Here is a 144179-nt window from a genome sequence, read left to right on the forward strand (position 1 = left end):
CAATCATCTACTAAGTATTTTGTTTCCAAAACCACAAAAGTGATAAGCCATAACTGAATCTTCATGCGACACTTTATAATGCTGAATAACCATTTTCTGTATGTGAACATTGTGGATACGAGTTCTTTCAAGGGACTGAACCAATACTGTCCAAAATGGTTTTCAAGGGATTCATGGTAAGATGATTTCTTCCATTTTACTGCAGAGTACTGAAACCATCTCCGATATTGTTTTGCAGCAACAACATTGAACCTTTTTCATTTAGGACTGTTATGACTCTATGGTCTTAAACTAAGTAACAAAACTGTTGATCAATTAGCAATCTGAAATTTGCTTAGATTCTGGAGAGGGTATCCCTATGTGTCTAAAAATATTATCATTTCAAGCACCTGCTGTAATTGTATTAACTTTAGATAACGTATATATCGTTTTTCCTCTTCATTACGTATTCAGTGTAAATTGTGGATAATGTATATATCGCTTTTCCTCTTCATTATATATTCAATGTAAACTGTATATAATGTAGCATTGCTTTTCCTCTTCATTATGTATTCGATGTAAACTGTGGATAATGTATATACCGTTTGTCCTCTTCATTATGTATTCAGTGTAAACCGTAGATAATGTAGTATTGATTTTCCTTTCATTCTGTATTCATTTTAAATTATGGATAATGTATATATCGTTTTTCCTCTTCATTATGTATTCAGTGTAAACCGTAGATAAGGTAGTATTGCTTTTCTTCTTCATTATGTATTCAATGTAAACTGTAGATAATATAGTATTGCTTTTCCTCTTCATTATGTATTCAATGTAAACTATGGATAATGTATATATCGTTTTTCCTCTTCATTACTGTAGTCAATGTAAACTGTAGATAATGTAGCATTGCTTTTCCTCTTCATTATGTATTCAATGTAAACTGTAGATAATGTATATACCGTTTGTCCTCTTCATTATGTATTCAGTGTAAACCGTAGATAAGGTAGTATTGCTTTTCCTCTTCATTATTGTATTCAATGTAAACTGTAGATAATGTAGTATTGCTTTTCCTCTTCATTATGTATTCAATGTAAACTGTAGATAATGTAGTATTGCTTTTCCTCTTCATCATGTATTCAATGTAAACTGTAGATAATGTTTATATCGTTTTTCTCTTCATTATGTATTCAGTGTAATCTGTAGATAATGTAGTATTGCTTTTCCTCTTCATTATGTATTCAATGTAAACTGTAGATAATGTATACATCGTTTTTCCTCTTCATTATTGTAGTCAATGTAAACTGTAGATAATGTAGCATTGTTTTTCCTCTTCATTATGTATTCAGTGTAAATTGTGGATACTGTTGACATTTCTTTTCCTCTTCATTTCTTTTTCTCCTGCCACCAATATCAAAGATTTCACTGCTTTGTAAAAAAAAAAAAAAATTGCACCACCCGAACTAAATAAGATAATTAGATTTAAGAAGACATATTAACAGAACAAGGTAAACAGCTGGGTGTTGAATAGTCATCTTTGTGTTTTTATCGCACATCAACATAATAATGTTCTCTCAAGCCAGGGCATGTGAAATGCCATGCCCAGTAACACATCACCTCAGTCAAGCCGGGTTTATCCAATGGTAGGATCTAAACCCGAACAGTTATGGTCCCATTTTCAAAACACTAATAACTGGCCCATTGTTGATCTAAACAAATACACGAAACATAGATAGAAATTATAAATGTGTATGTGTGATTTGGATTTGTAACGTAGTTTTAAAAACGTTTTCAGTCATATCACTACGATGTCCGCAGCGTGGCAGTTTACAGTAATGTCTAGCACTGGGGCATCATGCCGCATGTAGCATGATGTCCCACCCAGTCACATTATCCTGACGACAAAACGACCAGTCCTAACACTAACCGCTTAAAGCTGAGCGAATGGCGAGGGAGCGGTTATTAACAATTTTTATGTCTTTGGTATGACTCGACTGTGGTGTGAACGCGCGAACTACCACATCTGAGGTGGACGCTCTAACTACTAGACCACCGGAGGTGTCAAAATTATCAATTTACATTATGATGGCTTTATTCACAAAATAATATGATACTATTATAAAGAATGGTCTTTTAGCTAGCTTGCTTGAGAAAATATGCATAAAACAAGAATATAAGCAGAAAAGTTCATAAACATAGATGTAATCACAGTTATGAAAAATAATACTAAACTCAACCTTTGGACTTGTTTTACTATATAACTGACGGACGTGGCATTGAAAGTAATAACAAGGTAACTGTACGACTGAAAGAAAGGAAGTTCCACTAAAATGATCCAAGTAATTGATGACTAAAGGACACAGTTAATGTAATATAAAAATGTCACATTGATAAAACTAAGAAATATACAAGGAATGAAATTAGTAACTGAGGCCAACATGGGTATGACACTACCATCCTACAGATTTCGTTAGAATTTAATGATTATCAGCTTGCATGCTTAGTACCTATGCCATCAATTCACTTTACCACATTGATTTTCCTCAAAGTATCTGTGACTTGCAATAATGACCATTCACCAAGTTAGTCAATTAATTGTATTTAATGCAGATTAGTGTTTTACTTGTACAATACTTTGCATGCCATCATTTTTTCTGCTGTTATATATCTAATTCCAAGATATATGTACGTCACCTACCAGTCATTATTATTGCTAGTCCTACAATATAAGACGTATCACATGTTATTTATGTTTTAGGGCTACGTCTTACTACCCAAATAACGGCCTTGAATAGCATGTTCCGATATCGTTTGACATTGGAACGAACAGTCAAAAGTTCAGGAATATCTCAAACACTTGGCAGCCCATATCGACACTTTTCCACAAATTGGTATGTAATTAATATACTTACTGTGCTGTGGAATCCAAGTGGAATCAAAATCCGACACTAACAAATGAACGCATTTTCATGTTCCGTTGACATACATTTGAATTTGTTGAAATGCAATGGTATTCGAGGTGTGCTGAAGTATGTACAAGTAGGTTCATGTGGGGGGTTATGTTTCTTGAATGAAACGAAACGTTGCTTAGAATTCCAAAAGGCATATATATTTGTATTCGTTTCGTTAACCTTGTGGTCCAAGGTTGACATTTCAGGGGTTGGAGTGGGATTCAAGCGCCCCACTCCTCCAGAAATACCCCATTCGGCTTTCGTCTCTGATCGCCTCTGTCAACTAAACTCCATCTCCTGGCCTTTGCGAGTGGCTTAGCTTCTAAGTCTGGCAGACCATGTTTCCACTAATAGGAGAAGTGTTAAAGGTGGTCCACTGGCGCCTTAAAACCAGTCGCTTCGGGTAGATGGGGCTCGTAAATCTTGTATGGTAGCTCATCTAGGAGAAGGAAAATTCCGATCCCAAACCTACGCTGCCTTGCGGTTATACCCACTCACTGGAAAGGCTAAGGGTAAACCCCGACAGAACATCCGAAGACAATGTTTCTAAGGCGGTCTGACATTGACGTCAACGTCATTCCGGCAACTCCTGCGACACCGTTGGTGATAAGTTGTGTCGGCATTCGTCGCTCCCTTGGGTTCACCAGCTGCGTGGACAGTGGGGTTCTGATCTTGCTGCATAGGCAACATCTGATTCTCCATACTAATATGGCTTCGTAGTTCCACTGGAGAGGACACTCTAGCGGCGTCGTAAGGCGTCGTCACAACTAGGGAAGCATCAGTCCACCGCTTCTAAGCCATAGCTCGATTGGCGTAGAACTTGAAGTTAGGGATTGTTTCCGACGGTGGGAGAAACCGCCATGTCTCAGTCGACAGGTTCCGCCAGCCTCAAGCTCGTTAGCCCCCAGACGGTGAGGTGCTATCCCGCCATGGTATGTCGGCTTCACTTCGTGCGTGGAAAATTAGATAACCATTTCGACAAATGGGCCACATACTCTGCATATTCCTCACCAGCAACACTCAAAGACGAAAGAAGTTGACTCCAGCTCTTCGTTTTGCAAGCTGGAACGTTAGGACCCTGTGTCCTGGACTCAACGCTGACCTTCAGCAGATTGACGACGCACGGAAGACTGCTGTCATTGACAGGGAACTCTTCCGACTGAACATCGACATTGCTTACCTTCGGGAGACCCAGCTACACCTGTGTTAGCAAGGGAAGCCCTCGGACAAACCTAGGCAGCACGGTCGGCTTCGCTGCAAAGACTACGCTCGTCGTCTTTATAGAGCCTCTATCATCAGGCAATGAGAGGAGTCTTGCCCTCCGGCTGTCAACATCCTCAGGCCCAGCCACCATCTCCAGCGTATACGCCCAACCCATTGCTCCACCCCAGAGGAGAAAGACCAGTTCTACGAAGCTCTGGATCAAACAATATCCCGTATCCTCATCACTGATGGCATCTACTTACTAGGAGACTTCAGTAGTAGAATGGGAACTGACTACCAGGAAAACCCACCTGTCTCACCGAAGGGGCAAGATCAACGAGACCGAGAATATGTGCTGATCCCACAGCCTATGTGTGACCAGCACCTTCTTCCTATGCAAGGAGATCCACCATATGTCATGGAGAAACCCATGTTCCCGCCACTGGCACCAGCTAGACCTCGTCATCACCAGGTGTGCGGAACTGGCCAGTGTACTCCTCACTCGCAGCTAGCACAGTGCCGACTGCGACTGGCTAGAAAGGTTCAGGTAATACACAAGACGCTGCACCACGCCAAGAAGAAGCGACGCCCATGCATCAACACCTGCTGTCCATGCAGCCCAGAGAAGACACAATAATTCATCAGCAAGATGCAGGAGGCAACATCAAAGAGACACCTGACGACGCCATCGACTTCAAGTGGTCCCGTCTCCGAGACGCTGTGTACAATTCAGCCATTAATTTATACGGGAAGAAGGAGCGCAAAAACACCGACTGGTTTGAAGTCAACTGGGAGGAGATGCAGCCAGTGACTGAGGCGAAGATGAAAGCCCTCCTGGCTTACAAGGCTGTGCATAGCCCTAGCACACTACAAGCCCTCAGAACGGCCAGGAACAACGCCCAGCAGACTGTCTGACACTGCGCAAACACCTACTGCCTGAACCTCTGCACAAGTATACTGATAGCTGACGACACCGGGGATGCAAGAGGCATGTACGTGGTTATCAAGAAGGCAACAGGCCCCCACTTTCAATACCGCCCCCGTCTCAAGTCCAAATCTGACGAAGTCATCACAGTCAAGAGGAAACAGCTGCATCGCTGGGTCGAGTACTATCTTGAGCTGCATGCAACCCTAACGTCGTCAACGACACGGCCCTGGACGCAATCACAGATCTGCCTCTGCTGGGGACAGAGCCACATCCCCCAGGAGATGCGAGACGCCGACATCGACAATTTGTACAAGAACAAAGGAGACCGTAGCGACTGAAACAACTAACGTGGCATCTCTCTCCGCAGCATCGTCGGAAAGTCTTTCGCCCGTGTCGCCATAGAGCGCTTGCAGAACCTAGCCTCCCGCGTCTACCCAGAGTCCCAGTGTGGCTTCCGAGCCAGCCGGTCAACTGTAGACATGATCTTCTCACTAGGCCATCCGCAGGAGAAGTGTCTTGAGCAATAGATGCCCCTCTACATCGCCTTCATAGTCCTGACAAAGGCACATGCAAATTTTGGTAAGTATGTTTTATCTTTGACTTGTGCATATGACATGTCTTCAAAATTAAACACCTAGTCAGATGGGGCAGACTCTTCAGGCTCCTTCAGAAGATCGGCTGCCCACCACGACTGCTCGCTGTCGTCTCGTCCTTGTACGAGAACATGCACAGCACAGTGTGCTTCAACGGCGCAACATTAGAGACCTTTTCAGTCATCAGCGGACTGAAGCAATGATGCGTCCTTCTTCTCCATGTTCCTTCAGTATGACTTCTAGGACCGCAGAGAGGGAGTGTACATCCACGCCGGGCTGACAGCAATCTGTTCGACATCGCCCGTCTCCGTGCTAACACGAAAGTCATATAGGTTCTCATCTGTGAATTCCTCTTTGCAGACGATACAGGTTTGACATCAAACACGAAAGATGGACTTCATCAGCTGGTATGTCGCTTTTCCCACACCTGTAAGGAGTTTGGGCTGACAATCAGTCTGAAGAAGGCGAAAGTCATGGCGCAGGACGACGGTTTCACTCCCACCATCGCCATTGATCGGTACAACCTGGAAGTTCTTGTGAACTTCGCAAACCTTCGGTCCACCATCTTCAGCCTGCATTCCATTTATGCTGATGTAAACGGCAGAATTGCCAAAGCAGCAGCAATTTTTGCCAGGCTGAACCAGAGGGTTTGGAACAACCTCAACCTCAGTGAGAAGACCACACTGCGCGTCTACTAGGCTTGCGTACTCAGTACACTCCTCTACAGCAGCAAGGTATGGACCAACTACGCAAGCCACAAGAGGAAACTCAACAGCTTCCATCTGATATGCCTTTGGTGCATTCTGCGCATCCACTGACAAGACAAAGTACCCAACACAGAGGTACTGGAATGCGCCAGCATGAACAGCGTGTTCTCCATTCTCAGGGAGAGGCACATTCGCTGGCTCGGCCTCGTCAGGAGAATTGAACCAGGCCGCATTCCCAAGGACCTGTAATACTTCGAGCTTGCAGAACTCGACTGAATATTTTCCCACAAGCTCCACAACTGTATGGGTTTTTATTGTATTCTCATGTGATTCTTTAGGCTATTTTTGACAGAACATTTTGGTACAGGCGTCACATTTATATCGTTATTCACCACTGTTATTCGTAGGTGCTTTTTCAGGATCTCCTTTCTCTGATGTGTTGTATCGCGATTGTTGCAACCGCAATTTATTTCGTGGGTGCGATCGGCGAGACAAATATTCATTGAAACTATGCTGTGTGATCTTCACGTGCCGATTGATGAGCGGAAAACATATCTTTAACTGTTCGGTGTGCCGGAATGTACTCGCGGAGTGTCCGCATAACTGTTATCTTCATGTCATTTACATACCGTATTCATGCACTTGAAATGTTCTGATTCGATACGATAACGGCGATGTGGATCAGACAAGTCAATGGTCACAGATCCATGCGCGTATCCAAAGGATCTCGATTGCACGTAGGATTAAAAGGTTTGAATCCTTCCAATCCATGTCACAGGCGCACCATGTATGGTAAATATTTCCCAACCAATGTGCGCCAATCCCGCTAAATATCATTAACATATTACAGTTGTCGCGGATTACCTAGAAACTTGATTATATCACTAAGTAACAAAAATCAACGCTGTAAAATGAAATTTTTGTGGGGGATTACTCTTTTCTTTAACATCGCATCGTCGTAAACGACAAAGTTATTCACAGACTCGTGTATGTCATTGATGATAGTTTTAATAGTTTCATTGCCTATGTTGGTAAAATCGTTGAACACACCATGACACCGCTGGTCGGACCAGGCTGGCTGGCGCGATCAGGTATAATTTAGTATTGGTGAGATATAGCACGAAAAGATTTAGTAATAACCGGGTTTTCTTCGACCACGACACAGCTATGATGACTGTAGTGATAGACTTTGCAAACAAATGATGTTGTCTTTGCACGGGGAGGATTTTACGTGTTGAAGAAAAGATTACTTCAAGTGAGCCATCTTTGCAGGACATCTTGTTATTTAACGCTAGTTATGACTTGTATTCCTACAAATAGCGTGATTTCATATTGTGTTCGATGTCGCACGCGGACTAAACATTCAAATAGAATTTAAGTGTTACTGCGAATTATCTGAAATCACGGGAAAATGTGCATTCTGTGGGACAACTAAATTGAAGTTTGTGGGGAAAACATATTCGCGTGCGAACCGGAGGTGACATCTCAGGTAAATTACGAAGACTACCAGGTACAAAACATCCTGGAGCAAAGCATATTCCCGGATATGAATAACGTGGACCTTGAACGCGACTACGTATACTAGAAAACAAGAATGACCACTCAAAGCCCGGTGAATATCCGATAAACCAAATTAAGCGCCCTTGTTAATAGCATGACCTTGCTTATAATTCTTAAAAATCACTCCAAAATATGCAGATTGCTGAAGTAAACTTATTGATGGCTTAAGTGTGTTCAAAAGCCCCGGTGAAATGGGTTGCCAGTGGTGTCAAGAAAGGAAACGTTGGACTTGGTAAATGCAATGACAATGACAAATTCTTTATTACACCCAAGTTACTATACGCAACGTATGAGGAAAATAGTAATATCTAATTTTGCACTAGTGTATATCAGCCATGGACAATATATTTTCTTTTTCTCAGTAAATGCGATTTATCTCATATTGTCATCATTATTACAATATTACAGCCAATGGACTAAGATCATGTTGAATGGTAACTAAATAGTTTGGTATATATGGGAAGACAGGAAAGAACAACAAATAAAACATCGAGATGATGATTTAAAACAAAAGTAATTTTGATTAAATAATATCAGTCATATTAGACAGATTTCTTTAAAGACAAATTTCTCAGAACACAATAATTCTTTAAACTTTGGTACATTTGGTCTCGCAAAGAAGTGTTTAGGTAGTAGTTACTTTCTTTGTTATTTTATATAACTACATTGAAGGAGATAATGAAATCCATCGCACACACGGTTTGGCATGCACACCGTATAAAATCTTTCATATCTAGACATATTTTTCCATCTTTCCTTTCTCTAAAGGTAAACAGTGATTACATGTTCGAAATTTTTTTATATTTTCCTTAATTTTTTTTAAAGCTTTTTGAGCGAATAATATTCTAACTTTAATTCCGTTTTTAATTCCATTTTAACAAATTCAATATATATCAGTTTTTGTTGAGTTAGTCATGGATGTTTGGATAAACTGATCATGGTTTCTTTCCTTAAATATTTTATCTAGCCAGCATTTGTTGTTGGGAATGTTTTGATCAACCTTAATATACCATTACCCAGTTTCCGATGGGATGTTTTGAATGCTTTCAGCCCATCTGTTTCTGCCTAGACCATTGTTAATCCTGCAATAGTCTCAGAGATATGATAAAAGAAATTTTCATTTGTTTTTAAAAAAACGAGGAGCGCTGTCGATTCGCTAACGACTTGAAGGGAGATTTCTATGAGATAAGAAACATGCAGTCTGTGCATTGATCCCTAGTGAATATAGGAAAGGCAATGCAACCATTAACAAGTTAACGAGAGTTTCTTGTATTGATGAAGAAGTTGCTAAGTCATGGCTAACAAAACATCCAAAACACTAAAACATAAAATAATCACGTATGATTAGGATATATATTTCTAGAATTTTCCCGAGTTAGCCCTCTTTGTCGTAAACCTGACCTCGTAAAATAAATAATTTCTTTACTATTTTAGCAGAGTCAGGAACAGTTCAGGTTGAGTAAGAGAAGTTTTGTTTGCAATTTGTGCATGATAGATGCATGCTATATAATTTCGGTACTTTAGTTTAACCCTGCTATACATTCCTATCTCCGACAATAATATCTTGCAGAAACAGACTATGCCAGCAAATAGATTGATTGTCGTCTCTCGTATAATTAATTTTATCTGTTGACGATGTTTTTGAGTATTCAACCGCACCGGTACCATTGTTATATTTCCGTTTATGAACAGCCAACACAACATCAGGTATTTCATTTAAAATGCTATAAAATTATCTGGAGAATAGTTTATGCTTGATGAATTGTCTCTGTGTTAACAAACCAGGTAGGCTATGTCTAAAACATGTACTTTTATTTTCAGCAATTCGCAACGTTTCATCTATTTTTCAGACGTAGAATGATTTCAGATGTATTTGAATTGCCATTTATATGTTTGATTCAAAATAAGCACTTCACATCCTGATTCTGTATTTGTTGCTTTAAAAACAGCATCGTTTAACAGAAGTTATGTTCTTCTTGCATCGTTGTAGATTGACGTTGTAAAATTTACCTCAGATTTTACCGGCATAAAATACGTAATGTTTTCCTTCCTCTTGCGGTCTTGCTTGAACCCTCGTACAATAACGGTTTATGGTCATTATCTGGATGTTATCATCAGTAAATGTAATTTATAAATCAACGCCATTTGTAAAACGTAGTTGAATATTTTTCTTCATGTTTCGTTATACATAAATGAACAACAGCCTCTGATGAAGTACAGACTTTTATTTTTAACCACCAAAAGGTATTGAGAAATTGCATATATTCGTTAATCTCAGTTTCGAATATAATAAACCACTGCCAATTGAAAATATTATTTTTCATGTGTCACGCACTTTTTGAGTGCTGGATAAACTTTCCAGTAATCAATATTAGTTATGCAAAGATTATATGATTTCAAGGGGGATCAAACTTTACTGATTTGCAATTAACGAGTAATCCGTAAAGAAGTACATGTAGATTACTTGAGTTTTAAGAGACCTGAATTATTACCCTTTTAATCAAACATAGTTCGAAACAAAACACCAATGCGTCGAATATGCATTTCGATGTAATTATTTCTTTGTGTTTTGTTTTCCATTTATTCCATAACTTAAACATGATTTCAGAAACACTTAAATTAGATTTTTTGATTACCAGTGGGCATACAGATAAGGACAATTTGCCATTTAACGGGACCCGAATCCTTAAAAAGAGGACTTATATTTATCCAAAGTGCAGAAAGTGAAGTTCGTTTCAGTTATATTTATAAATATCGTGCAAATTCAGTATGATTTGAAACGAGGTTAAACTCTATTTACTTGCTTGAACTCTCCCCTTGGACCAATTGTCTTTAGATTTTTCTATTCGTGGATTAAATTACGAAAAAGGTTGACATTGTAAACTGTAAAAACTACTACATCTCAAAACTACCAAAATTAACTGAAAATTCTTTTTGAAATGAAAAGCTTATGCATTATTTGTTGAAATCCTAATAAAGAATTAAAAATGACATAACTGCCTTGTTTCCACATCAACGGAGTTGCGAATCGTGACAATAAAGCTTAATATTTAACACGCTATCTTACTGTCGATACATTCAGTTATAGCTTTTTTGTACGTTGCATCATATTGTTCGCCCAAAATTGGTTGTAGTAAACATTATTGAGTCTAGAGTTTGTAACAAGAAAACACTGTATAGAATATGCGCACTTTAAAATGAATGAGCCACCCGCTTGGATCCCCTTTCATCTGAGCACATTAAGACAAATTACCGATATAACGTATATACATATCAATGTGCAAAGAGCACAATCTGGATATAGAATGTACATAATTAATAATCGGATCTCTATCACACCTGATCATACTAATATGTTCTCGCCACTGTTCATTTAATTGTTCCTGCGTCAACAACAAGTCTTCGTTGCTGTATTCATCAATAATTATATTAACACCAAATTGTTCTGTATTGACTTGAGACTGTCATTATTGTTCTGATGGCTTTTTCAAGCTCCAAGCACGTCTTTGTAGTGTATAAAAACTCTCATATGTTGGTACATTATATAATACCTCTTGATTAAATAATTAATTGTAAAACACTCTACAAATATATCTCGTTAAGATTTTACGTATAGATTTATATTTAAAAATTCTCCACGTAAATCAATTAAGTGTCCGGATTGGTCAGTAAGTTTGAAATGTATTCTTGACAATAAATTATTATGACATGGTAGATACACTAGATTGATCGGTTCTTGTACAATCAAATATCCAGGAGGTACTTGAGGTGTAAAAGTATATAAAATACCTCCTTGCTGGGCCTGACTAGATTTTTCAAGATCTATTTAATAGCTGCCATCAATTGCATCACATACAAGATTGAGTGCGATGGTTCATGTTATATTTACAATTCCTGGTGAAATATGTCTGCCGCCACCGTACGGGTCTTTGTCATGTTTGAGAAAAGATGCTGGTGGGGCTGTTTGTTTCCATGATTCAAAGATTTTAGGAAAGTTTTCGTTGATATGATCGTTAAGTGATTTGTTTAGCTCATCGGCGTTAAGTCCTGGTAGTACAAATTTCAATAGATCTGCCTCGGTTATTTTAAAATGATTAAGAAAATACTGTTTTAACGTTATTGTACTAAAAGGAGGATTAATAAATTCACCACCACGGAAATGTCCACTTCAACGATAATTGTATTGATATATTTATATATAACGTCTGATGTAACCTGATTTAGATGTTGTATTTTTTCAATGATCTTTTGTTTTATATCATCATCATAATACTGTGATAGAGAAGAACGCAGATTTTGAAGACCTGAAAGTGATTTAGAGTGTTGAAACCTAATATCTTCGAAAAAAATACATTTTAGTATAATTTTCATCAATGATTAGTTTTCTCCTTTCATTGGTTGCAAAAACAAATGTGCTCCTAAATCAATATGTTTTGTACCATCAGAGGCAATGATAGTTCTATCAATACTCCACGGGTATCCTTTTCGATATGCTGGAGTTGATATACTTCAGGCCAACCTAAAACAGATCTAATTGATGATTGATAAATATCTACAAAGTAATTTGGAGAATATATTTCAACTGCAGCTGATAAAGTTCGTTCGTGAACTGTTATAGCTATTGTTTTCTTCATTTATAGATTTGATTCTGCGCTGGAATTCATCATTGATTTGTTCGAATTGATCACTACCTGTAGGAATAGCGACAACATTCCAGTCTAGTGTTCCATCATCTTTATTTTTATTTGCAAATACAAACGAATTATTCGCCTGTAATCCACCGAATGATTTTGATCTGATAATTGGCCAACTATGGTCTACTCGTAATTCTGCTAGTGCGATTTCTTTCACTGGAATTGCAGTTGGAAAGATAACACTAAATTCTGTATTAGTTGAGCTCACTGATCTCATCGTAGGTTTTGACGCATTTGTATTAACGACAATCTGCTGAAGTAGCTCATTCGAAGTTGACATTCTTATTTAAATCCTGATTTTCTAAACCAATCAGTCATTTCTTCTTTCTAGATTTTAATCATCTCCGTGAACTCAAAATCTGATATTTTTCCATCACTAAGACTTTTTCATAATAATGAGGATAATTTGGAGTATACTAGCATCGCTGTATGATTTTTTTCTTTTATAATCATGCAATTTTGTTTATGCACGTGCATATTTTCTTTAGGAATGATATTAAGAATACCGGCAATTGTTGTTGAAGCTGAAACACAAATTGTTACAACTGCTGGTGATGTCATTGTTATTGTTGATAATAATAGGCGGGTTCCATCAATAACAGCAGACACGTCTGCGATATATTTTTTTTTACTTTTACTGTACACTCATCAACGATATGTTTTAATTTTGTTTGCCATTCACGTTCTTGATTGTATTTAAAACGTTGAATGTTAATTGGAATACTCATTATATTTTAATTAGGTGGGAATTTAGCTACTAATTCAAGACACCAATAATAAATCAAGCCGAGGCTTTTTTCTTTCTTCGAGTTCTACAGTAAATGTTTCATAGATCCAAGAGATCCACCTGACGGAGTCAGTGGATAACGCCGTGAAATCTTGGTGGATATTATAAATGTTACAACACCAAGTACTGAAAGCCTGTATATACCAGTAACCTAGGCGCGATGTTTAATGGTTTTATTGAGTGGTGACCATAATTGCTTGGTCAGACGCTACTGTATATACCACGTTGATAATCTGCAAGTAGGGAATTTTAATCAGGTGAATTTTTTTAAGGATATCAGGAATTCCACTTATAAAATCTTCTAGTATTTTTCTAATATCGTTGATATTACTCTGCGCTATCGCGAATAACTCTGAAAATGATTTAGGATCTCCGATATCACCTAATCGTTTATTAATCGTTTCAATGTTTGACATAGCTGTTTTAATATCGCCGAGTTTTGTGTTAATATCAACGAGTTTTACGTCAACAGTCAACGGACTTCCAAAGAATTCCTCTGCGATTTCATTAAATTTTTCTAAAATGTCTACGAAGATTTGTAAACATATTTACGTGAACGTCATACTCAGCTCGCAGCGTGCTTAATTTAGTATCGACTGTGTCTACATATTTTTTTGTTGCGACGTCTTCATCAGATGTTGGATCTCTTAAAACAACTATTTTATTTCCATTCATGCTGAGTTCACCTGTCATTGTATCACCGGTATATCGCAAACCATTAGCAACGCTTTTTGCAATTTCATTTCTAATAGTTGCGATTGATATACTTGAGTCTCTGATTCTACCACTGTCAGTAAATACTGGAATGTTATCCTCATAAGCACCTAGAACCCTACGAATTATGTCATTCCATTTGATATTGCTCGTCTTTAAACACCGTTTTTATCCTGAAAAATAACAACTTCGTCTCGGTCAACTCCAGAGACGTTCATAATATCTGCAAGTTCATCTTTAGTCGCGTAATTTGAGAAATCAATAACATTTTTTTTTCTTGTCTTTGATAGAAGAAGATCTTCCGTAAATACCAACCATTATATTTTAAGATCTGTTTAAAACGATTAACGGCTACTTGTATAATCGTGCACGACTTTATGAGGTGGTAATGTTGATGGAGATATAACACTGAGCACATTAATTAGTTCACGACCACATATTGGCGGATCGGTTATTGTTTGTGTTGGTAACGTTTAATACCAAATTGGAGTTATTATTGTGTTTACGTAATTTATAAATTCTTTTGCCATGTAAATAAGCCAGTAATATTGCTCTGAATGATATCTGTAGTCATTGTTAACCATGATAACATTGATTTAGCACCCCTATTCATAAAAGAGAGTATTCTTTCTTCTTCAGCAAGCGATGGAGTCATTACTGGCATCCACAATGAAAGTTTAAATAATATTACTTTACCAACAGCAAGAACGTTTGGTCGCCAAATAGCATCATTATAGTTACCCGTTCTCACAAGTACAACTGTATGTTTCGCTCCAAAGATAATTTTGCTGACATTTATGCAGAATCAAAAGATATGTGACAGTGGAATCGCACATGAAAATCTTCTACGACCATCCTTCAACATTGATTTACGTAAAGAAATCCTAAATCCTAAATTTTAATTTGGTTTGGTGTTAATAATCATGTTTTCAACATGAACATTATCTCCTGCAAAGTCTCCTGGTCGTCTTATATCATACTGGTCACTCTCAGGATGATAAGTGTTATCTTTGCCAAACATCATTGACGGACCAGCTGATGTTGTATAATGATCTGAATATCTTGCAAGACCAAATATCGTTGTAGGAACATAACGCCTTTTTGAATTGTTTCAATGTTTTTTTTCCATCAATCATATACGTAGCGCTGTAAAATAACGTCATAATACCGTTGTTAACAAAACCAACTATATCATTAGCTCCATATGCTGTATTAAGTGGAACATCTGTTACAAGTTCTCCTTCTATTTCAATAAATGCTTCGGCGGGTAAGAAATATCAACTTTTATCTTGAACTTGTAAATCGATTCGACTACGCTGATTTGGTACACGTGCGTCATAAGAATAATACTGATAATCGCGTGTGGATTCATCTTTAAGAATTAGTGCATCCATATCGAATGCTGGATCGGATATACACTTGAAAAGTTTATTAAAACTATCTTCGTCTAACACGAAGACCACTGCCTGAAATAAAACTTGTATTTGTCGGCATAATTTCGTTAGCTAACTTTGTAGGAACAACTTCATTAACAGCCAATTCTGCTAGTTTTTCATTTGCAACTTGATTTGTTAGTTTACTCATTTTTGCAGGCATAACTTCAGTACTGGGTAATTTTCTTGGTCGAGCTAATCTTTCTTTGATCGATGAAAATGCTTTACCTGCAACATTACCAATAGCACCAATACCTTTATCGCGAATAGCATCAATTGTTTTGCAGTCGGTATTGCTTTTGGAGCTATTCTCTTTAATAAACCTTGAACAACATCACCGAGTCCATCTCCGTAAATAGCTTTGTGAGTAGGCAATCATGAGTTTACAACCCTAACTATTACAGGCCCACGCTGAGCAGTGTGTATAATCATTTTTAAATTACATGTTGATTAATTAGTTCTTTTTCAGTCGCTGTAATAATCATAGGCAATTTCATTAATGAGAGAATGATAAATGTTGCGATCCATAATACCGCCTGTAAATAATCTTCGACAAATATCAGATATTTCGTTCATAATTTCTGGAGAATTATTTCCTGCGCGTTTTCCTCCAATTAGAACTTCTAGTCAGTCAACATCGGGAAGAACACTGTCAGGACAAGTTCCTTGAGTAACAAAACCACTTCCAGTTGTTTCTTCTACAACTTTCTTACCTGGCGAAGAACGTAATTCCCACACTTGTCTAATTCTCTTAAATTCCGGGTCTTTTTCTTTTTCCTTTTATTGTTCTCTCTCTCGTTTAGCATCTTTTTCTGTTCTCTTTTAGTTCAGCTTCTTCATCACTTATTGTTTGAGATGGTTGCTCTTGTAATGCTAATTGTTGTTGTGAATCTAGTCGTTGTAATTTTTTTATATAGTTATCTACTCCATCAATAAAATAATTATATCTTGCATCTTTTCTTTAATCGGATCGATATATAAAAACATGAAACCTGGTACGATTCAGTTTATAAAATACGTTATAACGTTCATAGCATCTATCAACGTTATAACGTATTTTATAAACTCAATCGTACCAGGTTTCACGTTTTTACATATTTTTTTTGAGTACGCAGGTTTCAAAAAATGTTGTTTTATCATTATAACTGTCCACGGCAAATATAGGTAAAATTACCTCTTTATTATTCCTTATGTAGAAAATACCATCATCGCTAAATTTATCAATTTCATAAACTTTATATGTTCTGATATATCACCCTTTTTAATACGAGCTTGTTCAATATCGTCAAGTATTTCTTTATCTATGTCAATAAGCTGAGTATCATCTACTTCATCTGAAATATCTTTTAAAATCTTTTTTGTTTGGTTATTTGTTCTCGCTATCTTTTTAGTCTGCTTAGCAGTTTGTTTTACTGCTGGAATAAGAGCCTCGTTAGCTTCTGCAGGACTCACGGTACTAATTCCACTCCAATGGTAAACATATGGAAACACTATCATATTCAAAATTCAATAACTTAAAATTTATTGGTGCTGATAATGACACCTATAATTTTTCGTGCACATCTAACCTTGGTGCAAGCTTATGTGTGGAGAACACCATATGACCCGCGGCAATTTGTTTACATACATGTGCATGAAACACATGTTATTGATTCTGCACCAAATGAATCAGGTGCTACTTTCAGTATTGAGTACTCCTAAGTCAAGCCTGTAAAAATGCTAAAATTGCATCAGTAGAAATTTGTCAATATTTTTTTTACATTACATATAGGATAAGCTCTCAAAAGATATTTTTCCTAAAATTTTAATTTTCATTATTAACCAATAATGGACCACCAAACCTGTAAATACTTTGTTATTTCTTCACCCATTTCTAGACTGGTTCACAGTTCTTCCGTATAATTAGTACCGTGTGTCCTATAACCAGATTTAATTTTTTTTGAAAAAGTTGTATTTTACTCCTTGATATTAGAGCATAATTGTAAGAAAGAATTGGCCATGCTTATGCATGGATAATAGTGCAATAGCATTTTATGTGATACCAATATCTATAGTTAAATTGCATCCGCATTACATGTTGCTGTGTTGTATTGTACTTATTAATGGCTTATTCTTGTTATTAAAATAATTGTTTTCTGCCTTTGTATCTTCATGTTATCTTTCTATGGCATGCATGCTACACAAAAGAAACACACGCATGCTGACATCAGCAAGTATGACATCACAGGGTATCAAATTACATGACGCATTGTATTTTCATCTCTCACTGGCTATAAGACAAGTTTTAAATGTTTGAAATTTCAAAATTGCATTTCTTTTCTTGCTGACTCTCACAGAAATAAGATACAGTGCATTTCTGTTCACATCAATCAAACAAAACAAATAAGTGTGCCACATGACAGGTCAAAATGATAAGAGACCATTGCCCTTTTGTGACTAAAACAAATACACACACCCATGAAGCATCAAGAGATGCTGAAATTCCAAACTTATTTAAACTATCATCACATGTGATTCATGACCCCCAAATGTTAATAAAAAGGCATAAAAGCCAAGGAAGAGTTCCATAAGCTTTATTATACTGAATAATTAAATAACATAGTGCTACTTTTAAGTATAAAACTATGGGGAAGGGTGTATAAGCAAAGAATAGACAGAGTAATTTCTTCAAGCCTGGTAATGTTCCCCACAACGGGGGGGGGGGATGTGTATCAACCCAAATAACACATCAACATGAGGTATGTTACATAAGGACATCAAGAGACAAATTTGAAAAACCTATCCAAAGTTCCTATAATGCTGACATTGATGTTGGAGACAGAAAGTGTATGCACAAACTGTTATGACTCAAGCTATTAAGTATGCTGGAGGTGGAGAAATGTGTGAAAAACTTTGCTATGCCAAGACAAGTTCATGTCTCTATGCAATATACAGACACTGATAAAAATTGTCACTGAATACACTACTTGTTAAATTTCAGTAATAGAACTGAATTGCATATTGAAGTTGTCTAATAGATAAATATATACCTACATTTACCCAAAGCTCATAAAAAGTTAAGAAAAAGTCTCAAAATCATTACTGTGGCTACTTTCCACTATAAGCAGTGTTAAATTACTTACTTTTTAATATAAAGCTGAAAAAATGCATACATTATTGAACAAAAGAGAAACAAAGCAAACATTGCAATCACTCAATTACAGTCAAAGGGGAGGTAATACACCTTAATTTGGCAAACCAAATAGCAAGCTCTAATTTACAGCTAAATGATTCCTTACTATTACTTGATGGTAAGAACAGAGCAATGTAGGTTTTATAAATAGCTTTTGTTTCAAATATTAAACCATATTTCTGACATGAAGCTTGTTTTCATTTATTCACAACAACATATATGGTGAACAAAACACATATCGCTTAGTGCACGCAGTAATCAAATGCTGAGATTTGGAATAATGTGTTCTGAGACCACAAGTTGCAACACCCTGAGTATAAAGGTTTTCTATCATGGGACTTGGTACATGAAGAAAAAAGAGACCTGGTTTGGTGGGAGAGAGCAGTATGTTCACCATGCAGTTATACATCAAAAATGTTTCAACTGTATGAAGAGAGGTTGGGGAAGAAAAACTGCCTGTGTAAAGAATGCAATACAGATAGGACTTTTGCAGATTTATATTGGGAATGAAGGGTTGAAAACTATTATTTTAAGTGAAAATATCCCTCCCTGCTCCCTCAACAAAAGGAATGCAGAAAAGTTCTAATACTGTTTGCCCAAAAATGTAATGTACCAATATGAGAAACATGCTGAACATAGAATAGGTGTCAAGGAGTTTAATTCTAGGATAAGAAATAAGACCGGTATAATTGATATTCAATGTGACTCGACATATAATAATTCAATTTACAGGTTGAGGCAATGCAGCATGTGCAGTTTTGTGCACAGTCCTTATTTTTACAATGTTCTCTGCTTTGATCTGCTGAGTGTGTCTCTAAAGTTAAATGATCAGTACTGATACATAAGTGATTGCGACATATGTGGCTTACATATAAAATCTCCCCCACCCCCACCCACTTTTGGTGAATTGTTGCATGTGTTAAATGGTATTTAACCATATAGGCCAATCTATGGGTACCATCATATGAAATTCTGCCATCAGGCCATACTATGCTCTTTTCCCTATGGCCTGAGCTATCTACTTCCACTCTCCAGTGTATAAAACCATCCCCATCTGTCTTTTTTATAGAATTTTCTCCAAAATCACATGCAAACCATGATAAAAAGACTCCATTATGATTGTCATATGTAAAAACCACCAAATTGATACCCTGTATGCACGTGGTAACCATGGAATCAACAAACTCCTATTATGGTATAGGTCGCATATAGGACTCACGGTACTAATTCCACTCCAATGGTAAACATATGGAAACACTATCATATTCAAAATTCAATAACTTAAAATTTATTGGTGCTGATAATGGCACCTATAATTTTTCGTGCACATCTAACCTTGGTGCAAGCTTATGTGTGGAGAACATCATATGACCCGCGGCAATTTGTTTACATACATGTGCATGAAACACATGTTATTGATTCTGCACCAAATGAATCAGGTGCTACTTTCAGTATTGAGTACTCCTAAGTCAAGCCTGTAAAAATGCTAAAATTGCATCAGTAGAAATTTGTCAATATTTTTTTTACATTACATATAGGATAAGCTCTCAAAAGATATTTTTCCTAAAATTTTAATTTTCATTATTAACCAATTATGGACCACCAAACCTGTAAATACTTTATTATTTCTTCACCCATTTCTAGACTGGTTCACAGTTCTTCCGTATAATTAGTACCGTGTGTCCTGCAGTTCTTTTAATGACCTTTGTAATAGGTTTAAATAACTTTTCTGTACCTTCTGTAAATTCAACTTGTGATTCTTAACGTTCTTGAAAATTTGTCTAAGAGAATCACGAACAGGCAAAAACTTTTTATTTGACAGCGCAACGTATATGATTTCACGATCACAATAGCAATAAATGGTTTAAACACAATTGGTGGCTGGGAATACTCCAACTTAGATAACTGAGAAGTACTCGATCACTAGATAAGCCCATGACGTTTCAGAACGTTCCAGCTCATGTTTCAGGTTTCAGACGGACTTTTTCTCCCTTTTTTTGCCCAGAAATGTTATTCTACTGTATGAGACACACTAAGAAAAGAGCAAAGTCGGCCTGGGTGTCTTCCGGTGGTTGGGTGTCTTCCAGTGGTTGATTATTCCTCACACAACTAATTAAGAAGTCGGCCTGGGTGTCTTCCGGTGGTTGGGCGTCTTCCAGTGGTTGCTTATTCCTCACACAACTAATTAAGAAGTGCATGCAGTAATTTTAAATCGTCCAACGAACGTGCTTTGCGCGCCTGGTAGGGGTGCTCGTCGGGTGTTCGCTCCATTATCATCCGACGAGAAATTAATTAATGCGCTGTGCGCTTTTAAATCCCTGAAATGAGTGCTTGCACTAGCATTAGAGGTAAAAAAAATCCTCGAGTGGTGGCTGGTTTCCAACTTAAGGAGTCGACGTACGTGGCCAACTGACTGAACAAGTCGTTAATTAAAGCCTTTGAGTCAGTCGTACATGTAGTCGCCAACCAAGAAGAATAAATACAGTGTAAGAACATTGTAAGGTTGGAATGTTACAAGAAGCAGTGGATTTGATGACAAAGTTGGATCAACATCTAAAGTAAATCCGAGGCCCAATTCGTATTTTGTGGGAAAGTGACTGCAGTTAAAACAGCGAAACGTCTCGTCGAAGAAATAATGGTGGAAGCAACAGAAATAATTAAGGCCACGGGGATGGGAAGAGAAAATAAAAGGAGAAGCATCAGAAGAAAGGAACTTTCTGCGCCTCAGTACCAACTGGATGAAGGTCGCGGACACTTTGAGAAAATTGTGCCATTTATATTAGACTCCTATTGAAGAGTTGATAGTCTCCACCAAATCATCATGGAAGAAATGGTAGAATAAACGATGGTCAGGGATAAAGAAGTAGAAGAAAACAAATGGTCCTTTTTATGGTCACCCACAGCTCTAGAACAGAGAGATACTACTCAACCATTCCATTTTTGCTTGACTATTTTGTGTGTATGTGTCTATTTGTGTTGTCCGTTTCCATTGGACACTACACACAATTTTGTCTATACAATATTCGTTTCCATGTTATATCTGTGGACAAATTTAACATATATATATAACTTTTAGCAGCAGTTTTCCTATTTCTTTTAAAAAAATTCTTACGTTTAGGGAATTTATGTAATATTGAGTAAAGGAAAAAAATAATTCTCACGTGCCTATATTGTTGCACTTTCAAAAAAATCACATTGCATTAAATGATTATAAATATGCATTAAATGTATCCACTAAATTAGTATCGATCTGTCGTTTCTGAGTTCCATTGGTCTTATTCTCACAGCAGGACACACTAAATAGAACTTACTGACAATGTTGGTGAGATTTTATTTGATTTATGTGTCATCATATCTCTCAAGTTGTCATATTTTCTGTCATGTTTCGTCATATCTCTAAATTGGTCATATTTTCTGTCATGTGTCATCATATCTCTGATGTGGTCATTTTTTGCAATGTGTAATATCTCTCGTGTTGTCATATTTTCTATAATGTGTCATGTCTCTCAATTTGTCATATTTCTCTCATAAGAGTCATCATATCCCTCAAGCTGTACTATTTTCTGAGATACAAACTGTCATCCATAGAATCCTATATCACTGCATCACGTTTATAGGTTAAGAAAGTAAGCAGCCGAAGTCGATATGAAAAGCTGTTAAATCAATACTTTAGAATGGTTATCTCCAACTAAACACACAACTGCAACGTATTTGATTAGCTGCACTTACACAGAGCCAACATATAAAGCGATGAAATCGAAGTGGAAATGTTTTATCCTGTCAGGTACAACTGACAAATCACTCTTGTTAATTAGTAAATTTAAATTCCAGGGAAAGAGGAAATATATATAAATTATCAGTATAATGTATCCTAATAGTCTTACTTGGCCTGTTTTGTATGTTTTTAGAACTAAGGTCTGTCTGGAACAGTATACGTTTGCAGTCTGCATTTCAAGGACATCAGTTAATGGAATGACAGTGACCATGCAGTTGTTTCGGAATGCTCAAAGGAGCAAATTGAAAAAAATGACGGCGTCGTATTAGTGAGACAATGCTGAAGAATAGTTTCAGTTGAAATAAGCATCTCTGCTGATGAAAAGAACTAGATTCAATCAATCTCAAATTCGTATGTTTTCACAAATCCTAATTGCATCTAATTGCAGCTGGTTTGTATGGAAAAATGCATTTTTCTCTTGCTATCCGATTAGGTTACCAATTCTGTCCCCCACCCCACCCCATGTATTGATTCCTGCTTGAATGTGTAAATTTCACATAATATATTCTTATTGTGACTTCTTTTACATACACACATACATACATACATATATATATATATATATATATATATATATATATATATATATATATATATATATATATATGCGATCCCACTATTACAGTCTCGTTTTTAATTGCATGACCTTCACAGTAACATCGTCTGCTCATTATACAAATCATATCATAAACAAACATTAAGTGGAGATGTAAAATACGTTCATGAAAACTAGATGATGCAGACGATATGTTTACATGCGACGGTGCCATAACCGCTTAATCAACTATCAAAAACAAAACTGGATTTTTCGATAAACTCAAGGACGAAGGCAGATTACATGTACTCAGTCCACTCTATGTCAACATGTCTGAAATGAGCAGTGTTGCCCTGCACGTTGATACGAAGGCTGATGACGTGATTCTCGCCATTTTATCTACATTTTAATAAGCTGAAACGAAATATTCACCTAGTTACAGCCACATATGTTATTCGCGATGCTGTGAAGAATGAACTGTAATTTTTAAAAAAAGTCACTTCCATCGTGACCTTGCAGTTGTGTCCATTGCAGATAAAATTTGACTGACTATTTATCTTAAAGTCATGTTTTAATCTGTAATTCACAAGCGCAGATAAAATTTGACTGACTATTTATCTTAAAGTCATGTTTTAATCTGTAATTCACAAGCGCATACTAAATTTTATATTGACTATCAGTGCAGGGAATACATGAGATTCTCGACTCAAAGGCTCAGGGAACGCATAACATAGTCTGAACCATTCGATTTACGAATCGTTATGAACGTTTTTACTAGAGGCGTGCTTAAATGTTAGAATGTTTTTTTCAATGCTATATGTCCCGCGTCTGCTCTCGTAAAACCATCGCTGGTCATTGCGGATATCACGCAGCAGCAGAGAGGGTGAACAGACCATAGAATTCCGACAAAATAAATAAAACAAACAAATAAATCATCTCGTAGAAAGGTCCAGATTTTACAAATGAACTTTCCTTGAGATGTTTATTTTTGCAATGACCGATTGTACTAATAAAACCTCAGTTTGAAATAGTAGCTGAAAAAATAAAGTACTCTACGTGTTTATTTATTTCTTGTTTACCTTTTTGACGACCAACGTTGGTAGGTACCCTCTCTGCTGCTCCTCTTCTGCTGATATTAATTAAATTATTATGTTATAATAAAATGGTACATCCAGAATCTCATACTGCAAGAACAGCACGAGAACGATTAGAAACAATTAAAAAATTTCTTCCTGTCAGAGACTCATTTAGAAAAAATCTGCAAGCGCAGCAAGAATCAAAAGTTGAGTTTGAAGAAGACACTAAAAAACTATTTAAACCCGTCACTGCAGCTACTGAACAAGTTACAACTGTCATCAAAGAAGATCTTCTTCCGGTATCAAAACAAACTGTGGTACAGGCTGAAAAAATAGCAAGAAGAACCAAACAAACAAAGAAGATTTTACGAGACCTTCCAACTGACATAGCCGCAGCTCAACCTCCACCTGTTGATGAGGAAATACTTGAAGGTATTGAAGAACTTCGTACTGAAGTCGCCGATGTGAGAAAAAAACTTGCATCTAAATCCAAATCAGCAGGAGAAAACGTAGAATTAATTGCAAAATTTAACGAAGGAGTTGTTGAGGAAATTAGAAAAACTGAAAGAGAGAGATTACCTGAAGCAATATTAAATAGTATATCTAATAAATCTAGTATTTTAAAACCCCGTTATGAAAAAACAAATGATGATAATTTCATTAAATGGATATATCGCGTATATTACAACAAAAAACAAGCTAGAGGTCTAGAATACGAAAGACTTAAAGAAGAAGTAAAAAGACTTTATAGAGAGAGACGGGAACAACTAGAACAAGGAGAGTCCTCCCAGTATCAGCTTCCTCCACCTCTGCAACAAATAGAACAACAACAATCTTCTTCGCCACAGCAAAGGTTGATGTCGGAAATTAAAAAGGCTAAAGAGTCACTTAAATCACCCTCCTCGAAGAAAATTCCTGCACCGAAAATGACATTTACACCGACAGGTTCACCACATGGATTTCGAGAAGGTTCACCCCCGGCCACCACTGAAGTACTTGCTCCGGTAATGCAACCACCAGTATTTAAAACACCTCAAGATGAACCTAAAACAGGATCTGGTTTATGTCCTGATAATATCATCAATGACGTATCACGGTTAGAAGTTCTCATAGGAGGAAAACGTGCCGGAAATAATTCACCAGAAATAATTAATGAAGCAGCTGATATTTGTCGGCGACTATTTCAAGGTGGTATCATGGATATTGGCGCTTACCGAGAACTTATTGATGAGCTCGTTGATGACTAGTTGTTAGATAAATGGTAAATAAAATAAGATGATTGTGCATGATAATCATCGTAAACCCACACAGGTTAGAGCGGTAAACTCACGATTACCAATCTATGAAGCAATTTACGGAAATGGACTTGGTGATGTCATCCGAGGATTATTCACGAGGATAGCTCCAAAAGTAGCACCTGTTGCAAAACAATTATCGATGAAGGCTATTGATATTGTTCGTGATAAAGCTCCTGGAGCAATTGTCAATGTTGCTGGTAAGGCGTTCTCGGCGATCAAAGAAAGATTATCACGATTATTGCGACGAAAACAACAACCACCGGTGAAACTGGCAAGTACTGAGGTGATGCCTGCAGACGTAAGTAAAATAATAAATCAGGCTGCAAATCAAAAACTAGCGGCGATATCTGAAGAAGCGGAAAAAAATATAACAGCAAATTTAATAGCAGGAAGTGGTCTTCGTCGACGATGATCATCATTTGGAAAAATGGTAACTATAATAAAATGTTCAGGCGCGAATCAGACCCAGCATTTGATATGGAGGCACCTGTCCTTAAGTACGAGTCAGTACGTGATTATCAATTTTATTCTTATGACGCAAGACTACCAAATCAGCGGGGAAGAATCGAATTACAGGTTCATGATACAAGTAGATATTTCTTGCCCGCTGAGGCGTTTATTGAAGTAGAAGGTAGACTTGTAACGAATGTTGTAGCTAATACGCCATATGCTGCTAATTTGCGTGTTGGTTTTGTCAACAACGGGATCATGGCGTTGTTTGATAGCGCCACATACATGATTGATGGAAAAAAAATTGAATCAGTTCAGAAGGATGTTGACGTTGCTACAACAATAATTGGTCTGGCGAGATATTCTGACGACTTTACAAGATCAGCCGGTCCAACAATGATGTTTGCTAAGGATATTACCAACAACGCTGATCATGTTCAGTATATTAAGTTACGAGCAGAACAAGTTACTGCAGTTAATCCACAACCGATTGATTTTGAACACGAAGACAGACCGGGTGCTGCTTTTGATATTATAAAAAGTGTTAGTGCGACTTACAACCTAGGATTTGCAACACGCCGATCAGCTCTGTCGGGAGATAATAGAAATTTTTCGTGTGCAATTCCATTATCACACATCTTTGGATTCTGCAGAAATGTTAGAAAAGTCATCTTTGGAGCTAAACACACAATTGTGCTCGTAAGAAAAGGTGATGATAATGATGCAATCTGGCGAGGTGCTGGTGTTGCTGATGGTAAAGTAAATATATCAAAACTTTCATTGTGGATGCCAGTAATAACTCCATCTATTACTGAGGAACAAAAATTACTATCTTTTATGGATCAAGGCGGTAAATCATTGCTATCATGGTTAACAGTAACCACAGATGCTGCTCAAAGCAATATTAATGGTTTATTTACATGGCATATAGCATCACAACAGGGTGTTTCTGCACCACGACATATTTTTATTGCACTGCAAAATATAGACCGGATAAATGATCAAGAACGTTCACATATGATATTTGATAACCTTGGAGTTAGTGAAGTATCCTTACGGATAAATGGACATCAAGAACCATCCGAGGATATATTGTTAAATTATGCACAAAATCATGTAGCGCGCGCATATCATCGTTTAATGTCATTCATGGGACGTGATCAAAATATAGATACTGGTTTGCAAATATCACAACTAGATTTTACAGGTCTATATCCGATTTATTATTTTTCACTAGAACATCTTGATTTATCCAAACAATCTGTTGTTGATATACACTTTCGAGCTCATGTTACTGCCCCGCCAGGTGCTGGTGCCTTTTACAGAGCGATCGCGGTCATACTTAGCGACAAGGCCATGTTACTTGAAGGTGGCAGTGGTCGAATGAGGGTCGTTGATGCACCGGTGGAAAATCTTTAATCGTGTTATTTAGAAAAATATATTTTATATAAAAATGTCGTATAGTCATGTTAATGTTACTCTGACCCCCGGTCAGGTAAAAAAGCTTCAAACAAAAACCGCCAACAAATGCGGAACTAAAATATCACTAAAACGAGATCATATTAGTGGTGGTCCAAACAAATTATCGTTGACAAATAATCAGATTAAACATTTCAATAAAGCCCTAGAATCAAAAACTGGAGTTCAATTCCATCTCTCCCCGAGCGCCATCAAAGACATGGTTAAAACGGGTGGTATATTTCCACTTCTTGCGGCCATTCCGGCATTAATAGCTGCGGCTGCTCCAGCTGTAGCAAAAGCGGCCGCGTTAGGTGCTGTTGGAACAGCAGCTGGAATGGCACTAAAGAAAGCAACAGGGCGGGGATACAAAAAAAAAGGGACGCGGTCTAAGATTACCGGGATCTCGTTGGGGGAGAGGCCTAAGGCTTCCAGGGTCATTTCGTTAAACGTTCCATCATCAAATTTTGATTTACTTGATGCTGCTAAAAAATTAAAAATATCCGCCTTTAGAGGTGTTTTTATGCGAGATCAATTACCGAAACAACCAAACAAACTAGAAACAGGTATTATTAATCTTGACAAACGTTCCGGACCTGGTACTCATTGGGTATCATACGCGGTTGACCCGCGTGGAATTGTTTATTTTGATTCGTACGGGTTAGCTCCACCTGTTGAATTTATCAAGTATGTTGCACCACTCCATGCAACTAGAGGTTCCAAAGTTTGGTATTCAACGCTACCAACACAAACAATGACAGATCCGCCAATATGCGGCCGTGAAGTAATTAATGTACTCGACGCTATATCAAAATCATCCAAGCCGCCACATAAAGTCGTGCACGATTATACAAGCAACCGATATGTTGCGCGTAAAGCATTTTAAACAACGGATCTTATTATAATGGTTGACATTTACGGAAGATCTTCTACTAGTAAGAAAATAAAATCCGACGTTGATCTGTCAAAGTATGCGACTAAAGATGACCTCGCTGATATTATGAACCTTGCTGGAGTTGATCCAGATGAAGTTGTTATTTTTCAAGATCGATATGGTAAACTAAAAACCAGCAATATCAAATGGAATGATATAGTCCGGCGAGTACTTGGTGCAGTTACAGATAATATTCCCGTGTTTACTGATAGCGGCAAAATCAGAGATTCAAGTATGTCACTTAAAACCATCAGAGATGAAATTGCAAAAAGTGTTGCTAATCGTATGAAAAACACCGGTGACACAATGATGGGTGAACTCAGCATGAACGGAAATAAAATAGTAGTTTTAGCGGATCCAACATCTGACGAAGATGCAGCAACAAAAAAATACGTCGACACCGTAGACGGTAAATTATCCACGTTACGGGCCGAATATGATGTTCACGTAACCGGTTTTTTAAGGCTTCGAAGAAATTTTCAAAAGACCGATGATGCCATGAGTAAGTTCTTTGGAACTCCTTCCGTCATTGACATGAAACTCGTTGATATCAAAAATAACCTAGACACGATCAAACGAACACAGCAAGACGTCGTAGCGGGAATTCCTGAGATTATCAGTAAAACCAATCTGATTAAAATTCCAGCTGCAATAACTCCCGGGCATATCACAAACATCGTATGCACGGTATCATCGGGATTTGCAACATGGTCGCAGCAAAATAATACTATCAAATATACCGCAACAGTCACTGGCGTGTACAGGCTATCTGTGTTTTCCGCCGCTAAGTTTGAAATATTTACAACGTTTCCATGGCGTCATTCCACCGACAGGTTTTCCGGGGTTGTATCTGTTGTATTAAATATCGGAACCGAAGAAATATTTATTCTGGAAGCAGATGATAAGAAATTAACCGCAACATCCTTCTGGTGGTGTTTGGAATTTGTAGCTGAAACACCTCAATTGGTTACGGCATAAAAATATATATGGACGGTGCGCAATACAGATACAATCAAGCGCGTGAATGGCAGGCTGCGCTAAAAGATCAAGTTGATCAATATACAGTAAAAGTAAAAAAATATCGACGACGATTGGTTATCGTTGATGTGATTGTTTATTCAGTATCCGCTGTTGTTGCTGGAACCGGTGTAATATTATCAGCGTTAACAACGATGGCACCAGTAGTTGTAACTATCTGTATTTCAGCAGCAACAACTATTGCAGGTGTGCTTGGCATCATCACAAAAAAAATATGTACTTGTACGAACGAAAAGTTATCCGATTACAAAATAAAATTACATACAGCGACGGTAGCATATTCGAAATTATCCTCGTTGTTATCAGCGAGTCTCAGTGATGGAATTATATCTGATTTCGAATTTTCAATGATGACCAAAATATACGATGAAGGTATTAAAGATACAAGTATCAATAATGACAGAATTACTCCAGCAGATCGTGACCAACACAACTCCGCCAAAGATAACGATGATCTCGGTAAGTTCAACTAATCCTGAATTTAGTGTTAATTTTCCTACTGCAATTCCAGTAAAAGAAATAGCACTTGCACAATTACGAGTATATTACAGCTGGCCAAATATCAGATCAAAATCATTTAATGGTACACCAGCAAATAATTCGCTTGTATTTACTAACAACAACAAACCCGATGGAACACCTGACTGGGTTGTTGTTGGAATACCAACCGGCAGTTACCAGATTGAAGAGATCGGTGAGGAATTTGCGCGTAGAATAAAATCAATAACGGGAAAGGAATCAAAAATATCAATAAACGTTCACGAGCCGACGTTGTCCTCGACGGTTGAAATAAACTCGCCTGATTATGCCGTTGATATTTATCAATCTTCAATCAGATCCGTGCTAGGATGGCCTGAAATATCACCACCGATAACACCGATACCACCAGAACCGAAAAAGTCTGATTATGTCACGGATAGACAATCATATCATGAAATTAATCCATCATACGGGGAACACCTACGTATTATAAAAAGTAAATCGATGCTTAGCAGTTTTTCCTTCTTCGGTGAAATTGAGGCATGGTTTTTTAAAAATCCGGGAGAAAGAGGAAATCATATGGGTTTTTTTCGAGAAACGATTATTGAATTTTTTCAGGAAATCAATCAAGAGTGTAAAAAACAACTAGATCAACTGAATCAATATTTTAACGAACATATTTTTGACATATCAGCGTCATTACGTGAAAAAATCATCACGCGTGTGGAAATATTAAATCAGCTTATATCAGATATGGAATATATTAATAACCGAATAGTTCAGGAGATGGTTAGTCTTTTAAAATCACCTGAAAATCCTGAAGTAAAAGCATGGTTAGAAAAATATAAATTAACAGAAGCCGATGTACCAAATTATAAATTTCCCGGGTATAGTGTAACCGAGTTAAGAAAATCTATCAATGATGTCATTGATGAGTTTTTTTCTAAACTACTCGATGAATGGAGAAAATTAATTCCACCTCCAACTGTTCTTAGACATGATAATGATCCACACGGCGGCGGAAGACACGTATCCCCGCGGATTGTTAATATAACACCGACGGTCGCGGTCAATCTGGTTTGTGACGTAATCGATGGCAGCTATCAAATAGATCTCGGAAGATCAAATCAAGCTCAACAAGGATACATCCTGTACACGTTCACACCACAAGTTCCTCCTGGAAATTTAATCGTGCAAGAACCAACTAATCCCGTGTATTTGCGGTGTCACAATAATATGTTAACACGAATCAATTTTAAACTCACAGACCACCTTAATCGCTTGATTGACATACGTGAAGAAGAGCTTATAATAAATCTGTATGTAAAGTCGTAAAGACTTTTGTCGTAAAGACTTTTGTCGTAAAGACTTCCGTCTTAAGGATTTTTGTCTTAAGGATTTTTGTCGTAAAGACTTCCGTCGTAAGACTTTATCGTAGATCTTTATGTGGAGGGTTTTTACACACGAGGATTTCTTAACAGTTAGAAGAACATTTGTAACGGAGATCAGAATCAAATTCGATCAACTTAAAAAAATATTTTATTATTACTGGCACAAATTTGTGTTTGGTACAAATTAATCGGCCTAGGCAACTAAGGCCTAGGCAACTAAGGCCTAGGCAACTAAAAAAGCTAGTCGATGAAAGTAAAATTAAAATTTCTATCACAAAAAAAAAATAATATTTATTAATTTTCCTGATTTTACAAATTACTTGATTTTGACTACCAACTACCCCCTCAGAAACATAAAAATGCACGAACTACTTGATTTTGACTACCAACTACCCCCTCAGAAACATAAAAATGCACGAACTACTTGATTTTGACTACCAACTACCCCGTCAAAATCAAGAAAGTTCTAACCTTGTCAAATTGTTCCTAACAAATTTTATTTATTATAAATTAATTTTATTTATTAATAATATTATTTTTACTGAGATTTTTATTTTTTTTTTTACTAAAATACAACGAAATTGCTCAATTTTCCTGATTTTGACTACCAACTACCCCGTCAGAAATCAAGTAATTTGTGCATTTTTCTTTGATTTTGACTACCAACTACCCCGTCAGAATCAAGTAATTTGTGCATTTTTCTTGATTTTAGTAAAAAAAAAATAAATCCTCAGTAAAAATAAAATTTATAATAAATAAAATTTATAATAAATAAAATTTATTAGGAACAAATTTGACAAGGTTAGAACTTTCTTGATTTTGACTACCAATACATGTGGTCAGCGTTGACTTGGACCCCAGTTACCAAAACTTTCATTTTCATTATCATCAGTAACGAAGTTACCTTGGATCGTTTCATCAGTAACGAAGTTACCTTGGATCGTTTCATCAGTAACGAAGTTACCTTGGATCGTTTCACGATCTGACATTATTTTTCTTAATTGTCTTATGCGAGTACTAATCGTTTTCTTTGCCTCATACTCGTGGGATAATAACGACTTAATTCTTTCTACGGCGGTAGAAAGAGGAACGAACTCCTTCACATGATCATCTTCTACGGTAGCTAGCGACTGAAACATTGCCGATTGAATCCGTTTCATGAGCCTGTATTCAGATGATAGTGTGTGTGTCCCCATGGTTTTACCTTCTTGTAAAATCTCAAAGTCAGAAACTATTTTTTCAGGATTAAGTTCATCAGATATATTAATTCCATCTTTTTTTAATTTTTTAATAGCGACAATTACATCATTGATATTTTCATGGTTCATTATATAATATATATAAATCTTTAAAATAAAAAAAAAATATCCCAGACCCCCTTCGAGTTCGTCGGGATGTTTCTGGGACAGCACAAACATATAACTTAATTAAGGTACGCTCAGCAAAATCACACCCATAATAATTAATCCAGTGGGTGATACGAAAAATAGGTATCAACAACCAGTCAATATTGTGGTTGTGAATTTGCTGAGTGGAGGGGTTCTTGCGGTTCCCCCCACTATTATAAAAATCGCAATTATGCGCACCACCGACAAATTGTCAGCCATGGGGATTCGATCCTGGACCGCGAGCGCCACAGTCCAATACCATACTGATCGAGCTATCAAACCTTGTTACGAACATATGTTTCGGAAGTTAATATATAGCTAAGGAACCAATATTTACACTAAACAGCGGTTTCTGAATCATAACAGTTTCTGTATTTGTAGCGGTTTCTGTATTTATAACAGTTTCTGCATTTATAACAGTTTCTGAATAATAGTTTCTGAATAATAGTTTCTGTATTTATAACAGTTTCTGTATTTGTAGCTGGTTTCTGTATTTAACAGTTTCTGTATTTGTAGCGGTTTCTGGATAATAACAGTTTCTGCATTTATAACGGTTTCTGTATTTAACAGTTTCTGTATTTGTAGCGGTTTCTGGATAATAACAGTTTCTGTATTTGTAGCAGACCGAAAATCAATAATATAGTGGCATTAATGCACCAGTCAAGGAACTTTCCAGAATTGTAAGTTCAGTGAACACACAACTGCAGGTCAATTACAATGAGTAACGATTTCTGCTTACACACAGCTTCCTACGGATCAATAATATTATCATGTGTTGTATGATGGGAAAATATTTAAAAACCATAAATAATACTTATGAGTCTGTTCGTTCGGCACTATACGATGTAATTAGTTAAACTGACTAATTACAATCATAAAAAACCAACCATCTACGAAGAAAACTATATATTACAAAGTAATCTCCCCTTAAATCAAAAATTCAGTAGTGTATGGAGGACCTCTGTGACATAAATTAAAAAAAATTAATTCAATGTGGTGATGATAGTTAATAATGTGATGATGATAGTTAATAATGTGGTGATGATAGTTAATAATGTGGTGATGATAGTTATTGATACTGAAATGTGATTTTCTGTTTATATTTTTTCGAGAGAGCTGTTTTATATATATTTTCTGCCACTCTTTGTACTGATTGCGGGTGAATATCAAAATATGTCGCAGCCGCGTTCATAGACTGAAACATAATTACTTTACCGGTTTCTATGTTTGTAGAAATTACCACCCTCTTTCCGATTGTCTTACATCTTCCTGTATTTCCACGTGTATTATTCTCGCTGTAAGAGATAGCTTGTAAATTGGATAAATTATTGTTTTGAGTGTCCCCGTCAATATGATCAATAACAAGACCATCATTGATCAACCCCCTGTGACACTCGTAGATGAAACGATGACAATGATATCTTTTCTTTCCAACTGTGAACCTTAGATAGCCAGTATTAGAAACAACGCCAACTGGTCTCTTCAACCTGCAATTTCTGATGATACCATTAATATTTGATTCATAGTTTGTTATGACAGGATGTGGGACAAATATATTTTGCTCCATTATAATAATATTATATGTTTAAATCATTGTTTGTCTGAAATCTTGATATATAATCCTCCACGGATTTTATAGCGTTTTCACCGCTATTATTTTTTTTGTCATAATATCTTTTAAGTTCTCTGAACCGTTTCCCGCCACACTTTCCACATAATTTTGTCTTTCCTCGCACTCCAATACCACACCGTAGACATGGTATTGGTCCTAGACTTCCTCGTCGTATGTTTTGTGAGTGCATCCAACAAAATTCCTTTCTACAGGATTTGTTGCATCGATTTACTGAGCCGATCATCAACCATCTGCATTGGGACATTGTATATATATATATATAATTTTCTTTATTTAAATATTTGTTTTAATTATATGAACGAGTTTGAGAGATTATCCCAAACTAGGCCTGTTAAGTATAAATTCAACCTTGACAGATTATCTTCTGACTTGCCAGTACGAGATCTGGTTGATCCGAAAAATAAAAGTTTGATCTCGAAAATTCATGACGCTAAGAAAGAATTTTACACGGATGGTGCATCTCATACATGGTCAACGTTCAAGATTATACGCGCTGACTCCGTCAAGGACGCTGTCACGGACGCTACAATGAATGACAAGCGAGCGGCAACTATCATTAACTACATCGCTGAATACGAGGGCAATCAAAAATATTTATTCAGAGTAAAATTTATTGTATTAACAGAAACAGATAGTTGGATTATCCGTGACAAATATGATCCTGTCCTTGGCAATAATAAAACTATCATATTAAGTAAAAATTCCAGACCGGGTCTATTGACTGGTATTGATAAACCGTATTATGAGCGAGCGTATCCTGTAACGGCGGTTATTTATGGAATTTATGAGATAAATAAAAAACCTAACGTTGATAAACTAGCACCGATGAAATTATCATCCTTGACCTTGTCAAGGTTAAATTGTGTAGCTGAACGAGTAATAGAACACTTTACAAACGCGATGCGTGGAAATGGATTAACTGATTTAAGGCGTGAAAAAATAAACTCGTGGGCTGATTCAGTTAGGGATACCGGTGCTACAATAAAAGATGTTGCTGAGTTAGGAAAAATATTAAAATTTCCAATAACCGTAGCAACAATAACGGGAGAAGTACTGTACCAGTCGAAATATAATTCGAAAGGAGCTCCAATAAATATTATCGATCATAACGCACACGCATGGACTAACGCAGTAACAATATTTCCACGTGATCGAACTGTTAGATTTTATCCCACAGAATTATCTGTGGCAGATAATTCTGTGGCAGATAGTATGTTTGATTTTATTAACGAAATAAGTAAAACCGATCCTGTATCGGTATGGTTATTCAAAAGTAATGAGGATGGTGAATTTGATCAGTTTGTCAAACCAAACGGTGAAATATATCGCACAGAATTCCTCCATGACGAGATGAAAAATCTTGCGACGTTTTTACAGTGCAAGCACGCGGAAAATACTGACAAATTACTAACTAATTGTTTTACCGTTCCATCTGTTGCGGCTCATTTCGCCAGGGAACGAAATTCATGGAAACCAACACGTTTTGATTTACTCGAGGACGTACGCGCAAGTTGCGTCGAATATGGACATGGCGGATTATGGAATACCAAATATAATTACAATGATGTTATTTCGGTTGATATGGTTGCATGTTATCCAGGAAGTTTTCTGGGATACGGAGATTGTTCTACGTACTTTGAAAGATTTGGTCACCCTACAAACGAGATGACGCGAGTGGCAATTAATGGACCATTACCTGATTTTGATCTGACTGGATTCGCCTGTATTGAGTCGTTCGAGTTTAACGAAAATCTTCACAAGATTTGTTATGTTTGGTTTGGCAGACATTTTTCTGAAAAACGTTGGGCACCTATAGTTTTGTTGCGATATATGCTAGATTGTATGATACTGACATCGTTGGTGGTCAGTGAGGCAATTATATCATATCATGCACAGACCAAAGTTTGGTTGCCCATGTCAGATTCTGAAGTTATCAGCGAGTTTAAGGACGATATTCCTAATAAACTCAAAACCGCAAAAGATCTCGGTAGAAAAATTATAGGTAAATTTACTCAAGGTGGTGCATATGATTATAAAAGACATCACGCACGATTAATTTTAGATGATGCCGAGTACGATTTTATAATCGCTGATACAACGGCGAAAAATACATTTGTAAATCGAGAGAATGTTTATTTATCCGACGGAACAAAATTAGGTACGATCGTTAGTTACATAAATGACGTATCCCCGCAATATACTCATCTAAGATCTTCCATGTTGGCTTATGTTTCTATAAATTTATTATCGATGATTAATAGATTTCCCAAGACCGCATTCAGAGTCGCAACGGACTCGTTTTATATTTCAAGTAAATATTTAGAACCTGTTATGAAATTTACAAGTAGTGATGAACGATGGGGTTCGTGGAGAATAAAAAAGGAACTATTACACAATTATGTAGAATCAGCAGATGTTCCAGTGAGAGATGTTTATCATGAGGGTAATAAAATATCAGAAATGTCGAAGGCACCATCGTTGAGTGATCCAATAACCAGATATAAGACAGTATATCTCAATGGACCTGGTGGATGCGGCAAAACAACTCGAACAATTAATGTTTTTAGAAATTCAGATATAATCGTGCTGACACCCACACATAGACTTGCACGTGAGATGAAACAGCGGCAAGTACAATCGTGTACGTATCATAGTTTCTTCCGATGGCGCGGGGATACATGGACTCCTGAACGGATGGGAGAAAAATATATACCTAAAATAATTATTTGGGACGAGATATGCACGGTGTCATTAGATACATTAAAAATGTTTCTTGATTGGTTGTTGACAAAAAATACCGCTATAATAATGTGTGGCGATCATGGTCAACCTCCGCCCTTTGTTGGACCATCTCCACATGATTGGTCAAAAAATTTCGTTGATTATTACGAAGAAATAGATGATGATCATAGAGCTCTTGATGCAAATTTGAAAGAATTTAAAAAATTAATCAGATTACAATCAAACAAAATTCAGTGTGAAATATTACGTGGAGTGATCTCAGAGACATCAATGAGTGATTTTTTGAACTCATGGAGACCCACCGATTTGATCGTAGCAAGCAGAAAAATAATCAGAGACGCTTTACAACAACAGTTATTTCAACTACATAAAGAACAATATTCAGAACTACCCGTTCCGTTATGTTATAGACCATCAGATACACGAAAACAGAATATTAATGTTGATATTCCAGGACCCTTGACAGAGTCAAGGAAACAGAATCTCGTATTAAATGATATTGTCGCCGTTGATATCAGTGTGGTCGAAGATGCATTACGCGCTGTCAAATCTCCATGGGTGTTGGGATACGCTATGACGATCCACTCGTCACAGGGATTAACTATTTCTGACACACGAGTCTGGATTGTAGACGATCGCATCGAGTGGTCAAATTTAGTTTATTTAGCGGTATCGAGGGTCAGAAATATATCTCAATTACGTAGAATTATAATTCCTGAAATCGTTGATAAATTTAACATCATCGATGATGATATAATAAGAAAAAAATTAATCGGATACAAACAATCTGACAAAAAAAATAAACGCGACTTTGATCTTGATGTTGAATTTATTATTGAGTTAAAACAGCAGCAGAATAATCATTGCATCAATTGTAATTGTATAATGTTATGGCGGTATTCGAGTAATGATTCAAGACAATTTACCGTAGATAGAAAAGATAATAGTCGCGGTCATACACGAGAAAATACCATGTTAACCTGTCTTGAGTGTAATCGACGTCGGGGTGCAGGCACCCTTGGCGCTAGTGCTAGTTAAGTGATCGAAATCACCGAAGTGATCGCGGCGGTAGTTGTGTATCCGCGGGAATTATTTGTAGTTGTTCACGTGTAAATCCACGTTGAGGAGCAGCTGAATCTAATCTGTAGATTGCAGGTCTGGAAACGCCTACATTTCTTCCAGTGGATCTTGTCACGGTAGATATTTTGTGTGTGGTAACACTCCAAATAGGATCAGTTGCTCTCGCGCTACCACCTTCAAGTTCACCAGGCTCATATAAATATCTGACTGTGACATCACCTAATATTTTTTGTTTTCCAGCATCTTTCCGTTGTGTTGGTATATTTTTTTTTGTGACCGCGCTAATGGGTTTCATGTTGGTTGTTCGTGTGATCTCATTATTTAATGCAGCTATCACGTTTGGTAATCTTGCAACCCATTCACGAGATCTTTTATCCTGAATAAATTCCCTCGCGTATTGATATCCAAATAACCGTTCAGCAAGTGTTCGATTAAATCGCTCAACAATTGCTTGATCACGGTGAATTGCAGTATGACCTCGTCGTATTTTGGTATTATGTTGTTTCATCAGCGATGATACTGGACCTAGAAATTCCTTACCAGGATCAACCTGTAGTAGCTGTGGCCATCGCAGACCACCTTGTGGTCCGAGTCCTCGTTGATAAATTCGTTCAAACGCATCGGCTACTTCAGATGATGTTTTCGCCGATAGCGGCTCTGCTTCTTTATATCTACTTGCAACATCAACTACGGTTAGCGCGTACTTGTACGTTTTTCCACGCACAGTATCATGCGGTAAAAACAGAATATCAGCTTGATGAACTTCATTAGGAACACTGACATCGAAATACGAGTACTGAATTTGTTTAGGACGTGGTAGATAAATTTGCCATATTGCTTGTTTAGATAACCACGTTTTAGCAGTAGAATGTTTAACCGATGCTGCATCAGCGAGTTTACCAATTGCTGCTTTGCCTCTCCAGTATCCTCTCGGTGAATAATAAATTGATTCCATTATTAATTACCAGCCCCAATCGCTAATTTACCTTTCATCGAGGATCTTACTAACCAATTAGCTAATGATTCTCTAATATTTTTATTTTTTATAGAATTTAATGAATGAATTAATTTTACATCTGCAATATGCCTATCTTGTAGATTTTTACTTTTATAAGCTACATCATGAGCATGACAAGCTCGATCAATAGCATTTATTGGTTCCTCGCCTGGTTTTGGTTGATCTTGATTATCGAGCCTGATATCGAGTCGAGTACCAGGACCGCAATAATTATATCCTGGTAGATGTTTTTCTCCGCTGTATTTAGCCCATGGAGCACCTGGAAACTTTGACATCAAATTAGCAATATCACCACCCCGCTTATTAGGTAAAAACGAAAATTTCTTTCTACAGCATACAGAACATTTTCCACCGTACGCTATTTTTTTATTTTTTGTTGTAACTGTAGCTAAATCAATAGTTGGAGTTTTAACTCTACAGCGTAAACAATATAAATTCATGTTATAATATATATGGATATAATTGATTTCTCAGCAACTCGGCAGCGAGAGCCAGTTAAGCATCATCCTGCGCTACCGAATTCCATCAGAATGATTATCATAGGACCATCTGGATCGGGTAAGACGCAATTATTACTTAATCTGATAATGAGATGGTTGAAATGGGATAAGTTGTATTTAGTAGCACCATCCGTTGATGATCAACGATGTTATGATGTACTTAAAGATTTCAATGAAAACGCGCGATTACTGGATGAAGATACTGATGTTATAGAGTTTATAACCGATATTGATGAAGCACCATCCGTAGATTCCATAGATGGATTTATTAATAATTTAGTTGTGTACGACGATGTGATGCTAGATAAACAATCAAATCCAGCCAGAATATTTTCCCGAGGGAGACATAAAAATACAGACGTGATCTATGTTACTCAACGATATACACAAATTCCGAAGGTGATCAGAGACAACTGCAACATTTTAGTTGTGTTTAATGGCGTAGACACACACACGTTGCGAAATATTCATCAAACTTGGTGTGGTGGTGACATGGATATAATTAAATTCAAAAATTTCTTTTCACGAGCGCAAGCTACCCCACATGGATTTATAACAATAAATTTACATGATCCAAGAACAAGATATCGTGTGGGTATTGATAAAATATTTGGGTAACAGGGGTGATGATAAAATTAAATTTAATTAAATAGATAATGAACAACTGTGCGTGGCTGCGTCAAGGAACAACAGATAAATGCAACAAAAGGTGCCGTGGAGAATATTGCAAGAAACATAATTATCTTATAAAGAAAAACCCTCATGCTGGTCCACGAAGATGTGTTGGTTGTAACAACGGTGTTAGAGGATTATATCAGATTTGCAAAAATTGCGGTGGAGATCGATATCGAAGTTTGATGAACTATTACAGAAAAAGAAAAAACATAAATCCCAAAGTAGAAAAACCACCATCAGAACTTGAATATTACTTGAAACATAGAACAAATTCCGAAGATTCAGATGAAGATGAAACAGATGAGGAAAAACGACAACGAAAACGCGTTGAAAAATATTCATCAAACTTGGTATGGTGGTAAATTAATAGCAGCAGAGAGGGTACCTACCAACGTTGGTCGTCAAAAAGGTAAACAAGAAATAAATAAACACGTAGAGTACTTTATTTTTTCAGCTACTATTTCAAACTGAGGTTTTATTAGTACAATCGGTCATTGCAAAAATAAACATCTCAAGGAAAGTTCATTTGTAAAATCTGGACCTTTCTACGAGATGATTTATTTGTTTGTTTTATTTATTTTGTCGGAATTCTATGGTCTGTTCACCCTCTCTGCTGCTCACGCTGAGTCGCTTGCTTAGCTGAAAGTTTCTTTTGTGCGGCTTTGAACGCATTCGCATCGTCAACTGCTTCCATACGGATCAAACAGCTTGCTTATTTCAACCACATACAGATCTAATAATTCAATAGCTCCGACGTTTTCTACATGAGCTTACATTGTTTTCTTGCAATAAAAAATAGTTTTTAAAATACGATACTATTTTTAGAAACACGTGTCTTGCAGTTTGAAGCTGTGCAGTATCGAGAAATAAATTGAGAAAAAAGTGCATACTAATATGTAATATAATAGAATAGACAATTTTTAGACCACAGCAAATCAAAACTTCTCAAATTATACAATGTTTCTAAATCTTGTGTCATTACTGTCATAATTTAATACGTTTATTAGCAAATCAATTACAATCCGACAAATTAGCCATTCTCGATTCTTAAATAAGGTTTCAAACTTTCTCATACCGTTTCTGAAACGGCTTTGTTTTTATTATTGTTGTTGCTGATGTAATTGTGTTTTAATATGATTCATGTCGCACTTCTACAAGCAACAAATGCATAATCCAAGGTTGTACCTTGGACGCTGTAACAATGGGCAATCTTTAATATAGCGCAGTAATAAAAACAATTCAAGTACCTTCCAGGAAATATTTTGTGTAGGTTGGATAGACAAGCTAGTTTCTCACTATTTCTATTCATTCACAGATTTCTAATAATTCTGCACGACTCGTTGTCGTAAGCAAATAATTTGAGTCAGTCTATGACTCGCATTTTTTTCCTCACGGCATCGCGATCCCTGTCTTTAGCTCGGTAAACTTTCATCTTAAAATATATCTAGATGTACATATTTCGGATTTTCAACACCATTCGAATCGACATACAGCATAACGCATCTCATTTAATACATGCTAAAACCGGCCTGATTATATCAGATTCTTTGACGTCTTGACGTGAGGATGATTCGATTATTCATTACGGAATCTGCAGCTTTCCTTGGTCATAGTGTAGTTGTCTCCCTTGTGATTTCTCGGCATATGTACAGGGACGTTATTTCAACTTTCTCGTGGGGGTGGGGGGAGCAAAACTTGACGGGCTTGTTAATTTTCGTATATAGGCTACAGCAATTTTACAGCACATGCAAATGGGGTGGTGGTGGTGGTGGCAAATACCCGCTGCCCCCCCCCATGACATCCCATCAACAGCATACTAATTTGGCATTAAGACAGCTTATCATAATATGTAGAATGATAATGAAAAATGTGCTTTGAAAAAACCAGTTTAACCTTTGCTGTGTACCATATACTTGGTCCGAATAACATCAGCTTTAATGGTTACCATTTGCCATCAGAAGTAAATTTTGCGGTGGATATAGAGTGAAGGTTCCATGATGAACAAGCAAACTAAATTATCTTGTCAATGTTACCCAGAAGTTATTTTTGGATAGACTGTAAACTAAACAAATTCAGGTGAAACATAAATCAGCACTATAGTGGTCACATTGTATATTTGTGATACAGCTACCCAAGCTTAAAATTATAATCACATTGATACTGCCTATTGATTTAAAACGGTCACCAGAATATGTTTCCTGTATGTTTAGTCCATACAAATGTGACGGCTAGATATGAATTTTTTCAATGGTGAATGTTCCATGACCCCTCTTATATAATACATTTGTCCCTGACGATGTCATTGCATATTTACTGTATTCAATAGCAGGAACTCTTGACCATGTTCTTGCATATCTGTTGAAAATATTATGAATTATTTGTGAGTAAAGCATTGTCATTGACTAAACAGGTGCTGACCAACGACAGATCCAGATTAGCTCGAGCTTGCAAAAAGGTTGCCAGGCTAGTGAACGTTCTCTAACATGAGTATTTGTTTCGCTGAAAACGTTTCCTATCCATTTCTCTGCATTATGCTTGATGAGAGATTAACATATTCAACTGGTCACCTCTTCCAAGACTGAATGGTTATTGTATTTATAGTACATGTTACATAATGCAAAAATATTATGTTTTACGTTTAATTAGGTCACTCTTTATAGTATTATGGTTCTCTGGTGAAAATAACGCTTTAAAACCCACAAAATATCATCAACGCAAATGTTGGTATATACGAGTATTTGTATGAAAATATAGTTTTATCTTAGTTCATAGTGCAGTCAACATATTGGAAGTCTTTAAGTAACTCATTGTGGTAAGTAGTGTTGGTTAACTCTGTATATGGACACACCCAAATAAACATGTATATTCCATAGAATCAATCTGGCTGTGGTGGTGTATTGAAGGTGACATCTAAACTTTGGGATGAATGCTATTGGCGAATACAGAGATGCAATGTAGGTAGAATGTCTTAATGATGAAATTAGATAAGTTCACGTGATACGTAAGAAGGTAACATTTTTATTACTTTTAACAAAAATATATGCATTCCATATGTCATAACCAAAACATAGGAATTACCTTCCTGTAGATAAAGAATATGAAAGTACATAGCTGTTTAGTTTTAAAAAAATAAAAGAAGAATAGTGCAGTATTTATTCCAGACTGGTTAAATTGCTTAGTTAAAGCTTTTTGTAATAATGTTTATCTACTCCATATGTCGAAATTTACTATGATAGCGCATTCATTTTCATCAACATTTACACTGTAGTATATGGACAAATAAAATTGTTGTAAACGGGAAAGGATTTAGTTACCTCTGACCATAAGGGGGGAATATTTTCATAAAGGAGACAGGGTCCCCGTACACATACACACATATCATATATATATATATATATATATATATATATATATATATATATATATATATATATATATATATATATATATATATATATATATATATATATATATATATATAATTGTCTAGCTTTAATTTTATATTGTAGACTGCAACTAAACTTTCAGCTATAAAAGTATCGTGGTATAGTGTGTTGCAAGTTCGGTTTCCCGGTCGACCACTAACACAAAATAAATAAAACAATTATGTAGTATTGATCTTAAATATAATCACTTCATTAGTGAATATCTTTAGGGAAAGAATATTAACGAAACTACTTCTTTCTTCGTAATAACGACTGTCAACAAAATTGCAATGTCTAGTTTCGTGTTTAGCATTTTTTTAATTGCTTGTTTCAGAACAGAAGATTTTGAACGTATGAACCAATGACTACATAATTTTAGACCGTCATGTGTTATCGGCACAAAATCCGTTAACTTATATGGTCGAAGTTTCAATCACATGAAACCGGAAATTTGGTCTCAAAGACAGCTTTCTTTGAATGTTCCTGATTGACTTGACCTAATTTATTTACTCAGTGAGGAGAATGGATGGTCAGGGGTCAGAAAAGAAGAAATATCAAAGAACTGAATCATAGTGATAATATAACATGGATATGACTAACTGTTTTAAACATATTTGACTTCTGAAAAAGGTTGGGATAGATTTTAAAAAAATACAAAATGCTTGATATTGATGTGACAAACTGAAAGGGTTCATATTACGGAATTACGGAATTTCGTGCTGGTAGTTTCCTATAAGCTTGCTTGTGTGCACCTATAGAAAAATGATGAAAAGTGTCTTGAGTTCAGCTCAGCTTCCTAACTATTCAACCATAAATATAAATTTTGATTACAGGCTTAGTTAATTGCACTTTGCTGTAGAGCCACACAATATAAACTTAAAACGATAATGGTATTTAAATATTTTTTGAGAATCAATGTATTTAGGCAAGAAAAGACTTCCTCTTTCATATTGTTTGCCCATCTCGGGATGTGATGAATGCATTTACCTCTAACTAAATATCCCGTATGTATCTGAAACGTAATTGTAAACATCGTTTGTCAACGCGTCTACTCGTCCATGGAAAATTTAATTACACGGTCTGTCAAACTTTGTCTACGTTTGTCCTATTGGTAAATTAGCAGGGTCACAAGAGGATTACTATAATGTGACTTGTGATGCATTCTGCTCTGAAATTGCGACTTGTTACGCTTTTGGCCATGATATTCGACTTGCTACGCATTCTGACTAGGATGGCAATTATTTTCGATATGTATTAAACTCCTTGTGACTCTCGCTCATTTTAACAAACATTAAAAAGTATTGGAAAGGATAAATACTGTTAAAAACCATAATACCAAGATGTGGAAATTAATTAATATCAACTTTATTTTATTTTGATAAGGGATGCAAAATTTAAATATAAGACTGTGATTCGATGTTACAATAAACGTGCATGTATCGTGTAACATCGAATCATAGTCTTGTATTTAATTTTTGAATACTCCATGACTAGTTTCTTTACTGTTTTATAAATATTATCATTATGTGACGATATATTTATTCCCCGGGATTTTTTTAATATTGCGTTTGATAAATGATGATGAGAATCTAATTCTGATCTTACCGCAAATATCAATTTTATTTTGGAATTATCTTTGCGCTGTTTGATCCCAACTCTGCTCGAATCTCTTCCTGTATTTATGATATATGATATATACTCGCACCTTTTCTACCTTTTTCTCTTTTCTCCGAGTCCTTCCGTTCAACACAGATGTTATAATATTTATAGATGACATTAATTGTGTGCCATCCATCGTAAATTTTTGGTATTAGCTTTCTGCAAAACGATATGATTCAGACATTAGCTGCCTTAAATTAGCATCCCCATACAAATGTCTAATACCTGCATACGCGGTCATCAAAAAGGTCACCCCCACTCTCACAAGGGATACGAGTCTGTAAATCTGATGGTTTTGACTTATGTTATCGACAATGCCTTTGTTAAGACACCAGTATTAAAGAACATACTGGTCTGTGTTGGACCTACTGCATTCATGGTCAACTCCAAGTGTATTAATGTGGGGTAGATGGTGCTATATTCAATCATACTAATGGTGCTAAATACGACTTTACAAATATATTTTCGTGCCAGAAATATCAATAAAGAATCGACTAGCTTCATGAAGGCATCCTAATGAAGTCGGTGGTCCGTTCTTCATTAAACAACTCACTGCAACTAGTAATTTAACTATGCCAGATTAACATTGTCATTACCTATACGCAGAGGTGTTAGCAATGATAAACGTGGATACAATTTGGATTATGCCTCATAGGATGCCTTTTTGTGGGGTTTAACACAAAGACAATGGTTGGCTGAAATTTGGAGCTGTAAGAACATGCGCGCTTTTAAGTATGGCTTTTAACTTGTCAAAAGCCTCCTGACATTATTCAGACCGAAGAAACTTGTTTTTTTTAATATATTTGTCAGGAATTAAGCAATTATATAAAAATTGGAGCAAAATTTTCGATAGTATCCGGCCGTACCTAAAAATCGCATCAGCTGCTTTTTATTTACAGGCACGGGAATTCAGAGATAGCCTTGACCTTAGCATCTATTTTTCTAACATGTCCATGTCCCACGATGTTTCTTACAAAAGTTACACTAGCATGGCAGAACTCACTTTTAGATAAATTAATTGTCAAACATGCATCAGTCAGTCTGTCAAAGAATTTCCGAATTGTTGCTAGATGTTCTTTCCAGGTGTTGTTGTAAATGATGATATCATCGATGTAAGCATCACAATTGTCTAGACCAGAGGTAATTATATTTATGAGACGTTGAAATGTACTTGGAGACCATTTCATCCCAAAAGGCATTACTTTATATTGATAAAGTCCATCTGGAGTCACGAGTGCCGAAATTTCCATTGCTCTTTCCGGTAGTGGAATTTGCCAAAATCCTTTTAGAAGGTCAAATTTGGTGACATACTTGGCATTCCCGATCATATAAATACAGTCATCGATTCTTGGTAATGGGAATGAATCTGTTTTTGTCACAATATTCACCTTCCTATAATCAGTACACTTATGGAAAGTTTTATCTGGTTTTGAAACAAATATGTATGGTGAACTCAAGTCACTTTTACTAGGCTCTGTACAATCATTCTCCAGCAAATATAGAATTTCCTTTTTCAAATATTCCTGTTTGAGAGGGTTCAGCCTGTACGTGTGTTGTTTCACAGGTTTAGAATTTACAATTTCAGAATCTTTATTAGAAAAATGTTTATCTTTCAGTAACTTCAATGGTCCACGCACACTGTGTTCAAAAACCAGTCCAAAGGAACTGAAGCCTAGAGATTCTTGAACTGAGCCCCTAACAGCAAACAATAGCAAATGAATGCCTTCATCCCAATCTTTACCCGTATCAAAACAATATGATCGAATCATCTTTTTCAAAGTCTGATGGAATCTTTCTAATGCCCCTTGGCTTTCAGGGTGATAGGCAGAAGATTTGAATTGTTGGATTCCAAATTCGTACATAACTTGCTGGAAAATTCCAGACATGAAATTTGAGCCCTGATAAGACTGGACAGATTTGGGAAGGAAAAACTGAGTAAAAATCTTTATCAAAGCTTTTACTGTTGTTTTAGATTTTATATTCCTCAAGGGAATTGCCACTGGAAACATTGTTGACGCACACATAATGGCCATCAGGTATTCGTTACCTGACTTTGGTAAGGGACAAACATAATCTACATTAATTGTACTAAATGGTTCGTCAAAGGCAGGAATAGGTTGTAGATGAGCCTTAGGTGTTTTCTGATTGGGGTTTTCTACCATTTGACAGGTATCACAAGATCTACAGTATTTACCAACATCACTTTTGATTTTTGCCCAGAGAAGTGCGACAAGATCTTGTGATAAGTTTTATTGATGCCTAAATGACCAGCCAAAGGAGTTTCATGGGCCAGACTAAGTATTTCCTGTCTGTAAGGTTTTGGAAATATAATTTCATTGTTCACTAACCATTTGTCATCAGCAGTACCTCGGGAGGTTTCCATTTTCTCAAAAGAATTCCATTTTTAATGAAATAACAGACAGGAACTTCCGTAGCTTCAGTTTCACTAATGGCCCCTTGAAACAAACCGGAGATCTCGGGATCTTTTTCCTGTTCGACGACAAGTGATTTCGTTTATCACCCTGATTAGAATAAAGATAATGAGTCGTTGAAAGAGGATCACCGCGATCAATAAAAGACTCCGAGAAGCTCCTGTGTCCCTTAAAATATTAATAGGGACTGGATTGGCCCAATCACTCAAGAGTGATATAGAACCTTTCGATATTAATGGTTCATAATTTGCCATAATAATTTCAGACTGGGGTTTATTAGACCCAACAAATGTACTGCTTTCAATACATGACCGTGACCTTGACCTCTTAGAAATAAGAGCATTTGGAATAGGTTTGCCTTGTTTCTGATGCAATCAGAAATAACGTGTCCTTTTTTCTTGCAATAGGTACACGTAGGAAGAGACAATGATCTTGAATCAAGCTTCTCTGAAGTTTGATTTTTAGAAGTTGTGCCAGTCTGAGTTTTAGAAGGGCTTGTATAAGGCTGAACTAATTTTCTGCCAGAAGACTGTTGAGTAGAAGTCTTATTTACAAAAGAAACTTTATTAGCTAAAGCATAATTGTCAGCGGCACGAGCAGCATTTTCCAAGGTTTCGATCTTCTGCTCGTTAAGATAAACCCTAATGTCACTATGGACGCAGTTTTTGAACTGTTCAAGTAATACAAGTTGTTTGAGACTTTCATGATCTCGTTCACCTTTCTTGGCTAAGCACCATTTATCAAATAACTGCTCTTTTTCTCTAGCAAATTTGATATGAGTTTGTCCAGGTTCTTTTCTATAGTTTCAGAATTTTTGCCGCTAAGCTTCAGGGACTAACTCATAACCCCTTAAAATGCATTATTTGACCGTATCTTAGTAACCACTTTGTTGAATTGACAGTGAACGGTAAATATCACTAGCTTTACCAGTGAGTACACATTGTAATAACTGAGTCCAATGCTCCCTTGGCCATTTCAAATTTTCAGCAACTTTTTCAAAATAAGGAAACTATTTGTCTGCTTCTTTTTCTCTGAAAGGAGGCACTAATCTAATATTCTTTGCAAGATCAAAACTTAAATTCGTATTTGAAGAATGAATGTGCTTTTCACTTGCCAGTTCCATTTCTTTCATTCTAAATTGATATTCCCTCACTTCCTTCTCTCTTCGGATTTGCATCTCTCTTTCTGTATCTCTTCCTTTTGCATTTGTTCTTTTTGTAATTGCATTTGTCTTTCTCGTTTTCTTCCGTTTGTAAATGCATTTTTTCTTTCTTTCTTTCCTGTCTCTCTCGGTTTTTACATATTGTAACTGCATTTGTTTTTCGTGTAACTGCATTTGTCTTTCTTTCTCTTTTTCTTCTGCTTATAAATGCATTTGTTTTTCTCTTTCTTCTTTCTGATGCTCCAGCTTCCCCAACTCCAATTCCATCTTGTATTTTAATTCCAATTCCTTTAATTTTGTGTCAGAGTCTGATACAGAATTACTGAAAGAAACCAAAGCACTTTTATCCAAAACATTCTTTTCTAGCAAGTACTGAACCAAACTATTTATTTCCTGATTCGTTAAGGAAGCCTTTACCTCAGAAAGATCGTAGTTTCTGTCAAGTTGAATCAATTCATCTTTTTTGAAAAGATCTAATTGTTCTTGGGTAAGATTTGAAATACATATTTCCACTTTTGATGACATTTTAGAAAAAGATTGCCAATTTCATTAAAAATTGCAAAACCTAGGGAATTTTAAATTTGAAAAAACAAAGTTTTCTGAAATATTCTGGCTAAAATTCAAAATTCCGGATGAGCTACCCAATTCTTATGTTACGTGTTTAGGCTCGAAGAAACGGTAACACAAGAAAGAGTGAAAACAACAAGCCTTTAGAAAGATAATAATTTTGTTCCCTGGAAAAATTCAGTAAAAATGAAAAAAATATGAACTTACGGTTTTAAGACTCAAATCCCAAAATAATCCAAGAATAATCCACAAATAAAATTTTAGAAGTCCTAATAATAAAATGCTCTAATCATTTCAAGTTCAGGTCCCGACGAAGAATCCAAGATAGAAGACGATGACGTATGCTGTAACCTGTAGTGTGTCGAAGCCTACAGTTCCTTGTAGAAACAAGAAATATCACTCCGGTTTTGGAACTCTGAATATATTTTTTATAAGAGCTGTCTTTGTTCAAGAATTTAAAATAAGCACACGTATTTTCCAGGAAAAAAGAATTAATCCTTTTGAATCCAAGTAATTTGAAATAACTCCAAACGACACAACACTTTCTAGTGTAAAGAAAAAAGCCCAACTGAGAATCTCTCTCTAAAACAAAGGTTATATCGTATTCTAAAACGATGTTTCGAAAATCCCAAAGTTGCGACATCGAAATGAGGGTCACGTGATCGTGTTTATATCACGTACGGCTAACATGACCCTGACGAATACCAATCATTTTACTCTAAAAAATAAATAAAAAATGTTTACATCTAAATTACGTGGTCCCTTTATGACCTCGACAACAACCAATCATTTCAAAATAAAAATAGAACTTATTTACGTGGCTGCTACTAATTTTGAATCAATGTCAGGATCGAGATCAACATTTGCTGTTTACGAAAGAATGATTCAGATCAACTGATTTTCTGGAAAACTATCATCTCCAGTAAATAAATTTACATTACAATAGCATGTAATGAAAAATAAGAAAAATTAAAACTGACAAACAAACTATTACATTAAAATAACTATATATTAAATCAGATATAATTAAATCAAATATACATAACACCTGTATATCATTAAGTCCTGACCTTGACATGCCGTATATAAAAGCATATTGTTTTTCTGCCGTAGATTGTAAAGCAATTTATATAAATTGATTTCTTAATATGATTTGGAATAGTCAACAGAGAAAAATCTATCATGCAAATATTATTGTTTACGTATTTGTTTGTTTTACAGCGAAAGTTTATACATATGATTTAAAAAAGAAAAGGACCTGCTTTATGGTATATATTGGAATGTCAGCGCGAATCTCAAAACAACCCTCTCACAGTGACTCTCGCTCTCCACAAACATATTTAAGAAAAAAACTTGCCACTTACGGATTCCTGGTACTTTCCGTAAAGTTACGTAAAATTGTAAGAGAAACTTTGGAACAAATGTGCGTTATTCTCGTTAGACAAACACCTGTAATCACGTACGAACATCATACGTAAAAACTGAAGAAAATATTTTGCATACACTTTGTTTGGTGAAAAGTGGCCCAGTTGTTTAACATGTACCATGCTTTTGCATAAATTATTTACAAGATATACTTCAACCTCTTTTTAACAATAATACCTACACAACTGGATCATCGAATATTAATCGACCTCCACAGTTGTTGGCATAGACACTAGCAGACTTATAGATACATGGGTGACTGGGCCATTTGCATCGAAAAAATGCATATAAACCTCTTGTGACTGTCTAACTTTGTCGAGCGATTTGTGTTCTTTGCTTGTTCTCTCCTGTACAAAATATATTGAATTTCTGTGGAATATGGTTCAAAAAAGAAAATCTAGGTTTCATCATATGCTGCAATCTCATTCAAACATCTTCGGTCACTCTTTTCATATTTGGCGAGCAGTTGCTGAAAGATTTCAACCCGAATCTATTAATTTTTATCTATAAATCGGCATTAAATTTATTGACATGTTCCAAAAACACGAATTATTCAGAACTTTTGAAATGCCCTCTCCCTTATATTATGAAACAGTATTTACCAAAGCTTTTAAGAAGAAATTTGCATTCTGTAAAATGTTTTGTAATATTTGAATATGCAGCCCTCCATATTTTACGTTTACTTTTCACAAACTTAATCATTCTTAAATCTAAATTGATGAAACTGATATTTAAGAAATAAAAGTCCCAAACGCTTCCGACATTGTATGTTGAGTTTTGGTCCTTTCTAGCAGTTCTTTCTTATTTTACTATCCCGTTCACATGTAAACAGTAGCAAAATTATGTAATAATACAGTATTTGGTCATGCTGGGAAAAATACAAATGCAAGAAATGAATAAGACAAATAAACAAACAAACAACAAATGAAAACATTTGGTAAGATTTGTATTGGTTTTCTTCATTTAAATTGCTTTCGAAACGTTTGGATACATTCGGTTTCTACTGAACCTGAAACGAGCTTACCTGATCTGTTTTTATTTTAATTTTTATATTTTCTTTGGTAAATAGCAATATTTACTTTAAATTATTCATCTCGCGTGTTCCGACGAACAGGTCTAAGACATTGGCAATGCGAGTCAAGGCAATGAGCAGTGCGTTCATACTCATGGCAGATAATTGCGCTGCAATCACCCAATACAAGACATGCTGAAATACGAAAATATATGACTATTATTCCAAACAAATAATCCAGTTTTAAGAAATATGAAAATATATGGCTTTATTATTTCAAACAAATTACCCAGCATTAACAAACAAGAAAATATATGACGTTGTTATTCAAAACAAATAATTCAGCATTACCATGCACGTAAGTCAAAACAAGGTACAGGGAAACAGAGACGAAACTAAAGAAAACAAGACAAGTACCTAAGACAGTATATGACATGGTTCCATATTGATACTTAAGGTTCTAATCTAAGGTATTAATTGAGATATACGTGAGTTCTACGTAGTACGAGAACTACTCTATTGGTATGTACCTATACAAATAGGTTCGTATATAGGTTGTTATAGGGAAGCTTGTGTAAGTAGGCAGGCTGGAGGTTTGTTTTAACCTGCGATGAAGATAGTTAGACAGAAGGAAGTGAGATTAGTACCTGGGGTTTGTAATACGTTTCTCTGCAGATTTAATTACTTGTAAATGTTCTGCCTTTACATGGGCAGCGTCTGAGTAGGACGAGACACATATCATGTCGGCATACAAGTTACATTTGTTGCTCTCAATTCAAAACCAATTTGTTTTTAACAAGGCAATAAAATTGTCTACATGATTTTTATCTGGTTTTAGAAAACAACTTATCTATATGTAATCTTCAACCATATTACTCATTTTAATAACTCCATTGCAAGTATATTATTAATGCAAAAGTCAAATGAGATGCACGAGTGCTGTTTGAAAAGACGAAAACTATACTCTATAACGGAAGTAGATGTATCTGCAAAGAAACATGTGATTTGGACATTTTTACGTAGCTTTAACAGTTTTTCAGTCATATCGCTACGATGTCTGCATTGTGGCAGTTTATTGTGATATCTAGTACTAGGTCATGATGCAGAAGATAAGGGATATAACTATATATATATATATATATATATATATATATATATATATATATATATATATATATATATATATATATATATATATATATATATATATATATCACAATGACACCTTATCAATACAAGGGTAACATTAGTACTTCTAAAAACAAAATTTACCAAAAGATGACACAACTGATTTTGCATGAAGCTGGGTTGTTACTGTTTCCCATCAGTACAATCAATGCAAGTTGAAGATTTTTCTCTTCTTTCATGCTTTAATTGATGAAACCTTGCAGCGGAAATTATATAAAACGAGATGGCTGGCCTGCATCTCCAGCATGTAGTCCAAACCCTTAGCGTAAATCATACAGTCACAATTTGTTTTCATGTGTACTACTTATAAGTCAAAAGAGTGAATGCACAAACCAGATTTCATGACCATGCATGCTGTAGTATTAGAAAATTTTGCGACATGTAAATGCAAATAATAACACGTAACTAAATCGATAAAACATTTCTTGGGATCCGGAAAAGTGCAAATATGTCTGCAAAGTAGCGTACTGCGTAAGTCTTTATAACAAACAAGTGGCGATGCTACTCTACAACTGCTGATGAAATAAAAGTGAGTGCTTCGCTTATTTTTCATTGCATCCTAAACAGCTCAATAATAATGCAGCAACTTAAAAGCATCCGCAGCATGATCGTCTTCGCTCTTCTTATATGTCGTTAATTTCTGCATCTCAACAACATCTCTTTTTAATCGTTTGTCTGGGATGACTAAAATTCATTCAGCCGTTGCAAACATGAAGTTGTTAGATCGTTGATAGCCCACAAAGTTTTAGTTCATCGTCTTTTATTGAGTAGGACATACATTGAGATATTAGTATGATTGGAAACACCGTACAAATGTATATTTAGATCAATAAATGTAAATATGCATGACATTAATTCATTACACAGGTACAGTAACAACAGTGGCTATAGCTTGGTTACTGGTGAATTCGCATAGTGAATGTTTTAACATTAACATGAACTATGCTTACGCAGTTGGGTTTGTACACAGACACAACGGTCTTGCTGGCACTCAACATGCTGGGTACCGATGCAAGTGATATGTCCCGTGCATTCATGGGGTTGTTTGCAGTGATGTGCTTCAGCTGGATGGGAAGCTGAGCGGAAAAGACAGAAGATATATATATATATATATATATATATATATATATATATATATATATATATATATATATATATATATATATATATATATATATATAGCTTACTGCATTTGTATGGGAAAATATGAACGAGTTTTTGGGATGGAGTACTGCACGACCTTGAGAGTGCAGTATATCCATCCGACAAAACGAGTCCATATTTTCCCATACAAATCAGTAACCATTTTATTATATGCTCATTTTTGTATTCTACCTAAGGTTTAATTATATAAACAAAATACACTAAAAGAAACAACGTAAATGAATGTATGCCGTAATTCAAACTAAATACACAAGCGCATATTCATCAGTACACAACAACAACATTATTACTGCACACATAACTCCGCCCAGATACATCTGAACTTAGTCGCGCGCTCGACATAACTTTCGAAAGAAAATGGCGTGTCTTGTTAAAATTGAAATTTGGAGTCATATTGTGAATGAATGTGCATTGCAACAACTTTTCCATTTCATCTGGAATGAATAGATTTTGGGTTTTTTTTTCGATTCTACGAAACTTCGTGATTAATGACTGGATTTGTATGTGACAATTCCACATAAAATACATGGGATTGAAGAAGCGAGGGAGAAGCGTGTTGACATCTGCAAATGTGTTTTTGTTCTGTCATTGAATGTTTGAAATCATAATGTGGGGAAAATATGAAGTCTTTCAATTGCAATTATCAAAAAGACGCTATGTAATTTAATGCTTATTTCATTCTGAGTGCAGTAAGGAGGATGTAATTACACTTATCATCGAAATTACAGTACAATTTCGAAATGTGTAATCAAGATTGAGAACCTATGACATGGCTCATGTAATTCGGATCTGCAGAACTAAGAAAGTACATTTTGAGGAAATTCAGGATGTAAAACTGTAAGTATATTTTATTTGCCATTCTTATCACCAGCTAAAGAAGACAGTATATGACTTGTCACTTGTATGTTATTTGTAAGGACCTTTTCTTGCGTCTGTTGTATACTGTAGCTAGCCTAAATCCGAAACATTGTATCAACGCGGAATGTGAGCAGCTGGTATGTGGCAGTCCACGAAACATCTGTTTTAGTTCATTCAGAAAGAAATTTAAACAACCACAACGTAAAGCGCCTCTTACGCGAGTGTACATGATTTGTTTACAAATCAAAAGTGCTGACTTCTGCGTCCATTGTTTGTTTACAATAGAAAGTAGTTCCTTTATGCACGTGAATGCTATATGTGTATTGGCGCGCGGGTTCAGTATTGGGTAATACTGCACGATTCTGACAATGTAAAGTTAACGGAGAAAAATGAGCATATAATATATATATATATATATATATATATATATATATATATATATATATATATATATATATATATATATATATATATATATATATATATATATATGTGTGTGTGTGTGTGTGTGTGTGTGTATTACAGAACGTTGTATTACAAGTGGTCAACATTGACAGTATATAAATATAAGAATAGCATTGATATTTTAAAAAGTACCCAAAGATGGCACTAATGAACTTGCATGAAGCGGGTTTTATTACTGTGTTCTCCATACGTACAATCAATGCAAGTTGAAGAGTTTTCTCTTCTTTCATGATAAATGTTTTCAGAGGGAATTCTGTAGAATGATTAATGTTTGCTTTACACTATTGTTATCTATATATATTGTGTGCTTAATAGTTGTCAGTGATTGAGGGGTTGACTACCTGATTTTTGTCATGACTGTAAGAAGTAAACAAAAAGTTGTCTTGAATTTGAGTTTAAGACCTGACCTTGTTTACAAGTTGGTGGTTGTTTCCATAGGAAATACTATTTGGTCACAGGTCTAGTGAACTATAGATAATGTATATGCAGAGATTTTTGTAAATAAGTATTCATTCCTGTTTAATATGAGTCTCTGGGAATCTGATCAGAATTTACAGTTGTGTTTAGATATAACTTGAAAGGAATTATTTATTTAAATTATTCAATGCAGTTACAAAGTGCTCAATAAAGTTTTGAACTAAAGCACTACTTCGGAATTTTCGAGAACGCATTCACAAACATTATGGATTCGATCCTTGGGGTAAATTTAGATTTTTAAGACTGTTGGTACATCAGGGCATTCAATATAATTGGAATTCATTCGGCACATTCTATGTTGGCCTTGTGATAGAACATGTAAGATTTTTTAGGATTTATTTCACAATACATCGAATGTCTTTTGAATTTTTACTTCATATTCTTGGGAATTAAATTATTTGTTGATTATACCGAATTGGTTGGTTTTACTTCTTTCTGTTACATATTTTAAGACCATTGAGTTGTAAGCACTACATTAACTTTGCTTACCCGGTGGGTTGTGTGTACACACGCATTGACCATCCTGGCAATTGACGTGCACGATATCGAGGCAAGTGATATGCCCTGTGCATTCATGTGGGTGCTTGCAGGGCTGCACTTCTACTGACACAAGGATAGCTGTTTAGAAAATATAGAATTGGTGTGATTTTGATTTTCGTTTCCATATAAAAGCTACGAAAACGCACTTTTCCTGAAAGCAACAATGCGTAGGATGATAAATGTACCTCATTACCAGCATCTATATGAACGTCAAAATAATCGGCACTTTAGAAATACACCAAGTGAAGACAGATACAATTTTTTAAATTACAAAGGTTTACACGATTATTTCTAACAAAAAAATCGCTTAAAAATGTTTGATATTTTGTATAGCTGGCTTCACTTTGATTGATGATGTGGTAAATTAGTTGATATTGGCTTACAAAAGGAAGAGCTATAGCGGAATCTGGTTTATAATGTAAAGTGGCGTAACCGTAAATTATATCCCAGATAGTTTATTGTTATGATGTGCAAATAATGACCAACGTAACATTAATACATGAAGAAAATGTAGTAGTTGCAACTGATCCAGTGAGCCACGAACAAAATGAATGAATTGTTGAATATGAAATGTGGTGGCTGTGCAACAATGACTTTATTTCCATGTAGTTGTCTCTTTTTTGTGTCCTTTTTTATTTCGCAGTCAGTGTTCTAAGGCTTTGTATCCAGTAAGATTCATTTTCTTTCATGGTTTCTGAACTCCAGCTTGGGTTGAAAGCTATTGCAGTTAGTGTTACATTATCGTAGCTGTGCCCAGGAGAAGTGAAGCGTTCTGCAACTGGAGTTATGTCCAGCTTCTCTGTCATCCAATCAGATCTGTGAAAATTTATCATTTTATGTAGCTTTTCGGTTTCTCCTATATGCTGAAGCCCGCTGATTTTACATGTGGTGCACGTTCTGTTTTGGACCATGCGAGTTCAATATTTTACTGAGTGCTAGAGAATGTTCTGGTCTCAGCTATATGCTGGCAGGATTTGCACATTTTATCACCACAGGGACCCTATTTGCCAGGGTGGTCTTGGCCTGATGTATTAACGTAGCTCTGACTAGGATGTCTTTGAGGTTTTTGAATTCTGAGGTAGGCTACTACTGGTTTGTTCTGGAGGATTAACTTTAATTTGTCACAAGATTCCATGATTTGCCCATGTTTCTGGATGATTACGGTTGCATCCCTTTATGTTAAACAAACGGATGACGCTATAGCTCCCTCCTTTGTGCATCAGTATCAAATAGATTATTACATCATCAGTGAAGTTGGCCCCAAGGAGGCGAAACATCAAACATTTAAAAAGCTGTATTCCATTTGAAATAGTCATGTATTGCTTTCGTTATTAAAATTTTCAAAGTTTTTTTTTGTTTCTTGTATGTCTTGTCTCTGTTTTGTTTTTGACTTGACGATTCTGTAAAAATCGATAGCGCTTAGGCTAGTTAAAAATTAGTTTTTCACTATTTCTTGCCAGTGTATTGGGCACACACACACACACACACACACCGTGGTATGAATTACTTATTCAAAGATTTCGGTAGAGTTGTGGTTTCTGGGGTCGCATATATGAGAATTTGTTATATTAGGACTGTTATTGAAATATAGCAATGATAACTGTTTGATAATGAATGAAACTGAGAATTACAATTTGTTCCAAACTTTTTCATTTATTACTCGCACCTGACAGAGTATAGCAATGACCAAGATCTGCGAGTGCATTCTAAGCCTGAAGATCGAGTCTAAGCTTCTCTTTCATTTTAAAATTCCAGGTAGAATGTACATTGTGGACCTTTATCTGATTTGCACATTATGTGCCATTTTCAAAACCAATCCCCAGAATTTTCCTGACATGGATATTTGACATCTTTCTTTAAATGTTTTGGGCAATGTTATGACTTTTCATTGCCAGCTATAACGGAAGGGTTGAAAGTAACTCAAAATTTAAATCTGTTAGTTTTTAATTTCTTTTTTTCTTGGTGTTTGATAATTTTCTTATTCTGAATTTAAAAAGGAATTCCTAAGATTTAATGAATCAAACATGTTTTAAATCGGAATCAATGAAGGTTCTAAAGACAATGTGAATTGTCAATTGCTTGGTAACTACTGAATGATAACTTTTAAAGTAGTGTTTCCTACAAAGCAAAGTGTGTGTGTGTGTGTGTGTGTGTGTGTGTGGTTGGGTGGGTGGGTATGTGGGTGGGTGGGTGTGATTTGGAGTGTGGCAGTTTATAGTAATGTTTCAGTCATATCACTACAATGTCTGCAGTGTGGCAGTTTATAGTGAATTCTAGCACTGGGGGCATCATGCCGCAGCCAGGCTGACCAGTCGTAACATTAACCTCTTAATACTGAGCGCTTAGCGAGGCAACTGTTAGTAACCTTTTTCTGAGTCTATGCTAACAAAGTAACAAAGCAACGAGAAAGATATTTAAGAACCTTAAGTATAAAAATTACAATAATAGGATTGATAGTTTAGAAATGGACCAAGGAGGAAGCAGTAGAAATATAGCATGAAACATAAATTATTACCAACTGAAACCTTTCTTCTTGTCTTTCATGCTTATAATTGGGTACAAATTGGGAGGTCTGTGTTAACAATTAAAAGTCGGGAAATTCTGGTAATTGCTGTCTAACTTGTTTAGCGTGTATCAAAGCATCAGCCTTTACAACCACAAGTTACTTTTAATGTGTGTTAACATACGAGATAAATGTAAAATGGCAAGAAAATATGTTTCATCAAGACTTGTTATCTATATAGTACAACGACCGATCGTGGAACTTATATGAATACATTTTCATCGTAAAACATGTACCAAACAATGAATTATATCGAATGTAGTTATTCCTATGGCGCGACATACGATATGTACTAAACACATTTGCATTATGACCTAAATCCAAAATTGCTGTTTGCCGATTGTTTGGGAGACAAAGAAACAGGATCTTTTTCTCCACCCATCCTTTTATCATGTGATATGATTGTGCGTCTGCTTCTATGCTGGTTCTTCTGCCCTAGAGCCAGGGTTTTCACCCTCGTAACTCTCTTCGTTTATTTTTGCTATATGTTTGTTCTTTTATTGTTTGTTTCCTGTTGGGTTGTTTTGGCTCTATTTCTCTTTTTCTGTCGTTTTTCAGTTGTTTGTTTTATATTGCATTTCTAATTTGTTTGGCGTTTTAGTGAATTCGCCCTGGTCTTTGCTGGTGTTTCATCGGGGTAATTATCGCATTTTGATTGGGTATTCTCCACCTCTAAGTCTCTATCTACTGTTTCTGATTTTACTTAGTTTTCTAGTCATTCTCATTTTCAAGTGTTGCATTTTTATCCAATTGTATGTCAGAATTATGTTCCAGGTCATCCGAATTTGGAACGCTATTCCATCCGGCATCAGCACAAGCTTTTAATGTTTTTTGACAGTGGCTGGATTCATCCATTTCCTTGCTGCATGTCCAATCTGACCAAACCTGGGGCCACACATACAGACATACGTCCTATATACCATGTCCAATTCGACCAAACCTTGGTACACACACACACACACACACACACACACACACACACACCTATATATCATGTCCAATTTGACTAAACCTGGGACCACACACACACACACACACACACACACACACCTATATATCATGTCCAATTTGACTAAACCCGGGACCACACACACACACACACACATCATATATACCATGTCCAATGTGACCACACCTGTGGCTTGGTCGGTGCTGTATTCATCTTATATACCATGTCCAAACTGACCACACCTTGGGCATGGTTGGTGATGCATACATCGTATACACCATGTCCAATTTGATCAAATCTGGGGCATGGTTGATGGTTTATACATCATATATATCACGTTCAGTTTGATCACATTTATGGCATGATTGGTGTATATATCCTATATATCAAGTCCAACTTGAACATAGAAGGGGCATGGTCGGTGGTGTATGCATCCTATATACCATGTTACATTTGATAACATTTGTGGCATGGTTGGTGTATACATCCTATATACCAGGTCCAATTTGACAAAACCTCGGGCATGGTCATTTACATCCTAGATACCATGTCAAATTTGATCACATCTGTGGCATAGTCGGTGGTGTATACATCCTATATACCATGTCCAATTTAACCTCATACATCCTATATATCATGTCAAATTTGACCACATCTAGAGCATAATAGGTATATACATCCTATATACCATGTACAATATGATCACATCTAGGGCATAGTGGATGGTGTATAATCCTATATACAATGTCCAATTTGATCACATTTGTGGCATGTTCAGTGTATACATCCTATGTACCATGTCCAATTTAACCCCACCTGGGGTATGGTTGGTGGTGTATAAATCCTATATACCGTGTCAAATTTGACCACATCTTGGGCATAATAGGTATTTGCATCCTATATACAATGTACAATATGATCACATCTAGGGCATAGTGGATGGTGTAAAATCCTATATACAATGCCCAATTTTGATCACATTTGTGGCATAGTCGGTTTATAATCCTATCTACCATATCCAATTTGACCACACCTGGGGCATAGTCGCTGGTGTATACATCACATTTACCATGTCCAGTTTGATCATACCTGGGGCATGGTCGCTGGTGTATTCATCCTATTTCCAATGTCCAATTTGATGACATCTAGGGCATGGCCGGTGTATACAACCTATATACCATGACCAATTTGATCACATCTGGGGCATAGTAAGTGATGTATACATCATATGTAACACGTCCAATCTGACCACACCCTGGGCAAGGTCGGTGGTATCTACAGCATGTATCCCGTGTTGTTAGCAGAAAGCCCATCAAACAAAAGAATGTGGGCAGTTTCTTTACTTCTGTCTGTACTGTGAGTTGTTCCTTGAAAAGTAGCCAGTTCCTGCTTCTAGAGTTTGTAATGAAATTTCGATTGGAGTTTATCTGTAGGTGTCTCAAAGACAAGCCCGTTAAATGAACATCCGTCACATTTCTTTATATGGCTCTCTTTTAGTGGACGATCACAACTTCTATCTGCCATCCTTTAATTCCTAAAGTTCCATTTTGAATTATTGCCGTATCTTCCTTTGCTTGCAGGACATACTTCCCCATGCCCATTTTCCAATCCTAAAACACTTTCTAGTTAGATTTCTCGAGATTCAAGTGCGTTGAGGATTTCCGCCAGTCTGGGGCGCTTTTCCATCTAAACATATTCACAAGTTAGAAGCTTATTTCCAGATTTCTTTGCGCTATCAAAACCCTCTGTCTCCCTCCTTTTAGAACTTCCCTATTAAAATAGTGCTAAGCTTTATCCATTCCAAATCGTAGTTTTTAGCCCGAGGACAGGAAAAAAGATTTCAGAAACAAGCCAGATCAGTCTTAAGTCAGAGAAGAAAAGAAGATAATGTCAGGAAAATATGAAAATCAAAGAAAGTAAGAGTAGTAAATGGGGACGATATAGCTCAATGGAAAACACATTACAGACCCCTTGGGACGATATAGCCTCAATGACTTTTCAGATCACCTTCAATGTGCAACTGAACATGGGAATATTGGGACTGTATAGCGTCATGGGAAAGTGGGGTTGTTGTATAGGGACAATAGGAATGGAACAGGTGAGGTGACGTCACGGTACTGAATATTAGTAACAATGCAGCAAGAGGCTGACCTGAATACGCGCTGTTCTAGGAAGAGACAAATAAAGGAGAGATATAAACATAGAAATATATAACACAATACAATACAATACATAGACATAGATTAATGAACATCAAGGGACAAGGGATATTGAACATGGATAGGCCTGTCTATGGACGATGGGAATATTGTATAGGGCCTGTCTAGGGACAAGGATGGTAGAGGGCCGAACACAACAGAGACAGAGACAGACATATACTGGTTCAAGCCTGAGATTTATATATAAAGCTAAACCTAGACCTGAAAATATGTTGGCGGTGTTCCTAAATTTGCATAAATGTTGTTGTTGTTGTTGTAGGGTTTAACGCCATTTTTCAGCACACGATAGGCTATACATGGCGGCCAGTATTAATGATGGAGGAAGAACCCGGGAAGCCCCTGAAAAAACCACGGACCCACGAGATGATACTGGCAAGGTTTCTCAAATACCCACATTAGCCGAATCCGAGACTCGAACCCAAGCAGACAGAGGTGAGATGGCAGTGATCCGTAACGGAGAGCGCTTTAGACCACTCGGCTACTCGGGGCCCCCTGCATAAATGTAATCATGCTATAAATAACTATAATCAAGGAAAAGACCGACGTCAAAATGAATGAGACTAAAAGTAACGCTAAAATTACGAAAGTGTCCCAGAATTTAAAGGAGACTAAACATATCCCCGAACATTAGGTTACACTGGTTTAGACTAAAATAGATAAACCTAGTAACTATTTATAGTCTCAGCTTGTGTGACGATCGTGGATATGCGCTAGTGTAGGTAGGTGGGCAGGTGAACTCAATTTAATAGGGATAAAGGAAGTGTTATAGGGACAAAAGAAGACCAAATATGTGCACACAAACAAACGTATGCGCGCACACATACACATAAACAAACACTCAAACCAAATGTATGCGTGCACACACACACACACACACACACACACACACACACACACACACACACACAGAGGGAAGAAGAAAAAACAAACCCAGAATATACTATCCGTACAGAGGGTATAGGAAAAAAACCAACATCTGGTATCCACACATAAGAGAGGGAAAACAAACCCAAAATTTACTATCAACACAGAAGGGAGGGAAAACAAACCCCAAATATACTACCCACACAAACTTACGCGAGTGCATACAGACACAATATCTACTATGCACATAAACGTACGCGCATGCCTACAAACCGTAAATATACTGTCCAAACAAACATACGCGAATACAAATACAAAAACACACACCACAGAAGGAAAAAGAAAAAAAAAAAGCCAAATATACTATCCACACAAAGTACGAGAACGCATACAGACCATAATATACTAACCACACTGACGGAAGAAAGAAAACCATTATATATTATCAACATAAAGTGACGAAATAAGCCATTATATATACTATCAACAAAAAGTGAAGAAAATAACCCATTATATACTATCAACACAGAGTGAAGAAAAGAAAAAGTTATTTGAAAGCACCTAAGCTCCCCAGCTACAATGGCCAACTCTACCAAACATCAACACCAACAGAGACACTCCAAAATCCAATTGGCGCAATATTCTATGGCGGCAGTGCGTGATTTTATAAAAAATCAAGACACAAAATGATGGATGAACAGACTGACTTTTTTTAGATGGTTACCAGAATCTTTTACACAATGTAAACATAGCTTAAGAGGAAACTTCTGAACGGCGTGTAATGTGCATGCCACTGACTGAACCATTTATACTCGCTACTGGAATACGATCATCTCTACAGCAAGTACACTTATTGCTTCCGAAAAAGAAGGTATAAAAACAGAGTAACACGCCACGATCTTTATCACTCGTGATACAACAGATTCCGTGGAAGGAAATCAATGAGAATATTCAGACAGTGGAGGATTACCAACATTTATTACATTAACTGTGTCCATTGAATTGGGTTCGACGTGTGGTGTGTGTCCTAGTGACATGCTTTCTGGGATTTCGTTTACCAGTCGATTCCTTGTGCGCTCTTTACGAACAGTACTTATCAACAACAAAAACATAAAAGTGGTCCCTTTAAATGTAAACGAGAGACTCATTCTGTTAAAAGACTTCCGCTTTCATCTGGATACTTCTCGACCTCTACGGAGAAAAAGGATTCGTCAACTTTTAGTTACTGAACGACAATGTGTGTGTAGCTTGTGACTTACACCCTCATTGGACAGATGTACTTGACTGGAAAAAATGGGGTTTCGAGGCTTCGACCAATGAAGTGGCAAATTATGCCAAAGAGTTTTGATCCTAAATTCAAACGTCCAGAGAAAAAATACCTTTTAAACCTGTGTTAGTGACACTGCCAGAAGACGAACCCGACACCGACGAAAACAAGTCCCTTCAGAACAGGACTGTCATGGACAATCCCGAAAGACCATTCCGGGATAACACCTGTGTGACTGTGACCAATGTAGAGACTGTAAGAACATTACACACTGTCCCTAGTACACCTTTGTTACCAAAAACTTGTTGTACAGTCACTTGTTGATATTCCACTTTGATCGTTGTGATGTGTATTTTATAGCTGTACTTAAACATTTGGCTTTTAAGTATTTTTGTCTTTCGTGCTGTTCCATTTTAAACACGTGTTGAAATAAACATGTCCTGGAAAAGTATAGACACTCTTGTTTTGTCTGTCTTCGTGTCAAAAGTGACATTCCCTTAAAAATGGCTACCGATGCTCTGCTCCCTCCTCCTCCACTTTCAAAGTCATCGACGAACACTTAGATCGTGCTAGTTGGGAGACCTTGTATCTTCACCATCCCTTTAACATGTTACTTGCAGCACCTAGCGGTTCAGGCAAAACCGAATTTATCAAAGGTTCCATCGAACAGAAACATCATTTGATCGATAGTCCACCTCAACGGATCCTGTGGTGTTAAAAAGAGTGGCAATCGACGTTCAGTCTCTTGCGAGAAAGTCAAGGAGATTCCATCGTGTTTGTGGATGGCTTTCCGAACGAAGACGATGCCACTCAAACCCCACACGCCTATTTACTCATGGATTAAAGATCTACTACCCCCGATTATTTGCGACTTCGTACCCATTTGTTTCACCACTGGTGCCAAGACTGAGGGCCTGTCGTGTATACGTTCCATTCGTCGACTTAACAGCAGCAACAACAAAAATCTATAATTAAAAAAAACCTCGGACACTTTGGGTCTGCCTCGCACAGAGTCAACATAACATCCTTAAGTCTCATCTTTCCGTCAAATTGATTCGTGCCTTTTACGGCACCAGTCGCGAAAAAATCCACAATACATGCTCGTGTCTTAGAAGCGAGTCTCGACAGCACGTCAATTACTGCAAGGCATCATTCACACTCCACATCAAGCCAAACGCTTTTTTGAGAGAAACAATATAGCATTGGCGCAATTGGCCGATCTCCGCATCGACACTCAAACCAAAAAGCAAATCATTTTGAAACCTGGAGGAAGCGGATCTGTAGGAGGTGTCATCATTTGTTCACTCTTAAAATGAGATCCCAACGCCCTCAAAGTCCTCCCCAACAAACAAGCTACTCGCAAGAAAGCCAAACAGACCCAGAAGAAGAAAAAGAGTAGTGGTGTAAACACCAGGTCACAGCAACAGAAAAAGAAAAGCCTACAGAAAAAGAAAAAGAAAAGATTATAGAAAAGACCGCAGAAAACAGCTTTTTCTAGTAGCGTGTCCAGTTGCCTCACGTTATTCCACTTCTTCGTTGCTAGTGGTGCTAGCCAAGCCCAATCTGACTCCCGTTCTTCCTCATTTGATGAAACAATGGAAACCCGCGTCTTCAAGAACTTCTCCTCAAGCGATGACACCCTCTTCCTCTTTAGCTGCTCAATAAGTACCTGCCCCAAAAATCAAAGTCCAATTAGAGATCGGGCATGTCACAGGATTTATTGGATTTGTCCAAGCAAGAACTGTCCCGATTCAGTCCGTTGCGAACCCCTCTACGATGCGTGATGCCTGTAATCTAAAGTGATACGACGTAAAGTCAATCAGTGGCGACGCATTCCAGTAAACAAAAGACCTATGATAAAGATTGGGGATCAATGTTGGGGATCCTGAAAGCCCAAAGATGTTATCTAAACGAAATGTGCACCACTCGCTGACTAAAAAAGGAAAGGAAAGGTATATCCCCACGTTTAGTCAACATGGGGACATGGTGTCTGTCCTGTCCAAAGCTTCTTCACCCATACGAAAATAACTCATTCAAATAGCCTCCAAGGACGTCATCAATATCGTGTGTAAATGTCGGCTAAATGTCTTGAAAGGCACCAAACCTTTGTCTCCATATCAGAAAGAATGCTTAGCCAAGCATCGACACGTTCTTCGCCCAATGGTCCAAGCAAAAATACACATCCATCTAAAGAAAAAGACGTTGGTACAACGCGGATGAACTCTGCCCATGTTATTAGGACCCTTGCTGAAAGGAGTATTGGGAACAATGATGGGAGTACTCATGGGGGCAATATAAAATTAACCAGGAAGATGAAAGGGACCTCTGGAGTCAAACATTTGCAGACGTGACCATTGCAATCCGATGGAAGGACGAAAACTGACTCTAGTGCGAGATGTCCCAGTTACAACACGAACTGCAATCGTTGGTGGATCGGAACGATTTATCCGAAACAGAAAACTCGCAAAGCTACGGTCAACTGTTACAACGAAAGAAACTCTTTCACCAGAGATCTTTAGACGAAACAGCTCTGCCAACTCTGAAAGTTTTAAGACCCTGATGGAAAGTTCATCACCACCATCACCGCCACCACCAGCCCCAGCGGTCAAGACAGACGCAGTGCCAAGAATGCCTGAGGAATAAAAGGGACGAAAAGTCTTTCAAACACCGTCAGTATCTCCCATTCCTAGTAAGTTTTCAGCGTCCTTGTTGACCCCGACCCCCACTCTCCAACGAGAAGAACCTAAAGCTTGGGTTAAAAACTATCCCACTTCTCCTTTGACAGACGTCAAAACCAAAGAAGGGAAACCAGAAGTGAAAACGAAAAGATCAAAGCCATATCCATTACCACCACCATAACTGCAACCACTACCCTCGACTTCTACTCCCTTGGTACATCGGACACGTAAAGCCGATTCCAAACCATCATTTCTCCCCATCCAAAGTATCATCAGCGAAGAGTGGGTGACTTATGAAAACATGGAGAAGGTGTTATCCAGCATTTACAATGATCCAGCCCATCCTGCAGGTTACGAAGGATTTCAGAACTATCGTGCTGCCAAAACCCGTCTGAAAAGTCTCAGTTTACCTCAAGTGCAACGTTGCTTACAAAACAAGCCATGTACACTTTACACATATCCATTCGACGAAATTTTCCAGAAGTAGCACCAGAGTGGAGGGCATCGATCATCAATGGAAGCCGATTTAGCCGATGGGCCACCTACAATCGTGCTACAAACATTTCTTTTATGTCATCGACGTCTTTTTCAAATTTGACTGGATCGTACCATTGACTTCCAAATCGAGCAGTGAGTTAGTGCGAGCCCTCAACTGGTGTTGAAACAAAGTAGTCGTCACCCTCTCTGATGGCAAACAAACAAAAGCACTGAATTTCTGAACCAAGCTTTCCAGAAAGAATTAAAGAAAAGTGGCATTCATTTTTTCACCACCGAGAATTCCGAAACCAATGTCAGCATCATGGAACGTTTTCAACGTACCTTGAAAGAATGCATGTGGAAATATTTTACGCATCAACACACTCTCAAGTATATCGACGTCTTACCACACCTGGTCCAAGCGTACAAACAATCGTACTATCGGATCATCGGATGTACCCCTCAAGAAATGACTCAGGACAACGAACTGACTGTTTTTGAGCGCCTGTTTGGTACGTCCCCGACGGTAGCTGTCCCCAAGAAAGGTGGAGTGTTGGCAGCAGGAGATTATGTGCTCATTGGCAAAACCAAACGCACTTTCGACAAAGGTTACTTACCCAACTGGACCACTGAATTGTTTCGTGACACTGGACGAGTGGGTGGCCGTCATCCTGCTGACTAAAAATTGGAACACATGAACTGACAGGTTTGAAAAGGAACGTTTCACTTGCCCGAGTTACAACACGTGACCAAAAAGGAATACGAAGTGTACGACATCGAAAGCATTCTCGAACAAAGAACCCATACAGTAGGAAAACGCCGTGTCAACGAAGTCAAAGTGCGTTGAAATTAATATCCTCCCAGTTTTGATCCTTGGATCGACGCTTCGCAGTTAATCAGATTTAAAAAGAAGTGACCACCATGCCCTTCAACACAGACTCAACTGCTACTACCGCAGTAACCACTCCTTCACCCAGTTCTTTTCTGTAAGATCTACAAAAGAAATCCTTGTGGGTATGGTGCGGAGAACATATGCCTAAAACACCAATAGTCTTTTTTCTGCCATATATTTGTGTTGTATTGTGTCATCGGAACTGCCATTGCCAGTATGAGTTTGCAACAAGGAGACAAACAATTGTTTACCATTTTCTGAGCAGTTGCATGGGTTACCTTCTCCCCGTACCTTTCCTGAAATACTCCTCATACGGGAACAACGGGAGTCTTGTGTCCAACTTCAGTCACCACTCCAACAATTACCAAAACAGCAATCCTGTTTCAGACACTCCTCTGACTTAGAGTGACCCCTCGGACAGCAGCATAACTCTGGAATTATGAACAATAACCGATTTTACGTAACCTAACCCAGTAACAATTCCATGGCGGTGTTTCCCAACAATGTCTTGTGTTGTTACACGGCCAAATTACCTCAGGCCATCCAATTAGATCACGAATCCCATTTGGAGATGGCTTTGGTGGAAATGAATTACAGTACAGAAATCAAAGACATCACTGACACTCAAAGCACTTTCCAGGTCGAAGTCCTGAACGTCCAATTGGAAGAAGAGAATTAACTCGGGTTTTCGGGTGACATAAAGCTAGCATGCAATCCATAATTCAGCATCTACACGTTGAAAATTTCGTCAGCCTATTATTTTATGGTGAACACAATTGCTGACAGGTTCGAAGCAGCGTTTGGCAAAGCCCCGAACAGAGTCAAAACAAGTGTTAAGATTGAGTACCAAAAAGTTGGCTTGTCAGGATACCAAAACGTTCTCCATCAGGTTTAATGGTAGTTTGTTTGAAATCTGAAACTGGCGGATGGTAGCACAGAATCTCAGCCCGAATATCCATATTAATATGGATTTTTACAGGGCTTTACGATCCCCTGTTAAACTGAACCAAGGACTGAATTTGATCTTTGTGTATTCCAATGTGGTGGAGTACAACGTAGTGGGACACTCCTCCGTACCGTTACTACGTGCTCTTCCTTTCAAAGTGGATCAGTGACCAGGAAGGTAGAAACACCAATCACATTCACCGCGAATTTGCACATCTTCAATATTTACCCGTCTGCTATAAAAGCAGATCTGAGACAACATATTCTATTCTCCAAAGGGAAAGTCGCGGTGAGACTCCATTTTCGAAAACCATTCTCTAACGAGTTGTAAGTCATGTATCCAGTGTACCGAGGCATCGATCGACATCGAGGACATGGTTTAGGAGATATGCTGAAATCGGACTTTCGTTCAGTGGTCCCGAGGCTTGCACGCTTTGAAAGATGTCGCACTGACGCAATGCAAAGAATGTCTCCAAAATGTAATCATCGACAATCAAAACCCCAACGAAGCTTTCTTGAAAGCAGGCAAAAATATCTTGTTTCGAATGGGCAAAGACATTCTTGGCCGACGAAAAACTCTTATACATGCCATGGACGCTAGCAAGTCATGCATTCCTTTTTCCCTGACACCACAGCAAGGACATGTCAGAAAGAGACGACGAAGACATCCTTCCAGAGGATTTCACACCCCTAGAGCTAGAAAGACCAAGAATAAAAAGAACCTTCAGAGATTTAGACATTTCTGATAATAAAAATCAGCGAGAAAAAAGAAAAAAAGTGATGCAAAGAGAGTCTTGCGCCTGTTCCAAGTTGGAACAGGATTTGTTTGCCATGCCACCCACCATTATGAAGATGCAAGATTCCCAATGGGTCGAATTTCATCCAGTTTCTTCTGTCAAGGACACAGGATCAGCTCACATCGAGTTTGGAGTCAAAGGACAGCCCGAAGATTACATCGATCTGAATAGCAGTTACTTATTCTTGAAAGTGAAAGAGATCGACACATCTAAGGACGGCCCTGATATAAAGGACGAAGATAATGTAGCCCCCTTCAACAATTTCATGCATTCCTTGTTCAATGGAGTGGATTTGTACTTGAATAACAAACTGGTCAGTAGCAGCATGGACACTTAACCTTACAGAGCATAACTCGAAAATCTCTTTTCGTACGGAATAGAAGCCAAAAACACCTATCCAGATGCTTTTGTGGTATAGAAACCTAACACAGCAGACAAATTCAACGATACCGATTGATTACAGATAAAGAACCAAACCACAAAGTGGGATCCAGCAGTCGACGAAACAAAATCAAAGGACCCAACAAAAAGTTAGAACTGATGGATCGTTTGCATTTAGATATGTGGTTGCAAGGGAAGTATTTGCTAAACGAAGTGGATGTCCGTTTTACTGAATCGTAGCATTTGATAGCTGAATCCGCCTATTATAAAACAAATTCAAATTCGCAAACCTCAAGACCATCAACCTTATGTCATCAACACGGACGACAGTCATCTCCCAGGAACCCACTGGGTAGCCGCCTACTTTCCTAAAAAGGGATGCGTGGAGTATTTTGATTTGTATGGATTGCCATCTTTGGAAGACGACATCATCGACTTTATGAAAAGAAATGCCCAGACGACACGATTCAATGATGTGAAATTACAAGGAACATATTCCTTGGTATGTGGACAACATTTTGTGTATATTCTTCATCAACACAGTCTTGGATATTCTTTAGAATATTTAGTGACTTATGTTGATCGTCACTCTTCTAGAAACGATGACAGGTATAGATCGATAGTTTTGTGACCATTATGGCTATATTTTGTCTTTTGCAAGGAAACGTAGTGTACATTGATGGCCCAATGACTTCCATCAGTTGGAATCTCACTTGCCAATTGGTGTGACACCCACTCCATTACTGATATGTGTATGTCTTTGTGTGTGTGTATGTTTGTATTTGTGCGTTTGTATGCGATCGCGTACGTTTGTGTGGATAGTTGAGTGTGTTTTTGTATGCCTTCGCGTACGTTTGTGTAGATAGTAGATATTGTGGGGTTTTCCCCTTCCCTTCTGTGTAGATAGTAGTGTGAGAGTTTGTACGTGTTTGCGTACGTTTGTTTGGATAGTAGATATTTTGTTTGTATGCGTTCACGTACGTTTGTGTGGATAGTATATTTTGGGTTTGTTTTAGCTCATTTCTATTTTAATAGTATATTTGGGGTTAGATTTCCCTCAATTCTGTGAGGATAGTAGATATTGGGTTTGTTTTCTTGTCCTCTTCCCTCTGTGTGGGTAGTATATTTTGGGTGTATTTTTTCTTCCCCCCCCTCTCTCTCTCTCTCTCTCTCTCTCTCTCTCTCTCTCTGTGCTCACTCCTACGTTTGTTTGTGTATGTGTTTATGTGCAAATGTATGTTTGGTTTGTTAGTCTGTGTGTAAGTGTGCGCGCGTACGTTTGTTTGTGTGTATATATTGGTCTTTCTCCTTATAAAACTCCCTTTATCCCTATCAAATTCATTTCACCTACCTACCTACCTACCTACAAAAGCGCATATTCAGGTCAGCCACTTGCAACACTGTTGCCATTATTCCCTTAATGTCTAGTACAGTGACGTCACTGAAGCTAGAAATTTTGAGATTATAAATATTGACTTGAGTTTTTGCACAGGTTGTAGCTATAAATAGAGTGGGTTTTCCATAGAAATTTCAACAGGTTATAGCTATGAATAGACACATGAGTATTTATCAACGATCGTCACACAAGTTGAGACTAGTTACTAGGTTTATCTCTCTTATTCTAAACCAGTGCTGTATAACCTTTTTGACACCATGGGCCACTGAAAAATGTTTACTTGAAGCCGAGGGTCGCAGCAGAAAACTGAAAACCAACGACTATATAACTGCTCGAATTCAGGCAGTCCATTAAAAATATGCACGCGGGCCGCATGCGGGTTGGACAGCACTTATCCAAACCAATGTAACATAATGTTCGGGGATATGTTTAGTCTCCTTTAAATTCTGGGACAATATCGCAATTTTAGCGTTGCTTTTACTCACACCATTTTTGGCTTTGGTCTTTTTCTTGATTATAGCTATTTATAGCATCATTACATTTATGCAAACTTATGAACATCGCCACCATAATTCAGGTCTAGGTAATACGTTATATAATAATCTCGGGTTTGTACTAGTATATGTATGTCTCTGCCTCTGTTGTGTTTGGTCCTTTACCATCCTTGACCCTAGACAGGTCCTATAAAATTTCCCCATTGTCCCTAGACAGGCCCATCAATGTTCAATATCCATTGTCACTTGTTCTTCAAGCTATGTCTATGTATTGTAAGTGTTATATATAAATAAATAGATGTCTATATCTCTCCTGTATTTGTCTCTCCCAAGAGTAGTGCGTATTTAGGTCAGCTCCTTCCTACATTGTTACCAATGTCAAGTACCGTGACGTCCCCTCACTTGTTCCATTCCTATTGTCTATATACAACAACCCAACATTCCCTTAACGCTATACAGTCCACATATTCCTATGTTCAATTTCCCGTTGAGGCTGTATTGTCCCAGGGTGATCTGAAAAGTCTTGAGTCTATATCGTCCCAGGGGGGTCTGTAACGTATTTTCCCAATGAGGCTATATCGTCCTCATTAACTACTTTGGGGGTTAAACTAAAAAAAATTTACCGACGCAGAACGTCCGTGAATTTAAGAAAAAAATAGAAAAAGAGTTGTAAACGGATTGGGAAGATAACTCTTCATGCATAGATTTGTTTACATAAAAATGATTTCTGCATGAGCCATGTCCTCTCTATTTATGATACGTGTTATATTTTTTATGTTCAATGCGATACGATTTTCTTCAGCTTGTCGTCTGGAATGTGACTGTAAGTTAAGTTGATTTTGTTTATTTATCACTGTATCTGTGTCAGAATGTTTGTATTTTATTTTGTGGTTTCCTTAGTTTATATTTTCTTGTTTAGAATTATGCATGTGCATATATATAAATAGCGGAATGTTTGTATTGTATCTTATTTTGTGGTTTACTTAGTTTTTATTTTCTTATTTACAAGTATGCATGTGATATATATATATATATATATATATATATATATATATATATATATATATATATATATATATATATATATATATATATATATATATATATATATATATATATATATATATATATATATATATATATATATATATATATATATATATATATATATATATATATATATATATATATATATATATATATATATATATATATATATATATATATATATATATATATATATATATATATATATATATATATATATATATATATATATATATATATATATATATATATATATATATATATATATATATATATATATATATATAATATTATGTCGCTGGTAAGTGATGTATATGCTGTGCACACTTTTGTGTTCATTTTCATTTCCTTTTCTTTATCGCTAGATTTTAGTGGATTATTACTATCAAAGTTTACACAATTTCTAAAAACACAAAATTAGAATTTCCTCGACGCTTACAATGCGTAAATAGACTGAAATGTAAATCAACCTTATTTCTACCCCAGCAGCAGAGAGTGTGAACCCACCTCGCTAGAACGTCATTATAAAACTTCCTGCGAAAAAATTAAAAATATAAGGTCAATAACGTCAAACCAAAGCCTCTAATTGACCGATATTCTCTCTTTCGCTTAGTTTACAAGTTACTATGTTTTTGTCGTCGGTGTTTTTTTTTTCCAAGTACGTGTGGAGTTTACACGGGGACGTCTCATTGAGGTCTGTTCACACTCTCTGCTGCTATTCATAAAATAATTGAATCATTATCATATCAATCAAAGAGGATCATATAAATTTATTGTTATAGATCCGTTTGGGGTAGATTGCGTGAAAAGAAGTTTTTAAACTTAATTATATTCATGTCCCCGGACCACCAAGTCTGATGAATATTTCTCAATGTATGTGGATCAACTCCGTTAAATACAACTAAAATATTATAGTTGTCTCTGATTACTTCTGGTATTTGTGTATACCGTTGAGTAAGATAAATTAGATCCGTGTCTTTGTGTCTACCGCGTGAAAATATTCTGGCGGGATTTGATTGTTTGTCCAGCATCACGTCGTCGTATACTACTAAATTATTAACAAATCCATCAAGGTTATCAACAGACGGTGCTTCATCAATATCAGTAATAAATTCAATAACATCCTCGCTTAACAATTTTGCACTTTCATTAAAATCCTTAAGTACATGGTAGCATCGTTGATCATCAACTGACGGAGCTACTAAGTACAATTTATCCCATTTCAACCACCTCATTATCAGATTAAGTAACAGCTGTGTCTTACCACTTCCAGATGGAACCGCTCCGGTGGCCTAGTGGTTAGAGCGTCCGGCTTGGATGCGGGAGGTCGTGGGTTCGATCCCGTCGTATCAAAGACTTACAAAAATGGTACTAACAGCTGCCTCACTTGGCGCTCAATATTAAGAGGTTAGTATTATGACCGGTCTGACTGTTGTCAGGATAATGTGACTGGGTGGGACATCATGTCACATGTCTGCGTCATGATGTCTCAGTGCTAGACATCACTATAAACTGCCACACTGCAGACATCGAAGTGATATGACTGAAAAATTGTTCAACGCTACGTTAAAAATCCAAATCACACACACACAAGCACACACACCACTTCCAGATGGACCTATTATTATCATTCGGACAGAATTTGGTAATGTTGGATGATGTTTAACTTTTTCTCACTTTTTTGTTGCCGAAAAATCAATTGCATCCATATATACAAAAGATAAATAAATATCAATCTATATTGTGTGAAATGTAGGGTATTTATCCCTGCAAGTGAAGTAACAACTATAACAACAAAAAACAAACGACGTGCACTTACAGGTAAATGTGTACAATGTGGCACCAAAAAAATTAAGTTTATTTCCACTAGCAAACCAACAGGTAGAGTTAAAAAAGGTGGTGATATAGCAACTTTGTTAGGACAATTACCAGGAACTGCGTGGGTCAAGTACCCTGGGGAAAAACATATTCCATGATATAATTATTGCGGTCCTGGAACCAGACTTAATGTCAGGCTTGACAACCAAAATCAACCAAAACCTGGAGAATATCCGGTCAATGCTATTGATCGAGCGTGTCACGCTCACGATGTTACCTATAAAAAAAAGGATCTTCAACAACGACATATTGCAGATGTAAGGTTGATCCAATCGTTAAATTCTATAAAAAAAAATCTTACAGAGAATCACTCGCTAATTGGTTGGTATAATCTGTGATGAAAAGTAAACAAGCACTAGGAGCCGGTAATTAATCAACCGATTATTATAATGGAATAAATGTATTATAGTTCAAGACGATATTGGAAAGGTAAAGCAGTGATTAGTAAACTTGCTGATGCAGCAAAAGTTACATGTGCCGATGCCACAGCGTGGTTAGCACGACAAGCAATATGGCAAATTTACCTACCACCACCTAAACGAATCGAGTACGCACATATTAATGTCAGTACTCCCAATGAAGTTCATCAGGCGGATATATTAGTTTTACCACACCATACCATCAAAATACGTAGACGCCAGCGCACATATAGATATGCGTTAATTGTCGTTGACTTTGCAAGTAGATATAAAGAAGCGGAACCATTATCAACTAAAACAACAACTGAAGTAGCTTCTGCGTTTGAACGAATTTATCAGCGTGGACCCTTACAATGGTCACAACTAGTACAGGTTGATCCTGGCAAAGACCTTCTTGGTGCAGTATCATCATTGATAAAGCAACATAATGTCTAAATACGACGAGGATATACTAAAATTCATCGTGATCAGGCAATTGTTGAACGATTTAATCGAACACTTGCTGAGCGGTTATTTGGATATCAATGTGCAAAGGAAAAAATTCAAGATACGATATCTCGAGAATGGGCTGCAAGATTACCAAGTGTGATATATGCGTTAAATAATGAAATTACTCGAACAACTGCTATGAAACCCATCAATGCAACCATTAAAAAAATGTATCAGTACAACAACATGAATTTTCAAAACAACCAGAATTATGTAATGTTACTGTAAGATATTTATATGAACCTGGTGAACTTGAAGGTGGTAAGAAAAAGAGCAACTGATCCTATATGGAGTATTACTACACATAAAATTTCTAGCGTGGTTACATCTACGGGTAAACCTGCAATATACAGATTAGATTCAACTGCTCCTCAACGAGGATATGTACGTAAACAATTGCAAGTAATTCCCGAAGATACAGAATTACCACCGTATTCACTTAACTAGCTCCTCGACGACGATTACATTCAAGACAGGTCAACATCACATTTTCACGTGTATGACCAAAATTATTATCATTTAGATCTACGGTAAATTGTTTTGGGTTATTAAGAATATTATTCCACAACATTATTGTGTTGCAGCTCGCACAGTGATTATTATGTTGTTGTTTTAGCATCAAGATAAATTCAACATCAAGATCAAAGTTGTATTTATTTATTTTTTGTTATATTTTTTATAACTGATTAAATTTTTTCCTTATAATATCATCGCTAACAAAGTTGTTGTCGATGGTTATTTCTTCTGTAGGAATAATTCTTCGCAAATGAGATAATTTTCTGACTCGAGACACTGCAAGATAAACTAAGTTTGACCATTCAATACAATCGTCAACAATCCAAACTTGCGTATCAAAAATAGTTAATCCTTGCGATGAATGAATCGTCATTGCATATCCCAGTGTCCATGGAGATCTGTCCACGCTCAACGCGCTCTCGACAACATTAACATCAACTGCGACAACATCATTTAATACAAGATTTTGTTGTCCTGATGATCCTGGTATATCAACTTCAATGTTTTGTCGTCGTGTATCTGCTGGTCGATAACATAATGGTACAGGTAATTCTGAAAACGTCTCTCGGTGTAATTGAAATAATTTTTGTTGAAGTGTATCAAGCACTATTTTTCTACTTGCAACTATCGAATCAGTTGGTCTCCACAAATTCCAAAAATCATCAATAAGTGTTTCTGGAATCATTACACGCATTATTTCACACTGAATTTTACTCGATTGTAGTATGATTAATTTCTTAAACTCTCTTAATTCTGGATCAAGTGCTCTATGATCATCTGTTATTTCTTCGTAATAATCAATACAATTCTTTAACCATTCATGTGAAGATGATCCAAATACGGGTGGTGGTTGACAATAATCACTACACATAATCACAGCTGTATTCTTTGCCAACAGCCACTCAATAAATATTTGTAGTATTTCCAACAACACAGTACATATTTCATCCCAGACGATAATCCTTAGAATATGTTTTTCGCCCATTCGATCAGAAGTCAATGTATCGCCTTTTCATCGAAAAAAGCTGTGTTAAGTACATGATTTTACTCCTAGTTCTCGTATTTCTCTTGCAGATCTATGCGTTGGAGTTAAAACGGTCATATCAACAGAGATATTCAAACTTTGACGAAACAATTCAATCACACGAGTTGTTTTACCAGAAGCACCTGATCCATTAAGATAAGATGTTTTATATCTAGCTACATGATCCACACACAGATGCCGCTGACGATAATTTTGATATTTGATTATTTTTGTAATAAATATCTTTGATTTCAACGTCAGCGGATTCAGAATAATTAAGTATATTTCCCTGTTTTATTCTCCATCCACCCCATGATGTATCAGTGCCGATATTTAATTTTTCCAATAATCCTGATTTTTTTGTCCATATAAAATGAATCCGTAGCGACTCTGACAGCGGATTTAGAAAATCGGTTTACCATTGATAATAAATTTATTGAAACATACGCGAGCAATGAAGATCTTAGATGAGCAAATCGCAATGATTCACCATTAATATAACTCACAACTGTACCTAATTTAGTTCCATCTGATAAATTAACATTACTTCGATTTATAAACGTATTTTTATTCATTGTATCATTAATTATAAAATCTAACTAAGCATTATCTATAATTAATCTTGTACCATGTCGTTTATGATCATCTGATCCTCCCTGGGTAAATTTACCGATTATTTTTCTGCCAAGATCTTTTGCAATAATTTCATCGCGGTTTTTTCTAGTTTCGGATATATTATTAAAATTTTTAGTAATTTCATTCTCGTCAAGATCAGGAAAATTTCTCTGATATTTTTTTATAACAAACTTATTTGGTTGCGGTAACCAAACTTCGGTCTGTTTTCGATATGATAAAATTTGCTTCGCTGAAAACCAATGATGATAATATTTTTCCATCAAGCATGTATCGTAACTATACCATAGGTGGCCACATCTTTGTTGAAAACTGTTTGACAAACCAAACATAACAAATGGGATGAAGATTTTCAGCAAACTCGAATGAATCAATACAAGCAAATCCAGTAAGATCAAACTCCTGTAATGGTCCATTTATTGATACTCTGGTCATCTCATGTTTGGGATGTCCAAATCGCTTAAAATATGCAAAACATTCACCCGCTCCAAGAAAACGTTCTGGATAACATACAACCATACCAACGGAAATAACATCTCTGTGATCGTATTTAGTATTCCTTAATCCACCATGTCCGTATTTGACACAACTCAATATTATGTCATTGAGAAAATCAAATCAAATCGAGTTGGTTTCCATGAATTTGTATTTCCAGCAAAGTCAGCCGCAACTGACGGAATTGTAAAACGATTACCGAGTAATTGTTCAGCATCATTATTATATTTCAACGCAAGATTTTTCATTTCCTCATGGATATATTCTGTGCGATAAATCTCTCAGTAAGGTCGTACAAACTGATCATAATTTCCATCATAGGAACTTTGAAATAACCATACTTTATACAGGATCGTTCTTACTTATTTCGTTTATACAATCAAATATATCTCCGTGGTAAATTTAACAGTTCGATTCCGTGGAAATAGTGTTCCTGTGTTAGTCCACTAATGTGCATTGTGATCAATAATGTAATGTTTCGAATCGTGTAAAATTTCTTCTGTTATGGTTTATATTATTGGAAATTATTTTTTTCTAACTTAGCAACATCTTTGGTAGATGATCCGATATCTTTAATTATTTCTCCCCACTCATTAATTATTTTACGTCTCTTATCTGTTAGACCATTTCCACGAGGTGAAACAGTAAAATGTTCTGTTACTCGTTCAGCTACACAATTTAACCTTGAGAATTTCATCGGCGCGAGATCTCCAACATCGGGTTTATCATTCAACGGATATAACGCATAAATAACCGTGGTCACAGGATATGCTCGTTCATAATACGGTTTGTCGATACCAGTCAGCATTCCCGATTTGGAATTTTTATTTAACTTAACAACATTTTCACGAACACGTACAGGATCACGCTTGTTACGAACAATCCAAGTATCACATTGTTCGGTATTTACAGACACAATACATTTTATTCTGAAAAAATCAGTTTGATTATCAAGATGATTAATAATCTTTATGGATAGATTATCTCTCATTGTAGCATCGATCACTTTTTTTATCTTCGTCGATAATTTTAAATGTTGTCCATGTATAAACTGTACCATAATAAAAGAAAATTTCTTTCTTAGCATCGCAAATGATTTTAGTCAGATTATAATTTTTTTTTATCAGACAAAAATAAAATACCTCTTGTGGATCGTAAAGTATTGTATCAAGATCAAATTTGTTACAAGGATTATTTTCTGGTGTAACAAAAAAATCACCCATATAATATGTAAATAAATGATTCAATTAGTGTTTTTTCTTGCTATTAGAATGACCAAGCAGAGAGATAAATGTAAATGGTTAATAATTGGTTCTACTAATTTTTGTAATCGCAGTTGTGTGAGTGAATATAGTTCATCTCATAAACAATATATAAAACGCTGAAGTAAAGGTCCTATTCGTTGCATAAATTATCAATATGGAGTGCAAGGAAAAACTGAAATTGTTCAGCAAGTGGAGGTAAAAAATATCGTGAATTAACGCGATATTATAAAAGTAAAAATAACGGTGAGTTTATCAGTGTTTGAGATTATATAAATAATCTTCCACAGGTTGTTAGCTGACCAAATCGGAGCTTCTAACATATTTTAACGTTTTTATTACCGTGGTAATGGTGAACGAGTTTGCAAAACATCCGATAATTAAGGAATATGAAGCATCTCGCGGTGGAATTATTGGAAATTGTAAATAAAAAAACAAATTGTTATATTAATACTGCTGGTTATTTACCTTTCGGATTTAAAAGGGATATTTTCTCATAGATTTATTAATGAGTGTTTAAATGGATTAATTGATAAAAATCTTATAATTGATCATATTAATTCAAATCCATTGGATAATAATTTATTTAATCTGAGGGTTTTTCTTCAAAGTCAAAATTGTAAATATGGCAGAAATGGTGAAATCGGTAGACCTAAAAAATCTAACAGACCAATTGCTGTTGTTGATATAAACGAAAGTAAATTTCACTCAATATACGCAGCCGATATATATTTCAATATTAACTCACATTCAGTAGTATGTTGTGCTAGTGGTATATATAATTTAACATTTTCAAAAATATATAACACATGGGTATCATTTTATTATGTCTGATCATTATAATAATTAAAGATTAGAATATATTATAATGGACCAGACAAATATTGATGATATCATTGACGAGATTACAAAATTAAAATCTACAGAATTATCAGCAGAAATAGATAATATTAATGTGTTTGGGGTCGAATACATCATGAATGAATATGAAAAGATATAAATGGGAAGATATTTTAACAAATATATGTTGAGTAGTGAATATTGTTTTACTAAAACACTTGAAAATGCCGTTGAAAATTTATCAGTTTATATACTACGCAACATTATTTAAAAAGTAATTCATCTTATTGGTGCAATTAGGCGTGTTAAGGAAGTATTATCTCAGCAATATAGTGAACGAGATAAAAGACAATTATCTGCATTGAGACTAAAAAAGATATGTGAATCTAAAACACAAGGTGAATCTAGAAATCAAGATGATAATGAAAAACCTGATGTACTTTATGTTATGTACTCGGATAGTTCCAAAAAATAATTTATTTTTTATAATACTATTATTAATCATTTCAGCAATATTCTCGGTAGATTCAATTGATTTTGTTTCAGTAAGTGATATATTATTATCTTCGTGTAATTTTGGATTTTCCATATTAATGTTAGTTAATTCTGTTTTACGTTTATTTTATTCATTTCGCGGGTCTTAGGTTGAGATTTTCAATTTCATCACATAATCCTCACGTAAATTTGATTTTTTCTTTGCAAAATCATTATTATAATTATCTAGTGTTTTATCGAATTCGGTATGTTTAACTTTGTTGATATCTATTACTTCTTCAATCTTTTTATTTTCAGCACATAATTTGTTGTACAACTCTTCATTGATTTTTTTTTAATTTTTTTTTTAGTTTCTATTATCTTTATCAGTACGATTCTTACCTTTAATAGTTCCAGCAACACCAGCGGGAAATCGTTAATTTTTATGTGATCTTTCCCATATTTCATATGATTTGTTCAGACCACTATGTTAAGATTTAGCAATTTTTGCGGTGATTGATTTCCGCATAAATTTATTCTTTTTTTATTTCGTCTTCCGGGGACAGATATGTTGGGACCCGAGGCATATATTAATCATGGAAAAATAATCATGGAAAAATAATTATGGACGGTAATTATAGAGAATAATTTCCATAATTATTTTTCATAGAAGCCTTATTCATGTAAATAATAAGTTCTTTCTCTGTTTTTTCTATAATTACCGTCCATAATTATTTTTCCATAATTACCATCCGTAATTATTTTTCCATAATTAATTTTTCATGATTATTTTTCCATAATTATTTTTTGAAAAAATTTTGAACCGGCATATGTATACCTTGCGGGTGAGGAAACTGTCATGATCGTTATATAATTATAGTAATTTTGACAGTTTTCTCACCTGCAAAGGTATATGTGATGATCTTTTTCAAGAAACATCAGACTGATAAATTAATTATTCTATCTTTGATATTTGACTCGACACGAAGTGTATCGTTGGTGGTGAAAGTACCAAAATTATATATTTATAATGATTTGTATAGTTTCACCAGTCGCAATATATATATATATATGTGATGATCTATTCTGTCAATGAAGCATCAGAAATATTGGAAATTTAACCTGTATGTGAGAGATTATTAATATGTTTGTCTGGAAAATTATTTTCCCTCTCTGATATGTAAATTTGTACTCAGAATTTCAATCCCTAAATCAAGTAAGTGTCCGTTCTGATCAGTAAGTTTGAAATTTATTCTTGATAATAAATTATTATGACATAGCAAATAAACAGGATTATTCGGTTTTCGTACTATTAAATATCCAGGCGTTACTTGCAGTGTAAATGTATAAGGAATATATCCTTGTTGAGCTTGATTTGATTTTTCAAGATCTACTTGAAAGCTGCCATTAATTGCATCACATACAAGACTGACCGCGATCGTCGATGTGATATTAACAACACCTGGTGAAATCTGTATACCGCAGCCGTGTGGATCATTGTTATATCGAATAATATCTGCCGGTGGATTTATTTTTCTCCATGATTCAAGTATTTTGGGAAAATATTCATCGATAAGATCACTGAGTGATTTTTTTTTAGCTCGTCTGCATTAAATCCCCGAAATTTTAATGTCGGTAAATCTGCAACTGTAGTCGAATATTTATTTTTAAATATTTTGTTTTACCTGCCTGTTGACTTAATCACAGCTTGCATAATACGTTGATGAACAATTTCAAGATCAAATATAATTTGGTTCAATAATTATATTTGTTTGATAATTTCTTCTTATGTTTTTATAAACGTCACGTCGAAAAGATACTCGGTAAATAATTGATGCAATCTGTCGCGATATCGATTATATTCACGATTAATATCATTACAAGTAATTTTAATATCATTATCAATATATGGCCTTTGAGGTGTTCCATACATCCACCATATATTATCGTAGATATACCCTAATTTACCCACTATCGGGTTTAGCTTTTATTGCTATCCATAACGAATTATTTTTATAATTTGGAGTATTTTCCCAATATGAGCGTTTATTCGAAGTAAAATCATCGCGTTTTGGTTCTGGTGTTGCTGTAAGTGCTGGTGGTGGAATTTCAGACCATCCTAACACTGATTGATCGATGATTGATTAATATCAACGATGTAATCTGGGAAATTAATTTCAATCACAGCCGATAATGTTGGTTCCTGAACTGTTATAGCTAATTTTGATTCTTTTCTTTTATTCTGCGCTGAAATTCATTATTAATTTGTTCAATCTGAAAGTTTACCTGTAGGTACACCGACAACTTGGCAATCAGGAGTTCCATCTGGCTTATTTTTATTTGCAAATACAAGCGAATTACTCGCCTGTAATCCACCAAACGACTTTGATCTGATATTAGGCCAATTATAATATACTCATGATTGTGCTAGTGCCATTTCATTTGCTCGAATTGCAGCTGGAAAATTAACACAAATTCAGGATTATTTGAGTTCACTGATATCATCGTTGTTTTTAACGGTGTTGTATTAAAGACGATCTGTTGCTGTTGTTCTTGCAATGACGACATTATTATCTAAATTTTGATTTTCCAAATTAGAATTTACAAGATTAGGTGTGGATTTTATTACATCCATTACTTCTTTGTTAATCTTAATCATATCTGCAAATTCACTATCAGATATTTTACCATCGCTAAGTCTTGCTGATATTAACGAAGATAATTTAGAATATGCTAATGTCGCTGTGTGCAATTTTATTATATATTCATGTAATTTTGTGTTTGTGCATGTAGAATTTTCTTTACAATAATATTAAAAATACAAGCAAGAATTGTTGCAGCTGAAATACAAAATTGTTACAACTACTGGTGCCATCACCGTTGTTGATAATAATATACCATTTCCAGCGATAACAGCAGACACTGAATAAACAATTATATCAATAACAACTATACGTCTATGATATTATTTTACTTTTACTGCATGATCGTCAACGAATTTTTTTAATTGTGTTTGTCATTCACGTACTTGATTATATCTGTAATATTGCACATTGATTGGAGAGCCTATTATATTAAGCAGGTGGTAATTTAGCGAATAATTCAAGACACCAATAATAAATCAAACGAGTTTTCTTTCTTCGGGTTCCACAGTCAACGTTTCTTCGTCGTCGCGCTCTAACACCACTAACATAAATCCATTTGATTGCCGTGGATAACGTCATTCTACCGCCGTGGATATTTTCTGTATACGCCGGTAACTTCAGCGCGAACTTTAATAGATTTATTAAGCGGTGACCATAATTTTTGTCCAGACGCTACTTTGTATACTACATTGTCAGTAATCTTTTTATGTCAGCGAGTTTTACATCAACAGATGCTGGTTTTCAAAAAAAATCCTCAACAAATCCATTTATTCTTTTGGGAAAACCCAAAACTGTTTATACATGAATATTATATTCAGATTTAAGTGATGTCTTTTCATTGTTAATTGAAATTAACGAGTTTATCATTGGAAAGTTTTTATTATCTACGTATCCTTTTGTTGCAACTTCATCGTCTATTAACGGTTCACTTTGATAACTAATGGTATTATTTGACACATTGAGAGAACCCGTCATTGTATCATCGGATTTTTGTACTCGATTATGAATATTCTCTAACATTGTTGATATAATAACACTAGGTTTGATTTTTCCGTTGCTGTTAAATATAGCTGTGGTATTTTCAGTTACTCCATTAATTCTAACAATAATATCTTGCAATGAAAGATTACTTGTTTTTAATTTTCCTTGCTTATCTTAAAATACAACCACTTCGTTTGGATCTACATTTGTAAGACTTAATAATTCAGATATCTCATCATTAATCTGTTTACGTATATTTTCAGGATTTATTGTTTCAGTTTTTTGTCGCGAGGAAGGTTTTCCGTAAATATCAACCATTATATTTTAGATCTGCTTAAAATCAACACGGTTACTTGTATGCTGGTGCACGACTTTATGAGGTGGTTTGGTTGATTTTGATATAGCGTCAAGTACAGCAATTACTTCACAACCACATATCGGTGGATCTGTTATCGTTTGTGTTGGTAATGTCGAATACCAAACCGGAATATTTATTGTATTTGTATATTTGAGAAATTCAATCGGTGGTGCTAATCCACATGAATCAATATAAACAATTCCACGCAGATCAATTGCATATGCAACCCAATGAGTTCCTGGACCAGAATTCGGATCAAGATTAATAATGCCTGTTTCAACGTTGTTTGGTTGTTTTTGGTAATTGGTCACGCATAAAAGACCTCTGAAACTTTTTATATTCAGAAACTTAACAGCGTCGAGTAAATCATAATTGGACATCGATGTCAACGTGGTATTGTCCCGGGAAGTCTGAGTCCCTTTTCGTATAGTGAGGCTGTCAATCTTAGTCGGCCCGGATGTGGCATATTTGGTTTTCTTGGGCGTTTTCCTGGATTTTGTTGACGTGATTTTTTTTAAAGATTTCTGTGTGTAGAATTCATTTTCCTGTTGCTTTCTAAAATGCCATTCCAGCAGCAGTTCCAACAGCACCTAAAGCAGCTGCTTTTGCCACAGCTGGAGATGCAGCAGCTATTAATGCAGGTAACGCGGCAAGAAGTGGAAATATGCCGCCGGTTTTAACCATATTACTAATAGCACTCGGAGAAGGATTTAGCTGAACTCCAGTTTTTGATTCTAAAGCTTTATTCAAATGTTTAAGTTGAGTCTTGGTTAACGATAATTTGTTTGGACCGCCATTAGAAATCTGATCTCGCTTTGATGTTATTGTTGTTCCACATTTACTTGCAAGTTTTGATTGTAAGCTTTTTAACTGACCTGGGGTCAGAGTGACATTAACGTTATTGTATTACATTTTTTATAATATCACGAGCGATTTAATTACACATTGTTTTGTAAATGATGTTACATATTTTCCAGTGGTGCGTCAATAACACTTTTAATTAACATTGCTTTGTTGCTAAGAATAACAGAAATTGCTTTGTAACCACCAGGGGGTACTTCGTTTACACGAGCACGGAGGTGTATATCAACAATAGTTTGTCTCGCTAAATCAAGATGCTCCAAAGAAAAGTAATAAATTGGATATAATTTTGTAAAATCTAATTGTGATACTTGTAAACCACTATCTACATTTAGATCACGTCCAATAAATGTCATCAAACGATGATATGCACGTGCTACATGATTTATAGTATAATCTAACAATATGTCCTCGGCTGGTTCTTGATGGCCGTTTATTCTCGAGTTTAATCGATTATTATTTTGCAAAGCAATAAAAATATGACGTGGTGCAGAAACAACTTGTTGTGATGCTATATGACATGCAAATATACCTTGAACTGCACTTTTAATGTTATCTGTGAGTAGTGAAAGGGGGCACCCTACGTACAATGGGAATTAGCATTACAGACACCCCTGGGCAAATCTACGTACAATGGAAATTTAACATGGCGAAAAATCGTGGGTCAATCTACGTACAAGGGGAATTTAACATGGGAATAAATCGTGGGTCAATCTACGTACAAGGGGAATTTAACATGAGATTTTTTTTTTAAATTTTAAAAAAATTTTTTTTAAAAAAAGGGGTAGGCAATGGAAAGGCTATCTCTTTTCGAGATATATGGGGGCCCTGAAAAGGGCCTTTGGTTTATGTTAATATGCCCTTAACATAAAGGGCATTTGCGACATCTTCTTTTCCTCAAACTTCGTCTTACAGCAGGACCATACATCAGAGTCCTCTTGAGGCAACCTTGTCTCTCTATATAGACTCTTCTTATCCACAGACTGCTGTTGGTCCTGTAGACAACGGTCCACTTGGATCGGACATACATGAGCATGTCCGTCCTGAACATCATTGTTGACACAAGGGTTGAAGATTCAACGTCGGTCCACATGTTGAGGCTCCGAGAATAGGTGAATCAATGCAGTGAACTGCGCTTATTTATAGGGACAGAAAGGATTGAAACGGATTGAGTTCATTCACCAATCCGAACACGCGTTACAGAATTCAGTCAGCCCGCATCCAATCCGAAGAGAGCAGTCTGTGACGTCACGTAGTCAATATAGATTCGCTAGCGCTTGTGTGCAGTCAATCTATGCGATAGTGATTCAACATGACGGAAACTCAGAAAACGATCCAGTGGGGTGCACCAGCAGGGGAGACCGCCCAAGGGAACCCGGACTTACTTTCAGAAGAGGTGAATTGGGATTTTGTGGATTTTCTCTCCTCGCAAGAATTTGTTCCGGAACCTTCGTTACCTTCTTCATTACCGCAAGTGGAGAATTTTAGACAGAGACAGAAAGAAGAATTGGAGAAATTTATACAACGACAAAAGGAAGCGGAACAGGCTTTTCTCCTACAGCAACAGCAACAAGAAGAAGAGATAAGAAAAAAACAACAGCAAGAAGAAGTAGCAGCAAAGAAACAAGAGGGTGAAAATCAAACGGTCACGGTACTGTTGGACATTTTAGCGGAGTTAAGAAGTCTGAAACAAATGTATCAGACTTCTTTATCACGACCGAAGAGAATACGACCTTCCCGAGCCAAACACGTCAACCCTGTGACTAAGCCTACCGTACCACCCTTAGTGATTTCAACCCAATCATTATCATCATCATCAACATTACGCAGTCCAGAAGTAGGCCTTGGCCGTGGCAAAGGCTTAAGGCAGTTAAAATTGATTGCTTAAACTCACCCCTACACCATAAAGAAAAAAGGCCCTTTTCAGGGCCACCCACATTTCTCGAAAAGAAATACAATTTCAATTTGCCAATAACTCAAAAATAAACCCCACCCATTTTACCCTTATAGTACGTGTCTGTGTATGAGTGCGTGAGTGTAGCTTCTTATTTTAAAATCAAAACTCAAAGACTCTTACCTTATATCATTCATTTATTCTTTTCTCCATTTTTTACAATCCAATTCACAATTCACAACACAACACTTTAATAAAAAGTTCATTGATTTCTTCTTTTCTCCTTGTTTAGTCTCTCTGTTTTTTGAATTTCTTCACCGTCACACTCTTTTCCTCTTCTTCCTCCTCTCTTTCTTCCCTTCTTCTTTTTTTCTCCTGTTTCTTTTTCTTCACCTGTCTTCTTTCTTCCTCAGAAGAATCCCTCTCTTCCTCTGAAGAATCCCTCTCTTCTTCTGAAGAATTCCTCTTTTCTTCTGACTCCTCTTGTTTCTTTTTTGGGCAATCTGGAGACCAATGTCCTTTTTCTTTACAATAATAACAGGTATCTTGACTTTTGTCTTTTTTATCCCCTGTTTTTGTTCTTTTTTGACGGTCTGGACACTCTGAAGACCAATGCCCTTTCTTCTGACAGATATAGCAAGTATCTTGACTTTTATCTCTAAAGGAAGGAGAGTAGTCCGTAGGCTGGTCTGAAGAGAATTTTCTAATGACCCCTCGCAAAGCTCTGACGAAACGTTCCATCTGGTTAGTCTCTTCCATCGTTGTGCTCGGCTTGAGAGTGAAATGAATAGTGAAAGGACAAGACACACACCCTTTTATATACGCTGGTCTGCTATGACTATAAAGTAGTTTATGGTGTTTGAACTTGAGTCATTTGACTTTTTGCTTTCAAGATGAAACGATCCCATTCATTCGAGAAGAAAGAAGAAGAAGAAGAAAGTAAGAGGCAGAAACGTGATCTATCGCCTCGTACCAGGGCTGAAATCTTGGCACAAATTCATGCCAGTGATTTTGAAGAGGACATGAGTGAACCAGAATCCGAACCCTCTAAACCAAGTTCACCACCCTTAGTTAACCCTGAAAAGTACTATTCCATTCGAGAGACGGAAAAGCGCTCCTCTAGAAAATTTAGAACCACGGCTTACAAATACACGGTGAAGTTTAAAGATTTCAAGGCTGAAGTGCCGTTAGAGAAAGCAGAAGTGTTCATCACTGAGGTGTGGGATTCTTTGCTCACTGCACTCAAGCGACAATGTCAACCCAAAGAAGACGATCGCTTGAGACTTTCCATACAACACGACGGTTTGAAATCTCCTGTTTGGATCGAGTTTAGCACCCCTGCAGAATTGACTGCTTCCAAAGTCATGGACAAGATTCAACACGTACAACAATCTAATGATCAGTTTGACATCACCGATGGTAAAGCCACACTGGACATGACCCACGTCTCTCCTCCTCAAGGGACAGGACGCAAAAAGATGTTATTGGTGGACGACCTTCGCAACACCAAAACGAGTCTCGTCCGAATTAACAACCCTCATGACCAGATGTGTTTAGCCCGTGCCATCGTGGTGGGACGAACCTATGCCAACAAGAACGACACGGTAGAATGGAAAAGAACCTGGAACACTATTCAACGTTCCGACCGAGCCAAACAACGAAACGAAGCAGAACTCCTGTTACAACAAGCCGGACTGCCCAAAGACACACCCTGTGGCATTCCCGAGATGCAAAAATTGCAAGATGTCCTAGCTCCACGATGCACCTTGAAAGTGCACCCTCAAGAAATGCGCGGGCCTCTGTTGTTTCGAGGCCAAGATTTTAAGGACGGAAAATACATTCATCTTTATCATCACGATGACCATTTCGATACCATTACCAGTATCACTGGATTCCTGGGATATGCTTATTATTGTGAGAAATGTGACTATGGTTATAATAATCGAGAGCAACACAAACATTGTGGATCGAAATGCCGAGGATGTTTGGCCTCTCCACCCTGTCTGAGCGAAGAACCAGTGCCTTGTTCCACTTGTCTGCGCACGTTTGTCAGCCCTACCTGTTACCAACAACATTTGAAGACGCAAGGTTCACAGAAGAAATGCGCTTGTCAACTGCTGAGATTGTGCCCCGCGTGTGGACAAGGCATACGTACCAATAATACCAAGGCACACGTATGTTCAGGAAAGAAAAAATGTCACATTTGTCACCACATCGTGGACTTGGAACACGAATGTTACGTGCAAAAATACCAACCCCCACCAGAGAAAGAGGACGGTCACAAGAAGAAAGGCAATTTCATCTTTTTCGATTTCGAATGCATGCAAGAGACTGGCATTCACATTCCTAATTTCTGCGTGGCTCATCGAGCGTGCGAAAAGTGCATTCAAGAACCTATCTTCAGTCATTGCCCTCACTGCAGCAAGATTCCCGGAGGGCGTGAAAAAATCTTTCGGGGACCAAACACGTTAGCCGATTTTGCCCAATGGGTCTTAGACCCCGTCGACAAGACGTGGAGCCAAGAGGACATCGAACGTTACGGAGATTGTCATCGTCATGCTACGGTGATGGCTCACAATTTCTCCGGATACGATGGACAGTTTCTTCTCAGATACTATACGGAACATGGCACCGAACGTCCTAAAATCACTTTGAACGGAGCCAAAATCATTTTCATGCAAGTGGGACAAGTACAATTTAAAGATTCGATGAGCTATTTGGCCATGCCTTTGAGTCGAATGCCTAAAACGTTTGGAATGACAGAAATGGCTAAAGGGTACTTTCCACACTTTTTCAATACGGAAGCCAATCAACATGCCGTTCTACCCCATTTGCCTGAGGCTCACTATTACGACCCCGACAACATGCGTACCAAACAACGAGAAGCTTTCTACGCTTGGTACCAGATTCACGCCTCGGACCCTTTCGACTTTCAGGAAGAAATGCTAAAGTATTGTCGTTCCGACGTGGACATTTTACGGCGTTGCTGTGGAAAATTTCGAGAACTGTTCATGGAACACGGATGGGTCGATCCTTTGAAAGAAGCTTGCACCATTGCCAAAGCGTGTTCCTTAGTGTATCGACAACGATTCATGCCTGAAAAGACCGTGGCTGTCATCAGTCCTCAAACGACCCACTTTGTCAAACGTCAATACTCGGTCAAAGCCCTACGTTGGTTACATTACTTGTGCGACAAGGAAGACAAGTGGATTCAGCATGCCCGCAACGGAGGGGGCGAAAAGACCATCGGAACGTATTCGGTCGATGGCTGGGACTTAGAAAACCCCAAGATCGTGTACGAGTTTAACGGTTGCTTATTTCACGGATGTCCCGTCTGTTACCCTGACCGTGGCACTAAAAATCAGTTTTTGCAACGAACCATGGAAGACTTGTACCAGGACACTTGTCAGCGTCGCCTAAAGTTAGAACAGCAAGGATACCAAGTGGTGGAAATGTGGGAACACGAGTACGATCACCGTATGAAAACCGATCCCGAGTTTAAACGTCTCGTGGAAAGTTACCAGTTCATGGACCCGCTGAACCCGAGGGATAGTTTGTACGGAGGAAGGACCAATGCCACCTGTTTGCTGTACCAAGCCGACGAAGAGAAAGGAGAAGAAATCAAATACTTGGACGTGTGTTCGCTGTATCCCTACGTGTGCAAATATTGTCGCTTTCCTGTTGGGCACCCGCAATTGTTAACGGAACACATCGACCTGAAAAACATTCGACAATACGAAGGCTTGATCAAGTGTAAAGTTTTGCCTCCCACGAACCTATACCATCCCGTCTTACCTCACCATTGTCAAGGCAAACTGATGTTTCCCTTGTGCCGTACTTGTGCCGAAACGTGCAACCAAGACCAGCCTTGTCAGCACACCCAGGAAGAACGGGCCTTGACGGGAACCTGGGTCAGCGTAGAATTGTTCAAAGCTCTGGACATGGGATACCAACTGTTAGAAGTGTACGAAATTTGCCACTTTCCCAAGACACAACAGTACCGCAAGGGTGATCCCAGTCAGAAAGGCATTTTCGCAGACTACGTGGATGCCTTTTTGAAACTGAAGCAAGAAGGCAGCGGCTATCCTTCCTGGTGTCACACTCCCGAAGACCAAATACAATTCAAAGAGAAATACTACGAACAAGAAGGCATCACTTTAGACCACATCGAGAAAAACGAAGGCAGGAGATCGTTTGCCAAAGTGATGTTAAATTGCTTGTGGGGTAAAATGGCACAACGACCGTGTTTACCGAAGACGGAATATTTGACAGAACTTTCCCGCTACTTCCAGATGATTCACGACAAAACCAAATACATGAAACACGTGGACGTCGTTCGAGAGAATTTGATCTTGGTCAATTACGAAGAAGATCTGGACTTTGTACAAGACGACCCTTTTGGAAATGTCATCATTGCGGCTTACGTGACAGCCCATGCTCGCTTAAAATTGTACGAAGCTTTAGAACTGTTAGAAGAACGCGTCCTGTACTTTGACACGGACAGTTGCATTTACATCCATCACCCGATTCAACATCACCCTAACATCGAAGGAGACCGTTTAGGAGCCTGGACAGACGAGCATCCCGACGACAAGATTCTAAGTTTTGTCAGTGGCGGTCCCAAAAATTACGGCTACGAATACCGTGACAAACAAGGAGAAGTGCACACGACGTGCAAAGTGAAAGGACTGACTCTGAATTATCGTACCAGTCGAGTGGTCAACTTTGGGGTATTGAAAGAAGCCTTGCAATCGGGAGAGGATGGAAACTTTAAAGTGACCACCTATCAACCGAACAAGATTGTACGTTTACCCACTCACCACATCGTCAGTCGACCCTTGGAAAAAGTCTATCAAATCGTGTACCAGAAGCGAGTTCGACTTCCCAATCATTTCACCTTACCGTATGGACACGTTGGTATAAAACATTGGTTGTAAGAGGATAGTTACCCCACCAGAAAGATGACTTCGCCACAGCAAGAATCGAGTGAGAAACCCGATGAGAACTCCAAGTTCAAACCCTACCATTTTCCAGTCTTCTTACCTGACTATTGTGATTGTGCCCGTCGATTGGACACGTTTCAGAAATGGCCTACGGATAGGGAAGGATTACCTTCTTCGCATGTTTTAGCTAGAACAGGATTTGTCTACTTGGGACCTGAGTCAGGATTGGGATACGAGGTACAGTGTTTTGCTTGCGGACTGAAGTTACGAATGGATCTATGTATCTATAAAGATTCAGCTATACTGGAACATACTCGATGGTCTCCGCACTGCCCTTACCTTTCTATGGCTTTTCCACCCATCACACTACGGTACAATGTTGACGGTACCTTAGAGACGGTACCTTCCGAAACAAGACATAAAAAACGTAAAAAAGGAAAGATGTACAAGCTGGAGACTGCATTGCGACTAGTATAAAAAGGGGGCTATGGTCAAGATCGATAGTTCATTGTGACTACCAGACCGAGCGAACAAGATGAATACTTTGAAAAAGACATCGTTTCAGTTTGGGGATTGTAAAAATGTTGTATCTTCCTCTAGTGTGACTAATATTGGATGAATAAGACCCAGGCATTGCGACGGAAAATGTCCGGAAGGAAACTGCGATTGTCCATGTGGTTACCATTGTAATTGCGTAACGGAGTTTGCAGACGAGTGCGATTGTGAGCCTTGCGATGGGACCGATGCTGTACGTTGTGACCTGAGCGATGCCGTAAAGCATCATGGGAACTTTGTTCTCACTGCCCCTGTCATGGAAAGTGATGCTGTGCGTGTCAAACCTGAGGGATGCGAAAGCGATGCCGCTCGTCCTCTTAGACATTTTACTGGGTTTCGTTTTAAAGGGGAATGTCAACCTTCACGTTTACCTCCCTACGGATGTCATCCAGCCCTGAGCAAACTCCTGTTCCTGTCACCCAACCCTCATCGAAACGAACCTGTGAAAGACGAATATTCGTTCCCTGTGCGTTTGTCGGAATACTGCGACTTTGAAAATCGTCTTCAATCGTTCAAAGGAAAATGGCCAAAGTATCTGGGAGGACCGACCCCCGAAGAATTAGCCAGAGCCGGATTTTTCTACTTGGGCGAAGGAGATAAAGTCAAGTGCTTCAGTTGCGGTGTGTCACTTCACCACTGGGAACCGCAAGATTCGGCCTACGTAGAACATGCTCGATGGTCACCGAATTGTCATTACTTACCTTTAGTGGGACCGAGACATTGAAGTAACTTCTTACCATAATAATCTGTTCATGGATACTTTACAAGAGAACATTCGTGCTTTGCCTGTGGAGTTGAGAGAACGTATTTATCGAGAGCTGGTCAAAATACAAGTGAAACGTAAAGAACAATTGCATCCGTTACGTCACCGGTGTTTGAACCACTGGTACCTGAAGGCTATACAAGGATTGATTCAATTGAAAGTGTTCCATCGGACAGACATTGATCAACGATCCTCTAGTTTTAAAAAGGATTGGTTTGGTATGGACGATTGTAGTTACATCATTGTAAACGTACTGCATCGAATTCCAGAGGAAGAGTTAACGAATTACCAACATCTTGAACACAATGTCAACTTAGTGAAAGAGGAAACTTCTGAACGAATTGTAATGTGTAGATTAGTGACTCAACGATTTAAATTCGACACTGAAGTGAAACCATGTTTGTGCAAAGAGTACATTTCTTGTGTCAGACCAAAGAGGATTTAGTATGACCTATTCATGGATACTTTGCTAGAGAACATTCGTGCTTTGCCTGTGGAGTTGAGAGAACGCATTTACCGAGAGCTGGTGAAAATACAAGTGAAACGTAAAGAACAACTGCATCCGTTACGTCACCAGATCTTTAACCACTGGTACCTGAATGGTATAAGAGAACTGATTCGTCAGAAATTGTTTCAGTGGTCAGACCTTGTTCAAAACTTTGAGGTCGCTAATGATCGACATGTTCATAATTATGGTTACTTCGAGATTCACCTACAGCAATACATTGAGGAAGACAAGGTAAAGGATTACCAACATTTGTTACGTGGAATCTACTTAGCGGAAGAGGAAACTTCTAAACGAACTCTGACGTTTCGGTTACAGTATGCAAGTTTTAGATTCCCTACTGGAGAACGAAGATCTCTGGCTAGAAAGTACGTGTATTGCATCCAAAAAAAAAGAGAATATAAAAACAGGCTGCCATGCCACGGTTTATGTCACATGTCATCCAACAGATTCCGTGGAAGGAACTCAAACCGTGGATCATTACCATCAATTATTACAAGAACTGTATCCATTCAATTTTGGACGACAAGTGGTGTGTGTTTTAGTGACTTGTTTTCTGGGATTTCGTTTACCAGCCGATTCTTTGTGGACTCTTTACGATCAGTACTTACCACCTCCATGGCCTTAAATGGTCACGAAAAACTTCTTTTGCTCAAAGCCTTGCGTTTTCATCTGGATACTTCTCGACCTCAACAGGAAAAAAAGATTCGTCAACTTTTAGCTACCCAAGACGTGTATGACGATGTGTGTGTAGCTTGTGACTTACATCCCCATTGGACAGATGTCCGTGCCTGGAAAGAATGGGATTTTGAGGCTTGGACCCAAGAAGTGGCCCAGTATGCACGAGAGTTGTTCAAGGAAAAAAGTTACTTTTCAACCCGTGTTAGTGACGGTGCCAGAAGAACCCGTCACCCAAGACAGGACTGTCGTGGACAGACCTGAAAGACCTTTTCGGGAGGACACTTGTGTGACTTTACCCCCTGTTGAACTGGTTAGAACATTACCCAAAACATGTGGTTGTTGTACAGACACTTGTGTTTATTCCACGTTCATCGTTATCATGTGCCTTTTATTCTTGTACTTAAGCCTTTGGCTTTTATGTATTTTTGTCTTTCGTATTCATGTTTGAAACATTCAATAAACGTGTTCTGAAAAAGTATATAAACTCTTGTCTTGTTTGTTTTTCGTGTCACAAGTGACATTTCTCACACCATGGCTACCTCTGCTGTCTCTGCTCCCTGTTCCTCTACTGTCAAAGTCATCGACGAACACTTAGATCGTGCCAGTTGGGAGGCTTTGTATCTTCGTCATCCCTTTAACATGCTCATTGCTGGACCTAGCGGTTCAGGCAAAACCGAATTCGTCAAACGTTTGATCGAACATAAACATCATTTGATCGATCGACCCCCTCAACGGATCGTGTGGTGTTACAAAGAGTGGCAATCGGCGTACAGCCTCTTGCGAGAAAGTCAAGGCGATTCCATCGTGTTTGTGGAAGGCATTCCTAAAGAAGACGACGGCATCGTCTCTGACTCCCGTCTAACCCATTTGGTCATTTTCGACGACATGTTAGGAGAAGTCGAAGAAGAAATTAAATTGTGGTTCACGCGCAAAGGGCATCACCGTAATGCCAGTGTCGTTTACATCACCCAAAATTTGTTTCAACAAAGTAAAGCCCATCGCACCATCAGTCTCAATGCGCATTACGTGGTCTTGTTTAAAAGCCCTCGAGATAAATCGCAAGTGCAAGTCTTAGCCAAACAGTTAGGAACGCCTTGGCTGACTCAGGCGTACGACGATGCCACTCAAACGCCACACGCCTATTTACTCGTCGATTTGAAACCTACGACTCCCGAGGATTTGCGATTTCGTACCCACTTGTTTCACCACTGGTGCCAAGACGGAGGGCCTGTCCTGTACACGTCTCCGTCCTCGACTTCATTTCACTCCCCATAAAAAAATCTATAAAAACCTCAGACCCTTTTTCGTCTGTCTCACACAGTGTGAAGATGACGTCCCTTCAGTCGCATCTTCCCGTCAAATTGATTCGTGCCTTGTATGGCATCAGTCGAGAAAAAGATCCACAAACACGAGCCCGTGTCTTAGAAGCTAGTCTCAAAGAAGTCTTACGATGGTTCACGGTGACGGCACGTCAATTACTCCAAGGAATCATTCAGATTCCTCATCAAACCCAACGCTTTTTCGATCGAAACAAAGTCGCTTTGGTCCAACTGGCCGATCCCCGCATCGACACTCAAACCAAAAAACAAATCATTTTGAAACCTGGAGGGAGCGGTACTCTAGGATTGGTTATCATTCGCTCACTCTTAAGATGGGATCCTAATGCCCCCAAAGTTATCCCCAAGACAAAAGTCCAACGAAGCCCCAAGAAGAAAAAGAAAAAGACCAAGTCCCCAAGAAGAATAACTTCTCCAGTGGCAGGACCCTCCTCTTACTAGACACCACCACCCCGGAAAAAGAAAAGAAGCCCCCAGAAAAAGAAACAGAGAAAAAGCCCTCAGAAAAAGAAAAGTCCACAGAAGAAGAAAACTAGTCGCAAGAGAGGCACTTCGGCCATAACGCAACCTTACACTCGCAAACCACGACCTGCCACGGCAGTGACTGCGTCTGCGGCATCCTCACGTTCATCCACTTCTCCGTTGATGACACCCAGAACTGAAGAGTACTTGGAGACGTTGATCACACCAAGAACATCTCCGTTGATGACCCCAAAAGAACTTCCCCAGTGGCAGGACCTTCCAATTTAGCGGCAGTGGCTGCTGCTCACAAAGTACCTTCTCCCAAAATCAAAGTCCAAGAAAGATCGGGCATGTTACAAAGTTTACTGGATTTGTCCAAGCAAGAACTGGCTCGATTTAGTCCGTTACGTACCCCTGCACGACGTGTCATGCCTGTCCTCAAACTGATAAAACGTAAAGACAATCAGTGGCGACGCGTTCCAGTATAAAAAGACCTGTGACCAAGTCGGGGGTATCAGTGAACTTGTAAAAAGATGTCACCTCCAAGAAGCCACAAAAGAAAGAGACAAAGGCAGACGCGTCATCCGACAAAGCGCTTAGCCATGCATCGACGTTACCCTAAAAAAAGACACAGTCGTTCCAAGAAAAAGAGGCGTCAACAAAGGGGAGGATTTCTTGGCGATTTTAGGAAAAACATTGTCACCTTTATGACAAAGCGATAGTCCCAGAAAAAAAAGATAAAAGGGTGTGTGTTAAGTCATCGACGTTAGTGTCTGTTTGGTGAATGTCCCGGAACCCACAAGCAAAGATGTCACCCTCCAGAAAACCCCAAGGAAAGAAAAGAAAAGGACTACCACCACGTTTAGCCAAACATGGGGACATGTTATCTGTCCTGTCCAAAGCTTCTCCACCCCTACGAAAAAAACTCATTCAAACGGCCTCCAAAGAGGTCATCGATACCGTGTGCGAATGTTGTTTGAACGTTTTGAAAGGCACGATCCCTTTGTCCAAACACCAGAAACAATGCTTAGGCAAACATCGTCACGTTCTTCGGAAAATGGTTCAAAAGAAAGTTCCCATTCGTCAGAAAAAGAAGATGTTGGTCCAACGTGGAGGTATTTTACCTCTCTTGTTAGGCCCCATACTGAAAGGAGTCTTGGGAACCATGTTGGGAGGACTGGTGGGAGCAAGATAAAAAGGCCTTCGGAAGTCCCAAGATCTCAGAATTCACCCCTGACAACCCCATGGAAGGACGAAAACTAGCTTTAGTGCCTTACAAACGATGGATGGAATACCATCGGTGGCAAGAACAACGCACCCCGCATTTACCTCCCAATCCCAATTTGAGCGAGATGTCCCAGTTACAACACGAATTGCAATCCTTGATGGATCGCCAAGATTTGTCCGAAACAGAAAAATCGCAAAAGTACGGTCAACTCTTGCAACGACTACAACTCTTTCACCAGAAAGCTTTAGACGAAACAGCTCTACCCACTCTGAAAGATTTTAAGACCTTGATGAAAAGTCCAGCACCATCACCAGTACCAGTACCAGTACCAGTACCACCAGTACCCGTGACCAAGACAGAAAAAGGAAAAGAAGAAGAAGAAGAAGGGTTTCAAACTCCACCAGAAAAAGTACGCAAGTTAACAACACCACCTACCTCCAGAATTGGATGGATTAAAAAGATGATGGCCACCCCTTCTTCCTCACAAGAGAAAAAGAAAGTGAAGACAGAAGTGAAGACAGAAGTGAAACAAGAACCGATATCCCCCGCTCAGACATCCTCCTCCTCCTCTTCGACACCTATTGCTGGCCGCACACGCAAAGCATTGCAATCCAAGAAAATACCCCAAGAGAAAAAGAGTAGCCTCTTCCAAGAGTGGGTGCCTTATTAAGACACCAATCAACACAAAAAAATGGAAAAAGTCTTAGCCAGCATTTACTACGATCCCTCGCATCCTGCAGGTTACGCAGGAGTTCAAAAATTGTATCGTGCTGCCAAAACGCGAGTGAAAAGTCTCCGTTTACCTCAAGTGCAACGATGGTTACAAGAACAAGCTACCTACACTTTACACAAACCCATTCGACGCAAGTTTGACAGAAGTCGCACCCGAGTGGAAGGCATCGATCATCAATGGCAAGCCGATTTAGCCGATGTCTCTCATTTGGCCAGCTACAATCGTGGTTACAAATATTTGTTTTGTGTCATCGACGTCTTTTCCAAATTTGCCTGGGTCGTGCCCTTGACTTCCAAATCGAGCAGCGAGTTAGTGCGAGCCCTGCAACGGGTGTTGAAACAAAGCGGTCGTCGCCCTCTTCGATGGCAAACGGACAAAGGCACCGAATTTCTGAACCAAGCTTTCCAAAAAGAATTAAAGAAACGTGACATTCATTTTTTTACCACCGAGAATCCCGAAACCAAAGCCAGCATCGTGGAACGTTTTCAACGCACTTTGAAAGAACGCATGTGGAAATATTTTACGCATCACCACACTCTGAAGTACATCGACATCTTACCGCACCTGGTGCAAGCGTACAACCAATCTTACCATCGAAGCATCGGACGTGCCCCGCAAGACGTGACTCCCGACAACGAAGTGCTGGTGTTTGAGCGTCTGTTCGGTACGTCCCCGACGAGGGCTGTCCCCAAGAAAAGTGGAGAGTTGACCGTAGGAGATTGGGTGCGCATTGGCAAAACCAAACGCACTTTTGACAAAGGTTACTTACCTAACTGGACGACCGAACTGTTTCGCGTCACTGGACGAGTACATGGCCGTCATCCTGCCGTCTATAAATTGGAAGACATGAACGGAGAAGTACTCAAAGGAACGTTTTATTTGCCCGAGTTACAACGTGTCACCAAAAAAGAAGACGACGTGTACGACATCGAAAGCATTCTCGAACGCAGAACCCGTAAAGTGGGCAAACGACGTGTCAAAGAAGTCAAAGTACGTTGGAAAGGATATCCACCCAGTTTCGATTCTTGGATCGACGCTTCGCAAGTCATCGACTATAAAAAGAAGAAGTGACCATCATGCCCTTTCACACAGCAGAATACGCAGCTACGTCGACCACTCCTTCTTCCCCTAGTTCTTCTGTGCAAGATTTCCAAAAACAACCCTTGTGGGTGTGGTGTGGAGAACGTGTGCCTAAAACGCAAATCGTCTTTTTCTGCCAAATCTTCGTGGTGTATTGTGTCATCGGGGCAGCCATTGCCAATTTGAGTTTGCAACAAGGAGACAAACAATTGTGGACCATTTTATTGAGCAGTTGCATCGGTTACCTGCTTCCCAATCCCTCCCTGAAATTCTCCTCGAACGGGAACGTTGTGTCCAGTGCCAGTGCCAGTCACCACTCCAACAACCACAACCAGAACCCCATTTTGGGCGGAGACACGCCTCTGACATCCACTAACCCCTCGGACAGCCACAGAACTCTAGAATTATGAGTCACCAAAACCAATTTTACTTAACCTTACCCAGTGACAGTTCCATGGAGGTGTTTCCCAACAACACGTTGTGCTGTTACACGGCCAAATTACCTCAAGCCATCCCCTTAGATCACGAAGCCCATTGGGAAGTGGCTTTAGTGGAAATGATTCACCCAACCCAAGTCCACAATGTCATTCCCCAGCAAAATACTTTTACGGTGGAAGTTCATGACAAACAATTGCAAGAGGAGTTGGATAAGACTAGTAGCACATATACCAATAAAACCTATAATCAAAACACTAAAACGACCACCTACAACTTGTTCATTCACCCAGGCTATTATTTCAGTGGTCATCATTTGGTCAGCGCCATAGCCTCCAAGTTTAATGGCGTGTTTGGGGAAGCTTTTAAGATTGTCAAGAACAAAAGTGTCACCATGGAGTACCACAAAGTAGCTCGTCGCTTCTTGATGAAATTTGAACGGCCTAAAATCGTAACCATTGTATTTTGTCCTGGATTGTTTGACATGTTGGGCGGTGACATGGAGATGAGGAAACAAGTAGAACAAAAAAGCGAATCATCAGGCATTAACGACAACGAGACTTTTGCCAGGTATTTTCGTACCCCGGTAGAACTGAACCAAGGACTGAATTTGATCTTTGTGTATTCCGATGTGGTGGAATACAACGTGGTGGGACACACCTCCGTGCCGTTACTGCGTGTCATTCCTTTCAAAGTGGATTCTGCCACGAACGCTGACGAGGAAGGTGGAAACACTTACCACGTCCACCGCGAATTTGTCCATCCTCACTATTTGCCGGTCAGCAAGTCGTATTTGGACACGGTCAACATTACTATAAAAGGAGATTTGGGACAAAATATTCCATTCACCAAAGGAAAAGTCACGGTGAAACTCCATTTTCGAAAACGGTTCTCTCACGATTCGTAAGTAAGTCATGTATCCAGTGTACCAAGGGGTGGCTCGACAGCGAGGACACGGTTTAGGAGACATGTTAAAATCGGCCTTTCGTTCGGTGGCCCCGGTGTTGAAACCGATGGTGACACGCGGATTGCACGCCTTGAAAGATGCGGCACTGACACAAGGCAAAGAATTTCTCCAAAATGTCATCATCGACAAACAGAACCCTAAAGAAGCCTTCATGAGGGCAGGCAAAAATGTCTTGCTGCAAACGGGCAAAGACATTTTGGGCCGACGAGAGACACCTATAAATGCCCTGCACGCTACCGAGTCAGGCATTCAGCAAGGACAAGGCAGAAAGAGACGACGAAGAAGAAAACACCCTTTCACCAGACTTCAAGCGAGAAAGGCCAAAAAAAGAAGAACCGTTCGAGACTTAGACGTTTTCGATTATTGAGACACAGCAACAACAAAAAATGATGCACCGAGAGTCTTGCGCCTGTTCCAAGACGGAACTGGATCTGTTTGCCATGCCCCCCCACCATGATGACCATGCAAGAATCCCAGTGGGTGGAATTTTACCCCGTCTCCTCACTGATCGATTCCGCTCCCATCGAGTTTGACATCAAAGGACAGCCCGAAGATTACATCGATTTGAATAGCAGTTACTTGTACTTGAAAGTCAAAGTTCTAGATAAGGGAGGAGATATTATAAGCGGCGACGAGAAAGTAGCTCCGATCAACAATTTCATGCATTCCTTGTTCAGCTCAGTGGACTTGTACTTGAACAACAAACTGGTTAGCAGCAGCATGGATACTTACCCTTACCGTGCCTACCTGGAAAATCTCTTGACGTACGGAATAGATGCCAAGGATACTCATCTCGATGCCTGTGTGGTGTGGCAACCTGACGAAGCGGGCGAATTTGATCAAACAGGTCTTGAAGCTGACCCCAAAACAAAAGCAACCACCAATGAGGGATTTGTAGAACGAAGAAAGAAAATCAAAGATGGACAGAGTTTAGAACTGATGGATCGTTTGCATTTGGACATGTGGTTGCAAGAGAAATATTTGCTAAACGGAGTGAATATTCGCCTGAGACTGAATCGCAGTAGTGCCGCTTTCCATTTGTTGGCTGATACTGATGCTACTAATGGTGGCAATCCTAAAAGCAAAATCGAGGAGGCTAAACTCTACGTACGACGCGTGGAAGTGTTACCTAAAGTAGGTAACGACATCAGTCAAACGTTGAGCAGAACGACCGCCAAGTATCCCATCCGACGCGTGGAAGTGAAAACGTTCACCATTTCTGCTGGACTGCATTCCATGACCGAAGATCATCTGTTCCAAGGACAGTTACCCAAACGTTTGATCCTTGGTATAGTCGAGAATGAAGCCTTCAACGGAGCCTTCACTAAAAATCCTTTCAACTTTCATCATTACAAAGTGTCCAAGATCGAAGTCAGTCGCGATGGCAAGACCTTGTGTACCCGACCTTTCGAACCTGACTTTACCAACAAAAATTACTTGAGATCGTACTTGTCCCTGTACGAAGCCACCGGACAGTTAGGAACCAACACCAGTCACGGCATTACGTACGACGATTATGACGGAGGCTACGCTTTGTGGGCTTTCGATTTCACTCCAGACCAAGGCAGCGACGAGGGACATTTCCACCCTATAAAATCTGGCCAGATTCATGTGGAACTTCAGTTTGCAAAGTCACTGGACGAGACAGTGAACGTCATCCTGTATGCAGAATTCGATAATACCATAGAAATCAACAGTTTGAGAGAAGTCATTCTAGATTATTAGAAAGCCATGGAAGACTGTTATCCCTCTTTACCTAGTGGAGAAACTTTGGAGATGAAATGTGAGGAGACCGTGGAAGGAGAAGATATCATGATGAAGTCGAGATGGCCAGAACAAGAAGCCCATTTAGTCTGCTGTTTTGCCAAACACTTGGTCGACAAAATGACGGAATTGATCAAGAAAAATTGTTATGGATGTCAAAACGATCATCCCAGTCAAATTCAACACGATAAATGCCTGATGTTGAGTCAAGAAGAAAAATTGGACGAGTATCTGGACGAAGCTTGGAGTCTCATCTCGAACAAAGACGTGTTGCACCAGTGGTATAAAGACTTGCGTGAACATTCTTGTCCACCATTAACCACTCAAGAGATCCATCGTATCGAAGCTCTCCTGAATCAGAGTGAGGAAACAGAACGAATAACCGTTTATTCGTCAGACATTTTCAAGCAAAAAGTCAGGATCGAATTGACAACTTATTATTACCTGTGAAGAAGAAAACAAACACAAATGGATACCTGGGAACTTTATTACCTTTTGAACCACAGTTCGTATACGTCTTCTTGGAATCCCGTCGTCTGTGCTAAAGATGAACTCCCTCATCGCAAACCTAAAGATCATCAAGCTTACGTGATCAACACGGACGACAGTCATCTCCCAGGAACCCACTGGGTAGCCGTATACTTTCCTCAAGAAGGCTGTGTGGAATATTTCGATTCGTACGGATTGCCCCCTTTGGAAGACGATATCATCGACTTTATGAGAAGAAATGCTCAAAGTACCCGATTTAATAATGTGAAATTACAAGGCACAGATTCCTTGGTGTGTGGACAGTACTGTGTGTATTTTCTGCATCATCGCAGCCTGGGCTATTCCTTAGAACATTTAGTGACTAATTTCGATCCTCGTTCTTCTGCTAGAAACGATGTGAAAGTAGATCGATGGTTTTGTGACCATTATGCTTATCTTTTGTCTCAAGCTAGGAAACGTAGTGTCCATCAATGGCCTAATGATTTCCAACAGTGGAAATCACAATTTCATTCACAACGTTGTCAGCCCTGTTTAAAGTAGATTGTCCATTGAGAAAAAAATTGTTTGATGTTATAGTGTTGGATTATTGTTAAAAATGTTAGAGTTGTTGTTTAGTGTTAAGTGATTTTTGAATAAAAAATGTTGTGTTTAGAAAAAAATGCCTTTGTCTTTTGTTTAGCTATAAGACTGTTGGATTGATGCTCTTTCATTTCTTACTATCCCTCTCATGAACGTTGCGGCTCGAAAACCGTGTGGGGGATGTTTTCCTTCACGTCCGCGCTTTAACTTTAAGAACCGGGTTGTTCCCAGTCTAACCATCCATTGTCGACTCATCCTCCTACGAAGATGTGCTCCAAACTAGCTAAGCTCAACGAAGCCTACGTGAATTTGCATAGGGTCAGACACAGTCTGATACCGAAGCCAGAAGAAATAGAGAATGTGAGAATGTTAAAAATCACTGAAGACCTGATAGAAGAGCTCTTCAGAGAAGAAATGAACAGGGAAAAAGAAGAATGGACAGAGAAGTACAGACTTCAGAGACAGCAGCAACAGCAGCAACAACAGCAACAGCAGCAGCAACCTGAAGCTGACAGAGGCTTTGTCGATTGTCGTATCGACACCAAAGAGTTCTTCTTCTCTTTCCGAAGAAGCAGACCTATTGCCAGAAAGTCTATCCTCAGAGGACATCGCATTCTTAGAAACTAAAAAAAGAATGCCATAGCAAAACAAAAAAAACAGCCCTTTTCAGGGCTACCCAATACTCTAGAAAAGAAATAACAATCCATTTGCCAATGTGTGTAGGTAGAGTAGTGTGAAAATAAACACTAACTCTTTCTTAAAAATGTGAGGGTATGTGTTTGTGTGTTTGTGTTTGTGTTTGTAAGTGGGATGGTGTGGATAGTAGATTAAAAGGATGTTTGGGTTTTTTTTGGGCTGTTTGAGCTGTAAATTTGGGGTTAGATTGGATTGCTTTGCATATGTAAATAGTCTATTGAAGTGATGGGTAGCATAAAAAAGTGAGTGAGTGTTTCTTTTAGGTCCGCGCGTTGTTGTTTTTTGGTCATGATCTAGGTAAGATGAATTTTATGTTTTTAGGGGGATGTTTTCCATCACGTCCGTGCTTTCAGTATAAATTGAAACTCGTTCGGCAGTCCAGCTACCCTTGTTGATTGATCAACACCAAAAATGAACACGAGACTGGAGAAACTGTTGGAACTTCATGTGCATCTGGAATATGCCAGGCGCATATTAAATGAACTGGCCGCTGAAGCCATTGTCGAGGAGGGAAGGATAAGAGAGGAGGAAAGAAGAAAAAAAGAAGAGGAGGAGAGAAGATATAAAGAAGAGGAGGAGGAAGAGGAGAGAAGAAAAAATTTCAGAATCCCAGAGAGTGAAAATTGGGATTCTGAAGCGACATATCCTGCCTCTGCTCTCTCCCCCCAAAAGGTAAAAAGTAACTGGGGGATAAGATGTGTATGTGGCGCCAGGCCTGGAAGGTGCCACCATTAACCAGGTGTCCATGAAGTTCCAAACAAAACGGCCCTTTTCAGGGCTACCCAATACTCTAGAAAAGAAATAACGATCCATTTGCCAATGTGTAGGTAGAGTAGTGTGAATATAAACACTAACTCTTTATTAATAGTGGAAGTGTATGTGTTTGTGAGTTTGTGTTTGTAAATGCTGAAGTAAGTTTGTGTGAATAGTAGATTTTGGATTTATTTATTGATTCTTAGCGTATGTAGAGAGTATAGTTAGGGTTATATTATATGAAATGAGAAAGTAGGGGATGTTTTCCTTCACGTCCGCGCGTTGTTTGGTCATGATCTAGGTAAGATCCATTTTATGTTTTAGGGGGATGTTTTCCTTCACGTCCGCGCTTTTCGTATAAGAACCCACAGTATTAGTTGTTCAAACCATTCTGCAAAGAATAAAAAGAAGATGGCGTCAAACCAAATGGACAAAATACAAACCTTGCAAGACGTTTTAGACAACTTAGGAATAATGGAACAGATGCTAATAAGACTGGTTGAAGACCATTATTCCTATAGTCCCCATCGTGTAATGATGGAAATTAACAATTTAAGAAAAGCAAAGGACAAGATTAGTGGTGTGATGAAGGAAATAAAGAAGGAGAAGGAGGATGAAGAGGAAAAGATAAGAATAAGAACATGGAACGAAAAAATTGAAAAAGAAGAGGTAAATGAGAAGAGGAAGAAAGAAGAGGAGGAGGAAGAGAAGAAAGAAGAGGAGGAGAAAAAAAAGAAGAGAAAGAGTGTTGGAGATAAAATAAGAAGTTGGTGGAGGAAAAGAAGAAATTAGAAGCAGAAGAAAACCCAAAGGCCCTTTTCAGGGCCCCCATATATCTCGAAAAGAGATAGCCTTTCCATTGCCTACCCCTTTTTTAAAAAATTTTTTTTTTAAAATTTAAAAAAAATCCCATGTTAAATTCCCCTTGTACGTAGATTGACCCACGATTTATTCCCATGTTAAATTCCCCTTGTACGTAGATTGACCCACGATTTTTCGCCATGTTAAATTTCCATTGTACGTAGATTTGCCCAGGGGTGTCTGTAATGCTAATTCCCATTGTACGTAGGGTGCCCCCTTTCACTACTTCTGTGGTCACTGTTAACCATGATAACAATGTTTTATCACCTTGATCCATAAAGGAAAGCAATTTTTGTTCTTCAGCAACTGTTGGAGTCATTACCGACATCCACAACGAGGGTTTTGTTATATTTACTTTACCATCATCAACAGCACCAACACCCAGCCAAATTTTCGTACAAGTACAAATGTACGTTTAGCACCAAAAATAACTTCTCTAAAATTTCTACAAAATCCAAAAATATGTGACAGTGGAATTGCACATGAAAATCTATTTCCTCCTAACAAAATTGATGTACGTGTTGCAAATCCTAGGTTAAAATTTGCATTAATACCTCCTATGATATCAAAAGCAGCACCTGGTCTAGCTGTATGTTCAAAATCATCAACTGGTTGTGGATCAGATGCAGTATTTTGTGGTGTTCGTATTTTAATATATTGAATATTATTAGCATTGTCGATGATATCTTTAGAAACACCATTGATGGAACAGCTGATCTTGAATAATCATCAGAATATCTTGCTAAACCTATTATCGTTGTAACAACATCGACATCTTTCTGAACTGATTCAATATTTTTTCCATCAATCATACATGTAGCACTATCAAACAAATCCATAATCCATTATTAACAAAGCCAACACGTGCATTTTCACCATATGGTGTGTCATCTGCAACATATGTTACAAGTTCCCCTTCTACTTCAATAAACGCCTCAGAGGGTAAGAAATATCTACTTGTATCTTGAACGTGTAATTCAATTCTTCCACGCTGATTTGGTTGTCTTGCGTCATAAAAATATTGATAATCAGGCACAGACTCATCTCTGAGAACTGGTTCGTCAATAATAAATGCTGTATCAGATACACGTTTAAACATTTTTATTATATTCATTATCGTCTAAAACAAAGACCACTTCCTGCTATTCAATTTGCTGTTATATTTCTTTCTACTTCATCAACCCCTTGATGGTTTAACGCTGATAGTTTTTTTATTTGCGGCTTGATTTATTATTTTACTGACATTTGCAGGCATAATTTCAGTGCTGGGTAATTTTTACTAGTCTATCCTTGATTGCCGAGAATGCTTTACCGGTAATATCACCAATAGCACCAAAAGCTTTATCACGAACAACGTCAATAGCCTTCATTTATAATTGTTTTGCAGTTGGTATTGCTTTTGGGGCTATCCTTATAAATAAACCTTGAGTAACATGGCCGAGTCCATCTCCGTAAAATGCTTTATAAACAGGTAAACACGAATGTACTATTCTGACCATGGTTAGTCTACGTTGAGTATTGTGAATAATCATCTTATTTACTTTTCATTTATCTAATCATGATGATAATTAATCACTGTAATAATCATCAATGAGTTCCCGATAAACACTGATGTCCAGAATACCGTTGGTAAATAATCTTTGACAAATATCAAAGATTTCATTAATTATTTCCGGTGAATTATTTCCAGCACGTTTTCCTCCGATCAGAATTTCTAGTCGCGATACATCAGAAAGAACATTGTTAGGACAAGTAATAAGACCACTTCCTTGAGTAAAAAGACCACTTCCAGTAGCGCCGGAAGAATCATCAAGGATTTTATGTTGTTGCTTTAATTTTGCATCTTCTAAAAAGTCAATACAATCTGGATCATTTTCAGTAGGAAGTTTATCTTTATTCAGCAAAATATACTATACTGATCCACCTTTCAGGTGATATTATAGCAACATATTCTCCTTTTACATATTTTGATCTTTCTTTATATCTCCTTGCAGTAATATTTAACGTATCTTTATTAATATTTTCAAGACCTTTTTCAGTGAATACATCTTTCATGTAGTTGGTTCAATTTTCGTTTTATTTGTTGCTGCGGTGGAAGGTTTTGTTGAGGAGGATGTTGTTTAGGTTGAGGTTGAGCAGGTTGTTGTCGAAACTGAGCACCTAATAAATATTCTACTTTATCTAAATATATCTGATATATTAAATCATCATTTGAGATTCGATCTTTTTTAAATTTTATGCGATATATCCATTTATACCAGGTTTCTCTACTTACAGATGTATTATGTTCCGGTGTTAAATATCTATCTCTGTAATTATAACTTGAAGCAGCAAACGCAGCTAATTTATCTATTTCCGTTTTACTTTCTATTGCCTTAATAGCCACATCATTAAATTTTTCAAACATCTTAACCTGTTGTTCTTCTGATTCCTCCCTCTTAGTTTTGGTTTTGGTGTAAGTTTTTCTTTTATCTCACCAATACCTTAAGTATTTCTTCATCAACAGGTGGATGTTGTACAGCAGCTATATTAGTTGGAAAATCTCGTAACAGTTTTTTTGTTGTTGTTTGTTTTAGTTCTTTCTGCTAAATTTCTGGTATCTATAGCAGTCCGTTCTAACATTGGAAGAAGACCTTCAGTAGCCTCTACAACTCTTTCACTGGTTTTTGTAATAGGCTTAAATAATTGTTGAGAACTTTCGGCAAAATCCACTTGCGATTTCTGACGTTCTTGCAATTTTTGTTTAACAGAATCGGGAACAGGAATAAATTTCTTTATTGCTTCCAGTCGTTCTCGAGCTAATACAGCTGTATAAGACTCCATACCTGATGCCATTATTGATACGATAATGATTCAATTATTTTATGAATAGCAGCAGAGAGTGTGGACAGACCTCAGTGAGACGTCCCCGTGTATAATCCAACGTACTTGAAAAAAAAAAACACCGATGACAAAAAAATAGACCGCTCCGGTGGCCTAGTGGTTAGAGCGTCCGCCTCGGACGCGGGAGGTCGTGGGTTCGATCCCCGGCCAAGTCATACCAAAGACTTACAGAAATGGTACTAACAGCTGCCTCGCTTGGCGCTCAGCATTAAGAGGTTAGTGTTAGGACTGGTCGGACTGGTGCCCGGGTAATGTGACTGGGTGGAACATCATGCTACATGTCTGCGGCATTAGTTTGACGTTATTGAAGTTATATTTTTAATTTTTTCGCAGGAAGTTTTATAAAGACGTTCTATCGAGGTGGGTTCACACTCTCTGCTGCTGGGGTAGAAATAAGGTTGATTTACATTCCAGTCTATTTACACATTGTAAGCGTCGAGGAAATTCTCAGTTTGTGTTTTTAGAAATTGTGTAAACTTTGATAGTAATAATCTATTTAACGGAGTTGATACACAATAATTAAGTTTAAAAACCTCTTTTCACGCGCGCAATCTACCCCAAACGGATTTATAACAATAAATTTATATGATCCTCGATCACGATATCGTATAGGTCTTGATAAAATCTTTGATTGATAAGATATTGATTCAATTATTTTAACCACTAGGCCACCGGAGCGGTTCCATCTGGAAGTGGTAAGACACAGCTGTTACTTAATCTGATAATGAGGTGGTTGAAATGGGATAAATTGTACTTAGTAGCTCCGTCAGTTGATGATCAACGATGCTACCATGTACTTAAAGATTTTAATGAAAGTGCAAAATTGTTAAGCGAGGATGTTATTGAATTTATTACTGATATTGATGAAGCACCGTCTGTTGATAACCTTGATGGATTTGTTAATAATTTAGTAGTATACGACGACGTGATGCTGGACAAACAATCAAATCCCGCCAGAATATTTTCACGCGGTAGACACAAAGACACGGATCTAATTTATCTTACTCAACGGTATACACAAATACCAGAAGTAATCAGAGACAACTATAATATTTTAGTTGTATTTAACGGAGTTGATCCACATACATTGAGAAATATTCATCAGACTTGGTGGTCCGGGGACATGAATATAATTAAGTTTAAAAACTTCTTTTCACGCAATCTACCCCAAACGGATTTATAACAATAAATTTATATGATCCTCGATCACGATATCGTATAGGTCTTGATAAAATCTTTGATTGATAAGATATTGATTCAATTATTTTATGAATAGCAGCAGAGAGTGTGAACAGACCTCAGTGAGACGTCCCCGTGTAAACTCCACACGTACTTGAAAAAAACACCGATGACAAAAAATAGTAACTTGTAAACTAAGCCAAAGAGAGAATCTCGGTCAGTTAGAGGCTTTCGTTTGACGTTATTGACCTTATATTTTTAATTTTTTCGCAGGAAGTTTTATAAAGATGTTCTATCGAGGTGGGTTCACACTCTCTGCTGCTATCATTGGTAAACTATACTGTGTTTATCTACAGATAGCGCTAATATTATGCAATTATATTCCCGCTTTCTAATATTGAAAAAGCATTTTCATATATTAGAACATATTCATTTCTGTTTACAATGGCTTAGAATATAAAATGGCTCATACAATAATATACTCACCAACCAATGCCACAAAAAGTATCGGCTTCATTTTATCGCTCTCCAGCAAGACATGCAAACAGTACACTGGTTCGGGATGTGGAGTGAGTTTATCACGCCTACGAGGGAATTGAACACGTTTTTAATTCACGTGATGAAATGGGGTCAGTTCGTTGCTTATCAGAACAGAATCGGGGTTTTTGAGACGCGAATTACTTCTCCCATTTATAGCGATATGTATTTACAAATTTCTGAATGCAAGGGATATTTTACCATTATCTGTATTCTTTTCTTTTATTTAAGTACATAATTTTTGATACAAAATTTGGGGAGGGGATCTAGATCTAGATCAAAGAATGTTACATTGAAAGAGATACAGATTATTGGTAAGCCCCCAAGCAAACCTCTCATCGAACAAACAAGTCCATGTGCGCAATTGCTTCTTGTTCTCATTCAGCAAAATTACCAACTATGGCTGTTTCACTTAACGCATCTTTGTTATCATATGGTTTCAATGTAATTTCTCAAAGAAATTTTAGAGTTGTTTATTCACTGGATGAAGATAATGATTACACTTTGTGCGATATATGATCTAAATCCAGACACGATTTAGCTGATACAAGAACCGTCATGATGTGAACATTATCGTCACGTTTGACGATAAGTCACGTCGGAGCGTTCATATGGCTCTGGTCTGAATCACGGTTTGTGAGGTTCTATCTGTAGTGACTTTGATTTTAGTCCGTTACACCTACTAAATATATTTGTCTCACATATTTCTATTGATCCCATTATTCAAAAACAAATCACTTGGAAATGTTATATCATAAATTTCCATATCTTAGAAAAGATCTCTTTTTTCTTCTCTCCCTCTCCCTGCACACACACACACACACACACACACACATACATATATATATATATATATCTATATATCTATATCTATATATATATATATATATATATATATATATATATATATATATATATATATATATATATATATATATATATATATATGTTTAGCATGTACGCTGTATCAATGATATACCACGAGATGTATAAATTTTGCATTAGAAGGAAACGAGGCTTGCCGAGTTTCCTTTTAATAAAAAATGTATACAAGGAGTGGTATATCATTGATACAGTGTACATACATGTATTTAATTTATACTACATACAAATACATATATTTGTCGTTTGAACGGAGTTAAGATTTATTACAGGCAGCTGTGTATTGACCCACTGAATGACCTCCTCACACCCACGAGAGTGTCCGCCACAAAATATAGATCTATGCCTTTATTGGCTATTCACAATCACCTTTGGATATTACTAAGTTGACTGTTTTCTTTTTTTAGTTTCTATTTTTCTTCACATTGATTATATCAATATATGAATATTTTTGATTTAAACATGAAAGATGATTTCAGTAAAGAAGGTATAGCACTACAAGCACATGTTTAGCTTCGCCATTCACATGAACGCTAAGCCATTCACATACCGGCGTATGGAAATTAATGTGGAATAGAAACTAAGCCAAATGGCGAACCAGCAAGAGGTAATTAAAATATTTTAATATATTTACAGTTTATCTGCCATTATTCTGCTTTAATAACAGTATTACCGATCATAAAACTCTCTCTCTCTCTCTCCCTTTCTCTCTCCCCCTTTGGTCGTTTTTACTTTAAAACTCTCTCTCTCCCTCTCCCTCTCTCTCTCTCTCTCTCTCTCTCTCTCTCTCATCCTTTGGTCGGTTTGACTTAACTTTTACCATCATTCATATGTCCAGAGCCATCGTGGGATGACACAAGCAAAAATCCTCTACGCTCTTCTTTTCAAAGATTTTCGCCTTGCTACGATGGTTGAGAGAGAGAGAGAGAGAGAGAGAGAGAGAGAAGCAATAATAACAACATCAAAACATTACATACATCACAGTAACCGATAAATTTACTGTATAATGTCGACAGGATTTGCAACATTGTAACACTGATTACATAAACACTGTAGATTCATCCCATGGAAAGTACACACATACCATTACGACAAACCACATTCTTGTAGTTACTTGATGCAAGTTCATTTTCAAGGTTTTCATCCAACCCATAATTTTTTGGGCTCTCACTCCAGACTTCTGAGTAGTTGTTTTCGTTATGAGAGGGGAGAGGGGAACAGAAAGCAGAGAGGATTGCAAAGAAATTGTGTACCATTTTAAATTCATTTAGAATGCGGGGATTATTAACACTGTTATCGTTATTTTCATACGTCAGTCATGATTAATGTGTGGAAATTCATCATTCATCTAGAATCAATAGCACACGGTTGATAGAATGTTTATATATGCATATTATTACTCCATGGGCGGATCACAATTTGATATACCAATAGTGTGATTGATGAAACTAATTTGTAAAAAGAACTATCAAGTAACAGTGGTCAACACTTTTTTAATGTGGCCTAACCATTTTTGATACATTGAGTCTTTGTTACATGTCTAGCATGTTTGCTGCCTTTCCGCTGATACGCAGCTGCGTACGAAACGTTTGACAAGAAAAACAAAATAATGCATTGCAATCCAATTATTTTATTGCTTTGTTAGTATTGCAATTAACCTTGACATAAGAAAAATAACTCTTTGATTTCATCAGCAGTATTTCCATTGAATATATACAACCACTTTCTTTGTTGTTCTCGACGCGACGAGGGGAAAGCCTTCGTCATTCTATTATTGCGTATGTCACAAAATGGTCTAGATGAGCTCCTGAAGGTAATGAATTAGACAAACAAGACAAACGATAAACGAACAAAAAGACAAATGAGTTTTTTTCCTCAAAACTGTCATCAAAATCAATCCATTGAAATGGAGACTGATAATTTGGTTTAGTTTTCAAATTTTCTTCTGTTAAATAAAATTTAATATTAGTTAGATGATCAATAACATATGATTATGATTTTGATTGCATTTTGAATGTAAGGTCTAAATTCATTTCTACACAGATGTAAATAATTTTCGGCTCTGATAGCTATCTGTCACTTCACTTTTCTCACCCTCATTTATAGATTCCTGCTACCATCGTGTGACCTCAGTTAGCCAAAAAAAGCTTATCCGTTTTAGGGAGAGCTGTGGTGGTAACCAAGTAAACTGTTTAAACTTAACTGAAGAAATGCCTTTGAAGATAAAATCTAGACCTAATTAAGTTGTCCTTTCAATATCCTTGGTGTGCGTGTTGAATCTTAGTCTTATTTGTGCAGGCATGCCTGTAGAACTGAACAAAACGGGATAGTTAATTTCGATGTGACTCAAGCGAGAATACAACCTACCGACGAGGAGGTAAGCGATTTAGACCACTCAGCCTCATTCCGTATAGGGATACGAAAGCATTAATATTACAAACTTTTAAAATTAGCCCAGCATTTTTACCTCTTCTTGTGGTGTATGAGAACAAAAGGAAACAAGAAAACAATACTCAACCACTCCGACCATAAAGGTGTATAGCGAACACATCTTTTGTTCGCGTTTCCGTCAAAAAATAAGAAACTCCAATAAACCAAAGCAAACAAATATATATAACACAGAGGAACACTTTTTAGGATTCAAACGTTTCTGAGAGGCGAAATACATTCTTAACAAGTCTAACATCAAAGCAACTATATTGCAACAAGGAATAGCAACTGTTTATTTACAAGTTGGAAAAAGAGGAGTTTAGTCAAGGCTCGTCGTGATAAAGAATAAAATTCAAAATAATGAAATTGCTTATATAGAAATTGAAAATAAAAGAAAAGAAAATACATTAACTTGAAGGAATGGTTAACTAATCAAATGGTATAATCCATGGTCTTAAACTAAGTAAAAATTACAAGAGAGAAAACCAAAACATTTAGCAACAAATAATTTAATTCCCTATAATATAAAGTGAACTTTTAAAAAGAACTTACAGTATTTTGAATTAAATCTGAAAGAGTCATAACAGTTCTACCACAAGTCCAAAAGTGTAGAGTATTTGAAACAAATTCAACTGGTTTTCTGAATTAATTCCATTTTTGATTGTGCTGATGTGCTAGCAAACTTGTCACAATGATATAATCCAGAATGTCCTTGAATGAATTACAAAAATTCGTAAGTCAATGAGCACTTTGTAATTCCAATGAATAATTTTTAATTTATTTTTAAAAATCCCTCAAATTATAATTGAAATACAACTAAAATAATGATTTAAGAAAGATGCTAAGAAAGGACAAAACAATCCTCTTGATCGCTACCTTTTTATGAAAACCTAAGACACAATAACAAAATCAGGATGAGGGTCAAAAGTTTATTTCTAGAAAATCTTGTCGTACATAGGGTCAGGTCTTTTGTTTACATTTTAGTATAGAACATGACAAATATCAGTCAGTACAGGAATTTCGAAATGGAAAAGCAATATCCTACACTCAGACACAAGTAAACATATTTTTTAGATTTAGCCTACACTCATAGACAATTGTTAGCTATGTAACATACTGTTTACAAAATAGCCTTACAAGCTACAATCATTGACGAAAATAAACACACCCTATAGAAATACATAACACCTCCCCACACAGAGAAAAAGAACGATTTATACAATACAGCTTTCTTTTACATATTAGTCAAACATACATATAATTAAAATTGCAAAGGATTATGTCTTACGAAAGTAGCAGTATATGAAAAACAGACAATATAATAATTCTATACACGTGAAAGTGCATCTGCAATCTGATTATCGTTTCTCTAGATATGCCTAATATCAATGTTGAATTCCTGCAACATCAAACTATATTTCAGCAATGTCTGATTTTGGTTTGTCGTTTTGTTAAAGTAATTGGGTTGTGATCACTGAATACATCAATCGGCGAAGAAGCTGAACTAATATACACTTTACAAGTTCGCAAAGTCGATATCAAATCAAACATTCCTTCTCGAATACGGAATACTTTCTCTGGTGATTGTTTAGCTTGTTAGCAAAATAGCACACTGGATGATCACTACCAGTTTTGCCTTCGTGAATCAATATTCCACCAATTCCTACATTATTTTCATCAACAGACATTTTAATGTTTGAATCTGGAGCTAAAAGAACGGGCGCACTTTTAAGTATGGCTCTTAATTTATGAAGAGCCTAATTAAATTTTTCAGACCAATGCAGTTTGGATTTCCTTCTCAACAAATGGGTCAGGGATTCAGCACAGCAATTATAGAAAAATTTGAGAAAAAGTTCTAAATAATATCTAGCCATTCCCTAACCTCGCATCAGCTGCCTGTTACTCATAGGACTTGGAAATTCAGAGATAGCATTGACTTTAATAGCTACGGGTTTTATTTGACCCTGTCCAACAATATGTTCTAAAAATGTAACACAAGCACGCCAAAACACATTTGCACCTAAATGTATTGTCAAATTTGCTTCACTGAGTTGATCAAAGAATTTCTGAATGGTTTCCAAGAGGTATTTCAATGTGTCATTATAGAGGATGATGCATACCATCAGTAATGTAAACGTCACGGTTATATATCAGTAGTGAATGGGGGCACCCTACGGAAAATGGGAAAATGCATTACAGAACCCCCTAAGCAACTCTACCGACAAGGGGAATTTATCATGGGAAACTGAACATAGGAATGTATAGGGACAATGGATTAGGCCTGTATACGGACAAGGGGAATTTAACATGGGGAATATTGGGTCTGTTTACGGATAAGGGAATGTGGAGTCTGTATAGCTTATGACGTCACATTATGGGAGATTGGTAACAATGTTGCAACCATGTGAGGTGACGTCACAGTACTGAGCAAAGAGCCGGTGTACAGGTGTGCACCGGACTGACCTCCATTGGGAATAAAGAGTGGGACTTAGATTTATATAACACATACAACAGACAAACACTTATACAACATATAACAGACCAAAAGAAACAAACATTTGAGGCAAGAAAGCAATTCTTTTCGAGGCATATGAGTGGCCCTGAAATGGGCCTTTGGGTTCTTCTGCTTCTTTTATTTTCTGCAGTTATTCCACCATCTTCGAACTTTTCCAAATGTTCACTTCTTCTCTTCTCTTCATTCTCTGGAATCCAGGCTGAATGGCCCATAGCTCTAAATTTTTCCTGGACTTTCATCCAGTAATTTAGTTTTTCAAAATCCTCTTTCTTCTTTAAGTTCTCTTGTTCCTTTCTCTCCTTAGTCCATTTTTCTTTAAGTTTCTTTACATCTACTTCCATCACCTTTCTCATCAGTTCTTCAGCCTTTTTTTTAGTTGGTCCAGAACCCTTTTGACAAATTGCCACTCTGACCAATACACTATATTTTCCAAGAAACACATGACTTTGATAACGTTGTCAGGAGCCTGTTTTAACGTTCCCACTCTTACATATTCAGGATGGATAAAACCTCTCAACTTCTTTTCTTCTTCTTCTATCATCCCTTCTATCTTCTCCCTTGCTACTTTCAGTTTGTTAGCAAAGTCCAGGCTCTTTGGTAACCTCCATTCTCTTTCAAGTCTTTCAACTACATATTCAGCATCCAATAATAACTATCCTTCAAATCATTAAATAAATCTGATACTGCTGCAATCTTCTTTTTTTTGTTATTCTTTGTAGAATGGCGCGAACGACGAACGCTTTGACTTTATATAAACATAACCAAAATACACTATCCACACAAGCGAAGAATCAAAACATAACCAAAATAAACTATCCACACACGCGAGGAAGCAAAACATAACTACAAATATAATATCCACACACGCGAAGAAGCAAAACATACCCACAAATATACTATTCACACAAGCGAAGAAGCAAAACATAACCAAGATATAATATCCACACGTGCGAAGAAGCAAACATAACCACAAATATACTATCCACACACGCGAAGAAGCAAAATCAAATCCAAATTATACTATCCACACAGCAAAGAAGAAAAACATAACCAAAATATACTATCCACACACGCGAAGGAGCAAAAACGTAACCAAAATATACTATCCACACAAGCGAAGGAGCAAAAACATAACCAAAATATAATATCCACACACGCGAAGAAGCAAAACATAACCAAAATATACTATCCGCACATGCGAAGAAGCAAAACATAACCACAAATATACTATCCACACACGCGAAGAAGCAAAATTAAATCCAAATTATACTATCCACGCACGCGAAGAAGCAACAACATAACCAAAATATACTATCCACACACGCGAAGAAGCAAAACTTAACCACAATATCTACTATCCACACAAACGTACGCTTACAAACCACAAAATATACTATCCACACACCGGAAGGAGAAAACAAAAACAACAAATATACTATTCACACACGGGAAGGAGAAAAAACTAAACACAAATATGCTATCAATACACGCGAAGAAGAAAACTAACTCCAAAATATACTCTCTACACGCGCGAATAAGAAAAAACAAACCAAAATTACTATCCACACACGGGAAGAAGAAGAAGCAAACCCCAAATATACTATCCACACACGAGAAGGAGAAAAAACCCAACCCAAAATATACTATCAAATACTCCAATATCTACTATCCACACATAGGAAGAAGAAAAAACTATTATATACTATCCACAAACCTAAACTATACTATCCACACACGGGAAGGAACAAAAAAAAAAAACCACACACCACACCCCAAATATACTATCCACACAGAGGGAGGAAGAATAAAACTATTATATACTATCCACAAACCCCAATATCTACTATCCACACACGGAGGGAGAAAAACAAAAGCCAAAATATACTATCCACACACGGAAAGGAGAAATAACAAACCCCTTAATATACTATCTACAGATGGGAAGAAGAAATAAACTAGTATATTCTATTCAAAAATCCCAAACTATACTATCCACACACGGAAGGAGAAGAAAAACAAAAAACAAACACCAAATATACTATCAACACAGAGCTGAGGGAAAACAAACCCCAGCTATGCTATCTACATAGAGAGCAAGGAAGAAAACCAAATCCCATATCTACTATCCACACAGAGGTGAGAATTAAACAAACCCCATAGAAATCCCCATGTATTTAGCTACTTATGGCCCTTGACATAGGGTCCTTACCCAAAAAAGGTTCCATATAATTTGTTTCATGCTGCTATATATACATATTTAATGCGTTGTCAAAAATTAATTTACATTGTTTCTATAATTGTAATTTGTATTGTGTAATTAATGGTAGAAGTCGAAACTATATCTACCAGATGGATATCACATGAGGAAGTTTTGTGCCAAAATTTCCTCCCAGCGGTTTATGAGAAGATTGAGTTACAAACAGATGGAAAGGTGGACAAGATTGGATCACCTCACCTCTGCAGCTGACCTGGGGATAAGAATAATTGTTAGAATAATTTACACAGACCTTTGCTTCACCAGAAATTGGAAAAAAGCGATAAGAGATAAAGTCGTGGACGCAAAAGTAAACGAGGATCCTACTTGCTGACAGGCAGGGACTGTTTTTCGAAATGATACTGATACGTACGTGGTGTAGGAACATAACATTAATTGGTCCACATGATAAAAGTCCAGCTATGATAAAACTGGTCTATAATGCAATGTGACAGGATATTTCGAAATATCTTAACACTAAATATCGTTCAAAAAGATTCTGTTCTGCTCATATGCAGTGCTGCAGTGAATACATTTTGTGAGTTATATCGCATCAACAACAAAAAATGTGCATGTCAATTACTTGCAGATTAAAAGACAGGAAAACTGTGTCAGTTAGAGAAGGGTATATCTTGTTTATATCATTTAGATATACTCACTATCTTCGTCATTGCAACAGGCACAAGTTTCAGCAACAGCGTGATAACGATGCATCGAACCTGATGTGAAAGTGAGAATGAAGTCTTCCTGTTCACGCTCCCATATGACTGTTTGTCAGCAGCATACAGTATCTAGCCCTGGCATAGTATCGTCGCAAGCCACAGACGACAATCATCTTAGCTCTTTTTTCACCCGCAACTCCCGAAGTTAAGATTTCCACGCTTCTCAAGAATATGAATAAGCCTTCTTAACTGATATTGGTAGTGCTGGAAAACTAGGAAATATTGTCGCAGGCAGCCATGGGTGAAACAGGAGCGTAGCGGACTGTCGTCCATGGCTTGCTAGTATGTTTTCACAAACATGATAACATAACCTTGAGTGATTGAGGATATCTGACAGTTATATACGCCACGAGTTGTCAATATCATAACATAAATAGACGACATCGACATTTTTAAAATTGATATAAGAACATATTTCAAACTGCGTTATTAAATTTTTTGCATCGACTGACACAGTCAATATTGTTGAGGTTTGATACGCCACAATCATCACGGAGCCGTCGTATCCCACATACGTCTGAGCGCAGCTGCTTTAAAATAAAAGATTGTATTAATTCTGAGTTTACTATCAGGATTTGGGTTTTCTATTTTGTTATTAGTTAATATCTGTCTGCAATTAACACTCATATATCCCCGATTTCTATATCGTTTAGGAATGCGATTATGAGCTTGATAACAGCAAAAGTTGCTGATTAAACAATTTTAGTATTTTATTTAATCAAGAGTTTTGCCCTATAAGACTTTGTACCGTTTGTCGTAGAGTGTAACAGGTACTGTATGGGTAACACTGAATATCAAGATAGAAACAGATTACCTAAGTTCAGTCACTGACAATGTGCACAGTTCATGTGGAAAACTATATTTAAATAAGCTATTATATAAAACATAATTTTTTAAAGTTCTTTTTTAGACATTATTTATGATTGCTTGCATAAATGTTCAGTTTTGATGTATTGTAAGATCCGTTCATCCTAAAGAACAAGAAAGTAAAATAGGACTATACATGGAATATAAGTTTGAATGGCATACATAACGGCCACATTATGAAATAGATAATAAAACGTGTTTTCTTACCTTGGAACTCCTATCGATTGATACATCGTTATGTATCTAGACCATGTCATCCGTAAGTAACTAAAGATGAGACTTATGTGTTCTTTATGTTTCTGGTATAATAATTTTCAAATGATATAATAGCAGGAAATGTCCAATTAAACGTCAAAGGCGGTTTAAGAAGCATCAAAAGCCAATATTTAATTATGCTGTTTTTTTCTTCTTCAAATGAACATTCAACGTTGATATTTAAAAAAATTACAATGTGAAATAAAATCTGGCGAACTAATTGATCTCGAGGAAAAATTTGCCAACTAATTCATTCATATTTGATCAAGTTAGTGAGCTGTTATTTCGTTATTTATGTCATTAAAAAGATAACTCTTATCTTCGTCTTTGCAATATATGTTTGGAAAAAGCAGTGGTATATAGTTGTAACTTATTTTGGGGGCGACACTGAAAACGGAACCCTGTTGTCGACAGATATTCCCTACTGTTGTCGGATGAACACGCGCGTAAAATTTATAAAATTAATTGCCATAACAGATACAGAACATAAAATTCGGGTGTTTGATGATGCTTAATTGAGACTTGTACCTTAATGAGTCTCTATCATGGCACTAAACACATTTTCTTATCTGTTAAGGTTATACTTCGTTTTTAGATTGTTTCCGTTTGGAGCGCATCTGCAAAACATAAGCGTTTGTCAATTAGGCCTGAAAAAAGCCTTGTATCTTTTTCACAGCCACAGAACTAATATGGAACAAACATCTAACATTAATATACATCATGTTTTCACAAAGACAATATCAATCTGGTTCAAATTCGACACATCTGAAAGAAAATGTTACCATTCATTGACAAATTTCTAAATTTAGATATAAGAATAACTGGTGTTAGCCTTTTCTTGTATAGTTTATGTAATTTAAAACTCCGTTAATTTTTGCAAAGATAAGTTATTTGAAACTATTTCTTCCAAAATGTTATAACCCAAAGACACAGATGACATTTCGGAATAAATTCCAGCTTGCCTTTTATTAGACGGTACTTGTAGGAGCTTAGAATTCAGTTTTATAATATCATCCTTTAATTGATTTATATAAGAAATCAGAGTCTAATCAAAGTGATCAACTTCAGGTAACCTTTGCACTATGTCTAGAAATTGTCAAACATCGTCATCATCATTATCATCGTCGTTATCATCATGGTCATTATTATTATTATTATACTTATACTAATTATAGCAGTAGTATTTGTACCCTGATTTAGATTTGACTTGTATTTGTTAGCAAATCCTGCATTGTACGTCTCCCATAAATGTCACCATAGCAAATTCCCAAACGAATTCATCGGAATCCAAATTGGCAGACCACTGACAGATTTTACAGTAGATTTTCTATCATGCGTTTGGTGTTTAACATTTTAAATAATTTCTTTGAATCTCAAAAAGACATTACAACAATTGTATGTTTCCTATATTTTTGCTCATTTTTCTTTAACAACTGATCGTCCGGTGGTCTAAGTGGTTAGAGCGTCCGCCTCGGTTACGGGAGGTCGCGGGTTCGAAACTTGCAGAGTGATACCAACGACTTTAAATATGATACCAGCAACTGCCCGGCAGGACAGTCAGCATGAAGAGATGAGTGTTAAGAATGTTAAGCCTGGTGTCGGGATAAGGTGACTGGATGGAATGTCATGCTACATGTATGCGGCAATGCCACGATGCTAAACATCGCTATAAACTGCCTCACTACAGACATTGTTGCAATATAATCGTGGATTCGATTGTACGAAGCACGATGGTTGTCGGTAGAATTTTCATCCCACATATAAGTGCATTGAACATGGCGATTTATATAATATTAAAAAGCAGTATATTTATTTTTCCTTTCGAAAACAGGTGCCTGCGGGGCAGTTTATGATTCCCCTTATTACCAATTTGACTAGGCAGAACAAATTTTCATATTTTAAAATGGCCATTGAAAAATAAATAGAAAAAAAACGCACACTCATCAGAAGATCGCTCAGCGTGTTTGATAAGAATCGGTATCAGCATCAAATTGTTATACCATTTAATACAAGGATGAAAAACAACAGCAGCTCTCAGAAGAGGAGAAATAGCTAATGATCTCGCATTCACAGGAAGCAGGAAGTAAATATATATTTCAAGCATTTAATTACATCCATACCAAAGGAGAGAACATCAGGCATGCTAATAATATAGACGGATTGCAGAGGAACTTTCTGAGTAACGAGCGCACAAAAAGCCACTCGACTACCTTAATGAAGGCTCGAGAAACCTAAGGTTGACTATCCAGTTGCCGAATAATTTGGTCAGTCCATTCCGTTATATTCAATTACCCATTCTGGTACTTTTTATAGAAACGTGTGTGATGAATTCCTTTGAAATAACAACGAGAATCCGAGAAGAATTAAAAATTTATAAATCAATCACGAACAAATGTAATCCAACATCAATTATCAAAATGATTTTCGTGATAAAGTAATGAAAGATCTTACTAGTCTAATACAGTGAGACAATATAAAAAGATTCGACTTAGGTTTCAATTACACTGGAAAAATACAACAAGAACGGACTTGGCTTTCGATATGTTAACCAAGTATAAAATCCATTACGATTAATCTAAATAACGTCAGTCTCATTGCTGAGGTATTTATGTTACTTTTCGTTAAATTTGTGAATACAAAATATAGTAATCAAGCCATAAACTGTTTCTTCTTCTCTGATAAGCTAATTTTCATGTATGATTTATGCACATGTTTCCAGCACAAAAAGTCATTAATTAAACCACAACCAATTAATACTGGATGATTTTTTTTTACATTGATGCTAACAACAAGGCACGTTCTGATGCTTTCTTTGCAACATCAAGAAAGTATAATAATAATAATAATAATAATAATAATAATGAGGACTTTGTATAGCGCCTAATCTTTAGAAACTCTAGGCGCTTTACAACATTAGACAACACCTATAAGATAAAAAACATATAATGATATGATTACAAAAACAAACACCATGAAATTAGAAAACATTTATAAAAAAAAAATAAAAAAAAAAAAAAATAAAAAAAAACATGCTGAGAATATTTAAGGTAGGAAACATTATTAGGTCTTTGAGTTTGTTCTTGCAGTCGAAATAAGTGTGTTTTGAGGGCACTCTTGAATGGGATCGCTGTGTCTTTGTGTCTAAGTTCAGTGGGCAATTCATTCCACGTTGCTGGGCCCTGGTATGCAAAAGAACGCTGTCCATATGACTTTGTTTTCATACTTGGAATAATGAGTATACGAATGTCAGAAGAGGAGCGTAATTATCTTGCTGGTGTGTACACATGGGTGAGGTCTGATAGGTATGTTGGACTAGAGTCCGACAGTGAAACGTAGCACAGAGAACAAATTTTGTGTTTGATTCTGGATCGAATGGATAGCCAGTGTAGGGTACAGAGCAGCGGGGAGGTGTGCTCTGATCGTGGTACTCTAAGTATGATCCGAGCAGCTGTGTTTGAACTTTTTGAAGTTTCTGGAGCAGATATTGAGATGAACCAGACAGAATTGAGTTACAATAGTCCAGTCTTGAAAGTACTAATGAACACACAAGTGTTTTAGTGGCATCAACTGAAAGATATTTGCGAACTGAGCTGATGCGTCTCAGTTCAAGATATGCAACCTTGCATATGTTCATGACATGTTGGTGCAATGTGAGAGTACTTTCCAGAGTAACACCTAGGTTTCGTACTGATTGTGTAAATTTAATGTTGGTGTTGCTGATATTTATTGTTTGAGATAAAGGATGTAAATGAGAAAGTTTTTGTGTTGTGATCAGAATGGCCTCAGTTTTATCATCGTTCATCTGCAGCTTATTACATGTCATCCATGATTTCACATCAGAAATGTACCTCTCTACACCTTGGATGGTAGCATCAACTTCTGTTGGGTGGCTAGATTTGTATATTTGGGTGTCATCAGCGTACAATTGGTGAGACACTGGATGATGATCTATGACACTTGAGAGCGACTGAGTGTACAGAATGAAGAGAACAGGTCCAAGAATAGACCCCTGCGGAACACCACAACATAGATCAACTGGGCTAGAGTGTATTCCATTTGCAGATACAATTTGTGTCCTGTTGACCAAGTAGGACTTGAACCACAGTAAGGCTGTATCATGAATGCCAAATTCATGCTGGAGACGATGAAGTAATATATCATGGTCTATTGTGTCAAATGCTGCAGACAAGTCAAGGTGGGCGAGGACTGTAATCTTTCCGCTATCCAACGCATAGAGAATGTCATTAACTACTTTTAGAAGAGTAGTTTCCGCACTGAGGCAAGGGCGATATGCAGATTGTACATTGCTAAAAAGACTGTTTGAATTCAGATGAGATACAAGCTGGGATAGGACAACCTTTTCTAAGATTTTTTATATGAATGGGAAATTAGAAACTGGGCGGTAGTTCTTTAAATCGTTATGGTCTAGTGTTGGTTTCTTCAGCAGAGGCTTTACAGTGGCAGTTTTGAAAAATGATGGGAATTCCCCAGATAAGAGAGAGGTATTAATAACGTCAGTTAGTGAAGGCAATACTGGATCTAAGCACTCAAGCGGCAGCGATGTTGGAATTGGATCAAGTTCACATTGACTTTGGTACACTCTTCATCAGGATTGTACGTACGAAATCCATAGAGACAAGTTCAAATGCTGCTAATGGTTGCCGCTCAAATTATGTATTCCAATTGTATGGTGACGACGAGTCAATTGAAATTGTGGTGTCATGCCTATCTCTATTGGTTTGTACTTTGTCACGAAAGAAATTTGCAAACATGTCCGGAAGGTCGACTGGAGAGAAGGTAGTTGGAAGTGGTGTAGATTTGTTCCTTGACATTAGCTTGTTAGTAATCTCGAAAAGCTCTTTGCAGCTGGAACTTTCCAAGATCTTAGTAGTGTAGTGGGCTGATTTTGCTGCATGGACTATATTTGTGACATTCTTCTTAGCGGTTTCATAGATTTGCTTATGAATAGTGAGTCTGGTGAAAAGCCAAAGCCTCTCAGCTTTACGGCGGTCTCTTTTAGCAGTGCGAAGCTGGTCCCTAACACTTCTATACCATGGAGAACACTTTTGAATTAATACTCTGCACTTGGTAGCTGGGGCATGTTTGTCAAGTAATGAACGCAGGCAGTTATCGAGTTGTTCTGCTGTAGGAGGTAAGCAAGTTGTTAGGTTAGCTTGGATGTCGTGCATTAGTTTGGTTCTATTTATCATACGGAGGTTTCTCTTAGTAGCAGATAAAGGTGGAGGGTAAGGGACTGATACGTCAAGATGGCATATAATGCAGAGATGATATGATGCAAGGTCATGGGATACCAGGGAGGACCGTAGAATGTTATCATCAGGTCTATGAAGAATCCAGTCTAAAATGTGACCATGTTTATGGGTGGGTTGGTTAACTGTTTGAGGTTGAAAACATTAATGGAATCTATGAGTTTTGATGTATCTGAGTTTCCGGGACAGTCAAAGTGAAAGTTGAAATCTCCAAGAATAATCAGGTTGCCACCTATCGAATTTCCATAGTCCAGGAGATTCGGAAACTGCTCCAAAAAGAGAGAGTCAGCCAGCTTGTTTTTTTCTACTAGGAGGAGGGCTGTATAGGCAGAAAAAGTGGACTGACCTTTGCTCCAGTGTGAGTGTGGTTTGGACTAGTTCAATGAAATTAACTTTATCTCAAGTTTAAATGATAATTGACAAACTGTGCAAAGACAAAGTTTGTACTAGATGGTATTCTAATATTGAAACCGTATCAGATAACTTCATTATATATATATATATATATATATATATATATATATATATATATATATATATATATATATATATATATATATATATATATATAGAGAGAGAGAGAGAGAGAGAGAGAGAGAGAGAGAGAGAGAGAGAGAGAGAGAAAATAATTGCTTTATGCAATTTACACCACCACATATAACAAGGAAATATGAAACATCTTCACAGTTTAACAAAAGTATGATATTCTTGTTCAGATAGCTGAATCTCACGCTTCCTCTTCCGTGCCACCAAACAATTGCCTACAGTCTGTTGAAAGCTGTGGTCGGTTCATCTGGTGGAAATCTGGCATGTATGAAAGCTTGCTTGATGACAGAGGATCATACTCCATATGCCTGAATATCTTTAAATGACAATCAGAGCCAAGACTAAAATTGTACTTTCATGATTATTATTAAATCTTAGTTAGTGTATAGAAATTCTTATATAAGATTTACAAGCTCCAGATTCCTAGTCATACTTCTCAGATCTTTGATCTGAATATTCCCGTAGGGAAGCAATGGGTATAGTTCCTATAGGAAAGTGTAAGAATTAAATTGTGTTTACCCAAAAGCAAGAAAGGTTTATTTTTGCACATAGCTAAATTGGTAACGTGTGACTGGAAGACCCTGTCCCGCCCTTTAAACGTAATTGGTCATAGCTGCAAGGCATGCTCTAAGATGTGCAGCTGGTGACAATAGAGATTTGATTGCTTGTAAAATAGTACCTTCTCTTGCATGATCAATCTTTGAATAGTCCTAAATCAGCTGCTGTGCAGAGTTAGATCAATGAAGTTTACCTTCAATAAATCAATTTCATGATGTTTTTGACTTTTTGTATTAAAAAAACAAATTCACATATTCGGAGAAACCAAAAAATGCCACTATAAACACTGCAGGACTTAATGTAGCCTCGCAACTGGAAAAGCAAGTTCAAGGAACAATTCTGTTAATCTGGTGTAATAAGCGAGGAGTAAAAGGCATCAATGAATTCGCCAAGACATACACAGTATCGTCTTCGTAGCAACAAACGTATGCATTATGTCCGGTACCCACAGGTCTCCAAATACGTGCGATAGAGCTGTGATAGGTGCAGAACCACGAGCTGGTACATAACCTATAATTTAACAACAACTTGTTGCAAAGTTGAGGTACAAATTGGTTTACGGTTTTATATTTGCGTTTAATCTATAACCGACCGTTCTACAGTATAAGATACTTTCAAAGCGTTTGAAGCAAATGCCGCGGTCATCTGTCTATCAGTTTCAGATTCAAGATCATTTTTCTAAAAAGAATCTCGTATAGGGCTAGTTGCAAGTCTGACTATGATGCAGGGTAATGGAACCGACCCACACAACCCCATCCCCACCCCCTGCTGACGAGAAACAGTATCAACAATACCATTGTTTGGCCATTTATATGAACTGCTTTAGTCTAATATAGAAGGCCGTAATTTTCAAAATGAGATGACTTACTGTTTGAACAGTCTGAACTTGGAGGATTTACATAAAATAGAAACAAGTACATGTGTGTTAATATGAAATATAACCTTTTTGTTGTTATATATGGAAATCAAAAAGCAATAAGGATAAATTCCAAATATATTATGATTTTAAATTATATGTTTGTTGGCAGTCCACAAACCAATCATAGCGAGACCAATGAAAGTTAGAATAAGCAGACAATATAAGCTACTGGTTCCCAAAGTGGGCGGTACAATCCCCTGGTGGGCAGTGGAACTACCGATGGGGGCGCCAGTGCTGAATAATGATTTCACGATGTAAGGTAGAGGGCGCTGAGGATAACCAAGGGGGCGGTGGCCCGAAAAGGTTTGGGAACCACTGATCTAAGCGGACAGCCACCTGCGTTATCTATAAATAACCACGGCCCTTTAAGAATGCCTTCTCAATTGGAAAGCGAAATAGAGAAAATACAGTCACAAACGCAATACATCTTTCGTTGTATGTGTAACTAAAGTTATTTGCCTAGGATCTGACACGTTTATTACAAGCTCATTGATAAAAGTATTGGCATTGAACAAAAATTCATTGAACTGCGTGTCTCTGAGTGCAGTCTTTTCCTGCTGAAGTACGATGTTAGAAGAGATATCGAGTAACTTCTTGAAGGGAATCTTAACTCTCACATAGTGTCGATTCCAAATCCGTGAAAGGTTTAAAAACTGGTGGAGCAGATTGTTTCAATCTCAATATGGGTATACTTAGCTCATTACAAGTGGTTGGAGACAACTGCAACTGAAACAGGCAATGATTTATATCATTCTGTCCTGCACTCTCCTGCAAATATGACATGTCATCTAAAAAATAATCTACGTCATTACAAATCGTTTTGAACTTTATTGTCCAATCTAACACTGAAGAAACGTTTTCGAATAAGGCACATGATAAAGAATGGGAAGGCAATTGTCAATAAAAATATGTATCCAATAAGCTTCAAACCTACAAATTAAAACTCTAAAATATTAAGCGGAAGTACTCGAAATGCATATTTGATATCCAGCATACTTGGTAAGGTACCTTGACTTTGGTTTACTTCTGTGTCATGATCGAGTGACTGAATAAAACACATAATTTAATCAATACAGTTCTTCACACTTACCTCTTTAGGATATGGCAAATAGTGCATTAGTCTCTATGTACCATATTTATTAGAAACTAAGCCAGTTAGAAACAAGCTAAGATTGGTCAAGAGATCATAATCAAAACGGTCCTGTTATCTTGCCAGCTGACCTTGCCTAACCTTCTAAAAAAAACCTCCTTGTTGTTTCCCTCAACCGAATTAAGATTTTACAACAGGCAGCCATTCTGTGACCAATGTATGCAAGCTAAAACGGTTGGTAAAACCTTCAGTCAACTATTATGCAACCGCTTTACCGAGATGTCTTTTAAACAGTACAGAACATATCAACTTTAATTGGAGTGTTTGCGCAAATCTAAAAGTCTAAGTGTGACTCTTGGAGTTTGATATGATGTGTTTTTTGGACTGCGGCTGATGTATTGACTTGTGGACAGCCCTTGTTTTGGAACTCGGAAAAGCATGTCTTGCTGGAAACTAATGTTTGACGCAAAATGAGAACAACTGGTAATAGAAAAGCCCGCTAACTTTGCCAGCGGTTCCTAAAAGTAGCATGAGGTCTCTAAACAACTTATATACACTAACATAATTTAAACCATCTGTCTTCATAGAGTACATTGACGATAACGATATAAAAAGTTAATGAAGAACATGATTGAGTGAATTTGGGCAAAGGTGCTTATTCGTTACTGAATTCGTTAATGCATTCATAAATTGGCCTGCAAATAGAAAACCCTATCAACTCTCCAAAAGGCTCCTGAAAATAACGCGGTCTCTAAATCCAATCCATCTCTCTACATAGGTCAAAACGAAATTATAAACATTAGCGAAATAATACTTCATATGATAATGATATTACGCTATCAGATTATATTCTTACCTAACAACAGTTGCTTCCAAATTTCCCTTTTTCCTTAAGACTGTTGTATAATCAACACTTACTTCACCATGGGCATGTTGCAGATTACACTGGTCAACAGTGAAATCATTACTGACTTGAAAAGGCCCTAATCTGTAGTATTTTGGTGTGCCGAACACGAATATAACCGTGAAAAATTTGTATTGGCTCTCGTTTTGAAGATATTCATATACCTCATTTTCTATGTTTCACTGTGTAAATTTCTCCAGTAGGACTGCAGCAACATCCGGAATAATGATGTAACATTGCATAATACCATCATGCTCACATCATCCACAGTTGATTGCATCATTTTCTGATGCAATGCAATACTAATGCCATGCGGCTGCTGAAGTAAGTTGACGTCAGCAGTGTACTATACATGTGTAGGCCTATTATACTAATGCCAGGCGGCTGCTGAAGCTGACGTAAGCAGTGTACTATATAAAGCCCAATCAGATAGGTTCAGCATTTAAAATATTTTAGACGTTGTGCGAGACAGTTCAAGCTACTGTTACATAAAACTTATTATTTTATCCATTTACGTACAATAAAGAACAGTAATGCCTCGAAAGTGTGTTAATACCGCGGACAATTTTTGCTATATTTGTGGGGAAGTGACATTTGCCAACCAGAAGAAAAGTATCAATTCTCAAGTGAAGAAGGCATATCATCTTTACTTCGGATGCAAGGTTGGTGACCAAGACAAGCCTTGGGCTCCGCATATATGCTGTGCTACATGTACAACACAGCTTTCACAGTGGTTGAATTGCAAAAGGTCATCAATGCCGTTTGCAGTCCCAATGGTGTGGAGAGAGCCAAGCAACCACATAAATGACTGTTACTTCTGCTTGGTTCCTCCTCTTTCCGGCGGAATAACGAAGCGAAAGAAGTCGAGAATAGTCTACCCAAACATTCCGTCTGCATTGAGACCAGTTCCACATGGTGAGGGACTTCCTATTCCAGAACCTCCAGCAGAATATTCTCTTGATTCATCTGACGAAGACAAAGGTGAGTCGACCTGTTCTTCTCCTGGTCCATCAGCATGCAGTGATCCAGATTTTCACTGTGGTGCATCATCAACCTAACACAGAATAACACAGGAAGAACTAAATGACCTGATTCGTGATTTGGACTTATCAAAGAACAAGGCAGAATTGCTAGGATCAAGACTCCAACAATGGAATCTTCTAGAAGAAGATGTCACAATTACTGCATATCGAAAGCGCCACCAGCAATTGGAGCCTTTCTTCAGAAAGGAAAGTAATCTGATATTCTGTTCCGATATTGAGGGCCTCATGAATGCTTTAAAAATCACTCATGACCCACAAGAATGGAGACTATTTGTGGACTCTTCGAAACTGAGTCTCAAGGCTGTGCTTTTGCACAATGGAAACATTCTTCCATCTATTCCAGTAGCGTATGCTGTCCACATGAAAGAGACATACGATAACTTAAGGCAGCTACTGAATTCCATTGAGTATAACAAGTACAGCTGGCACCTCTGTGGTGATTTGAAGGTAGTTGCCCTTTTAATGGGACTGCAGCAAGGATATACAAAATACATGTGTTTCTTATGCGAGTGGGATAGCCGAGCAAGGGAGATGCACTACATGAGGAAGGAATGGACTCACAGGCAGAATGTAGCCATTGGAGAGAAGAATATCCAACACCCAGCTCTGGTTGAGGCTCAGAAAATCTTGCTACCACCCCTTCACATCAAACTAGGTTTGATGAAGAACTTCGTGAAAGCCATTGACCGGACTTTGCCAGCATTCCGATACCTGCATGAAAAATTCCCTCGACTCAGCGAAGCAAAGATTAAAGAGGGAGTTTTTGTGGGTCCTCAGATTCGAGAGCTTTTCAAAGATGACCGGTTCAACAACTTGCTGGAAGGTGACGCGAAACAAGCATGGAATGCTTTTCGCCTAGTTTCTACAAACTTCCTCGGAAATGTTAGGGCAGAAAACTATAAGGAACTAGTAGAAGACATGTTGATGAAGTATAAGAAACTTGGCTGCAATATGTCTCTAAAGATTCACTTCCTTCATTCCCATTTGGATTTCTTTCCTAGCAACTGTGGTATTGTTAGTGATGAACACGGCGAACGTTTTCATCAAGATATCGCAACAATGGAACAAAGATACCAGGGAAAATGGTCCACTACAATGCTGGCTGACTACTGCTGGACACTCCTCAGAGATGCTCCCGAACAGCTGTACAAGAGACAGGCGAAGAAATCTAAGATGTAGTCAATGACTTGATTTTTTATAGGTAGGCTATTACAGTTGACCTTTTACTATTGGAATGCATTTCGTTATGTAAACATTAATTTCTTGCAGATTACAAAAAAACTAGAGCCAATTTTGCAATTTGACTGTCATATTCGTGTTCAGCACATAAAAATTGATAAGAATTGACTAATTTTATTTCAGTAACATGACTTTTGTAAAAATTTGTTGTCCAGTGTTATTTAAAGTAGGGAACCAACTCTAATATAAGCGAGGGATTTGTATGTGTTGGTCTTATCATGACTTTGAAAACGTGTATAACGTGTATAAATCTATTTTACGTATATGCACAATAACTTCTTTCTTAAAAGGATTTAGCCATATAGAAGATTAAATCACAATGTTATGGTAGGTATTATGCGATATCAAATTTTCTTGATAAAGAATGTAAATTTACTGTAGCTTGTGACTTGATACTTTTTTCGAAACCCTTGACTGCACTACAGTAGATCAAAACCTCCGAACCACTCCATGTAATCAAATCAGGGAATTAAATACCGTGTCATGCATACATGTGATAGCCTGAATCACAAAACTTGATGTTTGAGTTATCTATTAGCTAGATCACACGTGTACTAAAAGGTTAGTAGCAAGGCGGTCAGTAGTATGCGTATTTGGCAAGTAAATGTCTTAGATACTAAAGGGCAAGAAATGATAATACAAATGGCAGTGTTTATTCTTCAACTCAGATATGAAAGTTTATGGAGAAGTACGTGTTCTCTATTCCACTAATCAATCTACTTATCCACTTTAGTGGTATTAAGAGCATAAATTAAAATATCCTTCTTATCGTCGTCATTACCATCATTACCATCCATTTTGAAATCTCCATCATTACATGTATGACAATCGATATCAATACTAATACTGTCAATAATTAAAGTACTCATACCAATAGACGACGATGATGATGATGACGATTATGATATAAAAGTAGCAATTTCTTAGTTTCGACATTTAATGCGTAATATATTATAGAAATAGTGGTTCGTGTAATTCTTGTGTTGGACCAGCCGTCGTAGTAATAGCAGTATTAGTAAAACTAGTTGTAGCAGTGCTAATAGTAGTATTAGTAAACGTTGTTGCTGTTTAATTTCGGATTTTTTTTATATCATTATTAATAATGATGCACGAATAATGATCTAAAAGGAACAAATAGCTCTCGCAAATATGTAATTATGACTGATAACGTGTTTACTTTTTATGTTTCGAATGAATGTGTACAATGATGATCACCCGTATCAACATCTCTTCCGCATACACTAGGATCACAAATATCGGCAGAGCCGGCCATAGGGCAAGGCGAGCAAGGTGGTTGCCTTGGACGCGGCACTCCAATTGACAAAATAATTTGGCATAATACAGTAGCTCCACCGGCCGGTCCCCGTAGCTATTGTGGCGTCTTGGGTACCACAAGTTATAAAGCCGGGCGTGAATATAGGGGCTAAACATTATGTGTTGACATATAGTATGACAAGTATTTTGTTGTGAATGGTGATACGATTCTGCATTCGAAAGCTCAACATTAAATCATGTCAGGTACATATTGTAATATCATTGCAAAGATTCGGCTGAATACGGCAACTAATGCAGAGGATAATTGACTTTGAAAGCTCTTTACACAGGATAGGATCTTACCCACCCACCCACCCAAAATAAAAAATTGTGGTACCAATATCTCACCATTCACAGGAAAAGCCACTTAAAAATATATAAAACTCGTTGCGAGCCGAATAGTGCATGATCATTTATAAATTCGAAAGCTTCATCTTGTACTACGGGAGGCAAATCTCAAATCATAAAGGGAATTGAAGTGAATGACATTTAATTCCCTTTAGTTTGTTTTTGTGGAGACAATTTGTGTTGGGAACTGGTTGAAATTCAAAATGCAGTGATTATTCCTGCAGAAACGATCTAATACTGGAATTGTTTTTATTGCGTTCTCCTAGTGGTCATTGTTTCGTGAACAACATAACAAATTCTTCGTCCTGTTGCTTTCTCCGCGCTCTCTTAGAAAATCTACAATTGTGTGAAACGTGATCGTCGCACAATAAGAGGTGAGAATAAGTATATTTCCATAAGGTCCATTTTGAATAAATAGATGTGTTAGCTTCCATTGTCTTCCACCCGGTCCAATTTTACCTAAAAGATACCTTTTGTCAGTCCAATTTGAATAAGGAAAATCAAAATGGCGTACTATTTGTAGTGTGGCATTTCCGACCAATATTCAGTTATTTTGATCAATCGTCAACACAAATTGCGCCGATGATGGCAGTCTTTCTCATTATGATATTATGTATGTGAAAATTTTATGTAAATTAAGTGTTAAACTGTATATTATGGTTCTTATAATTCAACACCGAATGTCATGACGCTCACCGGAGATGTTTGCTTGACAGTATTCGTATTCATTGCGTTCAAGATTTATAACAATTTGCAATATGATCATTTTACCTACAAACATTAATGATATTTCTCGATCATGTATCATCCCGAAGAACGGTATATATATATATATATATATATATATATATATATATATATATATATATATATATATATATATATATATATATATATATATGTATAATCTATGTTGGGGTTTGGACCGAAACAAGGAAATCCCAGTCAAGGAGTCACATTATTTGCCTCCCTACGAGGCTTGCCGAGTGGGTAGATATATAATGTAACCCCGCTAATATTTATTACAAGAAAATGTTTCATCTTCATCAGTTCTAACTTAGAAAATTATATTATAAATAATGGAACTATACTTGGCCCACACCTTTTTTTATAGTGGTATTGGCTATTATTATAACGAAAAGTTACATGTAACATGAGTGTCCATGCTTGGGTTATTCACGGGCAATTAGTGATCTGTGACTCTTCTTTTCTTTGGAGGAGGTGAAACTATTTGTGACATACTTGTTTGTCCTTAATATTGATTGTAAAAGTACCCCCGTGTATGAAAGACCCTCCAAATACGGACCCTAGCGGATAACCATGTGCGAAATTTTTAAGTTCATGGGTTCTTTGAAAATTTATTTTTCTGTCTTGGAAATATGGCAAATGCTACAGTGAAATTTGCTAATGGATTAATGTGCTGACGGATAAATGATTCCTTCTGGCTGGTAAGTGCATTATTTGTTATGAAATATTGTAAGTATATTTTTGATTAAACTGGGGCACAATGGATATGCTTAACAAAATAAGAATAAAGCATGTTTGACATAACACATTTCATGCTGTTACTAAGTTTTCCGTAGTTGTTAAGACAGTTGGGAGGCTATGAAGTGTGTAGGTCTATAGTCTGTGCGCATAGATCATTGTATTCTGTCATAGTTCATTTCGCACAGAATTGATAATTTTATCCTATCTGTAACACAGCCAATTTTCAGGTCAGCGTCATTAAATGTAGCAAATAGTTTATTGTTTCACACGAAGTATTTAAAACTAGTTAGGTAGCCTTAGGTACATTTAATGACGCTGACCTGAAAATTTACTGAGCTATGCCTGCATAAACGATGAAATTTACTATGCTGTGTGAAACGAACTTGCGTAGTATCAAAAAGCTTGACATCGTATGCGTGTGTGTCTTTGTCTCTCTCGAAATGTTTTTGTATGGTGTGTTCTCAAAGATGGATTGACCTTAATTTACTATGTTTTTGTTTTATATATTTTTGTTGCTGTTAATGTTTGATTTTAGAACCACTACGTCTGGCACAGAAGAAGACAACGATGGTTTTCTTTTTTAAAGGTAGTTCTGAGCTCGTGGACACCTTGACTAAGATGACAAGACTGAGATAAGAAAAGTAAGATTAGCAAAACAGCTAGATTTTTCTGTCGCATGGGTGAGAAATTAGGAACTCAGCATGACTTATCTGATTCTCAGTCATTAGGCATGAGTTACCCAACCCACCCAATCCCTTGGACAAAAGGACATTGCATAAGATACATTTTGTCCTGTGGAGCTCTAGGCACCCGGAACTCCAACTGTTACTTTACTTGTACCCAACATATAATTTCCGAATTTCCATTTAAAGATGTGTGTGCGTATTGTATCACACACACACACACACACACACACACACTATTACAACTCTATGGTCTTAAAATAAGTAACAGAAATGAGTCAGAAGGAAGAAGCTTTGTAAAATTCAGCAAATAATGTATTTCCCAAAATTACAAAAAGAACATTTTAAAAAAAGAACTGACAGTATTGCGAATTAAATCCCACAAAATCCTAGAAATACCGACACAAGTCCCAATAATTAAAGTTCTGAAGAAACTTTAATGTAAATCCGAATTAAATCCAACGCTGAAGGTGTTGATGTGCCTGTGGTGGCCCGTATAATACTGGTGTACCAAAGGTCTTTTGTAGGATCACAATGATACAATGCAAGAATTAAATCCTTATTGGAAGAGCAGAATGTATTTCCAGGTAAGAGTCACTTTAATTAAATAATTTGAATAAATAAAATTACAACCAAAATGAATTTCTGGACACAACGATAATACTATTTAGTCTGCTTGATCTTAAAGCGCGAACAAATAATTTTTCCAGTAACAATATTATATAGTCATCTACTTAACCTTGGGTCACAATTAGCATTTTCTAAAGAAAAATATTACCTAATGGAAAATAACCTTCTTGAAACTTCTTAGTATTTACAAATTAATATCTTAGTTATAATTAGATGGTCTGTTGCTAAAATCATAATATAGGATGTGGAATATATTATGTAGTACATGTATATTTAGATGGCGATTTGCAATGACTTAGACACAGACCCCAATAAATATGTTTAATTCTATTAATAATGATCCTAATATTAAACCCATATACACAGATAATATTTTAGCTATGTATTAGTTGTTTACAGAATTAGGTTAAGTAGAAAATGAACATGAATTTGGGCATGGTTAAAGTCTTATAATAGAATCTGATGAAATAACAAAAATTAAAAATCAACTAATTAACAAACAGCCCAAATTAAATATACATAACACCTCCATTCAAAACAAGAAAGAAATATATAAAGTTTGCTTTTTACTATTAGTCAAATATACATGTAATAACAAAATTTACATAAGATGAAATCTTATGAATGTCACAAAGTAAACATGAAACAATATAATATTTATATACAAGTGAAAGTGGGTCTACTATTAGATTGACTTTTCCCTTGACGTGTTTCATGTCAATATTGAAATCCTGCAACATCAAACACCACCGTAATGATCTCTGATTTATTTTTCATCTTGCCAAAGTGCTGCAATGCTAATGCCATTATCAAAGCCAAATATTTCTTCTCGATTATGGTATAATGTCTCTAGTGCTTAGTCAATACTTCTCCAAATCCACCATCACTTGCATCAATGGACATTTTAAATGACTGACTGAAATTTGGATCTGAAAGAACCGGTGCACTCTTAAATATGGCCTTTAACATATTAAAAGCCTCTTGACATTTTCAGACTAACGGAACTTGGTTTTCTTGCTCAAAAAATTTGTCAGGGGTTCAGCAATTATGGAAATATTTTAACAAAATCTTCGATAGTATCCAGCCATACCCAAAAATCGCTCCAGTTGTTTTCACTGGTAGGCGCAGGGAATTCAGAGATGACCTTGACCTTTGCATAGAAAGGTTAACTTGTCCATTTCCAACGATCTGTCCTAGAAACGTTAAACATGCACGATAAAACTCACTCTTGGAAAAATTGCCAAGTGAGTCTGTCATAAAAGTTCTGAATTGCCTCTAAGTGATCTTTCCTGGTATAGTTGTAGATGCTGAAAAACGATCACCGATGTAAGCATCACAATTATCTAGAATATATGCTTGATTGATTGATTGATTGATTGATTGATTGATTGATTGATTGATTATATTTTTACGGCGCATCATCACGATTAGGCTCTTTAGCTCCATACAAAACGTTATATGTAGGGTTATTTAAAAGTGGTAAAAGGTTTCGTATCGACCAGTGATATAAAACCAGAGTTGAATGTAAAAATACAAAATGGGAATGGTAATAAATAAAGCTTCCCGATCAACGGGAAATGTAAACGGTGTATCCTGGTGACAGATGAAAAGGTACTGAATGTAAAGAACGGTATATACATTACATAAAACTTCTCAACATGATGGCATAAAAGTTATAGTTGAGAATCAATATTTACTTCTTTTAAGAATTCTAGATACAACTTACGTCTTACGTGTATTGTATCAAAACATTCATTCATGTCATGCACATTGTAGTACTGATCGCGCGTAGGTTGCAGGTCTAAACACTCAGTGATAATGTGCTTAACAGTGAATGGTTCATTGCGAGTAACGCACTCTGGTGGGTTTTCACCTTTTAGTATGTGGGAGTGGGTTATAAAAGTATGACCAATTCGAATTCTTGCAATGACTACCTCCTCTCTACGCATGATTCTGTAGGAAGGAGTCCATTCTCCTAGGGTTGGCTCAATTGCATGAAGTTTGTTATTCACTGCAACATTCCATGATGCCTGCCACTTCTGACGTAAGGACTTTTGGTAATAGGTTTGAAATCAGTATACGGTATTTTAAAATCATATGGTTCGAGGGATAGGGCCATTTTAGCAGCGCGATCTGCTTTTTCATTACCTCTAATACCGTTATGGCTGGGTAACCAACGGTATATTATATTGTGAAAGACACTCAGCTCGGAGTTTTTGACGAGAATATTGGTGAATAATGGAATCTCCAGTTTTCTATTGTGTTGTGACTGAAGTACTGATAGCGAGTCGGAGAAGATGATGCTGTTTACGTTTGTTTTCGATCTATTGCAGAGTAAGGTCAATTGCTCTGATTTCGGCTGAAAAAACTGATGTGCCATTTGGTCGAACTTGCGTTGTGTGATTTCCACTAACGAAGGCTGCAGCAGCCTTATCCTCATCCTTTGATCCGTCGGTATATATTCTTGTGTAGTTTTTAAATTCGGTGAACAGTTCATGATAAGAGCTGTGGAAGATGGAAGGGTTTGTCTCGGAGTTTTTTCCATCGTGTAGCGTAAAAAGTACTTTTGGTTGTTTAATTAGCCAGGGTGATGTTTTGGGAATGGACGTTTTCTAAATTTTAGAAACATTCAATTTTTGTACTGTCAAAGCTGGATGATATTCTAATGCCAAACGAAGGTATGGCGTTTGGTTTATTTTCGTATAAAGTTTTGTATTTGGGTTGAAAAACAGCCGAAAAAGCAGGGTTAAAAGGGTTTGATTTTAATTTGAGATCATACTGTGCGGAAAGCATTTCTATACGATAAAGGTGGTTCGTTCGCTTCAGCGAGGAGGCTTTAACACGGTGATGTCTTAAATGCTCCCAAAGCGAGTCTTATTCCTTGATGATAAATTGAGTCAAGCATCTTCAAATATGACTTCCTAGCTGAACCATAAACAAAGCAACCATAGTCCAGTTTCGAGCAAATAAACGTTAGATATAAATTGAGGATGACTTTTCTATCAACACCCCAGTACTTTGAGTAGATCTAGAGCTTTCAAGCATTTAGCTTTCAAGTTCTTTAGATGCGGAATAAAAGTCAATTTTCTGTCGAAGATAATACCTAAAAAATTGTTTTGCTCAACAAGTGGAAAAGGTGTTCCGTCCAGCGTGAGTTTAGGTTCAGCATGATGTCTTCGTAACTCAAAGAAATGCATGCATACCGTTTTGGATTTCGAGAATTTGAAATCGTTAGTACTTGCCCAATTTTTAATCTTATTGATATTTGTTGTAGTTGTCTTTCAATTGCATGCATGTGCTTTGATCGGTAACATATTAGAAAGTCATCAACGTATAACGGGCAATCCACACCAGGAGCCAAACACTTGGTGATGCTAGTGATCTTAATGGTGAAAAGCGTCACAGATAGAATGCTGCCCTGGACCACACCCATCTCTTGCTCGTGCAAATCTGAGAGGGTAGAGCCCACTCGTACCTTGAATTATCTGTCTGAGAGAAAGTTTGATCTGAAGGAGGGCAGGCGGCCTTTTAGACCCAGATCGTGCATGTCATTTAGTATCCCGTACTTCCATGTCGTCTCATAGGCCTTTTCTAAATCAAAGAAAACCGCTACTACATGTTCCTTCTTGATAAATGCATCGCGAATAAATGTTTCCAGTCTAACCAGATGGTCATTGGTGTTACAGCAATATCGAAAGCCACTATGGAAAGGAGATATTAAATTGTTAGTTTCCAAGTACCATACAAGCCGAGAATTTATCATTCTTTCAATTGTTTTGCACACACAGCTCGTCAGTGCAATGGGTCGATAGTTGGTAGGATCTGTGCTATCTTTACCTGGTTTGGGAACTGGCATTACTGTTGCTTCTTTCCAAATCTTAGTTACATTACTAGTTATCCATAAATCTTTGAAGATTTTCAAAAGAGATGTTAAAGATGATTCTGGAAGGTGTTTTTCAAAACCTGATAATGTATTTCGTCAGGCTCAGTGGATGTATCATGGGCCTTGTCTAAAGCCTCCATAAGCTCTGATTGTGAGAACAGTTGGTTATAACTTTCCGAGTTGTTGGATGTGAATTTTAAACGTGACTTTCTTTTTGATGTTTTAATCTTTGGAAGGCTTCTGAATAATTACATTATAAGGAATTTTAGGAGAAACTGTCAGCAAGAATATTTGCTATGTCACGTTTTCAACTAAAATTGTTATTATTCAGCTGCAGATGTCGGAGAGAATTGTGTTTTCTCTCTCCGTTTAATGTGCGAATAGTGTCCCAAACGTTCTTAATAGAGGAACGAGAGTTTAAAGAAGAAACATGTATTCCATGATGCTCTTTTACTTTCTTTGGTTGTGTGGCGAGCTTTGGCCCGGAGGATACGGTATTTACTTAAATTTTCGGGCGTCGGATGATTGTTAAATTTGTTCAATGCTTCTCGACGTTGTCTAATGGCTTCCTTAGATTCCTTAGTGACCCAATGTTTTGGGGTTCTTTTACAGTTCGGTGAGGACTTGTGAATGGATTCTTCTGCAATATCTATTAAAATAGAAGTAAAATGCTGAATAGAGTTATTAACATTGAAGACGGTATCCTCATTTAGCCTAGTTTTACAGAGTGTTTCAAACTTAGCCCAGTCGGCCTTCTTTACATTCCATTGCGGAATTGCGTCATCAATAGTAGAGTCGATATTTTCAAGGTAGATTGGAAAGTGATCACTGTTGTGAAGGTCATCAGCGACCTTTCATTCATAGTCCAAAAGCAGCGAAGGCGAATAAATTGTCAAATCGATGCACGTGTATGTACCCGTTCCTGGGTGTAAATATGTTGGTGTTTCGGTGTTATATAGACACAAATCGTGTCTAGAAATGAAGTCTTCTACTTTGTGACGTCTGTCACTTATACGATTTCATCCATATAAAATGTTATGGGCATTAAAATCTCCGAGTAAAACAAATGGTGCGGGAAGTTGTTGAACAAGATTGTCTAATTCGTTTGGTACTAGGTTAGTGTTTGGTGGTATGCAAATATAACAAAAGGTAATCACTCGATTTAGAGTGACGCTTACAGCAATGGCTTGCAAATTTGTGTTTAAAGGCATGACGCTATAAGGGGCTCCCATTGTTCACAATAACAGAAACTCCTCTTGAAGCCATGCCAACATTGTGGGAGTAGGTGTTAAACAGGGAGTCATTTTTAAGTGTGATGTTATCCGTATCTTTCAAGAAAGTTTCCTGAAGGCATAGTACTGCAGGATTATGAAGAATATCATGGTAGTTGGGATTAAGTCCTCAACAGTTCCATTGTATGATGGTGCTCTTCATTCTATGTTTAAACTGTGTGGTTATTTCTCTGGAGGAAGTACGGGGGTGAATTGTTTGTTGGTAGGTCTGGGCTTACCTTAAGAGCCACCCTGAGGACATGGAGCAGTTTCTGCTGAATCCATATCCTCAAATTCTCCAAACCTGTTGTGCAGCTTTATAGGGTCATCAGACCCCTTTTGCTGCCTATTTGTTTCAGATTTATTATTACTGTTTGGTGATTTTGTCGCTGTAGTGTTGTTGATTGTTGTTTGAGCCGATATTGGATTTTTCAGAGGTTCGTAATGCGGAATGTTTGAGCTGGAAGGGGATTCAGATGTGTTTGTTTGGGTTTGGGCGTCTTTCGTTGCTTTTGGGCTGTTTTTAACTCCAGTTGAGAAGGTCGGGCCGGGGAGGGAAGTTCTAGCTTGTACAAGCTTCCTGGCCTCTACTTAGGGGATGTTGGAGGTGTACTTAATCCTCTATATTTCCTTCTCCTGTTTCCCGGTGTCACAATCCTTTGAATTATCATGGTGCTCCTTTCCACAGTTGACGCAATGCGGAGTGGCTCTGCACTTGGTTTCCCGATGAGAATGGTCTCCGCATCGGCCATATATATATATATATATATATATATATATATATATATATATATATATATATATATATATATATATATATATATATATATATATATATATATATATATATATATGTTTCATTTGATACGAATTCTACGGACTGCAGTGACACCTTAATTTTTCATCCCTTCGATGATTTTGTTGTCGCTCACTCCAGCCAAGTCACGGCAAGGAATGACGCCTTTTGACGTATTCAGTGATGTGTGTGCGAGACAAGTTATTAATATGTCACGAAAGGTCTTAATAGTTTGGATGTTCTCAATATGTGCTTTACGTTCGCACTTCACAAGCAGACCACCTGTTAAGTTTTTTTTAACGCTTTTGGGTTTGCCGACTAATCCAAGTATAGTGTTTTCAACTACAAATGGCGATAGTGCGGCAAGTGGTTTAGCTTCATCTTTGGAATGGATGACCATGAAGCGAGGAAAAGATTCCACGCCAAACGGCTCATCGTCAGAGTCTTGTGTTGACTTTTTTGGTTGATTTTCCATTTTTTTGTTTTGGTTTGTTATTTCCTCACCCGTGCTCGCCTACCCGCCACGGAGTCTAACAAA

The 144179-nt window shown here is 37.2% G+C and overlaps 1 long non-coding RNA gene across 1 annotated transcript; it reads right to left on the reverse strand.

Annotated features, from left to right (window-relative positions):
• Positions 1 to 51791: 51791 nt before the first annotated feature.
• LOC149801840 (uncharacterized) lies at positions 51792 to 111810 on the reverse strand. The gene is made up of 4 exons (XR_016420483.1): positions 111684 to 111810; positions 56516 to 56644; positions 54013 to 54138; positions 51792 to 52069 (listed from the first exon to the last, which is right to left on the reverse strand). It is a non-coding gene; the product is annotated as an uncharacterized LOC149801840 (long non-coding RNA).
• Between the last annotated feature and the right edge of the window lie 32369 nt (positions 111811 to 144179).

The sequence above is a fragment of the Sinohyriopsis cumingii genome, chromosome 4, assembly GCF_028554795.1.
Source record: "Sinohyriopsis cumingii isolate HCF-2022 chromosome 4, ASM2855479v2, whole genome shotgun sequence".
Classification (NCBI taxonomy): domain Eukaryota; kingdom Metazoa; phylum Mollusca; class Bivalvia; order Unionida; family Unionidae; genus Sinohyriopsis; species Sinohyriopsis cumingii.